The sequence below is a fragment of the Pantherophis guttatus genome, chromosome 2, assembly GCF_059756535.1.
Source record: "Pantherophis guttatus breed Tessera chromosome 2, ASM5975653v1, whole genome shotgun sequence".
NCBI lineage: Eukaryota > Metazoa > Chordata > Lepidosauria > Squamata > Colubridae > Pantherophis > Pantherophis guttatus.
This window is the reverse complement of record NC_142064.1, coordinates 137187065-137323073: the sequence shown is the minus strand read 5'-3', so window position 1 is coordinate 137323073 and position 136009 is coordinate 137187065. Positions and strand designations below refer to the sequence as shown.

The 136009-nt window shown below is 43.4% G+C and overlaps 1 protein-coding gene and 1 long non-coding RNA gene across 3 annotated transcripts; both read left to right on the top strand.

Annotated features, from left to right (window-relative positions):
* The first annotated feature begins 59690 nt into the window (after positions 1-59690).
* LOC117662738 (uncharacterized) lies at positions 59691-65818 on the top strand. Its single transcript, XR_004590497.3, has 2 exons — positions 59691-59748; positions 65751-65818. It is a non-coding gene; the product is annotated as an uncharacterized LOC117662738 (long non-coding RNA).
* A 3017-nt stretch (positions 65819-68835) lies between these two features.
* On the top strand, positions 68836-135466 carry ADCY6 (adenylate cyclase 6). 2 transcript variants are annotated; one of them, XM_034412308.3, is made up of 23 exons: positions 68836-68989; positions 75526-75633; positions 76199-77036; positions 86320-86469; positions 88172-88293; positions 88531-88642; positions 90189-90316; positions 97101-97259; positions 99060-99201; positions 99431-99559; positions 113151-113176; positions 113586-113733; positions 115941-116038; positions 118407-118494; positions 119224-119340; positions 120443-120604; positions 121271-121446; positions 124308-124334; positions 126050-126179; positions 128136-128399; positions 131760-131964; positions 132057-132181; positions 133896-135466. In XM_034412308.3, exons 3-23 carry the CDS (start codon positions 76200-76202, stop codon positions 134019-134021), a joined length of 3471 nt encoding a protein of 1156 aa, XP_034268199.2. In that variant the 5' UTR covers positions 68836-68989; positions 75526-75633; position 76199; the 3' UTR covers positions 134022-135466. The 2 variants fall into 2 exon arrangements, with proteins under 2 accessions (XP_034268199.2, XP_034268198.2); XM_034412307.3 differs by lacking the exon at positions 68836-68989 and adding an exon at positions 69079-69709.
* Positions 135467-136009: the final 543 nt, after the last annotated feature.

Here is a 136009-nt window from a genome sequence, read left to right as displayed (position 1 = left end):
TGCTATCTTCACACTGACCTGTGCTCAGCATCAGATTTTGTCCCTCAAACCTGACTTGTTGCCAAAAAGGAGAATTTGAGGGACCCAGGCTTGTTTTCTTCTTTTCAGTAATATTTCTCAGCTGTTTGCCTCCGCCTGCTTCAGATGCTTGCCTTCTTTATCCTGAGTCACTTTCACAAATTCTTTGGCTCAGAAAACCCTGTAGTTTCTTCTTTTTTTCACCCCGAGTGAATTTTTTCCCCCATAAGAAAACTAAACAGTTCTTCTGAGATAAAATAAAATACCTAGCCAATCTCAAAAGTTCAGCTGTGTTGACTAAGTAGTAAGCGTGGATTGTATTTAGATGAGAGATGATTAGGAAACTCCAGAGTAGAGTGGGGAGTCAATAAAGCAGCAAAAACATGCAGAGATTTTTTCAAACCTATTACCAACCTTAAAAAAAAACCTTTTCTTTTGCATATATGCCAGAAAAAAAAGTGTGCATGTGTGCTTCCGATCTCCTGTTGTGTTTTATTTGTGTGTCTCAAGACCAGGGTTGTGGTGGGAGGGCTTAGAACAGAGCAATCAACAACATTCTAAATCACTCCCCAACTGCTACTCCTATAGGATGGATTGGAGAACTTTTTTTTTCTGGAATTTTTTTCACTATAGCCCCCAGCCAGATCTGTCCCATTTTCAGAATCATCTGAACTATTCCATTTGATTTTCAGAATTATCCTGCTGATAGATGGGCAGGCAGGCAGACCAATAGACAGAACCATGATTCCTTTTGCATATGTTTCTTTCAACATTCTGGGAAGTTGAAAGGAATAAAAAGCTTTGTGGAAGAAGACAATGATAAACCATATCTGTATTGTTGCCAAGAGAGTGATATGGATGTAGTCATTAGAAGTTAACCTGAGTGAGTTTTTCTCTTTCATTTTTTATTCATGAGCCTGGGGTGGACTCAGTTTTTTCCCAGTCCATAGGACTCCTGCCAATTGCTGATTTGCTTCTGTCTGCAAATTTCCTTTCCTGGGTCCTGATACTTGGTCATTCAAACATTTGATAGAATTATTTAAAAAAACTATATTGCATTGTTGCAATTGAAGGAAAACCTACACACTGGCCTGAATGTCTATGGAGATTCTAAATCATAAAGGGCATGTTTGTCCCAAAGATACTTTTTTTTTTCAAAAGGCAATGGACTTTCTTGGTTTAACTTCTGAAAATGTTTTGCTTCTTATCCAAGAAGCTTCTTCAGTTTTGAAGAACCGTTTTGAGTTTCTTCAGTTTTGAAGAACTTGGGCTGCACACTGGCTCTATACTTACCACACATGGAACTATAAATTAGCCAACCACATTTTAGCTTAATGTGTCGAGCAAACTCAGCTGCCCATGTGACTATTTTATGATTCCATGTGTCACCCAGAAAATTGGCTTATTTCTGCAAACAGTGGTTTAGTTCAACATGAGTTAATGGGTTTTGTGAACACAAACACCGTTCTTCATTAGTCAATGAAAATCTTCGTTTAGGTGGTGTGCAGTGGGCAATGACTTACCTTGAGACAAAGTAAACGTCATGATCCCAGCTAATGAACTCAAGCAAATCAGAACTCAGAGGCTAAGGTCTTCCTCTAAGAACTTCTTTATTGAGTACATCATATCGGCACAGTCAAATGGAAAACCAACTCTAAATGTGTCCCACGGTTTCAATATAATAAAAATAAGAAAGAACTCCCTCCACAAAATATCATCTAGTCCAATCCCCTGCTCCAGCAGGAGACCTTATATCATCTGAGTTATTTTGGTGCCTCTAACAAGAGGAAAATTTCCAGAAAAGGGAAGGACAAGGCTGTCATGCAGAGGAAGGCAGAGATAATCTTCGACTTACGACCACAACTGAGCCAAAAATTTTGATTGGTAAATGAGAGAGTTGTTAAGTGTGTTTTGCCGCATTTTACTCAATCCATCCTCCAAGAAGTGGACGTCAATCACTGTGGACCATATTGAGAATTTGAGAGCAAAGGACTGCCGGATTACTGATGATTGACACACTCGTAAGGGAAGGGTACAGGTACCCCTCAACCTATGTCCACCATTGAGCTTTGAATCTCCGTTGCTAAACGAGACAGCTGTTCAGTGAGCTTTTACCCATTTTACGTCCTCTCTTGCCACTGTGTTAAGCGAATAGTTGCAGCTCTTAAGTAAGTCACATTGTCGTTAAGAGCCTTGATAGTACAGTGGTTTAGTGCACCCTGTTATTAACACAGCTGCCTGCAATTTCTGCTGGTTCGAATCTCTCCAAGGCTCAAGGTTGACTCAGCCTTCCATCCTTTCTAAGGTAGGTGAAATGAGGACCCAGTTTGTGGGGGCAATAAGCTGACTTTGTATAAAATATACAAAAGAATGAAGGCTATTGCTTAACGCATTGTAAGCCGCCCTGAGTCTCCGGAGAAGGGCGGCATATAAATCAAATTTTTTTTTTTAAAAAAAAAGTGAATCCAGGTTCCCCGTGGACTTCGTTGGTCAGGAGATCACAAAAGTCACAGGTCACATTGGCCAATTAGGTTAATTGGTGGGCTCTCCAGGCACTCCTCCCCGTCTCTATCCACCATCTGTAGAGATGACCTTGGCTACCACAAGAAAGTTCTGTCTTTTGTCTAGCAATGCATTTCATCCTCCTTCCCCTTTCTGCCAGATTCAATTCGAAGTTGACAGTAAATACCTGGTGAAGATAAAGTAGAAGTTGAGGAAGGTGGAGGGAAGGGAAGGGAAGGGATGGATTAATGGAGTGTAAGTAGGCAGAAAGTAGGGGCCTTTCCTTAAATCTTTTGATAATTTACAGTAACTCTTCAAATGTTCCTGCATGACTCTCACTTCTTTAATTGGAACAAAAACTTAATACAAAGAAATATCTATTACAGTTAATTTGTTATCCCTCCGCCTCAGTATTTCTCCTTTCTAAGAAAGGTACATTCATTGGTTGCCGTTGAGGGGTATTTATTCAACTGCTGTTCAGTTTTAGTGGCGCTGGAATCCCTGATCTCTTGAAATGCATAAATGGATTCAAGATTAATTTATGGGTCATGGGGTTCAGTAGTTCATTGACTTCATCCCCCAGTTCCCTGGACCATCCTTTTTGAGCCTGGCCCCTGATTAGCATCTTTCAGTATTCTGCTGAAAACAGATTTAATTCCAAAAGCCCGAGATCTCTTTGCAGAGGCTTGCCTCCTGCCGTAAAAACTGTAGTGCAAGAAAGAGATACCCACACCCACATCCACCCCCGCCTTGGCCATGCCTCCCACACAGAGCAGTTTTCATCTCTCCCCATTTACACCTCTTCTCCCTTGCCCCTCCTCCTGCACTGCAGAGGATTGCTGCCCTGAAGAAATAAAAGCTTGAGGAGCATTTCTCTGAAATGCTTTTGCAAGATCAGCTCCCGCCCCCACCCCCTTCCCCTTGTAAGCAGGCACTCAACTTGGAAGGTGGAGGGGGGTAGGAGTGGGAGTATCTGTATGCTGGGGAATCCTTCCATTTGGCTGCTTCAGAGTGGCTTCATAAATAAGGAAACACTCCCCTTGAAAGACCAGAGGAGTGGTGGGGGAGACCAGAATGCCTGTTAATGGATGTTCTCAGACGCCAAGAACACCCTGGGGATGTAAGCAGCCTCTTTGTTGTCTGAAAAAAGAAGTGGGGAAGAAGAAGGAAGGGGAGAGGGGAAGGATGTGGGGCTGCCAAAGCCTTCTCCCACTTTTAACATTTTGGGGAGAGTGCAGTCCACTCTTGTCACTTCTGGATCAAGAGGGGGAGGAGCAAGCACCAACTTTTCTCTCCTGTTTCCCACTTCGATTTAGAGATGGCTGGATGTTGGCACTCAGAATGGGTAGCTGGCAAAAGAATCCTTACCAAAAAAATAACCTCTGAGCCAAAGAACATTCTCCCATTGTTTCTGTCCATTAGCTCTTCCCATTCTTATGGGCAAAATATTGTGTTTGAGCAGCAAAGACCTTTAAGGAGAGTAGAAGACATTTTCTCGTTTCGTTCCTCCCATGTGATTTTTTTCTGCAGTGGCATCAGCATTTAAATTGTATATGTGTGCGTGTATCTGTGCGGTGGTGGGTTGCCCCCTGTTCAGACCGGTTCGCAAGAACCGGTAGTAAAACTGGTGAGAGGCTCCGCCCACTGACCAGGACATCATCAGGAAGCTTCTGCACATGCACAGAAGAGCACAAGCGTGCGCTCACTTTGCTCGCATGTGCGCTTAGCCCCATTGCGAACTGGTAGTAAAGGTGAGTAGAACCCATCCCTGGCATGCATGCTGATCTGTCCCCGTCCCCACACACACACCACACAGCCAGCCGAGGGTTAAGGAAACACTTTGGAACGCACTCAGTTCTTATCTTCCTCTTGGCAGCGATAGACACACCGTCTGCCAAGGGACTTTATTTTCACAAACAGACAGATAAGATACGAACGTTCAAGAAAGTCCAAACATAAAATAATATTCCTCCCAACAGTTCCGGACGAGGCTTCAGTGACTATTCAAGGTTTACTTTTGTTCGTCACAAAAGATTCTTGACCACAACCCTCTATTATATAGTCTCTGGGGTGTGGTCTCTGGGGTGTGGTCCAGTGACTCAGTTCTAATCCCTAGCACGCCTCCCCAGCTGCTGCAAACGTTTATCACGTCTTCGGAGGCGTGCGTCCAGGAATGAGGTGTCATTATCACTCTGATCTGAAGCAGCTGTTTCTTCTCCCTCGGCCGGCACTTGAAACAATGCCAGAGGGGAGGGGCCTGGAGAGGGAGGCCTGGCTGACTCCTCTTCCTCATGCTCGGAGCTTTCTTCCTCCGATGGGACAGGCTCAGAGGGCGGGGCCACAACACTATCCCCCACCGCAGGGCCCTTCCCCCGGGTCTGACGGTCGGGATGGGGTCGGGACGGGAACTGTTCGTGGAAAGCCCGCACCAGGTCAGGGGCCTGAACGGCAGACGCATCCACCCAGGTGAAATCCTCGGGCCCGTACCCCTTCCAGGCAATGAGGTATTGGAAGCGCCCCTTCAGCCAACGGGAGTCCCGGATACTGTCCACCTCGTACGTCGAGGCATCGTCCTCGTCGGCTGTGGCTGGGGGGGCAGGCGTCGGCGGGCGGCGGAGATGGCTCGCGGGGGCCTCAGGGACCAGGAGGGACCGATGAAAAACAGGGTGGAGCCGCATGGAGCGGGGTAGAGTCAACCGGTAGGCCACCGGATTGATGACCGCCTCGATAGGGAAGGGACCGATAAAGCGTTGGGCCAGTTTCCTCACCGGCCGGTCCGTGGGGAGGTGTTTCGTGGACAACCACACCCGATCTCCTACTTCCAGCGGTGGCGTCGCCCGGCGGGCGCGATCAGCGAATCGTTTATAATCCTCTTTCGCCCGGATCAGCTGCCGCCGCACCAGTTGCTGCACCGCCTGCAGCTCCGAGAGGAAGTCCCGGGTCTCGGGAACAGGGGAGTCCATGATGGTCAACGGGAAAAGCCGTGGATGGTATCCGACGTTGGCATGGAACGGGGTCATCTGGGTGGAGGTGTGTTGGGAGTTATTAAAAGCGAACTCCGCTAGGGGAAGGTACTCGGCCCAGTTGTCCTGCTGCTGGTTGACAAAACAGCGGAGGTACTGCTCCAGTATGCCGATGACCTTCTCCGTGCCCCCGTCAGTCTCCGGATGGTGCGCCGACGACAGGCACACCTGCACCTCCAGCGCGGCCATCAGGCTTTTCCAGAAGCGGGCCGTGAACTGGGCCCCGCGGTCCGAAACCACTCGGTCCGGCAGGCCGTGGAGGCGGAAGATATGTTGCAGGAACAGGCGAGCCGTGGTGCGGGCCGAGGGCAGGCCGCGGCACGGGATGAAATGTGCCATCTTCGTGAGCGCATCCACCACCACGAGGACGGTCGTGTACGTAGCGGACAGGGGCAGGTCTGTCAGGAAGTCCATGGAGATGGCTCCCCACGGTCTCTCCGGTGTCGGCAGCGGCTGGAGGAGTCCGGGAGGGGGGCCGGACGCGGCTTTGGCCTGTCGGCACGTCACACAGGACGTCACGTAGGCGTGCACGTCGTGCCGTACCCGAGGCCACCAAAAAGTCCGCGTCACCAAGTTCAACGTCTTAAAGAAGCCGAAGTGCCCCGCCGCGGGGTTGTCATGGCACTGGTTCATGACGAGGGCTCGGAGCGGACTCGTGGGCACGTACAGCCGACCCCGGTGTCTGAGCAAGCCCTCCTCCACGGTCCATGGGGACGCGGGGCCGACGTCCGCTCTCCGCTGCTGCGACCAGTCGTCCCGTCGCTGCGCTTCCAGCACCTGAGCCCGCAGGTCCACCGGTTCCTGGACCGCGGCCAAGGAGTCCACTGGCAGCACCGTCCGGGGGGGAAGGGAGTCCTTGGGGCAAAAGTATTCCGGCTTACGGGATAGCGCGTCCGCCCTCTGGTTGAGGTTGCTCGGAATGTATGTGACGTGGAAGTTGAACCGGGCGAAAAACAACTACCACCGGATCTGCCGCTGGTTCAACTTTCGTGCCGTGGTGAGGTGCTCCAGGTTCCGATGGTCCGTCCGCACCTCCACCTGGTGTCGGGCCCCCTCGAGGTGATGTCGCCAAGCCTCGAACGCGGCCTTGATGGCCAGCAACTCCTTTTCCCAGATGGTGTAGTTGCGCTCGGAAGGGTTGAGTTTCCGGGAGTAGTATGCGCAGGGAAAAAGAGTGCCGCCATCCACCGGAGCCTGTAGCAGCACCGCCCCAATTGCCACGTTGGACGTGTCCGTCTCCACCATGAACGGACGGTGTGGATTGGGGTGCCTCAGGACTGGCTCTGTGAGGAAGGCCTGCTTGAGGACCTCGAAGGCCTGCTGCTGCGGGGGCCCCCACTGGAACGGGACCTTCTTCCGAAGGAGCTGGGTCAACGGCAAGGTCAGGGTGGCGAAGCCCGGGATGAAGGTCCGATAGTAGTTGGCAAATCCCAACAGACGCTGGACGTCCTTCACCCGACGCGGGGGTTCCCAACTGCGCAAGGCCTCCACCTTGCGCGGGTCCATCGCGATGCCCTCGGGGGTGATGATGTGCCCGAGGAACTCTATGGAAGTCTGGAAGAAGTAGCATTTCTCCAACTTCGCATAGAGCTGGTGCTCCCGCAGACGCTGCAGGACCTGGCGGACATGCTGGAGGTGACTTTCCGGGGTCCGGGAATAGATCAAAATGTCATCCAAGTAGATCACCACGAACCGATCCAGCATGTCCCGGAACACATCGTTCATCAAATGCTGGAAGACCGCGGGGGCGTTGGTCAACCCGAACGGCATGACGGTATACTCGAAGTGTCCATACCGAGTGCCGAACGCCGTCTTCCACTCGTCCCCCTCTCTCACGCGCACCAGGTTGTAGGCCCCTCAGAGATCAAGCTTAGTGAAGATCGAGGCCTCCCGCAACCTCTCCATCAGCTCCGGGATCAGCGGCAGGGGGTAGCGATTTCGCACTGTGATGGCATTCAAGCGCCGGTAGTCGCAACACAGGCGCAAGTCCCCCGTCTTCTTTTTAACGAAGAGGACCGGGGCCGAGAGCGGGGAGGTCGAAGGCCGGATGAACCCACGGGCCAGGTTCTTTTCCAGAAAGTCCCGTAAGGCGGCCAGCTCGGGCTCCGACATGGAGTACAGGCGTCCCGAGGGCAGGGGCGCGTTGGGCATTAGGTCCACCGCACAGTCGTAGGGTCGGTGCGGGGGCAAGCGGTCCGCCTCCTTCTCGCTGAACACGTCGGCGAAGGGCGTCAGCTCCGGAGGCAAGGAGACGTTTGGGGCAGAGACGTCCTGGCCGGCGCAGGTGTGGCGAAGGTGGTCGACACACTGCAGGCTCGGGAACGAGATGGCGTTTCTCGACCACGCCACCTGAGGGTCGTGCGCCCGAAGCCAGGCCATCCCCAGGACCAAGGGAAAGTGCAGATCCGCCGTTACGTAAAACTGGATCGCCTCCTCGTGGTTCCCGATGGCGAGGCGCAAGGGCTGGGTAGCGGTTTTGATGGGCCCCGCCACGAGTTCCCGCCCATCTATAGTTTCGACCCTCAACGGAGGGTCCACTGGAACCAAGGGGACTTTGTAATGGGCCACAAAGGCCTGGTCCATAAAGTTCGTGGTGGCCCCCGAGTCCACCAGCGCGTGCGCCTGGAGCCCTTCCGACCGGTTAGCCAACAACACCCGGGTGTTCAAAATCAGGTGCCGAGGGGGCTCACAGTCCACAGCCGCCGACTCTGGCGGGGCATGGTCACGTGCCTGACCCAGAGTTTCCCCTAGGCCAGGCCTGGCCCATTTCCCGGCTGGTCACGCCGAGACTCCGGAACAGGCTTGAGCGGTCCACTCCGCTTCCGGGGACACGAGGCGGCAAAATGTCCCGCCTCGCCGCAATAGAGGCACAACCCCCCTTGACGTCTCCGCATCCGCTCCTGGGCCATCAGTTGAGGTCTGGCTGCTCCAAGCTCCATGGGCTCCTCAGCCGTCGCCACAAAACGCTGTGCGGTCCGGAGCGCTGTCGGTGCGAAACGTGGGGGTGCCGACGCTGTCGGTGGTTCCGGAAGAGCCCGACGGGGCCGTCGCCGTTGCAGGCGGGCGTCGATGCGCAGGCATTGGGTCACCAGCGCGTCGAGGGTCGGTGGCGCCTCCACACGAACCAGCTCGTCCTGCATCTCGTCGGAAAGGCCGTCCTGGAAGGCGTCCATCAGCGCCACCTCATTCCAAGCCGAATCCTGGCCTAGCAGTCGGAACTCTGCAATATAGTCCTGCAGGGGGCGCTTGCCTTGGCGGAGGTCCTTGATGCGCCTCGCTGCCGTCTGCACCCGGAGGGGGTCCTCAAACATGGTGCGCAGGTGTTGTAAAAAGCCCTGAAAGTCCAGGAGCAAGGGGCTATCTTGCAACAACAGGGGCGTGGCCCATCGGGCGGCAGTGCCAGAGAGGGAGCTGATAACAAATGCCACCCGAGCCCGGTCATCCGGAAAATCCTCCGGCCTCATCGCCATAAACAGTTGGCATTGTCCCAAGAAGGCCGGAAACATCTCCTGCTGCCCAGAAAACCTATCTGGCACGTTCACTGGGCATCTCGGACGGGGAGGGGGAGGAGGTGGAGCTGCAGGAGCATTTCCCAAAGCAAGTTGGGCAGTTAGCTGTGCTACTTGCTGTTGCAGAAGCTGATTGGCTTGCAGTATCTGCTGTAACTGCTGCTGCAGCTGTTGGTCCATCGTGGGTTAACGATGGAGTATGGGGGTGACGAACAAGATGATCTGTCCCCGTCCCCACACACACACCACACAGCCAGCCGAGGGTTAAGGAAACACTTTGGAACGCACTCAGTTCTTATCTTCCTCTTGGCAGCGATAGACACACCGTCTGCCAAGGGACTTTATTTTCACAAACAGACAGATAAGATACGAACGTTCAAGAAAGTCCAAACATAAAATAATATTCCTCCCAACAGTTCCGGACGAGGCTTCAGTGACTATTCAAGGTTTACTTTTGTTCGTCACAAAAGATTCTTGACCACAACCCTCTATTATATAGTCTCTGGGGTGTGGTCTCTGGGGTGTGGTCCAGTGACTCAGTTCTAATCCCTAGCACGCCTCCCCAGCTGCTGCAAACGTTTATCACGTCTTCGGAGGCGTGCGTCCAGGAATGAGGTGTCATTATCACTCTGATCTGAAGCAGCTGTTTCTTCTCCCTCGGCCGGCACTTGAAACAATGCCAGAGGGGAGGGGCCTGGAGAGGGAGGCCTGGCTGACTCCTCTTCCTCATGCTCGGAGCTTTCTTCCTCCGATGGGACAGGCTCAGAGGGCGGGGCCACAACACATGCGTGCACATGTGCAAGCATGTGAATACACACTTTTGGAGCAGTTTAATCTTGATCTTGTTCAAGAGTAAAGCTTTAGACTTTTTGTAAAATGGGCTACTAGCAAACCTTTTTAAAAAAATGTCCTGAATTCCTCTTATTGTATGGATATGCCTTCTATCAAACTATAATTTTAGTGATGGTCCTGTCCAGGGGTGGGCTTCAAAAATTTTAGCAAGGGGTTCTCTGCCTGGTTGCTGGATGGGTGTGGCCATGGTGGGCGTGGCCTAGACAGCCTCCTGCACCACAGGGGGACGGCGTTTTTGCTCTCCCCGGGCTCCGGAGGCTTTCCTTGAGCCTCCAGGAGGGCGAAAATGGCCTCCCCAGGCTCCAGAGCCCTCTGAAGCCTGGAAACAGGCCTGTTTCTGACCTTCCCAAACTTCCAGTAGGCCTGCTTTTTGCCCTCCCCAAGCCTCCGTGCACATCCTGCACTTACCTGCATCCAAAACAGGCCACGTGGGGACTCCTGGGAGGAGCAGGGTAGAGTTGGCGGGGCCAGCCAGGAGTGGGATTTGTGGGTTCTCTGAACTGCACAGAATTTTAGCTAGAGGTTCTCCCAAACCCCCGTGAACCCCCAGCAGTCCACCCCTGGTCCTGTCTTCTTAGAGAAAGAGGTAGTTGGTTGACAAAGATGTGATAATGGAATTTATTTTTTTTTTGAAGATGTTGTCTTCTTTTCAAGAGAAGGTCTGGCCAATGACACAGAAGTTCCAGTTCACATGCTCTTCCTCATGAAATCCTAGTGCTTGAATATTTTTCTGATACGTTTACAAAAAGTTTAAATTCTGTAAAAGCTGGCTCCGACGGTTTAAATGAAATAAACACGATGTAGCAAAACTTGTGTAAAGAAAGTCATATAATTTATGCATTGAAAAACATATATTTTAGCCCTAGATAAGGAGACGATTGCTTAACTAAATAAAGAAGCATCTGCTTTCCTTCTAAGATAAGGAAGCATTTGTCTGCAATAAGCTGATGCATTCCATTCCATTGATCATGATTGGCTAAATCTTTAAGATCTATGAAAGGGGAGATGGAGAGGTGTTCCTTTGCAGTCACCTGCTCAAAGCAATTTGACAACTTTGGGTGAATAAATATAACACCTTTGACCTCCACTGGTCAACTTGATAACTTTGACGTGAACATAATATCTTTGATCTCCACTGATCATCTGATGACCTTATTAAATTTCTCAGCTTGGAAACAAACCAGGGAAAAAGAAGGAATTTGATCCTTCTGACACTAGGTTTATTTTCCTAGCATCCTAAATCTTAGGGTCTAGATGAACTGTTATCAGTTAGAAAAGGTCTATGCATATACCGGTAGGTGTGAGCCTACTTAGAAATTGTTTTTTTTTTTTTGTGGTGACATGGAGTTATATGTGCAAAGCATGTGTACTTGATGACCTTGGCTGATCCCCAGAAATTTAAAGAATATTGAGTACTTAAAGAATTAGTACCTGGATGGAGAACTACCAGGAAACCCCAAAGTTGTGACAGTAGTATGTATCTTATTAATAAAATTAATGTATTGAAATTAATTTATTTTAAGCATCTGGGAGGATGGCAACGCTAAATCATTTTTGTATTGCGGATAAGAAAACTACTTGGTGGAGTTCATGAAGTCACCAGCTTAACTAAAGGAATTTTTTTCTATAAAAAGTCTACTTTTTAAAATCCTGAAACAAGCTCATTTTTGGAGTCGTGCTTTCGAGAATAGTTGTTCTCGAGTGTTGGTGAACACTGGTGTGTCCTCGAAAAAGGTTGTGGCGTGTCACTTTTGACACACTGTCATAAGATTCTCCATCATTGGCCTAGAAAGTCCTCCTAGGTCTTTTAGAAAATAAAATATCTCAAAAATAGAGAATAGGTGAATTGATTCAGAACATCAAAGGTAAGCCGAGTTACAACCGGAAATTTCAAAAAGGATCAAAAATTAGGTGACGTAAAAAGTCTTTTTGTTGTTCCCCTAAAAATAATTGGAGCTTATTTTGAGAAGGAGATATAACAATGTAGATATAGGCTGTGACTCAGTTTAAGACAATTCTCTAAGACTTGGGTAGGAGAGGAAGGGCTGTTTTCCTATTACTGAATGCAAGAATTCCCCCGGTGCTTTAGAAAACAGACTTTTTACCGTGACCCCAAATTGGAGGTCTGGCTTAGGCACAAAGCCCGTTTTTTTCCCCTGCTTCTAACTGGTCTGGGAGCCATTGACCATCTTGTCACATTGCCAGCTGGTATTTCAAAAGGCTCAGTATCTCCGGATGCTGTCCTCTGACAAAGCATTTGCTAGATATAAAAATAGCGCAACAGATCCAGGCAGCACTATCAAGCCTGCATGCTTCCTGCTGACTCTCAGAAGCTTTGACAGATGTCACAAAGTCCTGCTTAGCACCATCATGTACTTAGCAAAACCAACCCTTGTATCCTCCATGTTGCTATCCAAACAGTCTCCTCTGGCTTCCACTCTATCCCAAAACTTTTATGGAAGGACATGCTATTATATCGAACAGCTTCAGTGGTGTAATGCAACAGGATTGGAACTGGAAGTATAGTCAGTCCCACAAAAAAGGAATAGGCTCCTGTAATTTGCAGAGCAGTACACTGAGTTTGGATATCACACTAAACCTTACTGTGGGTTAGCTCTTAGCAGTTGCATGAACCCTGACACAGATTTACAAACAATGGCTTGGTGTGTTTCTAACTATGGTTTTGCAAGACCCTTAGTTAAGCAAACTATGATTTTCCGCAGTGTGCAAATCCAGTTTGAATTCTGGAAAGTGTATTTTGCCAAACACTTGCTGACATTTCTTCTTCTACGTCAGGGCTGTCAAACACAAGGCCCACGGACAGGATTAGGCCCACGGGGTGTTTAGATCTGGCCCGCAGGGCCGCCCTGAAAACAGCAAAGAACCGGCCCGTGGTGCCTCTGCCAGCGAAAACGGAGCTCAGGAGGACCATGTGCAGCCTCCCCGAGCTCTGTTTTTGCTGGAAGAGGGATGTAGGAGGCTGTCACAGCCAAAAACAGAGCATGGATGTGTGCCCCCCCCCCCCGGGCACACATCCATAGTGTTTTCACTAGCGGAGGGCTGCAGGAGGCCGTTGCAGCCGAAAACAGAGCCACAGCGAGTGACGTCGAGCTGGCCATGCCCACCCCAGCCCCCTGAGGTCCCACTGAGGTCAAACACAACCCTGATGCAGCCCTCAATTAAATCAAGTTTGACACCCCTTTTCTACATATATCTTAAATGTTCTTGTTATGTATAAGAGGTTTTGGCGGGAAGTTTGAATCAACTAGCCATCAGCTGATTGGCTGACCGCCACAGCTGCAAGGTATATAAGGGGAGCTGTTTCCCCAGGTTAGTTGCTGGATTCTCACGCTAATAAAAAGAGCTGTTGTCACACACCGCCTGGCTTGCTGCGTCCTCATTCACCCCACATAACAGTTCTGTACCCTTATGCTACATTACAGCCCTAGTATGAATCGTGATCCAACAAATAGAAATTACTACAAATTTAAGTTTCCTCCTCCTATCTCCTTGTGTTCTTCAGAATCCCCTGCATTCTTGCCACAGAGCAGATGGGGCTACGGAAAGAGACAAGCAGGGAGAGGCCGCTCCTCAAACCAAAGATCATCTCAAAAAATTAAGGACAGCTTGCAAACAGCTCCAAACAGCATATGAATTATTGAGTACTGCTGAGAAGAATCCAGGTGGATTCAGAAATGCTGGGGGTGGACACAAGCAAAGAGTCAGGCAGCAGAAGCAGAAGCAGAGCAGAAGAAAGCAAGAGAGGAGGAGGATATTTTTGCTTCTCCCATCAGGAGGGCTGCATGCAGCACCCTCTCTAACTTAGTTCTCCAGATCAACTGCAGAGTTCGTCATTTGGGTGACAAACTTCATGGGGTTCCAAGCTCGCTTGATAAGAAACATATTCAGATGTTTCCACTTTACTTTCAGTGATATAGAGGCTGTTGGAAGAAATGTCCATCTAGGTTCAGTTCCAAGTGGGGAGAAAGACACTGGAAACACGGTGGCTGATTGGAAACGTGGTTTTTAATGGTGGACAGGACCACATAGTTTTGAGATCCTGGGCAAAAAGGGGAAAGATGCTGAGAATGCCTGTGTTTTAAGCCCTCACTGGGATTTTGAATTTGAGCTTGTATTCTGATTGGTTGTCAGACTCCCATGGGGCCATGCAGGGGTAACTTTGTAGGTTGTGTTTTTGAGTCCAAGTTTGGTTTATTTATTTATTTATTTATTATTGCGATTTATATGCCGCCTTTCTCCCGAGGGACTCAAGGCGGCTTACAAAATGACAATTTCCGATACAAATCACAATAAAATTAAATTAAAATCAACACCCCAATTAAAACAGTTTAAAATTATAACAGTGTACATCTAAATGGATCAGTTGAGTTGATGGAAGAGCCACGTCTTCAGCTCGCGAAGGAAGGAAGGCCGACGGCACCCTGAGGAGGCCCACTCTGTGAGAGCGCACGGGACGATGGGAGAGCGGCAGAAGATGGTCCTGCAAGTACCCCGGGCCTAAGCCATGAAGGGCTTTATAGGTAAGCACCAGCACCTTGAAACAAATCCGGAACGCCACCGGTTGAGTCTTGCTGGGTGATGATGTAATGAAAGGGCTTTGAGCAATTCCTATTATGGCTCTGCTAGAAGGAGCTAGATCTTTGTTATGTAGTATAGACTGCCCCAGGCCTTAATGGCCCATTGACAAAGGTGGAGGGGGGCTGAGTTTCTGCCTCCCTTTTAGGGGAAATATTCTGCCCTTTTAATATTTCCTAAAATATTTCATTTTTCTAGGAGAGGGGTGGGTGCTAACTTCCTACAAGGCCATGCCTCTGCATTTTTCTCAGTGATTGTGTGCCATCAAGTTGGTATCAACTCTGTTTTTTTTCCAGAATAACCTGCCCCAAGCTGTTCCTTCAAATCTTCCAACGGAGTGCCTATCACAACTGTAGATGAGCCCATCTCAGGGGGGAAATCCAGAAGGTTCTGATAGGTTCTGAGAACCGATAGCGGAAATTTTGAGTAGTTCGGAGAACCGGCAAATACCACCTCTGTCTGGCCCCAGAGTGGGGTGGGAATAGAAATTTTGCAGTATCCTTCCCTTGCCACGCCCACCAAGCCACGCCCACAGAACCGGTAGTAAAAAAATTGGATTTCACCACTGGCCCATCTACCTTGTGTAGGTCTTCCTCTTCTTTCTTTCTTTCTATCTTTCCCAGTGTTACAACCTTCTCTATGATTTTCTAATCTGTTGGAGGAGGCAAAAGCCCGCTCCCTTTGGAAGAGGTGGAAAGCAGCTGTTGCCAAGAGATAACAAGGAAGATACATAATAATCCCTGTCCCCCATCGCATCCATATATAAGATGCAGGTGTAAATAAAGGGCTGGGGAAATGTTTCTTGATATTGGGGAGCAAAATAATTTGAGTTAGTCTGTTCTAAAGGAAGGAACATAATTTGTAGACTTGTAGTACAGGAAAAATCTACAAGGATCATCTAGTCCGATGCTCTGCAGTGTGCAAGAAAAGCAATTAAGATCAACGAGAGGCAACCCAAAACCAGCTAGGTTTTTCAAGAGGCAACTGGACTTTCAGAAGTTCCAGGAAGGCTCCACACCCATTTGCACCACTCAGATGACCCTGAGGAAACAGATAAACCTTCAGGTGACCTTAACGACTTGCTAAAAGAATGCAAATGACCAGCTGTCTGCAAGGAGTATAAATCCTTCCATTCCCCACCATCCACTCAGAGTTGAAGAAGCTTCTTGCATGAGAAGAGAAACGTCTTCAAAGAAAAAACAGAAAGTCCAGTTGCCTCTTGAAAAAAAAAAACTCCTTTGGGACAACCATGACCTGGATGACTGAGAATCTCCATAGACAATGAGAGGTAACATGTCCTTGAATAATATCTAGTGTCTGGGAATCCTGTACATCAGACTTCCCACCTGGCGCTCCTTGTTCTACTGGACTGTTAACTCCTATCATGCTGGTCAGCAAAGCTATGGCAGAAGTGACCACTGGGTTTTTAGAGAATAAAAAGGATGACCTTGATAGAAAGAGGGAAGATCTATTACCAAGGCAATGAGCAGATAAAAGTTGCTTGAGACCAAACAAGGAAGGGATATGAAGACATATCAGATAGACTTCCCTGAATTCACATACAGATAAAAGAGGACTGAGAAAAAGCATACTGTATGCAGATTTGTGAGACCTGTTACTATAGTTGATCATGACAAAGGTAGTTTAAGGCATATGTGATAGCTCTGGCCTACCCTGTGTAGGGCTGATAGACTGAAAGGGAAAATCTTTTCTAAGAACTCAGGTGCGAGGAGGGAATCCATTGCAGAAGAGGCCAGCTGCTCCAAGCATTTAATTAATATATTGCATTGTTCATTCCATGTTCTTTTTTTTTTTTTTTTTTTTTTTTTGCTTTTTATTATAACATATAGTCATACAATCGGTACATTTTCGGTTCATTGGTGCAATTATATACATTTATACATCTACATGCATTTTTGCTTGTCTTTTCGTTTAGTATTGTTTCTTAAAGCTAGATTTAATTTCAAAGCACTTCAAGATAGTAGTACTCAACTCTCCAAGGCTAAATATAATACAATTCACATAGATTCTGTTGATTAGTTGATATTTAACCTCTATTTCCTTCTTTATTTCTTTTCCCCATCCATTCGTACCACATGTCCCACATGCTATAAAATTCCGAATCTTCTCTGTCATTAATTTCTAAGGTCAATTTGTTCATTTCGGCGCACTCCAATATTTTTCCAATAACATGTTCTTGAGGTGGTATTTGTTTTTCTTTCCAATACTGGGCAAAGGAAATTCTAGCGGCTGTCAGAATATGTATAATTAAATACTTTTTCTTTTTTGCATATTCAGTTTTCAAAATTCCCAGGAGAAAGGCTTTTGGGTCGAAATCAAAAGTTTCTTTTATTATTTCTCTAATCCATATCCATATCATCCTCCAGAATTTTTGTGCCTGATTGCATGTCCACCAGCAATGGTAGAAAGTACCCTGCTGATGGTCACATTTCCAACATTTAGGGCTCGAATTGGGGTAGATCTTCGCTATCCTGTTCAAGGGTAACATTCCCATTACGGCAGTTGTCCTCAAGCTGGTGTGTCCCCGGATGAATCAGACAGCAACTCATGTAATGTCCAATCAGCTTTGTAGCTGTTCATTCAAACTATCTGGATGGGGCATCTGTTTAGGGAAGATAGCTCTAATTCACCCAGCTAGGTTTACCTGGATGCATTTAATATCATTAGGCAGGGCTCTAATCTAATGTCTATTTCAGATCCTTATCATGCAGCAGTGTAAATGATGCTTTGCAGTAGCTTTCCAAATCTAGTGCTTTCCAGGTGTGTCGGGATCACAACTCTCAGGATTCCCATTTAAAGTGGTCTAACATTTCTGGTATGCCTCAGCTGTTTTAAAGAGTTCTTTGGGATGGGAGTAGTTAATTAAATCTATAAGTTGTATTAGAACACTTCTGGTCGATGAGACAAAGCAGTTCTCAAAGAATCTTTGTCTGATTCTACACCATCTGTGGTGTCTAGAACCAAGCACTATTAGCAAAGCCTAACTTGCTTTCACAATAGTCTTCAACTCAGTCAGGTAGAGGCTGAAACAGGGGGCAGATATTCAGGACTAAAAAAAAAAACCCCTCTGAATCCAGGCATTTGCTTTGAGAGCCAAAATAGAGCTGAGCTCACAGTCCTTCATGAAATGAATCTTTCTTGATTTCAGCAGGATTTGCTTACGGTATGGTATATATAGTTCACCCTCTTTTACTGGTAGATCTACCTTTGACTTTTGTCTATTTTAGATGATCAGAATTTGTCCTCTGAGGGCCTTTTCCCACTTAAGCCTAAGTGTAGTACGAACAAATCTTTCTTCTGCCCTGCGCTCGTGATGTTGCCTTCGTCTCATCTTCATCTCGTGAGTGTGCCATCCTTCTCTGAACCAGTATTGGAGTAGTATTTTTTCCCCCTTTATTTCAATGTTGCCCAAGCATAGTCTCAAGATGCATAAAATCTATTGGTGTTTGTCACGGATTACCTCTGTAATCAGAGGGAAGTTAGGGGACTGCAGTGATTTGCAATAAGGGCCATAGAGGCAAGATCGGGATTGGCAAGGAGAACAGTCAGTTTCACGACAGGGAATGCAGGAATGCAGGACACCAGTGCAGGAATGGGCAGAACTCACCAGCAGAGAAAGACCATCTCTAAGAATGGCCATAAAGAGGTCATAAGGAAGATATCCTTTGGCTATGGACTGTTGTCGGAGTTTGTAGCAATCCAGCCAGCACACAAGCAAATAATTCAGCAGGATTCATTATATAGAAGAAACTTCTTTATATACAATAATATAAAACATGATGCATGTATACAATACCCATGCAGCTCTTGCAACATGGTAGAGAGAAGAAGCAGCAGCAAGTACTCTCAAGCAAAGACAAACAAACTCTCACAGCACAGAACAGTTAAGCTAAGCCACGTCCAGGCTCCAAGCCGGTTCACATGGCTCAGACAACAAATCCTGTGTCTCAGTCACCAAACAGTTCCCATTGGCTGACTCGTTGCTATGGCTATTCCAGTTCATAAATTCTTATACACTGACAAGTGTCAACTTCCGAGACAGAGCGCCGTTCAAAGTTGCTACAATGTACCGTTTTGGAGTTGCCACACACACGGGGAGGGAGTTGCATGGGTTGGTGTTGGGTGATGGGACTCACGCTGGGAGAGAAACCAGGAAGGCAAGCCAGCTGCGGTCACTTCAGAAGCCATCCAGGCCTGAAGAGTACTTGTTGGAGCTGACCAGAAAGCAACCGGGCTCGAAGAGTACTTGCTGGAGCCAGCCGGGAGCAACCGGGAACAGGAGGGTAGGGCGTGCCGAATCCGTATAGCCAGCTGGCTAGCAGAAGCCAGTAATGCTGTCTAGAAACCCTTTTACTTGTATTGTTCACCACATGCTGAGCCGAGACTCCAGTAAAGAGACCCGTTCTGCTCACAGTGTGGCCTCTTCTTTTGCTGGCTTGGCTTGGAACCGTAACATGGAGAAGGCAATGAGGGAATGTTCTGAGTGGCTTCCTCCTCTGAATCTCCCTCCAAGCACTGGGACTCCATGTCAAGGTCCATAGCAAGAAGAATACCTGTCAAATTCCGTAGAAGGCATTTTTATACGCCAAAGAATTGACAACCCTACTCAGAAAGGAATCACTGTTTCAGCCTGGCTTATTAATGCTGTGCTAGCACCCAAGTTGGTACCCAAATTTAAATGCTAGAAAATGAGGGGATATGGGTTGAACAAACTGGACTACATCCTGCAGCTTTGGAAAGACTCCTTTCTGCCCTTCCACAAATGATCTGCTGGGCCTGGGGTGGAAAAACAGAAGAGGAGAAACCTACAACTTGAGTAGCTCATCATGGTAGCTTAAAGGCCCTGTATCCTATCATCAGGCATGAATCCAGGGCTCAAGAGAAGGGAACAGTGTGCACAGTACAAAGGTACCTCCCCCCTTCCCAGTCTGGGAGGGGTTCTTGTCTCTTTTCTTTGTGATATTTTTAGCCTCCTTTTCAGCCAAAAATTGGCTCCCCAAGCTTCTCACAGCAATTAGAAGGCAACACAGTTTGCAGTCAAAGGGAGCATCTCAGATGGAGCTGAAGGCACAGTGGAAAGGCTGCCTTTCTCCTGACCCTCCCTCAGGGGCAATTGCTGGGGAGGGGGATTGAAGAAAGCCACCCCTCATTTTGCTTTTTATTGTGATTGTTGCGATATTTTCTGGATCAGACTCAATAAATTATTAAAGAATTAAGAGTTCAAATATAACTCCTTTTATTTACACAAAGGCATTCTATATTCGCTGAATATTCATAGATAGAAGCGGGGAGCTTGTGGAGAGGAGCTCCTTATATACATAGGGGGTGGAGTCATGAAGATGGGTTATGAGTCATGAATACATTAGGGACCATAGAATAAATTAACTCTTGATGTTCTTATATACACTATTTACACATTAGAGAATAAGGCATTTACATCTAACAAATCCCCCTCTAAATGCCGATTATTTATACAATATCAATTACATTCAGATTCAGGACAATACAATACATGCAATTTAGAAGTTAAATATTTATGTTGTTTGGATGGTAAAGGCTTTGTTAAAATATCAGCTATCTGTTCAGAAGTATCACAATGCACAGCTTTTATAAAACCGTCTTGGGATAATTGTCTTACATGTTTAAACTTAATATCTATATGTCTGGACCTTTGTCCAATAGCATCAGATCTGGAGATTTCAATAGCTGCTTTGTTATCCTCATTTATGATAAAAGGTAAAATAGGTTTCTTCCAAACTTCTGAAATTAAGTCATTAAACCACACAAGGTTATTAGCAGATTTGGATAAACAGACATATTCTGCTTCTGTAGTTGAAGTAGATACCAGTTCTTGTTTGCCGGTATACCAATAAATTGGACAATCATTTAAAAAGAAAATATAACCTGATGTACTTTTTCTGCAAGATGTGTCTCCTGCCCAATCCGCATCTGCATAACATATGAGTTTTGGTTCCTTGTTATCATTTGGTTCTAACATAAGACAAAAATCTAAGGTGCCTTTCAGGTATCTCAAAATCCTTTTGACAGCTTCCCAATGATACATTGTTGGTTTACTGACATATCTGGACAGTAAATTAAGTGGTAAAGCTATATCTGGCCTAGTCCAATTAGATATGTAAAGAAGTGAACCTATGATTGATCTATAAAATGTGTTGTCCTTAAATTCAGGAGATGATTCATCAGTATTTCTGAGGAAGTCAGTCTGCATGGGAGTATCACATGTCTTAGCATTATTTAAATTACATTTGTTTAGAAGTTCTACAATTTTATCTTTTTGAGTAAGTTGGAAACCCTTTTTTGTTTTGCTGATCTGTACACCAAGATATTTATTTACCTTACCCAAAGACTTTAGGGAAAAGTGTTCATTCAACTTGTTCACAAAGATTTCTCTACTTTCTTTGTGTTTTCCAATATATAAAATATCGTCTACATAAATTAATACAAATTCTATACAGTCATTATCCCTTTTGACAAAAAAACAATTATCAGCAGATGTGGCGCTAAAACCCATAGTCTTGAGCACCTTTACCAAACAATCATACCATCTTTTACCGGATTGTTTCAATCCGTATAAGCTTTTGTTTAACAACCAAGTTTCATTTTTATTTGTGTATTGGCTGTGAGGGGCCCTTACATAGATTTCTTTATCTAACTCTGCATGTAGGTATGCAGTTTGTATATCATATTGAAATACATCAAGGTTAAGTGCTGATGCTACCACCAAAGCTGTTTTGACACTCTCTGTCCTCACAGTAGGAGAATATGTGTCTGTATAATCCTCTGGGTATTTTTGTGCGTAGCCTTGGGCAACTAATCTAGCTTTGTACAGATTATTGCCTCCTTCCAAATTTTTAATTTTATATATCCACCTAGTACCAATAACAGTTTTGTCTTTAGGTGCGATTGTGGGAGTGAATACATTTAATCCTTTTAAACTTTCCATTTCCTTTTTCATGGCTAGTTCCCATTTCTCTTTTTCTTCACGAGGAAGTTTTAGTACTTCTTCGTATGTATTGGGTGTTATTGGTTCATCATTTACATTCATTACGTAATCTTTATATTTGTCTGGCATTTTGTTCCTGTTGTTCCTAATTGTTCTTTCTGGTTTACTATTGTTGTCGTGCATGTATCTTGCTTCCTTTTTTGTTAGTGTATCAGTTTTTATTTTGTATTGGCTATTTGTCCAGGTTTTGGTCTTATTTTCATGTTTATTTGTACTCTGTTTATCTACAGTTCCTTCCTTGTGATATTTTGTTTCTATGTGTTGATTAGGAAATATTTCATTTAAATGTAATTTAGACCAGTTGGCCTGTTCATGGAACACGGCTGTTCTGGAAATTATAAATTTATTATTGCCATCAATGAATCTATATCCTTTTGTACCAGTTTCGTATCCCATGAATCTAAGTCTCCTGGATACATTTTCTCCCTTTCTTCTCAATTGTTTGGGTATGTGTACGTCTGCAGTGACCCCAAAAATATGCATATGTGCTAATTTTGGTTTTCTATTATACATTACTTCGTATGGTGTTTTATTTATAATACTGGACCAGGTTCTATTTTGTGTATAATTTGAATAGTGTAATGCCTCTGACCAAAATTGTTTACTTAAGCCAGCATCCTCTAATGTACATCTAATCATAGTTTGTAGTGTGGAATTTTTCCTCTCTGCAATTCCGTTCTGGAATGCAGAAAATGGACTGGAAGTGTAATGTAGCATTCCTCTATCCTTTAGCCATTGAGAGAATTCTCTAGACATAAATTCACATCCTCTATCTGTCATAATTTGCTTTATTCTAATATTATGCTGTGTTTCTATGCGCTTATAAAATTCCTTAAATTTTTGAAAAGTCTCATCTTTATGTTTCAATGTGTAAACAAAACCATAACGACTATAATCATCCACTATTGTTAGAAAATAACGTTTCCTATATGTGATTGATGGAGTAAGTGGTCCTACTAGGTCCATGTGTACTAAATCAAAAATTTTGTTAGTTGATCTGGCAGATTTTTTTGGTCTAGGGCTAGTTTTTAGTTTTGTAGACTTGCATACTGAGCATTCCAAATAATTTTCACAATTTTTTATTTTGACACCTTCTGCGTGTTCAGTCATTTTTTGTACTACAGGAAAACTGGCATGGCCTAACTTCCTATGTAAGATGTGAGCACACTCATCATGGATTGGTTTACCTATCTTTGGTTTCTTTATGTTGTGTACGTCATTCTGATCATGTGGTATCATACAATCATCATTGTCACTATTGCTAACATTTTCATCATCTATTTCCATACATTCTTTAACATTTGAATCAATATTATGTAACCATTCTTCTTTTGTTATGAGGTAGGGCAAGCCCCCTTTAATTATCACAGTGCCTATTTTATTTTTATTTTTCTCTAGGAATGCTTCTCCCTTTGAGAAAGTTATATTGATATCAGAGTCTTTACTTAGTTTTATGGCACTCAATATGTTATGAGGTATTTCGGGTATTAACAATACCCCCTCTATTTTTCCTAAACCAGATAAAATCACATTTCCTCTGCCTAGTACTTGAACCTTTTCTTGATTGGCTACTTTTATTACAAATTTATCTTCTGTAAAAGAAGACAGTATATCTTTATTGTTAGTGGTATGATTTGTAGCCCCAGAATCGATGAGCCAATTATTATTTTCATTTTGTTGGGATTTTGTATTGTCATGTTTATTTAATCCATTTAGTGAACCAGATTTTTTATCTCTTAAGTTTTCTCTGCCCCCTCTATTTTCTCTATAATTTGGTGGGCTTCTATATCTATGCCTTTCTATAGAAGACTGTCTATGATTGTGTTTGTTCATGTATTCTGGTCTGTGCCTTTCTTTTGAGAATCTGGGACAATCTCTTCTGTTATGTTCTTTGGACCCACAATTATGGCATCTATATGTTTCATTATATTTTTCTTGGAAAGCTACTTTCCTAACAGGTCTAAGTTCTGAGTGATTGTTAGATCGATTTTTCCTCGAATTGTCTTCAGCTATCAATTTGTTGGATAAACTTTCTATTGACAAATATCCTAAGTTAATGGTATCAAGATGTGACATGAAATTATCCCATGATGGGTCAAGAGAGTTAATAATAACACTTTTCATTGTTTGGTCTGAAATAACTTCTCCCCTTAAATGCAGTTCAGCCCTTATTTTGTTTAAACATATTAAATGCTCACTTATAGAAACCCCTGGTTTTACTCTAGATGAAAAGAATTCCTTGGACATCCTTGTTGTAGTGGCTACACTGTCACTGTGGAATAAATTAAACATATATTGAACAATTTCTGAAACAGTCAGATTAGATTTGATGCTATAATACATTGCAGGAGATATGCTGGCTATTATTAGAAAAAAGGCTCTATGGTGTAACCTATCTATTTTTAAAGTCCAAGGTCTTCTTGGAGGATTAGTGATAAAAAATAATAAGTTCTCTTTCATGAAAATAACTTGAAGCTGCTGGTACCATTCTTGTAGATTAATACCATCAATTCTTAACTTTGGGAAGTCACTAGGCAAGTTTCCTGTGTTATTTTGACCATTACTTACAATCTGAGGCAGTTCGTGGTCTTGCAAGTGTAGAAATTCGCAGAATGGTGTAGGGATGTCAGCAACGAGTCTGTGTGGTTCCTTTACGAATTCAAATCTTCCCGGATTGTTTTCCTGACTTCGCGCATGCGCACTGCTCATTCTGCCCTTGACTCCGTCGTGGAAGGTTCTCTCCATTGCCGCTTGCTCGTTCGGCTCCTCTCCCGATGAGTCGGTCTCTGGCTCGGTTTTTGGTGTCCTGGTAACTGCGATCGTCCTTTTCTTTCTCTTTCTGGATATGTCGCTTGCTTCTGTTTTTGGAGTAGGAAGGAATCGGCAAGGTTCCCTGGGCTCTGGCGTCGTCGCTCTTGAAGTTGGGGTGGAGGCGTGCAGGTCTCGAGGCATCGATTTGTTCGCTTGCTTCTTCGGCGATTCCCTGGTGATTTTTAATTTTGGCCCAAATATAGTAAAAAGTGTTTTTATTGCTGATTCTATTTGTATCTCTGTTGGTGTTTCTTCAATTTCCGTGTCTGGTTTTTCTGAGTTATAAAGTCTTTCCTTTTCGTTTTCAGCATCGAGAGGATCTTTTCGCGCCAGAGATTTTGAATTTTGTCCTTTGATTGGTTCAGTTTCGCTCATCTTGGAAGTTTGTTGAGAACAAGATGGCTGCCATTCAAAATTTTGCGCGGGATCAGTGTTTCTCTCTTTCGTTGTAATTTTATTTGTAGGTAAATCGCTCACCGTTTTCGAGTCCTTATTTTCATTTGTGTGAATTTCTTTTCCTTTTGTCATTCCTTCGCTTTTTATGACGTTTTTGATTTTTGCTTTGAGTCTTAGCAGTTTTAATATCTCAGACCCGAGAGGACTGCTTTTCAATTCCTTTTCTTTTTGTTCATCTATTATTTCTTGATCTTCTTCCATTTCTTTGCTGTATGCCCTGGTGTTGGGCCTATCTTTTTTAGACATGTTTAAGTTCTTATTGAGTCAATCCAACCATCCTCTGCTACCAGATTGTTGCGATATTTTCTGGATCAGACTCAATAAATTATTAAAGAATTAAGAGTTCAAATATAACTCCTTTTATTTACACAAAGGCATTCTATATTCGCTGAATATTCATAGATAGAAGCGGGGAGCTTGTGGAGAGGAGCTCCTTATATACATAGGGGGTGGAGTCATGAAGATGGGTTATGAGTCATGAATACATTAGGGACCATAGAATAAATTAACTCTTGATGTTCTTATATACACTATTTACACATTAGAGAATAAGGCATTTACATCTAACAGTGATCACATCTCCTAAGTGCTATTTGGGAGCCTTTGAGCATAGGAGCTCTCTGCTAGGGAAGGATAAGCTTTTTCCTTCCCTTTAGAAAACAAGGCAATTTGATCTGAGGAACCCCTGAATTTGCAGGATCTTTCAATCATGTGCTTTTTTTTAAAAAAAAAAATGCCTTTCTAGGTGGCCTCAGACTGTTAAATTTGCTCTGAAAGGCAGGGAGCAACCTTGACTTGGGCTGTGAAGCTCACCCAAGAACACCTGGATAATAGAACAGAACAGAATACAATATCAGAGTTGGAAGGGACCCTGGAGGTCTTCCAATCTAACCTCCTGCTGAAGCAGGAAATCCTATATCATTTCAGACAGATGCCTGTCCAATCTCTTCTTGAAAACCTCCAATGTTGAAGCACCCACAACTTCTGAATGCAAGTTCATTCCACTGATTAATTGTTTTCACTCTTAGGAAATTTCTCCTTAGTTCTAGGTTGGTCCTCTCCTTGATTAGTTTCTATCCATTGCTCCTTGTTCTGCCTTCAAATGCTAGGTTGACCCCCTCTTCTTTCTGGCAGATATTGGAACAGATTATTCGGGAATTGTATTTGAATTACCTTTGAATGTTTTAATGTTTTAATTTACTAGGGGTATAAAAAGGGGTGTTATTATCTGCTTAGAGTATCTGAACTAAAGTGACATATTTATTTAATCCATTAACACATACTTGAATATATGTTACCTATGTCTAGTTTGGCAAGTGTGATCAGTGTTGAACTGTTTTCAAAATTCTCTTATTCTGTCTTGCAACAATAAGAAACATTCCTGGAATCCCTCCCTGCCTTGCCTCTTTCTTGACCTGGCCTACAATGAAGGGCTTTATGGATTTATAGCAGTTCAATCAGACATTGGACCGGTGTGAGCTCTTGATGGACATTCGGACACAATGTGGTGGATATTTTGTCAAGGAGCACTGCAGTCACACTGGGGGGGTGAGGGGATAGAGACAAGACCCCACTTAAACAATGAGTCCTGGCAGACACCATGTTGGTTACGGATCATGAGTTGACCAATGCTGGCAAGGAAGATCAAAACCTGGCAGACCCTTCTTCCACCCGGTATTGTATGCTGCAGTAAGGTCGATGAACACTGCTGTGGTTTTTAAGCCTTGCTGGAAACCAGCCTCAATATGACCAGTTAAGCTCAGCACCTGATCAACACAACTGCCAATGTTTATCTGTTGCCATCAGTGGTGAGTTTCTACCGGTTCGCCCCGGCTCAGGTGAACCACTAGCAGAGGCAGCGGGAGGCTCCGCCCACCCACCCGGACCTCATCACAGATGGTCTGCACATGTGCAGAAGTGCCCCCCCCCCCGGGCGCTCACAGTTCCAAACAGGTAGCGAAGGTAAGTGAAGCCCACTACTGGTTGCCATGTATTTAGAGAACCAGGAGTTCTACAAAGACATCTGGCTGCCAACTGTCATTAACTGCCAATTCTTCAATGTAGTCTGGCTGCCACTTCTTGCTAGTCGTTTGGTTCACACTACCGTGCTATCCAGGATGCACCACAAGGAGGTGAACTAGCATCACACCCCAGTGAAGGGCTGACAGCTCTCTATATAGGTAGTCCTTGCTTAGCAATAGTAACTGGACTGGAATTTCCATTGCTAAGTGACACAGTTGTAAAGTGTGATGTGATGTAAGCATGCCACTTAGCAATGGCAACTCTGGCAGACCCTGCTTACCATTATTAAGTGAATCACCATGATCATTAAACAAGGACGTCACATGACCACGATTCCTGACTTTCTGCCAGCTTCCCCATTGACTTTGCTTGTGGAAGGAATGCAGGGAAGGTTGCAAAATGAGACATTGAAATAGTCAGAAACTCGGGTTGGTTGCTGAGTATCTGGATCGCAATCACATGACTATGATTAATATAGATATGTATATATATATCTGTGTGTGTATGTATGTACGTATGTACGTATGTATGTATATATGTATGTATAGAGAGTATATGTTTGTGTGTGCATGTCCGTGTATGGGTATATATTTATTTTCTTTTGAGAGCGAGCATCAGAATTTCATTTTTAATGTGTGCCAGTGTGTCAATAGAAAAAAATGGCTATAAAAGTTATCCTATCCTATCCCGTCCCATGTCTTATTTCTTCTATCATCTATCTTATCATCTTATTTGTTCTCCACTCTCAGACTAGAGAAGAATGTTAAAAGGATGTGCCTGGGACATTGCCTCACAAAATGCCTAGGAGATTGACTTCAAGAAATAACCCTGAAAATAACAGGGTGGCTTGTGAAGCGCAAGCAAGCATCCTAAGATACATTCCCCAAGTCTATCCCAGTAAAAGTGCCAAAAATATTCAGAAATACGGAGATGTTTGTTTCTTATGTATAGAGGAACTCAATAAATGTTAAACCTGAAATGTTTTCAGTTAACCAGATCAACATAGGACCATCTGTGTGTACTTTCCTCAATTCATGTCATACTGAGTAACAGCCAATAAAAAGAATCCCAAAACAGAAACCTTCCTTCATTTTCAAAAAATGTTTATTGTTTTGCTATTATTAATTGAACACAAAAAAACCCAACTAAAACATAAAAACCCCCACCAATCCCAAAATGGGGAGAGGAAACTTTTCAGAAAGAAGCAAAAGCATACAGGGCACATATTCTTGGAGATTTATTCATTTCATATTTGCCAGTCTTTGTGTGCATTGAGGTATTTTTCTATTTTTGTTTCAGTTTCCCGAATTCACCCCTTTCATCATTCGTCACCACCAACATATACACACAAAGTGACTCATCTATTTTCTTCACATTTGGCTGATTTCCCTTACTTTATAGTTTTTATTTTCTTGCTTAAGTGATTCTGCCTGGCATCACTCTGTCCAGGATCAGAAATACCTAGTTGGTATCTGCCAGAAATCTTTTCCATATCTTCCATAAACATTAGATGACTTAAAAGAAAGGAAGACCTTCCTAATATAAATATGGTCATTTCCATCTTTGGGATCAAATTACCTTAGCGGATGAATTCCCCAAGCCATGATGCAGTGGGGTGAGGGTGGGAATTAAAAATGTTACAAAAATTTCAATTCTAGAGCACTTCAAGAAAAACAGAATGTTAATCCCAAGAAGAAAACTTTTCAGTGCCTGGAAACCCCTTATGGGCTTTTTACTGGAAAAAAAAAAAAAAGAACTTGCAATTTAGGGGTTTGACTATTAGAAAGGGTAGCTCTCAGAAGAAAGATTGTGATGTAACCTTGAGAGAGAGAGGGTAAAATATAAATGCATTTATAACCATTGTCAAAAAGATCAGAAGCTTCTTGATATATTTTTTCTTTTATTTTCTTGTTTCTTGTTTCTATATACTTACTATAATTTATTTTTGTTTTTCTAATATTTGCTTTTATCTTGCTAAAAATTTCTTCAATAAAAATTATATTAAAAATGTTGATATAATCTTTAAGAGCGAGGCAAGTCTGCTTTTATCTGCTCCAAAGAAGATTGGAAGTTGCTTCTTTCTATATCGTTTCTTTTTCTAGTAGTACGGTTTCTTGTGCTTTTTATCTTTTACCTTTTTCATAATTCTTTTTATATTTTCATGTTTATATTTGTGTGTGTGTGTGTGTGTCTGTGTGTGTGTGTGTCTGTACTTGCATTGCATTGCATTAGGCATCAAGCTAAAAAGTAGGACACTGTGACTTTTAGGCCTGCCATAGATATGAAAGCTGACTGGGTGATTTTGGGCCAGTCCCTCTCTTTCAGCCCAACTCACCTCGCAGAATTGCTGTTGTGGAAAAATAAGTGGAGGAAGGAGTAACAGGTACGCTTGCCACCTTGAGTTACCTACAAAGATGAGATAAAAATCAAATAAGTAAGTAAATAAATTAACAACAGCTCTCTGTGTCTGTGTAGGAGTGGGTGTATGTTTGTGTGAAATAAAGAATAAAAAACAATGTTGGATAGAATACAATGAAGCCTTTAGAGACTAAATCAAAATATCAGCTACTGCCACAGATAAACCAGGGATTATAATTGGGTTGATTCCATCACTTTCCTGAAGATTGTACTGTAGGCGTGTCAAATCAACTAGTTTTTAGCATCTGCTGTATCGAGCAGGGTAGTATGAGAGAAAATAGCTGAAACACGGCTTCCTTCCCTCTAGGGCAGCTGCTTCTTGGCAAGCTGTCATCAATCCGAACTTCTCTGTGGCAAGGATCCACAATCTGTTGTCTGCTGAGGATGCCCTCAGCTTTTGGTGGCACGCTAGGATGCACATTCCAAAAAAGAAGAGGTGCCACAAAAAAGAAGCAAAATAGGCAAAGCTCACTGAACTTTCAGTATCCAGAATTATTATTTTTTTTTGAGGGAGATGAGTCTTCACATATCGTGTCCAAAATACGATTATTTCAGCCTAGTTACAAGTAGTCCTATAGGAAGGGACCTTGGAGGTCTTCTAGTCCAACTTCCTGTTCCAGTGATGGAGCACCCACACCTTCTGAAGGCAAGCTGTTCCACTGGTTAATGATTCTCACTGACAGGAAATTTCTCCTTAATTCCACGTTGCTTCTCCCTGATTAGTTTAAATCCAATGTTTCTTGTCTTGCCTGCTGGTGCTTTGGAAAATAAGTTGAACTGGAATTGAGAAACTACCTAACAGTAAGGACAATTAACCAGTGGAACAGCTTGCGTTCAGACGTGGGTGCTTCATTACTGAAGGTTTTTAAGAAGGGACTGGGCAGCCACTTGTCTGAAATGATATAGGGCAGTACTGGCTAACCTTTTCCGGACCAAGTGCCCAAAGCGCCCGAACCCCCCAAATGCAATGTGCGCATGGCCCCTCAAATGGACAGTCACTTGTCTGAAATGGTATAGGGCAGTGATGGCTAACCTTTTTGCCATTGTGTGCCAAAAGCGGGGGAAGCGCAGGGGGTCATGCGTGCGCTCCCACACCCATAATTCAATGCGGCCCATCCCCCTGAACTCCCCCCACTTTTGGCATGCGATGGCCCGGTGGGCCCAGTAGGCCCGTTTTTCGCCCTCCCCAGGATCCAGAGGCTTTCTAGGAGCCTGGGGAGGGTGAAAATGGCCTTTCCAACCCTGCCGGAGGTCCTCCGGAGGCTGGAAACGGCCCATTTGCTGACTTCTGGTGGGACCGGAAGGCCCGTTTTTCATTCTCCCCAGGCTCCAGAGCCTTTCTAGGAGCCTGGGGAGGGCGAAAAAGGCCTGCTCCACCCACTTGGAGGCCCTCCGGAGGCCAGAAACTGCCTGTTTCCTGACTTCTGGTGGGCCCAGAAGGCCCAAAAATCAGTTGGTCAGTGCGCGCATGTGTGTCAGACCTGATGTAGGGCAACGCTCACGTGCCCACCGAAATGGCTCTGCGTGCCATAGGTTTGCCATCACGGGTATAGGATCTCCTGTTGAGCAGGGGGCTAGTCTAGAAGACTTCCAAGGTCCCTTCCGTTCTGATTCTTTGTAGCAGCTCCTCAAATACTGGAATATTGCTATCATGTCACCCCTAGTCCTTTTCTTTAGACTGGCCATACCCAGTTCCTGCAACTGTTCTTCATATGTTTTAGCCTCCAGTCCTTTAATCATCTTAGTTGCTCTTCTTTGCACTTTTTCCCCAAAGTCTCAACATCTTTTTTGTAATGGATGCAGTATTGTGATGCATGCTCTACCTCTGGCTTCCATCACAATGTTATATCCACCACCTCAGCTCAACTTTTGTGGACACTGCTGAATATATAAGAATTGGATAAAGGTCACTCCCTAGCTGATCCCTACAGTCAGTTCCTTCCATTGCCAATGAGATTTTTGAGGCTTAAAATGCTGGCAAAAACAATATCCAGAAGATGATTTTAGCACAGGATGCCCCCCATTTTCTATAATGCCTCCAAAATAGCCAAATTTAACATCAAGTAAACCCAGCCACTCGGCTTTGCTCAGAATGTACTCTTAAGATTCTTTTAAGGGCAGCTTAAAGCAAATTCCTGTAGGGCTGTGGCAGCTGCCTCTAGATATGCAGACCACAGCAACTGTCACACTGAACTAAATCTCTCATTGGTTGTGTTACCTGGATATAATGGGAGTTCTAGACCACAAATCTGAGCCTCTAGTTGGGGAAGCTGATGGCAAAATCTGGAATGTTCGAAAGACTCTCCAATTCTTTTTTAATTCAGAAACGAAAGAGAGTAGACGGGCGCCCCTGTGTGGTAAAACGGCAGACTTTGAACTTGGAAGCACTGCATTGGAAAGGGTATCAGAGTCCAACTCCTCCTGCTGGACAGATAGATGATGTAGTCCCTGCTGATACATACCCAGTGATAGGCAGGCCATCAGCTTTCTGAGCAGCTGATTCCATGATTAAAGTACTCTACTGTTCAGAAGGGTTTTTTTTCTAGCATTCATTTAGAATTTGTTAGTTATTATGTTTCATAACATAAATCTATTACTCCACGCCTTGCCTTCTGGAACACCACAAAACCTATCTTGATCTCTTGTGTGTAACTTCCCCAAAGGTATTTGCTGCCATAGCCCCTTTTCAGTCTTCTCAAGCCTAAAGCACCCACCAACATCTCTATTTAGGACTGATGATCCTTATTACCATTCTTGTTTTTAAAACTTGATGCCCAGAATTAGGATCGAAAAGTAAAGAGGATTAAAGTGGAAAAATTACTTGTGTGGTTTTGGAAATTAATACTGCCGTTGATGCAATTGATACTTGCATTGATACTTTTTTTTATCCCTATCACACTATTGATTCATATGCAATTTACAGTCAAATACTTTTCCAAACATTTTTTTACAAGTAGTGTTACTAAGCAAGCTATGCTCCACCTGTAGCCTACACTTGATTTTTATGGCCTCAAGGAAGAATTTTACATTTCTTTTGGTTATATTTTATTTAGCTTTCAGGTGGTTTTCTTAACCTATCAATATGTTTTTGAACTGTAACTCTTTCTGCTAAATATTAATAATGCCATCCATGTTATGACATTTGCAAATCTCATTTTCCTCTGCCTCTTCAGATAAGAGATTAATATTGCAGAGTAGAGGGCCCAGAAGTGAAGCATGTGATCTTGTGCGCAAGCTTGATCCACAATCATTAGCAGAGCATTTTTTGTATACATTTGGAACCAACTACCGGTATGTATACATTGAATTGTCCTAACATGTGGCACATCTTTTTAATTTATTTATTTATTTATTTATTAAATTTATATCCCGCCCTTCTCCCCGAAGGGACTCAGGGCGGTGAACAGCCGAGAATTAAAATAACATGCAATATAAAAGTTAAAATAATTAAGAATAAATTAAATTAAACGGCCACCCCAATTTAAAACCCCTAGCAATACAATTAAAAACCCCTAAAACCTATTCAGGCCAGGCCGGCTTGCTGAAATAAAAACATCTTCAGGGCCTTACGGAAAGTGCGGAGATCCGGAATCAGCCGTATTCCGGGAGGTAGCTCGTTCCAGAGGGCAGGTGCTCCCACAGAAAAGGCCCTCCCCCTGGGGGCCGCCAGCCGACATTGCTTGACCGACGGCACCCTGAGGAGGCCCTCTCTGTGAGAGCGTATTGGCCGGTGGGAGGTTATCGGTAGCAGCAGGCAGTCTCGTAAATACCCTGGCCCTAAGCCATGGAGCGCTTTAAAGGTGAGAACCAACACCTTGAAGCGCACCCGGAAGACCACCGGGAGCCAGTGCAGCTTGCGCAGGAGAGGTGTTATATGGGAGCGCCATGTCGCTCCCGTGATCACCCGTGCGGCCGCATTCTGGACCAGTTGGAGCCTCCGGGTGCTCCTCAAGGGGAGCCCCATGTAGAGAGCGTTAGCGTAGTCTAGGCGAGAAGTGACGAGAGCATGAGTGACTGTGCATAAGGAATCCCGACTCAGAAAGGGGCGCAACTGGCGTATCAGGCGAACCTGATAAAAAGCCCCCCTGGCCACGGCCGTCATATGCTCTTCTAAAGACAGCCGTGTGTCCAGGAGGACGCCCAAGTTGTGAGCCCCCTCTGTGGGGGTCAATGACTCGCCCCCAATAGCCAGTGATGGCGCCAGCTGGCTATATCGGGATGCCGGCATCCACAGCCACTCGGTCTTGGAAGGGTTGAGTCGAAGCCTATTCTTCCCCATCCAGACCCACACAGCCTCCAGACACTGGGACATCACTTCAAGGGCTTTAGCTTGCCTTGTAATCAGAAGGCCATATTTTGCTAAAACAAAGATATATTATATCTGTAACATTATCATAAGGTGTTAAGAGAAGTTACTGAATAAAAAAAATAGACAAAATTAGTTTACTGATGTTGATTCTTGACAACTTCATGCTGACTTCTGTAAATTCCTATTGTATTAGTTTCAAAGGATGCACAATTCATTGTCATTAGGGTGGCTTCTAGAAGCTTCTGAGTTACTGCTGTCAGAATAGTCTACATTGCTGGATCCTCTTTGTTGTATTTTTGAAGAGAAAGACAACACCTGCTTTCTTCTAGTTAGCTGATAGTTTATCAGTCCTCAAGGCTATCTGAATGGTAATACATAAAGCTTTGGCCAGACCATCAACTAATAGTTAGAATGCTGTTTATAGGTCCCTGGAGAATTAAACTATTTTTTAAAAATGTATTCCGTGATCTTGGGGGTCAAATCCACCTAGGGTTAAGGTTAGGTTTCCATAAATTCGGAGAACAAAATGGACATCGCCAACGGATTCGGAATCCTTGATTATGGTTAGGACGGTGCCGACTTTTTGAAAAGTCGCCATCCTCCTAAGTATAATCAAGCACTCTGAATCCACTGGTGATGTTCATTTTGCTCTCTGAATTCATGAAGAACTAACTCTAAGCCTAGATTAATTTGCACACCAATGTGATTTTCCCATGTATTTACCAGGAAACGTAGATAAGGCTGACTCGAAAAGTCGGCACCCTCCTAACCATAATCAAGCACTCCAAATCCATTGGCAATGTCCATTTTGCTCTCCAAATTCATGCAGACCTAACACTTACCATGGGTGGATTTGCCCCCAAGGGGATTTTCTCACGTAGTTTACCAGGAAACACCAATGGATTTGGAGCGCATGATTATGCATAGTATGGTGCTGACATTTCAAGCCTGGCTTATCTAGATTTCATGGTAAAATGCCTGGGAGAATACCATTGTGGGCAAATCCACTAGGGTTAGGGTTGAATTCGGAGAGGAAAATGGATATTGCCAGAGGTGGGATTTAGCTGGTTTGGACCAGTTCAGATGAATCGGTTGCTATGATTTTGCGCAGTTCAGAGAACCGGCTGATCGCATTACTGGCTGGTCCTGCCCGCCCTGCCTCTCCCAGTCACCCTTTATCTCGCCTTGCCCGCCTTGGCCACTGCCTAGAGTCATGCCCAGCTGCTCTCTGGCTCCTTCACTCACCTGCTTGCCCAGACCACACGGTCCCCTCGGCCCAGATGATCTCTGCATGTCACCCACTCTTGCTCACCGCGGCTGCCCATGAAGGTAAAGCGCTTGGCCAAAGAGCCACCTCGGGGTGGACACAGCAAGGCTTGGCCGCCTTTTGGGCCTGGCTTTCGCCATCCTTCTGCCCACATGCTGCCCACTCACCCTCCGCCTTGGGTTGGGGGGACATACCAGTTCCTGCCTCTCACCTTCCATGGGCCCTGAAATGAACTTTTCTTTGAATCCTGGATGGCCAAGCGCTGCACCATCTTTCCAGTTGTCCTTTGTATTCCCTGCCACCGCCGCCCGCTGCCTTTTGCTGGTCCAAGCTAAGAAACTTTAGTTTACTTCATGAACTTTGCTCTGCTGACTTTCTGTCCTTCTGTTCATTAAATTTCTCATCCTCCCTCAGGCTCTAGGCCCGATTTAGTGAGACGAAGCAGACGCGCCGGGTGGAGAGCTGTTTTTTTTGGCTCGGGATTGGCTGCCACATTGGAGGTTTCATTAAAAGTCCTTTTTAAAAAATACGGCCACCCCCTTCTTCACATGGGATCGCCCAGCAGCGAGGAGAGAGAGGAAGAACGGGGTGGCTACTTGCAGAGAGGGGAGTGCTTCTGGGACAAGGGGAGCAGGGAAGAGAAAAGGTAGCTTGCAAAAGTGGACACAGGAGAACAAAGCAAGCGAGTGAGTGAACCTTTGGCCTGCCAGGTGGCCTCTTTATTCCCCCTTGCTCCCAAGGCAGCCAGGTAGCACCCGTCTCCTCGTGTGACAAGCGACCGAAGGGCCTTCTCGGCAGAAGCGGTGCCCTCATTCAGATTCCCCGCCTCCCTCTGGTGGCCCTCAGCCGAGCGTGGCTGCCCCACCAACCAAGGAAAGAAGTGGACCTGCTTCGGCGACACTACCACCACCTGCGCCCAAAATCTTTCATCTTGAAATGTTTCTTAAAAGTCACCCCAAAGGGGTGAGCAAAGTAGGCTCTTTATCCTATATTCTCATTAGGGGTAGTCCTCAACTTATGGACACAACTGAGCCAACGTTTCCAAGCAAGATTTAAGTGAGTTTTGCTCCATTTTGTGATTTTCCTTGCCACCATTAAGTGATGTTCAGTAGTAGTAAATAAATAGAGACTGTATCTTTTTGAGGCCTTTGAGGCGAGCGGCCGAGAGGCGGGACCAGGCATGGTGAGTGACGGCGAGTTGGCCATGACCACCCAGTCACATTACCACCTAGACACGCTTACCCAGCCTGTCATTAGGGCAGAGTTGTTAAATTATTTGAATCCCACCACTGGATATTGCCAATGTATTCAGAGCCTGTGATTATGCTTAGGAGGACACTCCTTTTTGAGCATGGCTTATCTATGTTTCCTTGTAAAATACATGGAAAAATCCACTGCAGGGCAAATCTACCTAGGTTTACGGTTAGGTCGCCATGAATCCTGAGTGCAAAATGGACATTGCCAATGGATTCGGAGCACATGATTATGCTTAGGAGGGCGCTGACTTTTTGAGCCTGGCTTATCTACATTTCCTGGTAAAATACATGGGAATATCCCCTTATGGGGAAACGTCATCTAGAGTTTGGTCTCCATGAATTCAGAGAGCTAATTGGACATCACCATGGATTTGGAATGATTGATTATGCTTAGGAGTGTTGTGACTTTTCGAGCTTGGCTTATCTTTGTTTCCTGGTAAAATATATGGAAAAATGATTTTGTTTCTGCCAATTCTGTGTTTCAATCGCTGCAACTTCTTTCTGCTTTCTACAAGATGCTGGTGGAATACCTGTGTTCCTGTTGGTAAAGACTAAATGAAAATAGGAGCTGAGTAGCTCTATCTTTTTCTTCATCTAGAAGAACAATGTTGCATTGAAATAATTTCCTTCCTTTGGTCAGAATCATCTGACAAATCGTTCCATACTATTTCAACAAGAGTCTGCTAGATCTTGTGCCAGCCTGGCTCAATGCAGAGATATGCCACCAGGAGGAGCTGCCACGTTAAATGTGTATGAAAGGCAAATATTTCACTGCCAACTCATCCTCTGCCTAAACTGTAGGAGTGAACTGGGTTTGCTACCTGACACGCTGCAAAGTGAGGACTATTTTAAGACTGTAACCTATGTGTCAGCACATAAAACTATTTATTTTATTACATTATGCTGTATTGCATTGAATTTATGTCATATCATTGTAGATAGCTTTGTTTTTCTAAGCATGCTGTTTCTTGGATTCATGCAACACATCCAGACCAAACTTAATTGAAATGAATAGGAATTTAGTTATGGTGGCTGATTGCCCCAATTATTCCAGTGATACTTTGTACAAATTACTTAGTTGACAAGCCAAAATAGTGGCACTGAAATGGCATTTTTAAAAGAACAGCAAAACTGGATAACATCTCAAACCATACTAGTTAAAGTTGCTTCAATTAATTCAATGGTGCATTTCCAATAAGGAAGTTGGAGGGGAACGATACAAATTATATTACAGTATTGTAAAAAAGAAAGGCATTTTTTTTTTATCTGAAAGATGGAACAGTTCCTTGAAATCCAGGATTGGTGGTAACTCAAGCATCAATCTTACAAAAGGTAATGCTTCCATCTAGTCAGGTTCAGTTCCTAAATGGCTATGTTGAGATGTCGATGTAATTTCTTGGCAACAGAACAGAATTGGTTCTTCTCCCAAGATGGATTTTGATTTCCCAGTTTCTATAATAGCTCTAAGACAGGAGTGTGCAACTTTGGCAACTTTAAGATCTGTGGACTTCAACTTCCAGAATTCCTCCATCAGCCCTGCCAAGGTTGCCATGCTAGGACATTCCTGCTTTAGGATCTCTTAGTGAAGTCCCAGCCAAGCACTAAGATCTGGCCCTGCTTAGCCTTTTTAAAGACCAATCAGGTTTGGCCATGGGCTGCCACTTTAGCCCTTACCTAACCTGGGGAGTCAGCCACCCATTTTTAAAAGAGGTTAACAGTGGTACTTCATGCAAACATCCAGAAAATATGTTTTTAATCATGGAAAAACACTGTAGTGGTGATGGCTGTTTTTATCACAGTACTGATAAAGGCAGAGAATCTGTTTGGCTGCAGGTGGCAATTCTACTCCTCTTATAGTATTTGAACTATCCACAGAATGGCAATAGAGCAGCAGCTATCCTAATGTTGCTCTTCAGGTTCCAGAACTTCCTAGAAATGTTTCCATGACAGCCTCTCTAAGGCATAGGCTTTGGAACACAATGTTTACATGAAACACTTAAGCTGATGAACCATATTTTAGCCTCATGTTTCTCAACCTCACAGACTTTAAAGCAGTGTCGGTCGCCGGTCGCCACCTGTTCGCTGCCCATGCATGCATGGTGCGCGCCAGATGCATGCTGTGCACACGCATGCACAGTGCACGCCAAACATGCACTGCGTGTGCATGTGCAGTGTGCACCAAATATACACTGTGTGCATGCACATGCGCAGTGTGTGACAGACACATGCTGTGCATGCGCATGCACAGTGCACACCAAACATGCACTGCGTGTGCATGTGCAGTGCATGCATGTGCAGTGTGCACCAAACATTCACTGTGTGTGCATGTGCAGTGTGCACCAAACGCACACTTTGCATGGAAAAAGGAGCCATTTAAAGGTAAGTAGAACAGTGAGGGGGGCAACAGCTATGCCGCACGATTAAGATTCGCTAGAAAACATGTTTTCCTGCTTTCTAGCGAATATAAATTGTGCAGCCCAGCTGATCATTGGAAATACCGGTTTGGACCAATCGGTAACTTTTTTTTTACTACAGGTTCATCAAACTGGTAGATTTTATCACTACTGGTTCACTCGAACCGGTGCGAACCAGTAGGATTTCACCACTGCTTTAAAGACATGTGGACTCCAACTCCCAAACTTCCTCAGCCAGCTGGGTGATTTTTGGCCAGTCACCCTCTCTCAGCCCAACCTACCTCACAGGATTGTTGTTGTAGAGAAAATAGGAGGAGGAAGGAGGATTAGGTGAGTTAAAAACCTTGAGTTAACAGGTAGGGTAAAAAATAAAATTAAAGAAAATATTCTGGGAATTGGAGTTGACATGTCTTAAAGTAGTTGTGGTTGAGAAACATTGTTTTAGCCTGACAAGACCAGCCCGTATGATGAGTTCCATGGTTTAGCATATTCTGGAAATTCAGAAAATTGGGTTAAATTCAACTAATCATGGATTCCTTGTCCTCACCTTTTGGTAGAGCAGTCCCCAGAAGGAAGGAAAGTAGTCTGCTGCTGTGATTTTGAAATTGCAGTTTTATGCAGGTACAAGATGGGGAAAAATGTGTGGCACGGTCTGCAGACCTGTTAAGTCACTGTTTATTTGTGTGTTATTTAATTAATGACAATCAATAGGCTTTGTGCACTTAGCCAAAATACTAGTATACAAGCAGTTTAAGCACAAAGTAGGTTATGGGTAAAGATGCTGGTTAAATAGTTAAATAAAAGCAGCATAAAAAACCCACCACTTGCTAATAATTGTTAAAGCCACAAGATCACAAGGAGCATTTCGGAACAAGTCACCATCCTTCTTGCCATAAGATTACAGGGGAGAAAACGGCTGTTGTGAACAGGAGAATGGCCAGCATCATTTTATAAGGAAGGCCTCTAAAGGGTTGCTTTTAAGCTCCTGACTTCCGAGACTTTCTTCGCTGGCACAAAGGTGTGTCCTTGACCCACCAGTTGTGCAACCTGTAACCTTATCTGCCATGTGATGACTTCATGGAATTAACAACCATCAGAAGAAAGGAAAGGAGCCAGCAACAACAGTAGGCACTGGAGCAACAGAGGTGGTGTTTATTTACTAATGCTTGGAATTAGGCTATGTCACCTAATCATGCTGGAATTGTAACCTAGCAAAATTGGGGAATGTTAGATGGGAAATTTGACATGAACATTAACAATGCAAGCATTGGCCAATATCTAAATTTTATAGGCACAAAAGGGTTTTTTCTAAACTTTGAATCTCCAGATTTTGGAAGTTTACAAAGCATATAGCCCTAGGCCAGGGATGTCAAACTCGCATCATCACAGCATTGTCATGTAACGTATTGCAATTCCCCCCTTCATTAAACAAGGTGTGGGCATGGCCAGTGTGTGACGCATCTGGCCCGCGGGGCCGCAAGTTTGACACCCCTGCCCTAGGCTATGGTCCATGAAGGCTGAGTTTTGTAACTAGTAGAAACTTAACAGCTTTGCTGAGTCAACCAAAATAATGAAATGTCATTATATACCGTAAGTCCCTCCCTTTTGAAAACAATTGGATTTGCATTATGACACCCTGTTCATTATCCTGCTGATTTTGACCAAGGCCAAGGGATCTGCAAAAGTATTTTCTTTTATACAATGGGCAAATGCATTTAGGAAACTAACAAATATGGACAAGTAAGTAATTCCCCTCTTCCAATCCTGCATTACTATGGTGAAACAAAACAACCTTGGTACAAACCCAACAACCACTTCACCAATGCATGGCACAACATAGGAAATCAAACCCATCAGGACAAAATTCAGCAGTCCATCTGCATTTGAAAGACAAAAGGTCACTCTTTTGAAGACAGCAAAGTACACATGTTGGATAGAGAAGATAATTGGTTTGAAAGAGAGGTAAGAGACACCACTTATGTTAACATTGAGCAACCCCCTCTCAATAGAAGGGGAGGAATAAGACATCACCTATTTTCGGTCTACAATGCAGCTCTTGCAGCAGTTCCAAGAAGATTCCAGAAACAATTGTACCCTGATTCAGGTGACCCTGAAATGAAAGATAAACCCTCAAGTGGCCTCACCTTAAGAGCTCTCAGGGAGAATGCTAACAACCAGATGACTGCAAAGAAAGACAATCCTTCCATTCTGCCCCTCCCCCATCACCATACGTTCAAAACCGATCCTCCCATCCCCCTACCATCCTGTCTCAACTGTCAGTACCTATCTTTACACACACACACACACACACACACACACACACACACACACACACACCATCACAACTGATGAAGCTTCTTGGATGAGAAGTGAAACATTTTCTTCTCCTTCTTCAAGGAAAAAACAGTTGCCTTTTGAAAAAGAAAAAAATAGCACTTTTGAGACAACTAGAGCTGGATGACTCAGAGTCTCCACAGACATTATGGACGTACTACCAGCCTTAAGTAATAGTGTGTGATGAGACCATAACTTACTGTACGACAGTGTTTAAGGTACTGGGCTGGGACTAGAGAGATCCAAATTTGTCTCAATCATGGAGTTGGTTATTCTCTCTCAGTCCAACCTATCTCACAAACTTCCTATCCTGGAAGCTATCCTGGGATCTCCCCATGTGCCAGCTTGAATTCCCAGAGGAAACATTAATAAGATGCTATCCACCAGAATTGCTACTGACTAGAACCATTGCCAAGCTATTTTCAGTAACTGGATTCTGCTATTGTAGGAAGTCATAGCAGTTTGTTTGCTTTTGACTCCGTATGTTTCGTGAGGCAAATCAAGTGGGATGGCACCGGACATATCTCTACCCTCACAAGGTATCTTTATACTTCCCTGTATTTGTTCACAGCTTCATTTTTAACTATCAGCCTATACATACTGGAGTTGCTTGCTTGCCTCACGTACCTGCTTAAGGCACTATCAGGAGGTAAGTGTTCTATCAAGAATAATAGCTGGGTAGCTTGGCAACAGCTCCTCTACTTTCATTCCACAGAAATATCTGCTCATAAATTCCACAGAAATATCTGCTCATTTCTGCTTCCTAAAATGAAATGCTGAAAACAGTATGAGGTTTAACAATCACATATGGAAATATGTAGTTCTTCAGTGATCTCTAAAGGTATCACTTCTGGAAGATTAGCAAATGCTAGGTAAACATAAAAATGTGACGCAGGTCCTCCCAATCACTTGAGATATTGCAGGGGGGCCCTTAAGTAGCACTAGCCATATTTACATTAGCACTGTACCATGGGACCCCCCAACTTTTTACAGAGATCCTCCGTTTTTTAAACAATAAGTTTACATTGTAGAAAGGGTCATATGATCAACTTCTCCCATGCAATCTGTTCACAATGGGAGAATAGCTACCGGCAATAACATTTTTTTTTTTTTGTGGGTAGTCAGCAACCATGCTTTCAAGAATGGGTGTTAGATCCAGCTTGCCTATGCTGATAATGGAAGGAATTCCTCTCTTGGAAGATCCATTGCAAACTGTCTAGTTCAGTGTTTTCTCAATCTTGGCAACTTGGCAACAATCTGTGGACTTCAACTCCCAGAATTCCCCCGTCAGCATGGCTGACAGTGGTTCTGTGATCTCCGCCTTCAGAGAAGACATGTGTTCTATGCCTAGACATTTCCTTTCCTTTCTTTTTTAGGATCCAGATATCTCATTCTCTGCAGAGGAGACTTTCAAGAAGTTTGATCAGTACCAGAACTGAATAAAGGAGATGAGCCAAGTAAACAACACACAAGTGTACACTTGAATCAGGAAGATGGTTGGCTGCTTAGGTAAACTATAATTCCACATGAAAAACTTATTTTTCTCACTTCCTCACTTTCAGAAAGACTTAACGGCTGGCCTAACTAAATGTATCAGGTGAGTTGATACTACTGATTCTAGGTGGCAGCTACACAGGCAGAAACAGGCAGGTGTGTGCAGATCATTTCAAACCTAATCTGGATGGATTACAGCCAGTGGTGGAATTTAAATAATTTAACAACTGGTTCTCTGCCCTAATGACTGGCTGGGTGGGCGTGGTCATGGTGGGTGTGGCCAGGAGGTGTGACAGGCAGCACTCGGCCTCCTGCACACCCCTGGGAGCAAAAACAGGCCACGGAGGGGGATGCGCCGCCCCCCTGCCCCCATTTTGGGCCTAGGAGGCTTCCCTGCAGCCTCATGGGAGTGACAAATGGGCTGCAGAGTGGCTCCCCCTCCCCGCACCCCATATTGGGCCTAGGAGGCCTCCCTACACTTACCTGGGAGCCAAAATGGGGCACATGGGGACTCCTGGAAGGGGAGGGGTGAGGAGGGGAGGGACCAGACAGCAATTTAACTATTGGTTTGCCCGAACTGGCCCGAACCGGATGAATCCCACCACTGATTACAGCACAGGTGTCAAACTCGCTGCATCACATTGCTGTCATGTGACCTATTGCAATGTTTCTTCCTTTCACAGAACTGCGGTGGGTGTGGCCTGCACGTGACGCACCCAGCCTGTGGGCTGCCAGTTTGACACCCCTGGATTACAGGGACCCTCTTTAGGCAATGTTGTATGTTTTGTGGAAATGAATCTTATTGCTCAGGAGACAGATGGCAAAAATAGAACAATAAAATTATCTGTAATTAGTGCAGAAACTTATCATAATGTGGACCTTCTATACTCCTGCTGTGGATATTTTGTATTTCCTTTAATCAACTTCTGAGGCATATTATTGTGGCAACATAGAAATATAATAAATTAATAAAGAAAAGTACGTAAGTACCCAGTCACCTCTTCCCAAACTAAAAAAGTTATTTCCTGTATCATCAGGTTTACAGTAACTCCAATCAGTGGCAGCTGAGTTTGGATGACATCAGGAGGCAAAAATTTTCAGCCAAATATAACAAGGAGTGAATTGGCAGGATGGCTCATTAGACTGATTTCTTTCTTTCTTTTTTCTTTTGTTATTGTCTGTTGTGCAAACACTAGTCTTATAATCAGCTAGCCCTTCAAAACAGCTATATATTTTTTCTCCAACAATCATTTTCCTCCATATGAAGCTGAACTTTGATAAAATATAGTGGTTTTTTTTTTTTGGTCAGTATGAAATTCTCCTTATATTTTGTCTCATCCTCTACAGGTAGTCCTCAACTTACAACAGTTCATTTAGTGATCATTTGAAGTTACAACAGCACTGAAAAAAGTGACTTATGACCATTTTTCACACTTATGATCATTGCAGCATTCCCCATGGTCATGTGATCAAAATTCAGACCCTTGGCAGCCAACTCCTATTTATGACGGTTGCAATGTCCCGGGGTCATGTGATCCCCTTTTGCCACCTTCTGACAAGCCAAGTCAGTGGGGAAGCCAGATTCACTTAACCATGTTACTAATGTAACAACTGCAGTGATTCACTTAACAACTGTGGCAAGAAAGGTCGTAAAATGGAGCAAAACTCACTTAACACCTGTCTCGCTCAGCAACAAAAAATTTGGGCTCAGTTGTGGTCATCAGTGGAGTACTATCTGTACTTCAATCAGTTGCTACTGTACTGCATTGTTGCCCCCTGCTGAAAGTGCAGATTGTCAAGAGCCACAGAGATGTTTAAACCTGCAACGCATGTTTGTCTCTGGTTGTTGCGCAGCATTTTCTCTGAGCCTCCTGAGTTGATGATTCAGGGTGTTCATCAGCCAAACCAGAGAAACGTTTCAGATCTGACAGCTCTGCTGCAGTGGTGAAATGTAAAATTTGTTACTACTGGTTCTGTGGGCGTGGCTTGGTGGGGGGGATGTAATATGACAGAGTGGACATGGCCAACTTTTTTTTTTTTTACTTTTAAAACCATTTATTCTACAACCTCTTTGGCTGAAGAGGTTGTAAAAAAAATGCTTTTAAAGCCTCTGACAATCCCAGCTGACTTGCCTGATTGGCAGAAGCTTTCTTTTTTTTTAAAAGCCTCTGATGATCCCAGCTGAGCCGCGCGATCATCAGAGGCTTTTTTTTTTACTTTTAAAATAATTTTTTCAGCCAAAGAGTTTGTAGAAAAAATGCTTTAAAAAAAAAAAAGCCTCTGATGATTGTGCGGCTCAGCTGGACAATGGGAGGGGGGCAGGGATTTTTGCTACCGGTTCTCCGAACCACACGCCTCCATTGCTACCGGATTGGGCGATCCAGTCCGAACCGGTAGCATGTCACCCCTGCTCTGCTGGCTTAGAAGAAATGGAAGGAGTGTATTTCAAATCTAATGTAAACATCTAAGTCCTTGTCTACTGGCAGCATATAATGGTTATAATGATGCAGAGGTTTCATGTGGCTTTAAGAGTGATGAGGAATGGAGAGCCACTTTAGTCATGTTTGCATTTGCCAAAACAAATTTCCAGTTCCAGAGAAAATGTAGAAATCCTTAGCTGTTTTATGGCATCCCGTAATACGATATTGTAAGTTATGCAACTTACGTTATGCAAAGATATAGTTCTCATGAAAAGGCTCCGTTGCTGGGAAGGGTGGAAGGAAACAGAAGAATAGGATGGCCAGTAAAAGAGTGGATGAACTGCAGGTAGTACTTGATTTAAGACCACAGTTGAGCCCAAAATTTCTGGTGCTAAGCAAGGCAGTTGTTAAATGACTTCTGACCCATTTTACAACTTTTTTTTGCAACTGTTAAACCAGGGGTCTGCAACCTTAAACACTCAAGAGCCATTTGGACCCGTTTCCCACAGAAAAGAAAACACCGGGAGCCACAAAACCTGGGTGGGCGTGGCCAACTCAACATCACTTACTTCCACCAATCACGTGACACCACCCCCCTAGCCACAGCTACCCAGCCGGTCATTAGGGCAGAGAACTGGTTGTTAAAAAACACCAGGAACCACAAAACTTGCTGAGCACATTGTAAGCCGCCCTGAGTCTTCGGAGAAGGGCGGCATATAAATCAAATTAAAAAAAAAAAAAAACAAAAAAAACCCTTTTGACATGTCTCTCTCCTTCCCTCCCTCCCTCCCTCCCTCTCTCTCCCTCTTTCCCTCCTCCTCTCTCTGTATCTCTCTGTCTCTGTCCCGGCTGCTTCTCCATCCCCCTCCCCCTCCGTCTCCCTTACCTTCTCAGGCCAGGAGAGGAGTGACTGGAAGGGGAAGGTGAGGGGTGGGATCATCCGACAGGAAGCCACAGCAGAGGGCCCAAAGAGCCGCAAGTGGCTCCGGAGCTGCAGGTTGCTGATACCCGCGTTAAACGAATCACTGCAGTTGTTAAAGTGAACGATGCGGTCGTGAAGCATACCTGGCTTCTCACCATTGATTTTGCTTGTTGGAAGCCAGCCAGCTGCAAAGGCCACAAATGGTGATCACACGACCCTAGGACAGTTGAACGGTCATTAAGTACATGCCAGTTGCCAAGTGCCCAAATTTTAATCATGTGACCATGGGGATGCTTCAATGAAAGTGTGAAAAACAGTCGTAAGTCACTTTTTTTTCAGTGCCATTGTAACTCCGAACAGTCACTAAATGAATGGTTGTAAGTCGAGGATTAACTGTACGGTGGCAATATGTGCACCGTTGCGGGACCTCAAAGACCCGGTTAGAGGTAGATCATCGCGGAGAAAATCTATCTATGTCGTTGCTAGGAATAAACGAAGGACTGTGTGGCACATAATCAGCCACATGTCTTTTTGGGGCATCAAGATCAGTTAGGCCTGATTGTTTCCACAGCGCAATGAGACACACCATGGAAAGAATTTCACTTGGCAACAAACAGCGTCATGCAACTAAGCAGGGGGTGGTCTCAGGAATGAAGCTACTGTTTCAATTCAAGTGAACAGTGAAGTTTTCTGTCAACTGGGTGACCAATACACCAGTCAGACCCACTAAGGGGCCTCCAAATCCACCTCAAACATGTGGAAAACTACAAATGAAACATCAGCAAAGACCTACAGTGAGCAACTTTAAAGGCACAGCTGAGATGCCCAATGGAAAATATTAGAATCTTTACTTGACAAGTAAGAGTGAAAGGGATCATGTATTCCACCTTTTGTTTAAAAAGCTCAGGGTTTTATACAGGTAGTCCTGGACTTACAACAGTTCATTTAACGATCGTTCAAAGTTACAACATCGCTGAAAAAAAAAGTGAGTTATGACCATTTTTCACACCGTTGCAGCATCCCCATGATCACAGGATCAAAATCCAGACAATTGGCAACAGATTCACATTTATGACTACTGCAGTGTCCCGGGATCATGCGATCCCCTTTTGTGACCTTCTGACAGGCAAAGTCAACGGGTAAACCAGATTCACTAAACAAACACGTAACTAACTTAACAACTGTCGTGATTCACTTAACAACTGTGGCAAGGAAGGTCGTAAAATGGGGCAAAAGCAGAGGTGGTATTCAGCAGGTTCTGACCAGTTCTGGCAAACTGGTAGCGGAAATTTTGAGTAGTTTGGAGAACCGGTAAATACCACCTCTAACTGGCATCTATTCTCTGCCTCCTGAGATCCAGCTGATCAGGAGGAATGGGGATTTTGCAGTATCCTTCCCCTGGAGAGGGGTGGGAATGGAGATTTTACAGTATTCTTCTCCTGCCATGCCCACCAAACCATGCCATGCCACGCCCACCAAGCCACACCCACAGAACTGGTAGTAAAATTTTTTGGAAAAGTCACTTAGCAAATGTCTCGCTTAGCAACGTAAATTTTGGTCTCGATTGTGGTCGTAAGTTGAGGGCTACCTATATATGCTTCACATTCACCTATCTTAGAGGGGAGGTAGCTGGCTCGGGCCACTCAGTTTTGGTTAAAGGGGATCAAAATGGGCTCTGCCACAGATTGCTACATTACCCCACAACACAAGTTGTAGACCTCTGTGCTGAGAATGTTGCAGGAAAAGAGATGTGTACGGCCTATGCAACATTGTCATAAAAATGCCATCCAACATTTGCAAACCAATATCTGGACGGGGCAGTGTCAAAAAAGAGGTCTGTAAGCTATCCCTTGCATGTGATCCATTCTGGTATATGTTGTGTAAATGCACAAATCCGCTTGCAAACAGACGGCCTCACCCACACATCCAAACACTCAGAAATGCACACAGTTTTTAAAACAAAGAATTCATAATCTAACCAGCGTATTCAGCATCTCCCTTATGTGTAATTTTGGATAGGGCATATAATGAGTATGTAGATCATAGTAAAGCAAACCATATTCAGCAGTTGAACTCTGCCGAGGAATGGAGGGGGAAGAGGGGAGGCTTACCACCCAGTAGCTGCTGGGCAGGGACAAACTCTGAGCAGCAAAGACTAGAATTTCCAGAGCACCGGTTTTCAATTCCACAACTGTTTTGTCTGGTGCCAGAATAATTCATCCTGGTTCTGGCCTGCTCTAGATTTCAAGATCTATCTAGGAATAAAACTCGGGGGTGGGGCGAGAGGTATGCAGTTCTACCCTTCACTAACTGTGACCAGGATTTGGTTGCCCATTCAGTCAATGTGTAGATTGCAGACAGTTAGGGTTCTTGACCAGAAGAGCGTTACACTGCTAGCCTTCTCCTCTGACCAATTCCCATGTAATCTGCCAAGCCTGACTGTAAATTTGAGCAAAGCCTTGGTCAGGACTGGCCTCAGGGATCAGCACTGCTGTGTACTTGCTGAAGTTGCTACCCCCTTCTGCCAGCCCATTGCTGCTCCGCCAGTCTTGTCTTGCTGCCTGACCTAGCACTGTTTGAACTTATACTTGTTCTCAACTTATTCTTAGTACAGAGAAGCAAAGGATAATTAGAACTGCAGAAAAAACAATTACTACCAACCTGTCTTCCAGTGGTGGATTGCCCCTGGTTCGGACCGGTTCACAAGAACCGGTAGTAAAACCGGGGGGAGGCCCCGCCCACTGCCCTGGTGATCTGTGCATGCGCAGAAGGCGCGTGTGCGATCCCATTGCGAACCGGTAGGAAAGGTAAGTAGAACCCACCCCTGCTGTCTTCCATTGAGGACCTGTATACTGCACGAGTCAAAAAGAGGGCTGTGAAAATATTTACAGACCCCTCGCATCCTGGACATAAACTGTTTCAACTCCTACCCTCAAAACGATGCTATAGAGCACTGCACACCAGAACAACTAGACACAAGAACAGTTTTTTTCCGAACGCCATCACTCTGCTAAACAAATAATTCCCTCAACACTGTCAACTATTTACTAAGTCTGCACTACTATTAATCTCTCATCGTTCCTATCACCCATCTCCTCCCACTTATGACTGTATGACTGTAACTTTGTTACAGTCTTCTTAAGTCTTCTGGTATTCTTAAGATTTATATTGACTGTTTCCCTATGACTATCATTAAGTGTTGTACCTTATGATTCTTGACGAATGTATCTTTTCTTTTATGTACTCCGAGAGCATATGCAGCAAGACAAATTCCTTGTGTGTCCAATCACACTTGGCCAATAAAGAATTCTATTCTATTCTATTCTGTTCTGTTCTCTTCTCTTCTCTTCTGTTCTGTTCTGTTCTGTTCTGTTCTGTTCTTATTCTATTCTATTCTATTAAATGTGTGAAGGGAAGCAATGAAAATGGTGAGCTGGGACTCCTTCATATTTCCCTCAAACTCTTGCTCTGCTCTTGGTGTTCCCATTTGCTCCCTGCCACAGGGGTTCCCAGGAGATTGGCTACTGTTTTGCTGCAGCCGCGGGGATATTTTTCAAGCTTGCTTTTGCTACCAACACAGTGTGTCTGCTAAAGACTTAGACTCCTATTTCTATCATTCTCCTTCATCCATGTGGATGTTGAGCATATGTTTGTGTATGTGTGTATATGTGAGGCGTATACTGTACTCACACACGCTTACTATATACCCCCTTAATGCAATCATTTACTTTCTTCTTTTCACACCTTCATTCTACAGGACTGCTGTCTGTAAGGTCACTCTGACTCAGGCCTCCATAACCTTCAGATTTCCCTTTTTGATAAAGAGGATATATGAGAAGTAGAAGTCCTGCCTGCTATCTCCGTGTTTAATTGCTTCAGAAGCATCTATGAATTCAGTGGAGTCAGCAGATGGCGAACCTTTTAGACACCGAGTGCCCAAACTGTGCATGCGCGCATGCCCAAAGGTGAATGCATGCATGCATGTGTGGGCATGCGCAAATGTGTGCATGCGGACATGCGCAGCAGAGACCCGAAGACCTACTGGCCGGCAGGAGGTGGGGCATTCCAACACCGACAGCACAGCAAGAAGTAAGATCTTTTTCTTTTGTGAGCGAAACAGAAGCTCACGAAAGAAACGCCTGACCTGGGGCGAAGGCGTGCGTGCCAGCAGAGAGGGCTCTGCGTGCCACCTCTGGCACGCGTGCCATAGGTTCGCCATCATGGCTATAGGAGAATCCACTCGCAGGACCGCTTTTGACTTTCAGCAGTTTGGAAACAATATGCAATGAAGCTCCTCAATGACACAGACACAGATTGCTGCAAGTGTGCACTTGTGTCTGGGATGTGTGGGTGCGCGTTAGTGTGAGGAGGAGGTTTGTTCTCCAGTAATGACTCCAGGTATATCCAAAATGTAAATGAGGAAACAGAAGCATGAGGGGATTTTAAATGACTGCATAGAAGTGATATCACAGGAGACTGGAACATGTGCTAGGATACATTTATATTCACAACAGCCAATAGCGAAGCTCAACATAAGGTCAGATGGAAATTCTTGCAAATGAATTTGCAAGATGTAAATGTATCCCCTGGGTTTTCCTAGTAGGCATTCAGTAATGTCTTAGCCATAAAGGCTACCTGGGAAAGGGTATTTGAGGATAGGTTTGTAAAGAATTATCCTTAAAAAAAAATTCAGCATTTGGGGAATACCTATATAAGGTTTTAACTGATGTTTGGGTTACTATCCTGCTTACTCTGTCCCAGCAGTCCTTTACCAACATGGCACAACCCAGATCTGCTGGGACAGAGTAAGCAGAGTAGTAATCCAAACATTAGTTAAAACCTTATATAGGTATTCTTTGACTGACAATTGGTTGCTTAATGGCCATTTGAAGTTATGACAGATTCCCCCGAAAAAGTACTTACGACCTGGTCCCAAAGTGCCTCCACACTTATTTGTCCTTATGACCAATTATAGGGATGCTGCAGCACCCCATCTCACCCCTGATCCCTAGTCCCTGCAAGCATTTCTCGCCCCCAACAGCTCCCCACTGGCGTTTGGCCTGATTCTCACCTTTACCAGTGAAATACCCTTCTCCTCACATTTTGAAGCACTCCAAAGCCTTCCATAATACTGGAATGGGTCACTTTGCCGCTTGGCCAGATGACACATTGTAGTCATATCTCAAGGTCTACCTGTATCTGATAATTGCCTATGCTGACCTGGGGCAGTTTCAAAACATGTCGCTACCGTTCACTCGTGGGTGCGCGTGACACTTCTGCGCATGCGCAGAAGCGTTTGGGTGGGTGGGCGGAGCCTCCTGCCACCGCCGCTACAGGTTTGCCCGATCTGTGGTGAACCGGTAGCAACCCATCACTGATGCTGGCTGACATCAATGGGAATTTTGTTCCAAAATATACTACTGTTATCACCATCACCTTGAAAACAAAGGGCCACAGGAAATGCCTTGGCGATAGAAGTCTCCCACTTCGATCTCTTCTTCCTTACAATCCCTCCAGAATTAGGGATTAGAACTGGATCTGATTATGACTGTGAGAAGTCAAGTTCATCTCACAGACCAGGTATAATAATCCATAGGATGGCATTGTTTCAACTGAACCTACCTCCACAGGATTGCTGTGAAGATAAACCAGAGGTCATGTTTGAATAATTTTGCATGCTGTCTTTTGCTCCTTGGAAAAAAAAGATGGGATATCAGAATAAAATAAAATATAACAATTTTATTGTCACTTTGAATGTACACTAATTGGCATACATTAAGATGAAATTTCGTTGCATACAGCTCTTAAAAGGTCACCTCCTCCAATATACACTACTTAAACATGACAAAATAAACAAGTACATATGTATATACCCACATATATGACACAGAGAAACAACACAGTCTAGTCCGGATGTATATATGTACATATTACTAAATATTACTAAATATGTAAAAAAACCTGGACACTTCCTATTGACATTTTTGTTCTGGGCTCCCAGGAATATTTATTTCAAAAAGAGATGAATATAAATCAAATAAGTGTAGTGAGAGGAATTTGCAGCCTTAGCAGAGCTGAAGTACCTCCATGGATCCCTCCAAATTTCACAAAAACTGCACCACCATCTTTCTCCCTCTCCCCACCTGGGACACCTCTTGTCCTCTCCTCCACATCCATTGTCTTGTCCACTAATTCGTATCCATAGGTTGCCACGGCAACTTCGTTTACCGATGTCATTTGGATCAATGGAACCTTAGGCCGAGCAAGGAAGCGGCTGGTTGCTAGGCAATGAGAAGCCTGGAACCTTGCAACTCCCAGCGTTCCTTTCCCGACCCCCGCTCTCGTTAAAGGAGCCGCGGTGGGACTAAATAGAGTGACTCCCTCGAGCGGGCTGGAGGTTGCAGCCGGAGTCCGCATAGGAGCCACATCTTCCCTGGGGAGAAGTTCCGCGGCTATTTCGGTCTCTCCTTTCCCAGAAAGAGAAGTAGCGTGGGAAACGCCGCTTTAGCAGGGAACTGCACGTGACTCCGGTTTATTTCTTGCCCATAGGAGGCGCTGTGGCAGAGACGAGCCTGGCCGAAACGAAAGCGGGCCTCGCTCTCTAAAGTGAACCTGGACGGTAATGGTTCCTTTTAAAATTGAACATGTTCTGAGGAGGGAGGGGGGGACATATGGCTTCCAATCTAGCAGAGCAGGAAAGGGAACAATCTGGGAACCATGCATTTATAATTGCCAACTTTTCCGAACAAACGAGGGAACTGCAACAAAAATGCTGCAGCGCATCTCCCTCCCTTCTGAATAAGGCATGCTTCTGTTCAGGCAGCACAAGCAACCATTCATAAGCATGGGAGACATTTGGCTGAATGCTCCTTCCTCCGCTAAGCCTACTTTTCTCTTCTTTTTTCCCCCTACCATTATAACATGGGAGATGTATTAAAGGCGGCTCAAAATCCTCATCCAGACCTGTTGGGGCAGCGGCAGGGGTGAAATGCAGCAGGTAATGGAGAACCGGTAGCAGAAATTTTGAGTAGTCTGGAGAACCGGCAAATACCACCTCTGGCTGGCCCCAGGAGTGGGGAGGGAATGGGAATTGTGCAGTATCCTTTCCCTGGAGTGGGGTGGGAATGGAGATTTTGCAGTATCCAGGATCCTTCCCCTGCCATGCCCACCAAGCCACACCACGCCCACCAAGCCACTCCCATCGAACCGGTAGTAAAAAAATTTGGATTTCACCACTGGGCAGTGGGTTCCAAATTATTCTTTGTTCCGCCGCCGTCCCCCCTACATTCAAACCAGCTGGTATCTTCCTCTTGTTTCTTAGTGGCTCTTTCTGTTCTTGCTCAGAGCTTGGATTTCCACAGACTGACCTAAGCTACAACAAGGGAGGGAGGCAAAGAGTGTCAGTCTTTTCCACCAGAGCTGCAGGGCACCCACATTGAAAAGAAGTTCTAAAGGCAAAAAAAAGGGGCCGTCTAACTGAAACTCCTGATAGCCTGAGATTTTCTTTCTCTTGGTCTCTTCCCCCTCCCATGCCCCCTGGATTCACCCAGGGGGGCTAAGCCCGGAATGTTTGGGGTGGCACTCTCCGGCTGAAACTTTTGGGGACAGGGATTTGTAAATGGGCCTTTGTTCCAGGGAGCCATTTCCTGCTGCCACTGCTGCTGCCAGAAGCTTGGAAGACAGCAGAGTGGATGGACTGGGAAAGTAGTCACTCTATTTGCTCTTTTTCATGGAAAGAGGGAGAAGACCTCTGGTTGGGGGGTGGGGGGAATGTCATTTCCTGAGTCAGAGCTGACTTTTACTACTGGCCTTGAAACAATCCTTTTAACTGCTCTAGTCTGGAGAGATGATCCAAAGATTTGCTTTTCAGGCTCAGGAGAACTGAGCAGAGAGATAAGCAGGGGCTGACACTTTTATTAATTATTATTATTATTATTATTATTATTATTATTATTATTATTATTATTATTATTATTTTATTTCTATACCGCCCTTCTCCCGAAGGACTCAGGGCGGTGTACAGCCTATTTAAAAACAGAATAGACATCAATTTAAAATAATTTAAAAATATTAAATAAATTTGGCTTAATTTAAAACCCCCAAAATTTAAAACATCCAATTTAAAATTATGTTGCTAACCCAGCCTGGCGGAACAACAGGGTCTTGAGTGCGCAGCGAAATACCCGGAGGTCAGAAATCTTACGTATTTCCGGGGGCAGTTCATTCCACAGGGCTAGGGCTCCCACAGAGAAGGCCCTCCCCCTGGGTGTCGCCAGCCCACATGACTTGGCTGATGGCACCCTGAGGAGACCCTCTCTGTGGGAGCGGACTGGCCGGTGGGAGGCTATTGGTGGCAGAAGACGGTCTCGAAGGTACCCGGGTCCTGTGCCATGGGTACAGTACAACGTTTTACTCGTTTTAAAAGTTATTTTGTTTCATTAAACCTTTTGATTTTCTTGGTGCTCCTTCCCAGGGCTTTGGAAATAAGTCTTGAAGAAAGCAGCTGCAGCAAGTACCTCGATATACATTGGAGCCAGCCAGTGGTGAAATGTAAAATTTGTTACTACCAGTTCTGTGGGCATGGCTTGGTGGTGGTGGGTAATGTGACTGGGTGGGTGTGGCCAACTTTTTTTTTTTTTTTAACTTTTAAAAGCATTATTTCTACAACCTCTTTGGTTGCAGAAAAAAATGTTTTTAAAAGCCTCTGACGATCAGGCAACTCAGCTGGGATCGTCAGAGGCTTTTAAAAGCATTTTTTTTTCTACAACCTCCTCAGCCGAAGAGGTTGTAGAAAAAATGCTTTTAAAAGTCTCTGACGATCCCAGCTGAGCCGCAAGATCATCAGAGGCTTTTTTTTTTTACTTTTAAAAGCATTTTTTCCGCCGAAGAGGTTGTAGAAAAAATGCTTTTAAAAATAAAAAAAACCAGCCTCTGATGATCGCGCGGCTCAGTTGGGCATGGGGGGGGGCGGCGCAGGGATTTTTGCTACCAGTTCTCTGAACCATCTGCCGCCATCGCTACTGGATTGGGCGATTCGGTCCAAACCAGGAGCATTTCACCCCTGGAGCCAGCCCCAGTGTAGATAACAAGACAGCAGGAATTCTGGGATAATTAAAGATGGGAGAGTTTCCCAGAACAGCCATTTTGCCTCTCACTTCTCCATTCTTTCTTTTCCTTCTGTTCAAGTGGTGGGTTTCAAAAATTTTTACTACTGGTTCTGTGGGTGTGGCTTGGTGGGCATGGCTTGGTGGGTGTGGCAGGGAAAGGATACTGTAAAATCTCCATTCCCTCCCCAATCCAGGGGAAGGTTACTGCAAAATCCCCATTTCCTCCTGATCAGCTGTGTCTTGGGAGGCAGAGAACAGACGGGGGTAGATCCAGTCAGAATTTTTACTACCGGTTCTCCGAACTACTCAAAATTTCCACTACCGGTTCTCTAGAACTGGTCAGAACCTCCTGAAACCTCCCTCTGGTTCAATCGTGTCAGAATTTCAGAGATTGCCTGGACAAGTTCCTGCAGTTTTCCTGGCAAGATTTTTCAGAAGTGGTTTGCCCTTGCATCATTGTTCCTTAGCCAGAGAGTAATTGGCCCAAGATCACCTAACTGAGTTCGTGTCCAGGACGGGACTACAACTCAGAGTTTTCCAGTTTCTAGTGCCTTCACCACTACACCATATTGACTCTCATTTCTCCACTCAGTTAGAGGCCAAATCCATCCTGAAAGAGCGATAGGTAAGACAAGTACTCCCTGGGAGGCAGCAGCTCATGTAAGGAATGTTAAAACTTATATTTGTTATTAATCTTAGAGGTAACTGCTAGGATAAAATCTGCATTATTATAAAAAAATATATCTGGATTAGTGATATGGAAGTTGGGGAAGATATTTTATAAACCATTGAAACTTCTTCCATTCTTTCCAAAGTCTTCAAACAGCAGGCTTGACAATTTAAGGACATAAAAAGTTCCTTGCTGGATCAGACTAAAGGGTCATCTGGTTGAATTTTTGTGTTTTCTTCCTACAGCTGTTAGCCAATTTGCCCTTGGGACTTTTACAAGGCCAGCAGTCTTTCCTCATGTTTTGCCTGCACATTCACTCTTTGTTCCTTTTGTGAGGGGCACAGCCTATCTTCTCTGGTACCAGCCCTTCCTGAACCACTTTCCTTTGGGAGGAAGCCTTTATTTTCCAAAAAGTCACCAAGGTTTAATTCCATAAAGTCACTAAGGTTTAATTCACCAAAAATAGTTAAAAAGCACCAGGTGCTTTTCAACTATTTTCCCCCCTGGCTATTCTGGGAGTTGCAGTACTGACACTTCTAGGGGGCACTAGATGGGGAGAAATTTCTTTCCCTTTGCCTTCTAGAGAACATACTCTAATCCTAATCCCAGCAGTTGTTTTGTCCTTGAGTTGAACTTTCTTTGAATCCCTGGACAGCACCAGAATCTTACCGATGTTGCATCCCCCCCCCCACACCTCCTGGGGCTGAGCTGCCATTTTAATATTCCAGAGTTCTCTGAAGCAATGTTAAGCAGGACCCCTTGAAAAGCTTCACATCAAAGCAACCAGTGGAACAGTGTAGGGCATATTTGAGCATTTGATACGGCCTCAATTTGAGATAGCCCTGAGCTCTATCGCAAGCTCCTCTGTGGAGGAATTGTGGATCTCTAAATATTGCAGAATGACTTTACTGGCCGTGCTGGTGTTTGGGGTAGGGAGCGTCACAAGTTAACTTTTCTCCTGTAATGTAATTTCTGAGGTAAAGCCGCCAGTTTGCATGCATATACCATATGCATATACCATGTTTTCCCGAAAATAAGACCCTGTCTTATATTTTTTTGAACCCCGAAATAAGTGCTTGGCCTTATTTCTGGGGAACTCTTTTATTATTTTGGGGCACGTGGAGGAAACTAGTGGAAATGGCGGGGACCAACTGCACATGCGTTTAAATATTTTTGGGGAGGGCTTATTTTCAGGGTGGGGCTTATTTTAGCGCATGCGCTCAAAAGCCCGATTGGGCTTATTATCAGGGGATGTCTTATTTTCGGGGAAACGGTATCACATTTCATTGATCACAGATTATGGATTGTTTTTTGAAGATTTGCACTTTCCTAAAATGTTAAAAAGCTTTGTATATTGTGAGGACTTTAATACTCTTTGTTTCATTTGGAAGGAAAAGGTAGGTTTAGGACTGCCTTCTCTTGGTATTGGTCTAACCCTTCTTATGCATACATACAATCTCACTGCACACTCTGATAATATTTGTCAAGTGCATCAGAATGGCTAACTTCTCTTTTCTATGGATACCATTTTTCCCCCCTTGTCAGATCTTTATCTATATTTGAAATGAACTCTATTGTTCCCCATCTCAGAACTACAGTTTCTAAGTTTCCACAGAAAAGATGAAGGGCTGTTAAGCTCCTAGTTTACGTTGCTGTGGCGCAGATATGAGCCTCAAAGACTGCATCAACTCATGCTTGTTTTCTTATTCTGTAGCTCCGCTGCGTTGGTTAGAGCTGCAAGCAGAAGGGAGGAATGACTCCACAGCTATGCTGCCCAGCTTATGTCACACAGTCATTTAACTCCAGATAATAGGGCTCCTTCTCAGCATGGAGAATTCCATGTCGGAAGAATCTAAACTACTAAGAAGTACTAATAGTTGGAAGCCAAAAATTATGGGGTTACTATGAGGCTGGGTGAGAGGGAGAGACCAATTAAAACATACTTATGATGTCAGCTCAGGCATTGTGACATTCAGAAATGTTCTACTAAATGTGATGTTCTACTGGTAAAAAGGTACAATCTTTGAAAATATGCTACTTCTGGCACTCCATTCCATTCCTGTCTTGCCTGATAAATCACTCTGTCCTTGGACAAGTCTCCCACCCTATTTTCCCACCCTTGGTCTCCCTACAACACAGTAGAGTTGGTTCAGCTTGTTTCATGGCCAATGGTGGCACTCAGTTAATAAACATCAAGTCCCCAAAGATCTTTTGGCAGCGTCTCCTTATCGCTGTTCTGGAATCTTGCAGCCAAAAAAAAAAAAAAAAAGTCATTGTAATAATTAACCCTGCAGAAGTCTGAATTCTGAACCAGCAAGCTATGCAGAGCTGTGATTTCCTTGCTTAATAGCGAGAAGCAGTTCTCTGTGGGGAGGATTTGCTGCTATAGCAGTTCCATAATGGGGTACAATGGGGCTGGACAACTCTTCAGAATTGAAGCTGTGGAACAGGTCCCAAGTAAGGGGAGGAAACTGTATAGGAAGTAGATCCCGATTGCTTGAAGAGTGAAGTTTCCATGAAAAAGGCAAAAAAGGCCTTTTGAGTTTTGCTGAACTGGTAAATTCATGGGCACGTTCATGTAGTTTTCTTAGCAACATGGAAGTTGCTTGCTAGAACTCTCTTCCAGTATGTTTGTTTTGGATTTCCCATTTTTAGCTTATATTCCTGAGGTTTTTATCCCATTTTTTTTCTACAAATGATGACGGAGGATGGAATCTCCATAATAAATATGCTCAGAATCAGCAGAAATCAGGACCCAACTCTTATCAGTTTTCTGTTGCAAATCTTCCATTCCCCCACCTCAATATTTGCTACTACACAATTAAGGGCAGGGTATTTATTATTCACCCAGGCATATATATGCTGTTTCTAATCTACTGAGACTTAGCAGTGAAAACTCCAGTTAACAGATTAAATCAATACAATAACAAAATGTAACGACAGTAAAATTCAAATCATACTTCACTGGAAAATAACAATAACAAGTAATTATGCAACCCACCAAGTACAGTACATCATGTTCATATCAGTCCCTCATAGTTTCCTAGAATGGCTATGTCTTGATGGCTTTTACCACCACCAAGCTTGGTTGGTCATCAAATCCTGGGGGACAGCCACTAAAAGGGCCTGTTTAATGGCTATTAGTTCCTTTAAAACTCTCCCTTTCAGATCTTATTGGATGGGCAGAGACACTGCTGGCAATGGGCAATCCTGAAGTCACCCAGGACATGAGCCATAGAGGCTTTTCAAAATGACAACCAGCACCTTGAATTGCACCCAGAAGCCAGTGGAGCTCCAGTAGCAATTTGATTCTCCAGGCAAAATGAGATGCATCCCTCCCTAACCACTCTGGCTGCTGCATTCTGGACCAACTATACCTTACATGTAATCTCCAAGATCTGACCCATATAGGATATTTTACAATAGCCCTAAGGAGAGATGATGAATGCAGGAATGATTGTGAGCAGGGCCTCTAGATCTTAATTGGCACACCTGGTGGGGCTGTACAAAGGCTTTCTGGGTCAGAGCTGCTGGACTTGAGCAAGAGCTGTGAATCCAGACAATTTGTATATGCAGATACAGTGCAAGCATTCAAATTAAAACTTTGATATCTTTATTTTATAACAGCAAACTAATTATCAGAATACTAAGTATAGTATTGACCACCATGGTAAGTTTTAAAAGAGGAGTGAGAACTTATAAACAGAATTTCCCCATCAAAATTGAGCATATTGTTTGAAAATCCTTCTTTCTTAAGGAAGGAAGGAAGGAGAGAGAGAGAGAGAGAGAGAAAGAAAGAAAAGAAAAGAAAAGAAAGAAAGAAAGAAAAAGAAAGAAAGAAAGAAAGAAAGAAAGAAAGAAAGAAAGAAAGAAAGAAAGAAAGAGAAAGAATCTGGTCTAAATGACCTAAATTAACAAATGCTAGAGCTGAAGAGCCTTGGTGGCGCAGCAGACTAAAGTGCTGTTAAGTAACACCAGCTGCCTGCAATTACTGCGAGTTCAATTTTCACCAGGCTCAAGATTGACTCAGCCTTCCATCCTTTCGAGGTAGGTAAAATGAGGACCCGGTTTGTGGGGGCAATAAGCTGACTTTGTATAAAAAAGAACACCGCTTGGGGGGGCCCGAAAGGCCTATTAAGCAGGTATATACAAAAGTATGAAGGCTATTGCTTAACGCATTGTAAGCCACCCTGAGTCTCCGGAGAAGGGCGGCATATAAATCGAACCAATAAATAAATAAATAAGAAACTAATAATCTTGTGAGAAGGTTAATTGACTTCAAAACACATCTACTATTTTCAAAGTGAGTTATCCCACAATGTAAATTGATTATGAGAAAAAGAGTCTAAGTTGTATCTGGGGCTCAGTATTTTCTGTTTTCTACTATTAAGTGCAGGTGTTCTTTTTTAAAATGAGATTACCCCCACAATGTAAATTGTTTATGGGAAAAAGTGCAAAACTTGTATCTGGTCTCAGCATTTTCTATTTCCAGTATTTGGTGCAGGTGTTCAAACTATTCCAAGCACAAATATGGGCCTAAAGGCTTATCATGAATTCAGTGGGGCACAATAATATTCAAGGCCAAAAAGAAGCTGAATTCTGAATCCCAAATTCATTATTTTCCTCTATGAATTTAAATGTAGCCAGTTGTTGCTGCTTTTTATAGGAGAATAAATCTTTTAATGGTGTCTTATAACAGTGACAGATTAACCTATTCCCGATTATTATTTTTTTTAAACCTCAACTACTTTTTATTTCATCTTCTTACTACTGGGTAGGTAGCAGAAAAGATATACTGTATTCAAGAACCAATTTTAAGTATTTAAATTGTTAATCAGATATAGCCAAAAAAGGAATACTCCAGGGAGCTCCTAAAGCAGCAGGAGCATGTAGTATGAAATTGAAATTGTGACTATGTTGTGGGTTTTAACTTTAGATGTTCAGTTACTACAAAATGATATACAGTATATAGATATTAAAGAATGAAATAAAATAATCTAGCTAAATCAGTGTTTGCATATGGGAATGCTAATATAATAACTAATCATATTCAAAGGTGAAAAATAACATGACAAAAATACTATAATAGAATTATAAATCAGTTCTGTAAACCCTAACAAAAGTGTTTACAGTAAGTGTTTACTTTATGCAATGTATCCTTGCTACATCCTACAAAAATATATGAAACAAAGTGTGATTATTATTCTTTAAAGTGATGTGAACCAATGTTGTGATCATTTATTAAAATACATAAATCTTAAATGTAGATCAATTTTATGATTTTAAGTTTATTTATTTAGATTTTAAATATGTAGGCCTACAAAGAAAAAAAAGGAAAGGAAAAGGGAGGGGAGGGGAGAGAATACAGAACAGAAAACTGCTGTTTGTAATCTTGTTTGTCTAATGAAGGACATAGAGATACACTGTAACAGCCAGTTGAGAGCCAGAGATAATGAATTTTAGCAGCCTGGATCCGAGTTAAGTATCATATCAAAACACCAGGAATGTTTTTATCCTCCTCCTTCACCAGGAATTTATCAAGAGAAGCTGTTTTCAATCATCCACATCATGATGATGATTTCTGAGGGGAAGAATTGCAGATGGGGACTACCTCCATGCTTCTGCATGGTTTGAAACACCTTTCTGGAAGTGTATTACAAGGACGGCACAGCCATAATACTGAACATTTTTCTGTGCTGTTGAACGTACTTGCAGTAATTGGAGGAAAGTATAATATGAGACTTTTAACCTTCTCATTAAATTCCTCTAGCAGCTCAGGCCTTCTATAAAATTGCATTCCTAATGGCAAATCTAAGGAACTTCAGAATGAATAACCAATATTTATCAGCTTTACCAAAACAAACAAACAAACAAATAAACAAAACTAGGACAAGATGAGCCTTGTGTAAATTTAGCTTTGGCAAAGCTAATTGTTTCCCATAATCTAGAAAAACAACTGCTGAATCTTTCTTTAGTATTACAACATTAACAGAATCTTTAATAGTTTTTATGTATCACCTTCCTGAGCAGAACAGCTGTCACATCTGTATAGTAGCGGCTGACACTGCAGTATGAGTGGGGAAAGGTGATGGTAGAACTTTCTTGGGTGCCAGTCAAGTGAGCCACTCCAGTACAGTAATCAATTTTTTTTAAAAAAGGAACCTCTGGTTTTCTGGCTCTTACAGTAATGAAATACTCTTAAATAGTTAGCAGGATGAAAATATTGGTAGGGAGTGCAAGAGAATATCGATATCTGACTATATTACCATATCTTGACCAGACATCACCCCAATTTACCATTTACCTTCTGAGGTAGGTAAAATGAGGACCTGGATTGTGGGGGCAATAAGCTGACTTTGTATAAAAAGAACACCGCTTAGGGGGGGCCGAAAGCCCTACTAAGCAGGTATATACAAAAGTGTGAAGGCTATTGCTTAACGCATTGTAAGCCGCCCTGAGTCTCTGGAGAAGGGCGACATATAAATCGAACCAATAAATAAATAAATAAATAAATAAATAAATAATTTAGGCTTCGTGGAAAGCTCTAAGCACAACTTCTGCACATGGCTCAAATAATATTATCCACCTTGATTCTAAAATGCACAAAATAGTAACAGAAATGCCTTTAAAGATATCTAATTCAGCTAGGATTAAGCAGAAAAGTATTCAAGTCAGAGAGCATGATATCACCTATTTGAGTAGGAATTGACTGCTGACTTAGTAACATGTCCAAGAACCCTCTTGTGCCCAACAGTGAGAAAATGGCCCAGATAAGGCAAACTATGTTGTTTCTCACACTATTAGTAGCTGGTCTGCATTTTTATAAATCATCTGCCACCCTGCTTGTTCCAGTGTGGTGTGAAACAGCACAATTAGCACTGTACAGCAAAGTGAATTAGTATTAGCACCACAGTTGCTACCATGCAGACACTGGGACAGCAAACACATTGGCCTCCAGGGCAGATGTTGTGTCTCAGTAATGGTGCATCAATGCATAGCATGATGGTATACATGGTACATATTCCATAAATTAGTTTCACCCAAGAACTACATTAGCTGGGTATAAATCTGCTATGTTGTATCTTCAAACCTGTGTACTTATATCTTAAAAGACTTCTCATGCTAAGAACTATTACTCGCCATTACTCTCTGTAGTATTGGAAAAAGTTTTTTTTTCAAATTCAGATTAAGGTAAAGAACTAAGCTTCCCAGTTCACTGATAGGAAGGTTGTCTTGATTGTTTTTCCATGAGTCAACAGTACCAGTGAGCGAAATCTAACCTCTAAGGAAACAAACTTGGAGCTCTGCCTAGTAATAAGCCTCTCTTGATATTTAAGGGTTTCATTCCCATGATTTCTCTTTCTCTTTTCAGATGGGTTGCAGTTCCTCAGATAATTACAGCATGCTCCCCTTAAACCTGTAATGTACTTTCGCATCATGGTATTCAGTTCCCCAATTCCTCAGAAGCCCATCTGAAGCTTGCTCCAAGTTCTCATAATTGTTGCAAGCTCAAATTACTGAGCAGACCATAAGTCAATTAATGCTTCCTAGCTGACTAATCAGTGAATTAAAAAATGGTTCTCATTTAGTGCCCTCCTTCTGTCCATACTTGAAGTACATGCTGTTGGCATTTCTTTGGCAATTTCTCCATTTCTCAACTGAATGTTGCTACAGAGCAGGGTACCATTGCTTAAAATCACTAATTGGTATCACAGTAGCATTTCAAATATGGGAGCTATCTTTTGAGGAAGGAGGATGTAGTTCAGTTTGCTACATTGGATTTGGAGGCGGGGGGGGGGGGTGACAAAAGGAGTCCCATCAATGTGATACTGGCATAACCACAAGGTCCCCAGAACACTGGTATCTTGATGGGAGAATCACTTCAAGTGCACTTCAACATACACCATAGCTGAGCCAAACATAGATCAGGGATGGAATCTTAACCTCTTCAACATCACTTCATAAACGGGGCAAAGACTATTAGTGACTGTACCACTGCAAGACAATGTAATGTTTTGTCTCTTTTGTATGTTCTATCCATACATGGCCCCAACTCTGTTAAAGATTTCCTTGAGTCAAGCTTGATTACAGATGTTTGAGTGGACAAGTCCATGCAATCTTATGACAGTCTTAGTGAAGTGTCTCTATTTTTGAGGATGTTTTTTCAATTTACTACAGTAGTCGAGCTTATAGCCCTGAGATGTCTCGACCTATTATCAAAGTATTCACTAATCTAACTTCAGTTTCTCTGAGATGATATAAAAAAAACATAGGGTGGAGAGGAGGGGTCAGCAATATCAAACAGCAGATGTGACTGGCATGCAACGTAAAATAAAAAGACTTGGTGCTTGGATTACCCAGCTGCATTCACCATTTGATATCACAACATCCCTGCCATAGACACCACTACATCCACAGCTGGCTAGATGCTGCTGGCTGTTTTTCTTTTTTTAAAAAGTACTTCTTATCAAAAAGAATAAGAACACTTGCCCACACAGAAATGACTGAGTTAAGCTTGGGCTGAAAGAGAACATCCTGGGGTAGAAGAGTAGGCAGAGGCAAATCACTTTACCAATTTGCCTCTTATATAAACATCTTTTAAAAGAAAAAGTCAAAGTCAATGGAATAATTCTGGGTAGCATCTCTATTGCTGCAGTTCATTCCATACACGTTGTATCCTTATAGCAGTTACAACGCTTCTGAACTAAGTTTTTTTTTTTTTTTAAAAAAAGCTACTTTGGTGCCCTTTGGAAAAGACAAATTAGTTTAAATATGAAATAAAATGTGTATATTGCTACCATGTTATCTCTACCTTTATCTCAACTCCTCCTCCAGATATTTTCTCCTTTGTTTAAATTGTTTGTTAAACTCAGAGACAGGGACTGATGTTCTCTTCGCCGATGATGTAAAACTATTTAACACCACTGACAATGCTGCTACCCTTCAAAAAGACCTTGACTTTGTTTCGAAATGGTCAAACAATTGGCAACTCCAAATCTCAACTAACAAATGCTCTGTCTTACACATTGACAAAAAGAATCAGAACACAAAATACAAGCTGAGTGGACATGACCTTGTAGATGACCCTCACTCTGTCAAGGACCTTGGAGTACTCGTATCTAATGATCTAAGTGCCACTGTAACAACATCGCCAAAAAGGCATTAAGAGTTGTAAACCTAATCTTGCATAGCTTCTTCTCTGGTAATATCACACTACTAACCAGAGCATACAAAACATTTGCTAGACCAATTCTCGAATACAGCTCATCTGTCTGGAACCCGCACTGCATATCGGACATTAATACAATTGAATGTGTCCAGAAATATGTCACAAGTAGAGTCCTCCACTCCTCTGCTCGCAATAAAATACCTTATGCCACCAGACTTGAAATTCTAGGCTTAGAAAACTTAGATTACGCTGCCTTCGGTATGACCTAAGCATGGCTCATAAAATTATCTCTACAATGTCCTACCTGTCAATGACTACTTCAGCTTCAACCACAACAATACACGAGCACACCATAGATACAAACTTAAAAGTGAACCGCTCCAAACTTGATTGCAGAAAATATGACTTCAGCCTGGAATGCACTACCTGACTCTGTGGTTTCTTCCCCAAATCCCCATAACTTTAACTTTAGACTGTCTACTGTTGACCTCACCCCATTCCTAAGAGGTCTGTAAGGGGTGTGCATAAATGCACCAGCGTGCCTACCGTCCCTGTCCAAATGTTCCCTTTATTTGTATTCATTTTATGTATTCAATTCATGCTAATATATATTATCTAATACGTACTTGACAAAAATAAATAAATTTTTTAAAAATAATAAAATGTCATTTTATAAAGCACCATGTGTAGTTCTAGTATTATATTTCCAATGGCTGTGCCTAGGTGCTGAGCTCTACTGAGGAAGTCTTTTCCTCAAGCCTTTCCTGATCATTAGAAAACTTGCTACTGAAGATGGCTTTTGGCCTGGTCTTTCCTTATTTTGATACCCAAGGATAGCTAGCCCTAACAGGCACCCTTCTTTGGACTATAATATCCATAATTCCCAGCCAGCCTTGTCCATAGTTTGGAGGAATTCTGTTAATACCAAAACATCTAGATTGCACAAGGCTGAGCGTTCCAGGCTATTTTTAATTTCCTTTTGGTTTGCTTATTTGCTTATTTGCTGTACTATCTCCTTATATCCCTGTATGAATATGATTAATATTTAAATTGCAATTCTTTTGGGGGTTTGTTCTGGTCTATTGCTTCTTTTCTAATGATTTTACCTAATGACTTTCATTATATTTTATTCTAAGGTGTCTTGAATTCCTAGAAAAGAAAGGATATGCATCTTGAAAATGAATAAAGTATTTGACACATTCTTTTTCTGTGTAGTATTTTGTTTAGTTTAAGAGCCCTTATACGTAGTGATGAGATCTGGGCAGTTTTGGGCAGTGGTTAAGGTTCCAGGCTAGAAACCCAGCTGTGAGTTCTAATTCTACCTTAGGCAATAAAGCCAGATGGGCAAGTTTGGACACTCCCGCCTTTCAGTCCTGGGAAGGGGGCAATGACAAACCACTTCTGCAAAATCTTGCCAAGAGAACTGCAGGGAATTGTCCAGGTAGTTCCCAGGAGTCAGCAATGATTTAAAGGCCACTACCAAAAAACAAACAAACAAAAAACCCAGGCAAAGTAAATAACAATAAGACCTGGGAATCATTAAGAAAGAGACAGACGGACTAACTCTGGGTGCACAAGACCAAACTTTAAGAACATACAAAGCCAGAATTGGGAAGATAGCAACTGAAAGCAAATGCCACCTTTGCAAAGAAGCTGAAGAAACAATGGGCCACCTAGTTAGCTGCCGGAAGAAGATTGCACAGACTAACAACGGCATATGACAAAGTATCAACAAAGGTGATGGAGGGTTTCAAAAATTTTTACTACCAGTTCTGTGGGTGTGGCTTGGTGGGCGTGACAGGGGAAGGATACTGCAAAATCCCCATTTCCTCCTGATCAACTGGAACTCAGGAGGCAGAGAATAGATGGGGGCGGGGCCAGCCAGAGGTGGTATTTACCGGTTCTCCAAACTACTCAAAATTTCCGTTACCGGTTCTCCAGAACTGGTCAGACCCTGCAGAAACCCACCTCTGGTGCACTGGAATATTTGTAAGGAATACCACTTGCCTGCAAGCAAGAACTGGAGGGACCACAAAATAGACAATATAATAGAAAATAAAGAAGCTAGTGGGACTTTAGAATTCAAACAGACGATCACTTGCCACTTAACACCCCAGATTATTGATAAGAAAGACAAATAGTCTGGATAGGGTTAGGGTAGTAGTAAAATGGCAAAAGAAATCTACCAATAGTAATAGGCTCTTTAGGTGCAGTTCCAAAACCTCTGGAGCCCCACTTGAATGCCATCAGCACTGACAAAATTACTATGATCAATTTCAAAAGGCTGCTTTCCTTGGGAAAACCGTGTATCTTGTGAGAATACCTTTAAAACCATCAGACAATATCTGCCTATCCAAGTCCTTGAGAAGGACTCGATAGGTAGATGCCAAATGCCAAATCCAGTCTAAACATATGGTTGACTATGCCACCAATCATAGTAATAATATAGAAACCACACTATCTCCACATATAAAAACAAATTAACTCGCAGCAGAATCATATTCTTATTTCAGAGAGACTTCTCTTTTATTCCAGTAGAGTTTTTTCCCCCCAAAAGTAAGTTAGGATAACATTTGGTACTTAGTTGTTAGTTATTACAATATTTAAATAAAAATGGATTGTGACCATTCAACACCAAAGGATTCAAAATTTCAAAATATGTACGTTTCAACCTGTGGATCTGTTACCTGCAGCCATGAGATTAGGAAAGCAAGAGGAAAGAAGTGAGCAAAAGTACAATTTGGTACAACCTTATGAAGTCCCAAGGTTCTAGAAAGACTAAAATATTCTACCCTTTACTCCTCAAATCCAGAACAAGTAGGAATTTGCCTTTTGCAAGCACTGCACCGAGCCAAGTTGATAATTTATGGCACTGTTTTGAGAAACGATTAGAAAGGAATATGGCAGGGAAAAGAAGAGTTTGGCATTCTTACTGGTAGGAGCCTTCACAAAGAAAGAAAGAAGAAAGAAAGAATCCTCTTTGAGGATTTGGTAATGTTATGGCTTCCAGTTCAGGAAGGGTTAAAAAACTATCACCTCAAATCCCCGTGACACCAAATATGATGCAATGGAATACAAGGACAAAGACACTGGAATCAATTAATTCATTAGCACCCCCTTCCCCATGTTTCTTGCCTGGGGAGAAGCAAATCAAGAAGGCCCAGGGGAAGCACAGATCTTTTGTGTCTGGGATAATCACTCCCAAAGAGCGTTTTAGTAAGTTGCTCTGTTAAGGAGATTTGTTGGCATGATTCCATAGCCAGCCAGTCTGGAAACCAAAAGGGTGATGAGTCTGTGGACTATGCCTACCCACCATGCAGCAAGGCCTGGATAGCTCAGCAGACTAATGCATTGTAATTTAACTCCAGCTGTCTGCAATTAGTAAGTTCGAATCTTGCCAGGCTCAAGGTTGACTCAGCCTTCCATCCTTTCTAAGGTAGGTAAATTGAGGACCCAGTTTGTGGGGGCAACAAGCTGACTTTGTATAAAATATACAGAAGTATGAAGGCTATTGCTTAACGCATTGTAAGCCGCCCTGAGTCTCCGGAGAAAGGCGGCATATAAATAAATAAATTTAAAAAAGGCATGTTTGCAAGAAGGCTCTCTCAGACATGCCTTTAAAAGACTACACCAGTCTCTGTGGTCTCTTCCCAAATCCCCACTGGGGCTTCCTTCAAGTTAATAATCTTAGCTCCCCTCTTGGGAAGCCTGGAGGATTTGCCTTCCCCTTTTTCCTTACAAGCACAAATTAAGAGAAGGGTTAAATAGTAAGAGTTAGGGTTCATCCCCACTGCTTTCCTTGGGACAACTGAGGGCAAGCAGCTCCTTTTCCTCCAGGAGGAGCACAAACTGTCAATAAACCTAACTTGGGTCTCCTGAAGCCAACACCAATGCTTGCCAGCAGGGCATTTCTTAACCCATTGGCCTCTTTCCCACTGTCCCTCAATACCTGGATCTTGTCAGAGAGTTAGAACTAGAGCTAACCTGATATTTTGGCGTAGCCTAGCAGCTTCTACGAACCCCAATCAGAACAGCCTCCTGGCCAATTACGCACATAGGAGGAAAAAAAAGAAAAAGAGCAAGCTTCTTCAGAGTTTAGGAGAAAAATAAAAAACAACAATCAACAGGTGGCCCACAGAGGGGAAAAAAAAAACAAACAGGCGGCCCACAGAGGGGGAAAAAAAAAGAGACAAAGCTGAGCTCCTCCCCATGTGACTCAATGACACTGTTTTGGGGATCGCTTAGTTGGGGGGGTGCATACCTCCTTTATACTGGAAAAATGCAACCGCGGGAAAGAAGCCCCATTGTGGAAGCTCTTGATCTGCAATTGAAATACACGGCTCAGGACAAGAAGAACGATTCTAACAGACACGAGGTTATTATTATTATTTTTTTTTCCATCCAGACGGTAGATGTTTGATATCCCCGGAAAACCAGTTTGAGGGCAGGCTTCTTAAGGCAATCACTCACCGCGGGGAGCGAGCTAAAAGCCACCGGGCCAACACGGGTGCCCGCTTCCCCTCCGTCCTTCAGCCTGTTTGCAGCAGGTGCCCCTTGCCTGCCTTTGCCTTGCCTGCCTGCCTGCCTTGGACAGCCTCTCCTGACCCCCCCCGTTGCCAAGCGCATTCGCTGCCAAGAATCACGGCTCTTCTCTGCACCTTGGCGTCTCCCCGCTCCCTCCCTCCCTCCACAACTGCCCCCGCATCCCAACGCGACGGGGGTGGGGTGAGGTGGGGGCTGGAAAGGGAAGCAGACAAAAGGGATCTTGTGCCTTTAAGGCCTCCCGCTTGGCGATCCCCGGTCGGGAGCGCACACGGAGTGGGGCGAGCCTTGTGGATCCGGGCTAGAGGGCGTTTACCCTGGACAACGCGGGAGGGGAGGGGAGGAGGGGAGGGGACGGGCCCAGAGCGAGCAGGCAGGAATGGAGAAGAGACGGCGGCGGCGAGCTGGGGACACGCCGTAAAAACACCGAGCGGAAAGGCTGGGAGACGAGAGGTGCTGAGCACAGGGGCGGACGGTGCCCGGCTTTCTCCCCAGCTGGCCCGAGAGGAAAAGCGGCCCAGCCTTTCCACCGAAACCGCTCGGGCGTTGCGAGGTGAATGGGTGGAACGGGGCGCAACTGCGGCTGCCGAGCGCGCAAAGGAGGAGCCCAAGGATCTGCGCCTCTGGAGCCTTGGAGCCGAGTCGTGGGGCGGGGGGGGGGGGAGGAGGTGACGGGGGACGGGGAGGACAGGCGGCTCTGGAGAGGCCGGGCCTTTGGGAAATGCCCCTAATCTTGAGAAGGATGAGAGAGAGAAAGGACGGGAAGAGGAGCGGGGCAGTTCCTTAGGCCGCCTCTACCTCGGCTCGGGGAGACGGCGGGCGGCGACGGCGGGCTTACGAATGGCTGGGGGGAGAGTCTTGGCTAGATAGAAGCGTCTCCTTTGGGGCGCACCAGCTGCGGAGACTGCAAGGAAAAAGGGGCGTGAGGTGAGGACGCACCTGTCCGGTCCACACACGGGCTCCAGGGCCCCCATTGTAGGCGCCGTAGTTGCTCAGCGCCGGGAAAGTTCCCTTTGCTGCAAGCCCACCCCCCTCCCTCGGCCGCACGACTGAATGGGCTTGTCGGGGTTGTATCAAGCACACCGACGTGTAATACGGTCTCCCGTTCTCTTCGGATGTTTACCAGGAGAAAAGGCCTAAGAATTCGAATTCGAACTCATTGCATTAGAAGGGGGGCGCGGAGGAGGGGGGGGGAGACCTGCACGTGTCTGAAATGTATGGCCTGGACTGTCAGACCTGCGATCGTCGCTTTCTCTCTCTCTCTCTCTCTCTCTCTCTCCCCCTCCCCCTCCCCTATTGGTTTTTCTGGGATGCCTCGGTAAAAGGGATGGTCGGGGCCAAAAAAATTGAGGCTAAGCTCTGCAACTCTTCAGCTTCTCTGGTGTGGAGGGGTGAGGAGGAACAGGTGGGCTTTCCATAATCATTCCCCCCCCCCACTCCTGTGTTGTTCTCGGTTCTGCACATGCCTTTTACAAATGGGGGGGGGTGAGTGAAGGAAAGGATCCTGGGATGTGGAGCTTTTCTCCCCTATGCAATATTGCAAGCGGCCAGGCAGGAGGACCGGAGGGGTGGGAGAGAAAGAAAGAATGTTGACCTGTAACCTGCACTCCTTGGCTTTGGGGAACTTGCTCACAGGCCTGGCGGGTACTCTGCCACAAAAAAAAAAAAAAAAGTTTAGGGTGGTTTATATCTATCCTGACTTTTCTCTCAAAGAGCTCGAAAGGGTGGAGCTATATATGTGTGTCTCCCCCCACAAGGACAGCCCTGTGAAGTAGATGGGCCCCAAATTACGGTAGTTTCACAGTCCAGTGGAGAATGGGTTGACCCCCCCTCCCCCCAGCCCATCTAATACTGTACAGATAGTCGTCAACTTGTATGTTGACTGAGTGAGTAGATAAATGAGTTTTGCCCCATTTTACGACTTTTCTTGCCGCATTTGTTAACTGAATCACTGCAGTTGTTAAATTAGTAGCAAAGGGGATCACAGATCCTGGGACACTGCAACTGTCACAATTGTGAGTCAGTTGTCAAGCATCCGAATGTAAATCACGTGACCATGGGGATCAGGGGTGGAATGCTACTGGTTCGCTCCTGTTCGGGCAAACTGGTAAAAACTACCGCTTGGAGCGAACTGATAGTAAAAAAAAATAACCTACCGGTTCAGTTGAACCAGTAGTTAGCTACCAGTTCGGTCGAATTGGTAGTTGAAAAAAGCTACGATCCGTCGATCACCTGTGCTTTCTAGTGAAGCTAAACTGCGCACCACAGCTGATCCACCCCCCCCTCGCTGTTCTACTTACCTTCCCAAGCCTCCTTTTGGCACGTACTGTGCGCGCGCATGCACAGGCGATCGTCGAATCGTAGCTTTTTAAAACTCCCGGTTCAACTGAACCGGAAGCTTTTTAAACGTGCAGCTTGCATTTGGTGCGCACTGCGCATGCACACACACCGTGCGTTTGGTGCGCATGTGCACACACAGTACGTGCTTGGCGCTCAGTGCACATGCACGGCCAGCGAACCGGTAGTGAACCGGTTCAGATTTCACCCCTGATGGGGATGGTGCAATGATCATAAGTGTGAAAAATGGTCATAAGTCACTTTTTTCAGGGCCGTTTTATCTTTGAATGGTCACTAAGTGAACTGTTGTAAGTTGAGAACAACCTGTAATTGCTAAATCTCTCTCTCCCTCCCTCCCTCCCTCCCTCCCTCCCTCTCTCTCTCACACACACACACACACACACACACACACACACCTAGGCCCATCCAGCTGCTGTTGCAGTTCAATCACTGTTGGTATTCTTATTGTATCATTTGATATATTTTTTTCTGCATTTGGGGGCGTGACATGCTCTTGCTGGGAAAACTGAATTCTGTGCTATTTTAGTGTTATTTAGTTGTGGCCTTTTTTCCCCTCCCAAAGCTTGCATCTGTTACTTTATTCTCCACAGCACCCCCTGGCCTATATCTGTAGCCTGCCACGAAGCTGTACTTGTGTGTGTCTCATTCGGCTGCTGCGTCCCAGAGTGGAGATGACTTGACCAGAGTCCTGATGGATTTCTATCTCGGGGGTTCAGAGGGGACAGGAAGAGGGGCTGTATTTTGATGTGTTTCCCAAGTGCCTGAGATAGAAGGGTGCTATCATAACACTGTCCCCATCTCCCAGAATAGATGGAGACAACAGTTCCGTTGAATGGTATTGGAATCATTCTCTGAAGAAGTTGAAGCTAAAACCAGCTCTGGTTTTGGCTGACAGTCAAGACAAATAGAGTTTGAAAGGAGAAAACTATTCCAGTTTGGTTTCATGCTGAATTGCAAGTTAGGCTGCCGAAAGGGACAGTGTTGGGAGATGCTTTTCCCTTCGCACAAATGCAGAACTTCAAAATTCATTGGGTCACACGCTGGGTCGTAAACTCTAGAGAAGAACATAGACACAGCATAGGGAGACTTGAGTTATTGGCTTAAGGAGCTAATTCAGGCCTTCTCAAATCCTGCCTTATAACCCTGCGAAGGACAAATCAAGGTGTGTGAGTGTTCCATGTGAATAAAACTAACAAAGCAGCTGTGATTTGGGACAGTTTGGATGTGTAGCCAACTCTCAAAATATGATCAGGTTTTATTCTTGCTTTTTGAGACAATGCAGGAGTGACCTTTGACAAGTGTTCCAGTCTGCCTTGCAAAAGTTGCTTGTGTCTCCCTGGGCATCCCGATCCGTAGCTTGAGAACCTTGGGGACGATTTGAATATTGGTAGAGCTGAAATTTTAAGGATTCTTTCACCCTCTGGTTGCTTCTGTTTGTTGCAGAGATCAGACGAGGTAGCAAGTGAAGGAGGTGGGATAGGGAAGAGTCTTGGTATCTTCTGGATTCTACAGACTGTTTTTATATCACAAACAACCTTCCCAACCAGGAAATATTTCGGTTTTACGGATCCCAACTCCCAGAATTCCCAGATAACAGCCCTTGTTGAAAACTTGGGGAGGTGACACCTACATATCTGAAGGATAATCAGGTTGAAGAAAGCTGTAATAGGTTTAGTGATCTCTTCTAACACAATATGTTAGGGGGAAAGGGCTTGACTTTTTTGAGCAGGAAATTTATTCCAGATATTAGTAAATTTATTTCTCTATGATTACATTCATTGAAGGCCAGCCCATCTGTTGTCTGGGCAGAGCTGACAATTGGCTGCACACTCATCCTCCTCTTTTTCAATGGGAATAAATGATAATTAGTTTTTGTGAGAGAAAGTGAAAGTGTGTAGGTTGGACAGTCCTTTTTTTTAAGAGCTTCTTGCCTGTTGTGGCTTTAGAAGAAAGGGGATTTTAAATTTAAGATGGCATCACCCTAGATATTAAAAAAAACTATTGTCTGCACTAAAGGTAGTCCTCGACTTACAGCCACAATGGAGCCCAAAGTTTCCACTGATAAGCAAGACAGTTGTTAAGTGAGTTATGCCCCATTTTACCATGTTTTTTGCCGCAGTTGTTAAGCAGACCACTGCAGTTTTAAGTGAATGTTGTGTGGTTGTTAAGGGAAACTGTCTTCCCTTTGTCGTTCACTTTGCTTGTCAGAAGCCACTTGAGAATGGTGATCAGATGACCCCAGGACAACTGTAAATACATGCCAGTTGCCAAGTATCTGAATTTTGATTGCATGGCCACGGGGATGCTGCAATGGTCATAAGGGTGAAAAATGGTCACGAGTCACTTTTTTTCAGTGCTGCTGTAACTTCGAACGGTCATTAAACAAATGGTTATTAGTCAAGGACTATCTATATATTCTCAGTGAAACTAAGATAACCCTTCTGTTTCAAAGGTATATAGGTAGGGTGATGCACGATAAGTCTTCCTTTCAGGTTAAAATAATAGTTGCCTTGAATCGTTCTCTGTGTATCTTCATGCTCCTTTCTTGGTCTCTACAGTCTAATAGAACCTTTGTCTCATAAGTCTTTGGACCTGAGGAACTAAGAACTTGGTCCTCCTGTCAATCAATCCTACTTGACTTTGCCATTCTCTAAACCTCCTCTCAGTTATGGGTTATGGTTATAATTTTAACGTTGGATGACCAAAGAATTCTTCGAAGCTGTTGATGAAATGGAACTAAATATATCTCTTTCTACGTGGAATAGGGCCTTCCCCCAAGGCATTTAACGATGGCCTTTTCTCCTTAGGATGAAGGATGTTCCAAGCCCCTCTTATTTCATCCTTAAGACTGAAGCCAGTTCTGTTGTGATTGGGTTCAGTCAGAACAGTTAACCAGATCAGCTAAATAATTGCTAAATTTTTAGATACAACATGCTAAGGTTGGTTAATTTTAAGTTTGGTTATATATATATTTTTAAAAAAACAGGTTGGTTTAGCTTGTTGTGCAGACCCAGCTCAATTAGTTAACTGATAGTTCAATGTGTTAGGCAAACCCTTCTCAAATGGATTTAATAACTGGATTGTATGAATCTAACTTCTAGTTAGCCCCATAATTCCATTTTTCATTTGTATCTGGCTTGTCCTAAAGCCCAGGGCTTTTCAAGGACTACAAGGCCATGCATGCTGTCCCTACTTTAAGTCTTTTAAGTTTCCACCTAAAGAATTCCATGTGTTGAAAGACCAGGTAGGGCCTGGAAAAGGAGATTAGGTAGGACCTCTGCCCTACATCCTACTTCTGTCCTTTCCAGACTTTGCAAAAGGAGATTTAGGGGTCAAGGCACTAACTACATAGTTGTTTGATTACTCTGTTAAAGTTGAATGCAGGGACATGGCTTAAATTGGGTTGGACTGTTGAGATCTGTCTTTTGGGATGAAGATAACATTAGCATACTGATAACTGTTTTGTTGCTAGAGCAACCTCTGGATATACAGCTGATATTTGGCTGCCTGCATTAGATTCTCCCCAGGATAGTGGAGAGTTTCAAACTGAAGGTAGTTAGTGCTGATGGTCTTGTTTGAAGTAAATCTGAAAGAAAGAAAAAAATTAGGACCTCCAGTAAAATTGACTGAATTTATCTGAGAATAATTTTCTTAATGGTGTACTTGTTGCAACGAGTGTAATCTGCATTAGTTTACTATGTGTACTGTATATCTCCCGCAGTGTGAGCGTGGGTATGTGGGAAGGGTAGGGAAGGACAGGAATGCGTAAGTAGACAATTCTTTGTAGAAATGTCTGTTTGGATATGAAAGGAAGCAAGCTATCAGTTCAAAATGGCCTGAAATGGGAAGGAAATGTGCAAAGAGAGTTGTGGATTAGTAAGGAGTTGGGAATGGGGGGGACGGATGGGATGGACCCTAGCTTTGAGTTCCAGAAAATGAGCAGAGCTGGTGCTTCAGCCACGGAATGAAAACTAATGTGGGACCAGCTGACAGTATGTTTTCTTCCTGCAGGTTGCAGCCTCAGCTTGATGAAGAGGAAATAAGAAACCTGACACTGAGGGTGCTCCCTTACGGAGACCCATGTCGCCTCATTGTGCCCTATTCCTAGGGGCCTTCCAGGTACTGGGGCTTCCCCACGGCCGAACGAATGATCTGTCATGCTGTCAGGGATACCTGTTGTTGTTTGAGAGTTCTTTGCAGAGTCCTATTCCAGGACAGAAGCATTCTCCCCCCTCCAGGTGTTAAAACTCTCCTCTGTAGAATCTCCTGATGTTTTTTGCCCAGAATCAGGCATTTGGCAGGGTCTTGTCTCTCCCTGCCATCCTGTGTTAGGTTCCCCCTGGCTGTGTCTCCTGCCCCTCAAGCCTAGTCTTTTCTCCCTGAGCTACGTTCTTGTGCTATGTGTCAAATGACTTCAGCTGAAAACATTCCTCAGAGAAAGAAAGCAGCAGATCTGTTGGTTTCCGGGGCTTCGTGCATGCAAAATGCCTGGGCTCTGCAGGGGAATAGGAATACAAAGGGACCTCCTTCCCACCCAGTTACACTTCACCAGGGGTGATTCCTGCAGTGGAAGCTGTTCATACCTCTTGAACTGTTGGGGGGAATAGCGTGCACCTTGTTCTCTTGGAGAAAAGAGATCTCCTTTCCAAAACTGCTTCTAACTCTTTTCTCTCTTTTCCCACAGTATGTCCTGGTTTAGTGGCATCCTGGTGCCCAAAGTGGACGAACGGAAGACTGCTTGGGGGGAGCGCAATGGGCCCAAGCGCCATCGCCCAGCACTTTGTGGCCCACGCTACATGAGCTGCCTACAGGACCAAGAGCTGGAGCGCAGAGGCAGCGGGGCGCTGGGGTTGAACTGTTCTTGGCAGGAAGACCACTATGGCAGGAAGCAACCGCCATCGCTTCCGCCTGGTTCTGGAACTGGAGATTTGGGGCTCAAAGCTGTGGACCTGGGATTTGAGGATGGTGGCAGCATGGGGGTTGAGGCCAAGAGGCTGTCTGTCAGCGACTGCGGCTGGCGCCTCCTGCAAGTGTTCCGCTCTAAGCGCTTCCGCTCGGCCAAGTTGGAGCGTCTCTACCAGCGCTACTTCTTCCAGATGAACCAGAGTTCGCTGACGGTGCTGATGGGCGTCTTGGTGCTAGCGTGTGGCATCATGCTGCTCTTCCACTGTGTGCCTGGCACTCCCCATGTGTCCTACACCACTGCCCTTGCCGTGGCTGCTACCCTCTTCCTTTCCCTCATGGTCCTCTGCAACCGGACTGGCTTCCACCAGAACTGCATGTGGGTGGTGAGCTATCTGGTTATTGTGGCGCTGTGTGGAGTGCAGGCTTTGGGCACTCTCCAGGTCTCACCGCGGAGTGCCTCCGAGGGGGTCTGGTGGAGCATCTTCTTCATCTACATTATCTACACACTTCTGCCCGTCCGCATGCGGGTGGCAGTGCTGGCTGGAGCCTTACTGGCTGTCCTTCATCTGGTGATTTCTTGGTACCAGAACAGTGCAGACTCCTTTGTTTGGAAGCAGGTATGGGGGAAAGTTGGGCTGAGAGAAGGGATGGTGGAGCTCCTTGGCAATAAAGATCAATGTATAACCTGGTGGGTGGGACAGAATAGATACCCTGTGCAGTACTAATTGAAGATGTTTTGTTGAAGGATAGCTAAAGCCTTTGGTGTTGAAGGAAGACTATAAAAGACTGGACTGTCTAAAGGTGGTAAGGACTTGTTAAGCGGAGCAGGCAAGCAGCCAGGTCAGGAAATTGAAGTCCTCCCATCAAGCAAAATGAATGAATGAAGAATGAATGAATGAATGAATGAGGCCCCTTGAATAATATGGGAGGGAGCAAGTTCTGTGACCTTTTCCCCATCCCCACAATCACTCCAATTGTGGATGGAGCTAAGTGGAATATGCATATCCTCAATTCCATTAAACATAGCTTGATCTCTGTCTTTTGGTGATGAATACGTTTGAGCTTGCTTTTCTTTACTGCTGTATATTGTCTAGGTTCCTGATTTGATGCTAGCAGAAGTTTGCCTTGAAATCCATACGGCTGGAATTGGCGCTACCGAGGTAGCTGCAGCATTCACAGCATCTCTTATCTATTGTTCTGAAAGTAGTGTTTTGAGTTAATGGCTGGATGATCGAAGAGTCCATTTGTGTAAACCCGTCATTTTGCTTCATCTCCTTTGCTATTACAATGAATTCTACACATGTACCCATTTCTCCAGTTCCTGTCCATCCGTTTTCTCTCTTCAGCTTCCCCATTGTTTTTACAGTGCCATCCTCCTGATCTTATCTATATTCTGGATGAATGAAGAAATGTTCTAATAATGTGGATGAGAAGATATTGTTGGGGGGGGGGGGGCAAACCCATGTCGTTGAATGTTGCTGCAGGGCTAGACAGAAAATGCTTCCTGACCTGTTTTGTTTATTGGTGGGTGGTCTGGCAGCCCCCTCCCTAAAGGGGCTTTGTACTTGGGGTATCATTGTATTACTGTGTTTCCCCAAAAATAAGACCCTGTCTTATATTTTTTTGAACCCTGAAATAAGCGCTTGGCCTTATTTTCGGGGAGGTCTTATTATTTTGGGGCACGTGGAGCAAGATGGAGCTCCTCTTGCCATCCTACCTGATTTCCAGCTCTGCGTTTAAATATTTTCAGGGAGGGCTTATTTTCGGGGGAGGCTTATTTTCGTGCATGCGCTCAAAAGCCCGATTGGGCTTATAATCAGGGGATGTCTTATTTTAGGGGAAACGGGGTATCACTGGACAGCCAATGCTGTGTAACCTGATTTAGGATAGGCCCACTGGCTCTGGAGAGCATCAGATTATGGAAATATGTTTTTGGATTGATTCCGTATTAAAGGTCCACTTATGACCCACAATTGAGCCCAACGTTGCTGTTGTTAAGCAAGATAGTTATTAAGTGAGTTTTGCTCCATTTTACAGCTTTTCTTGCCATAGTTGTTGATCATTGCAGTAGGTTGTTGGTAATACGATCGTTAAAGTGAATCTGGCTTCCCTATTGACTTTGCTTCTCAGAGGTCGCAAAAGGGATACTACAACTGTCATAAATACGAGCCAGTTACCAAGCATCTGAATGTGGATCACATGACCTGGGGGATGCTGCAATGGTTGTAGTTGTGAAAAACGGGCCATAAGTCATTTTTTTTCAGTGCTGTTCTCCTTCAACACGAATCATTAAACTTGTGGTGGCAAAGGCTAGGGTAGCAATAATGCAATACTCAAACACATAATGTATGCGTAGAGAGGGAGAAGATGGCAGGAAGGGAACAAGTGCGCGTGTGGGAGGCTGCATAGAACAATGATCCGATGCTCTTGTGATGACAATACCTGTGTTGCGGTACTGAGATGAGTTCTCAAAGACTTTAAAAAAAAAAACTGCAGATTTTCAGCTTGTTCTCTCTGCTCCCCGCAAACATAGGAACTCTGCGGGTTTTTTCGCTAGTTGTGAACGTAGCGTGATTTAAAAAAAAAAATATTCTGAGGGTAGGTAGTAAAATGCTTATTTATTAATCAAATATTGTAACAGGGAACCAGTGGGGGGGGGGGGGGAGTTCAGGCCTGCAAAATTTTCATCTTCTTAACACTCCCCCCCCCCACCTTTATTCCTCTGCCTCCTTGTAAATGAACTAGTAAGATGTAAGATTTCAGTATTATTCCTTTTCTTCTGATTCTAGGGCAGGAATGCTTCCTTACTGGAAGCAAAGGCCAATCCAACCGACTCCCAATGACCCTCCCTTAGGCACAGCTGATAAATAGAGTAAATGTTTCTGAAGAGGCTAGGTATCTGGGAAGGGTCAACCCGAGATCATCAAAGCATTCCTACATCTTCCAGGGCCTTAAGTATAAGAAAGTATTTACTGAAATATGCTGTGGAACGAACCTAACTCTTTCCAAGGCAAACCAACAGGAGGACTGATCCTTCCCCTCTGGGGTTACTGACATGATTACTCCAGTGTTGCACATTGTTAGCTGGTTAGATGCAATAAATGTTTTGGGTTATGATTGTGAGCTAAGTGACGTGAGTTATGGGTAAAAAACAGAAGAGCAAGGCATAAATTAGAATCATAACATGTATGGATAGTGTATGGTGGACGGGTGGAGAAGAGAGAAGCTGGCTTGCCTCTTTTCTTCAAAGTAGGGAAAGCTCAATTTCTCACTCTTTAGAAGTTAGGAACTAAAATATCAAAAGCTCACATTCTTTTTTTTTGTCCAGCAGAAATAAACTTGAGAAATATATTAATTATAACCCAGGGGATCTTGTCTAGTGCTTATTAACTGTCCACAGTGCTGTTTCTGAAGACATGTATTAATCATTCAGAGATATGGCTGACTATTGCCATGACTAAGGAAGTCTGAACTGAAGATGGAGGAATCTATCCAGTGTCACAATTATGGCAGTAATGAAGTTATCAGCTCGCTGAAAATTTGAAGTATGGTGGCATGTCTGTATATAGGGCCCGGTGCTACACTGCTACCATCTCTGTATTTCTTGTTTCCTTCCGAAGGAAATTTAAGGATGTAGCTAATTAGCTAGGATGTATTTAGTTAATTATATCGTTAATAATAATCATTATTTTTGTTCACAGAATAGTTATTTATACAGTAGCTTGGATCTTGCACGACACACTTAACAAGATTACTTAAAAATATAGCAAGTGTAGTTGTACAATTTTTAATCTCAGTTGTGGATTTGAGGGTGGTTGGTTTTGCTGTTATGTTTTTTTGGGGAGGTGGGGAAGGCTTAGCAATTCCATCTTATGTTGTGTTGCCTGTTTGTTTAGTTTATTGTTTAGTATGCTGTTAAACTGGAAACAGGCTTAGTCTGTCAGCCCACTTAAGCTTGGGTTCCATGCTTCTAACCACCATGTCTTGAGTTTGCTGCACAAGATACATCTAAACAGAGTTTCTTCTTTGGTGCTTTGAATTATTTCAGATAGCTCTAGTCTAAGATAGAGAAACTAAATATACCCAGATATTCCTGAACCAGAAATCCCAGCAGTTGAATTCTCCATGGCCAGCAGTGAGATACTGGTTCATCAACACCTGAGCCCAGATTGCTTTCCTCTGTTCCAATTCTTAATGGTAATCTAAATATCATTTAACAGTCTTGAGATTAGCAGATTTTGGAATCTGAACTAACATTCAAGATTCAGTTTCCACCTATCAGAAATTCACAATGAAAAGGAGCATTTACCCACCCTGTTATTTATTTATTTTATTTATTGGAATTTGTGAAATAAAATGAGAAATCATATTTTTTACAGTCAAGTTTAGAACGATTTACATTGAGTTTAAAGCGGTTTTTTGCACATGTATTACTGCGCTTAAAACAGAAAAAGTCATTTATAGGTAAAACGTTACTATGTATAATTTTGTATGCAATACCTAGGTCTGACCGCAAGCGACACAGTTCTAAGTTATCCAAACCGAGAATTTCGAGCCTAGTAACATAAGGAACTCTACAGTAATGGCCAAAATTGTGGAAGCCTTTTGGGAAAAGTATATTTTCTAAAACTAGCTAATAGCACTACTTTTTTTTTGGGAGTAGTACCATAAAATTATATATCAATAGAAAGATATTTAATCAAGAATGTAATGCAATAACTTTTATGAAGGATTTGCTATTAGAATAGCAGTTACAGTATAAAGAAGAAAAGTGAAACACATAGAAAAATAATTATCACCATAGAAAAAACAAGATATACAAAAATTACCACGTCAGTTAATGCTTAGTTGGGTAACCTTTAGCATTATGGCCTTACAACGTCTTCCCATGGAGTAAGTCTTTTAGTTCTGCAGCTGTTATAATGTGAAACCAAAATTGAATGATTGCTTCTATTAACTGGGTTTTATTGCTGGATCACTTCTGACTAACACATTTCTTTAGTCGGCTCCATAGATTTTCATTTGGGTTATTTCAGTTGGGCTATTCCCAGGTCATTCCAGCAGTGGAATATGATTATCTTGAAACTCCAAAAAAAAGTGGCGTTATTAGGCATGAAACTTGAAAAATACACTTTCCTCAAAAGGTTTCCACAATTTTGGCCATTACTGTATTGTGTACAGAAGAGTGCAAGACTTTTCACGTGAAGTACTTCTGAACCCGCTCGATTGTACTGATGTCAAATATATGGTGGGGATTCCAAACAGTTCAACAATACTCTAAGATTGGTCTAGCATAAGTTTTATAAACTCTAATTAGCAATACAATGTTTCCAGAAAAAAAGCTTCACAAAATTAAGCTTACAACTCTTAATGCTTTTTTTAGCAACGCTGTTACCGTGAGCTTTGGAGCATAAATCGTCAGAGATGAGTACACCTAGGTCTTTAAGAAAGTGAGGGTCATTTGCAAGAGAGGTGTTCATTTTAGCCTCCATTGAGAACTGCAGACAAGATTAGTTTGCCTCAGTAAAACTAGAGGCACTGTAGGATTTAATCTGTATTTTATATCAGGTTTCCTCAAAGTGATCCCCAAACAGTTGTTATTGTTATTATTATTCATAGTACTATTAACATGGTATTTGTTAAATTACTTTCATATAATGTTTTGTGGGGAGAGGGGTTGATGAGCAGTTGAAACTTCATGAAGGGGTTGATGAATTGAAGTGTTTAGGGGCCCCTAGTTTAGAGATATGTACTTAGAATCCATGGTACTAAAAGCAGTTCTGGAAGATCCTTTCAGTCCCTGGTTCCCTTTAAAGTAAGATTGCTGGGTTGGAGAGCCCATCACCTTCTAGATCAGGGGTCTCCAACCTTGGCAACTTTATGACATGTGGACTTCAACTCCCAGAATTCCTCAGTCAGCACAGTCCACAAGTCGTAAAGTTGCCAAGGTTGGAGACCATTGTTCTAGACGATGCTAGATTCCAGTTCCCACCAGCTTTAGTCAGCATGAGTATAGGAAAGGATGGATGGCAAGTATAATCCAGCAATATTTAGCGAAACACACATTTCACAACCTTGATTTATGGTGTAAAATGTCATCTCTCTCATGGGTGCCCGAGTACTGTAGCAAGATACAGATAAATTCTAGTTTTGTGTCAAGGCACCAAGAAGCAATAGCAAATAAAGCCTTTTTGGTTGTGTATTTATTTTTTTATGTAGAACCTTTTCTGGCTTGGGGAATATTACAGGTTTTTTCCCCCACTGTGTGAATTAATATCAGACTCAGAATTTGTCCATACTGTTGGGTGACATTTCACAAATGTTGAGTATCCATCACTGTTGCAAGCTGTTTCATGGAAGGAATTGGAAGTAAGCTACACCAGAGGTATCAAGTAATAAGAACCACTAAATAGTTCCCAGATAAATAAACAGCCCTGTGATGTTTGGTTACCTTAATTGGCTGAAAAATATTTATTCAGCTAGAAATGTAATCTAGCAGCAGAGTTTATACGCATGGACACACATGCCTATATATCATGCAAGTTTGTTCAGAAGCAGCATATGGCAAGCATTATCTGAAAAGAAAGTGGAAGTTTCAAAGTTCAGTGGTATAGCTGTGCATATATTTCCATGCACGCCATCCAAGGTTCAATCCATGACTTCTCCATTTTGTTTAAAAAAAGAAGAAGCAAGTAATAGGTGATGAGAAAGCTTCCTGAGATTCTGGAAAACTGCTCACCAGACAGTAGACAATGATGAATTTCATCAGCAGTAGGCAGTCTGACTGTTACTTTAGACTACAACTCCCATAATCCCCATGTTATTGACCACGCTGGTAGAAACTGGCTGAACTGAAATTAAGAATACCTGAAAACTCCCTCATACTATTAAGCTCATATGGATAAACAGTCTGAAGTGGTACAGAACAAGGCACGGTTGTACGCAGGGCATGTCCCCTTCTCTTGCAGGATGAATATGCCTAATCAACAAAGGGGGGAAAAATGCTTCTGAAATACATTGAACCTCATGCAGATTTAAGTGACATATCAGTTAAAATGCTTATCGTAATTGGGGCCTTTGGATCGCATCTCTAATAATACAGCTCTGCTGTTGTCCTCTCCTTCTGATCACTAATACTTCTAAGCCAAGGGTCAGCAATCTTAAACACTCAAAGAGCCATTTGGACCCGTTTCCCACAGAAAAGAAAACAGTGGGAGCCACAAAACCCTACCTATGGCTGACTATTTCCTGAGTGGCCACAAATCTAGCATAGATAGTTGAATTAAACATTCTGTTTTCTTCTGAAACTTTTCTTGGATTTATCCATAGTTGGCCTACCGGGGTCGAAAAGATCAATAAATTGCGTGCTGGCGGGTATAGTACATTGGCGGTTGTGACACATATTTTGAGCGAAGGGAGCTGCATCAGAGAGATGAAAGAGCCACATGCAGCTCCAGAGCCACGGGTTGCTGACCCCTGTTCTAGGCAAACCACTGTCAATGCAAGTCTGATTCAGGTTTTCAAGGGCCTCAAAGCGAAGCTTTTCTTAGCCTGTTCTTATGCCCCCCCAGTTCATGTCTTCTGAGATGGGTTGACTCAGGTGTGAGAGTTAATAGCCTGAAAAACAAAGTACTCGCCTACTTGGATGGCTAGAGGAGGGGCAAAAATCTCTCAGGTTTGCCAGTGTGGGCACAGAGAAAAGTCAGGGTGCTTTATTGTGGTTTGCAAACTTTACAGACTGAGTTCATTCAATATGCTAAGCCAAAACCAGACAAACTATATCATTATAGAATCATAGAATGGAAAAGTTGAATGTATCACCTAGTAGTCCAACCCAATGCCCAGAGCAGGAATCTATTAACTACAGTATCTCCAACCCAGGGTGGGTAAAACAGATTATGCCCTATTTTGTTGTGTAAGCTCAGTTAATGACTTCAAACAGTAATGGTGTATGTAGGTCTTCTTACACTGTTCTGTCATCCTTTGGTGAAGCAAATCCAGATGCCGGATTGTAGCTGCTGAAATTACAATTAGCTAAATCTTGTGTTTCTGAATACTGTAGCAGTGATTTGAGCAAGCACTTAGCTGGTAATTCTGGACCAATTATTACACTCTGTAGCTGAATATGTCTGTGTTAATTACTGCAGAGAGATGTTTTCATTTTGGAATATAAATGGAGCTGTTCTGTTAAGAGAACTGATTTTTTTTTTTTAGGCCCGTGGAGTCTGTTTTCTTTCATTTAACCAAGTGCAAGTGCCCTTTTAACTAGATTTCTTAACTTGCTTTGGAAATGTTTTATAGAACTTCGTGAATGTTTTGTGCTGGAAGCAGTGTGACTTCTGGATGGCAGCCCCTCTGCCTACATGGTGGCTCTGTGTGAAAGGATTGTAAACAGGCACGGAATAGGCTGTTGTGCTCTCGCTCATGATATTTTTACTCTATCTTGGTGACTGCAGAACATCAAGGCAAGAAACAGTGGCGCCATTCTGGTGCCCAGTAGGAATTAATGCCAGAGGAAACTGTTAAAACTCGCAAAGCATTTCACTTTCAAGACAGCATTGAGTGCCAGTAATCTTGGCCTCCATTCAGCCCCAACAGTTTCCCTCCCAGGCATGCACCCTCAGCAGCTCCAGCTGTGTGCGGCTGGTTATTGTATGGGGAAACCTTAAGCTGACCTCTGTTGAAAAATGGACTTTTGGCTTCTTTGGTTACTCTGCCTTCCTAGTAACTTACTGCTTGTCAAATATTCAAAGCTCGTTGTTGTTTTTGCTTTCCAGAGCTTACAATAAACTGGCAGGGCAGGGCACAATTATTATAATATTTCAGTAAGGTGAGGCAGACACACCACAGAATTGTAATGGTATGACTTGTGCCTGGTTGATTTGAACAGACCCCTGCTATTACTTGGTTGGTTTTCTGCCTCACTTATCCTCCTTATCAATAGCTGCCTTACCTGCTCACAAAATCCCTTAGTAATCTGCCTTTCTTCCATCATGGGGCCTGCGTGCAGCATTCATATGTAGACTCCTGTTTGGTCACTGCCAAGTTTAGCCTGGGGATCTGTGTCCTGGCCTGAGAGGATATGTTGCTTTGGGACAATAAGCTTATTGCCTAAATTGGTTTATTCCCTTCAAGTCTCTTTTTCTTGTCACGTAGCGTGTGATGTGTGCAAGGACAATTTTTCCTTGCGGTATTTAGAAAATGGTAGACTGTTGAATTAATTGAACTATCATTTAAGGGATGAGCAAGTGACCCCTTGGATGTTACACAAATGCATTGTTCCTACATCACTCTGGTCTGGCAGATGAGCCTTGAAGGCAGGGAGCTGATGCCTTTTCAGTATGTGTGAATGTGTAAACACATAGGTAGCTATTCTAAACAATTAGTGCATCTAGCCCAGCATTGTTTATTCTAATTGGCAATCATCTTCTTGGGTTTTGATGAGGAACGAGTCTTCCACATCATTAGCTGGGCATGAAGGTAGGGACTTCTGCAAATGAAGGGCATGCCTTAAATATAATTGGGGATCTTTCCCCACAGAAACATACTCACCTCCCTAAGAAGGCTATTGTACATGTCATTTCCCATCCTCTCTCCCTAAAAGTGTTGGGATCTTCCTGACACCCACACTTCCCAGCAGAATCTTTGGTATCTTGGGCATCAACAGAGGGGCAGGGAGAGAAGTACAAAACCCCGATTGTGTTCTGGGAAGCCTTCCTCACACAAAGCTTTTAATTCATTTTTTAGGCTGGGTTGTGAGGGAGGATGGTTCTCTCTGAAGACAGTGGAAACGTGAAAGCCAAGCTAGAAACTTGGGAGGTTTTTTTTGGGGGGGGGTGTATAAAATACTTGGTTTTTCCTCTTGTGCCCAGTTTGTATGGGTCTTTCCCTTGCTTGCAGCTTGTTGCAAATGCTTTGATCTTCCTCTGTACCAACATCATTGGTATCTGCACCCACTATCCAGCTGAAGTGTCACAGCGCCAGGCCTTCCGGGAAACACGTGGCTACATCCAGGCTCGACTGCACTTACAACGTGAAAACCGTCAGCAGGTGAGGAGCTAATTGGAGTTGGGGGTGGGCAGGATGGAACTGCTGTGGGGAATGGGGAGTTAAGAGTTGGGAAAGCACAGCATGCACTGTATCTTAAGTTCCTGCATTTTTTTGGTTAATATTGAGATGATTTTGTTGCTCGGGGATGGGATGCCCCAACTCTGAGACCCTTTAATGGGGCCTAAATTTCCTTTATAGCAGGGATCCCCAACCCTCCGGGGCACGGCCCAATACTGCTTGAAACCGGGCTGCGCGAGTGATGGGCAATCGTGCATGCACGTAAAGCTCCACTTGTACGAGTGGTAGGCCCCTTGCGCTCAAGTGCAAAGCTCCACCTATGTAAGTGTGGAAGGCACTCATGCGCAAAGCTCCATTGGAGCTTCATACGCGAGCATCCTCCACTCGCGCAAGTGAAGCTTTGCGCGCGAGCACAAGCACCCTCCACTCAAGCACCCTCTGCTCACATGTGAATTTCCATTTGCACGCTGTCATCAATGAAGCTGTGAGTGTGTGCGTGCACCTGCTACTCACATGCCCCCTGCTGCCAAGTTGGAAAGGTTGGGGACCGCTGCTTTATAGAATTCAGTAGAAATTACAATTAGTTTCTCACAGTTATACTGCATCCATTCTATGAATTCAAGGTCATGAAAAGTTTCTGGGTTCTTTTTTTGTTTTTGTTTTTTGTAAAATATACAAAGTACCCTCTCCTCAGATGGAACGTTTCTTCCATCCCCTCCATTATTTTTGTTCAAATTAAGTGAGGAAGGGTCCTACTAAGCTTTTGATCATATAACTTTTGCTTGCTTTTTATAAAGGCGTCAGTGTATCATTCAGTGTTGCGCTTTTTATAAATCAAGAGAATCCTGTTCCTAGAAACATGTGTAGGTAGATCAGTTCACTTTAATGTTTTTCTTGACCCTTAGAGATTGCAAACTATTTATTATATCCTCAGAGTCTTTCTCCTGCAACTTCACATTGGTAGATGGAAAATTAGGTGACATTTACATCTTGTACTATAGTTTAAACTCCTTGCATTTGTCTGCTTTCTATTTAAAGTCAGACATGTGCTTGTGTGCTGAACATCTTCCTATATTGTAGGCTTGTAAATTAATTGCATTGGCTTCCTGAGACCAATGACACTAATTATTTTTGAGTTTATTTCATCATTCACCTATGCATTAAATTTCAGGATCTTTAATTCTTGAAAGAATGCATAAAAACCAAATTTATTCTTCTCTCTATGATCCACAGATCCAGTTTAACTGTGCCAGTACATTTTCTTCTAGACAGGTTCTGTGGAAGTGAATACCTCATTGCTGTTATTTAGTGCTAACACTGGTCCCTTCCAGTGAACCTCGTGACTTTATTAGCTAGGCAGAAGGATATAATGCTTTATACACATACTCGAGCATTATCTTTAACACAGATTCCCTTTTCCCCTGTATGGTAATAAATTGCCATGTTGGGCCTTCTTTCTTTCTGCTATGTTTCAGCCTGTCTGCCAGTCAAATGTTTATGAGGTGGGAACAGGTAGCCCAGCAACTCAAATCTGTAATGCCTTGCAGGCCAAAAACAGTGTGAAAAAAACAACATTGGTACTGGGGTGGGTTTGTTTGTTCTGATCTTGATCTTTGGTTTATTCCAGCAAAATTATTGCTGTAATGAAGACCATAATGGACCTTTCTTTCTGGACCCCTGACAGGAACGACTTCTGCTCTCAGTGTTGCCCCAACATGTTGCCATGGAAATGAAGGAGGACATCAACACCAAGAAGGAAGACATGATGTTCCACAAGATCTATATCCAGAAACATGACAACGTCAGGTAATATATGCTTTGGATATATGTGTCTGTGACTTTGAGTGACAGTGAAAACAGTTAACTAACATCATTCTGTTAGAAATTTGGAGATCATAGCATAATTTCTTGGCAGATGAAGGTCAGTGGGTTTGGAGATGTTGGCTGAATTGCCTCATGAATATATGCAAAAAGGAGCCAAATGGCTTTTGGCTGTTTGTGGGTTTCTGTCTAATATCTGTTTCTGCTTTTCTCCCCCTACAGCATTCTCTTTGCTGACATTGAGGGCTTCACCAGCTTGGCGTCCCAGTGCACGGCACAAGAACTGGTCATGACACTGAATGAACTGTTTGCCCGTTTTGATAAGCTGGCTGCGGTAAGGGAGGAACAGGCTAGGCCAGTGATGGCTAACCTTTTCCGGATCGAGTGCCCAAAGTGCATGTCCGTGCCCGAACCCGCAACATGCAATGCAAGCACGGCCCCTGCGCACATGGCCTCCTGAATGCACCCCCTGCACATGCGTGGGTGGCCTCTGGATGTGCTCAGTGCATGCGCGCCCCCCGCACACGCCCTGCCCCACCACACATGCACACCGGCCCCCAAGCATGTGCCCCACCGCCCCATGAATACGCGGCAGACACCTGAAGACCAGCTGGCCAGAGGGAGGTGCGCACACATGCGCAGCAGAGCTGAACTGGGGTGACAGCTCGTGTGCCATCAGAGAGGACGCTGCATGCCACCTTTGGCATGTGTGCCATATGTTTGCCATCATGGGGCTATGTGATGATTTCTGAACTTAGTGCTTTTAGATATGTTGGGCAGTAATCCTTATAAAACTCAGTGATCAAGTGCTATGTTCAGTGAGCAAGGACACCAGGAAGCCTGCCTGTGAGGAAAGGGGCACTGTGTTGATGGCTGTACCTCAATACGAATTGTATATTTTCTTCTATGACCATCTCTGTCACAAAGTCCCCTTGGATTTTCTTGCCTTGCCAAGAACAGGTAGTCCTCAACTTACGACCACCATTGATCCAAAATTTTCAATGCTAAGCAAGGCAGTTGTTAAGTGAGTTATGCCCCATTTTACAACTCTTTTTGATACAGTTGTTAAGTGTATCAAATCCGGCTTGCCTCATTAACTTTGCTTGTCAGAAGCTGGCTGGGAAGGTTGCAAAAGGTGATCATGTGACCCCGGGGCAATTCAACTGTCATAAATACTTGCCAGTTTCCAAGTGCTCAAATTTTGATCATATGATCATAAGGATGCCTCAGTGGTCATAAGTTTGAAAAACGGTCATAAGTTACTTTTTTCAGTGCCATTGTAATTTTGAACAGCCACTAAATGAATGGTTGTAAGTTGAGGAATACCTGTAACTTCTAATTCTTCCTAGGGTTGTTGGTCTGTGTGTCTTTTTTATGCTACATTCTGCTGCCTTTGCTGTAGTACAGGGATGGGCAACTGTGGCCCTTTTACAACCTGTGGACTTCAACTCCCAGAATTCCTGAGACAGCCAAGCTGTCTCAGGAATTCTGGGAGTTGAAGTCCACAGGTTGTAAAAGGGCCACAGTTGCCCACCCCTGCTGTAGTATGTATCTCTTCCAAACTTCCTTTGTACCTATCTTGAAAGCAATACCAGTTCTGGGCCATAATGTTGATGTATAAACTTCATTAGAGTTTGAAGTTTCTTTGAAGTAACAGGAATCCTTCCCCTCCCCTTCCCTATTGGGAACAAGTGCTGGATAAAAACTTCCGTATTTGCAATAAACTACAAATTCTCAGATTACTTTTGAAATAACAGTTGTTAGCTAGCTAATGTGATTGATCTGTGTATGGCAGGGAGCACTGAACTTAGGTGAGATGACTGGAGTGTTACATTTAGCATTGATGGCTTTTCTGAATCTCCCTCCTTTTCTTTTTTTAGGAAAATCACTGCCTTCGCATCAAGATCCTTGGGGATTGCTACTATTGTGTCTCAGGGTTGCCAGAGGCACGGGCTGATCATGCCCATTGCTGCGTGGAGATGGGTGTTGACATGATCGAGGCAATTTCGTGAGTGTGCGACGGATACTTGCTAGTGTTGGAAAGGGTGGACGTAGTCATTGGTGAACTTAATGATTCACAGAGTTACCATTTTCCAGAATGGTAGCTGCATTAGCCTGCGGAAGCAAAATAGCAGAGAGCTTTGTGGTACCTTAGAGACTGTTTAGTTTTTGTAAGGTAAGACTGTTTAGTTTTTGTAAGGTAAAGGTATAAAGCAGTAATGGCTAACCTTTTTGCCGTCGTGTGCCAAAAGTGGGGGGAGCACGGGGGGATTGTGCGCGTGTGTGCCCACACCCATAATTCAATGCCTACCACGCCCTGCCCTCCTGCGCATGTGTGCGTGCTCCCTCCATACTCCCCCCGCTTTTGGCACGCGATGGCACGGTAGGCCCGTTTTTCACTCTCCCCAGGCTCCGAAGGCTTTCTAGGAGCCTGGGGAGGGTGAAAACAGCCTTCTTCACACCCCCCGGAGGCCCTCCGGAGGCCGGAAACAACCCATTTCCTGACTTCTGGTGGGCCCGGAAGGCCCAAAAATCAGCTGGCCGGCACTCACATGCGTGCTGGAGCTGAGCTAGGGCAACACTCGCGTGCCCTCAGATATGGCTCCGCGTGCCACAGGTTCGCCATCAGGGGTATAAAGGCTCTGGTACCTCAAAACAAAGACTAGTTGGCTCCACAGCAGTGGTGAAATCCAGTTTTTTTTTACTACCGGTTCTGTGGGCATGGCTTGGTGGCTATGGCAGGGGAAAGATACTGCAAAATCTCCATTCCTACCCCACTCCAGGGGAAGGATACTGCAAAATTTCCATTCCCTCCCCACTCCTGGGGGAAGGATATTGCAAAATCTCCATTTCCTTCCCACTCCTGGGGGAAGGATACTGCAAAATCTCCATTCCCACCCCACTCCAGGGGAAGGATATTGCAAAATCTCCATTCCCACCCCACTCCTGGGGCCAGCCAGAGGTGGTATTTGCCAGTTCTCCGAACTACTCAAAATTTCCGCTACCAGTTCTCCAGAACCTGTCAGAACCTGCTGGATTTCACTCCACAGCCATTCATGGCTAACCGCATGTTTCTGGGAAAGACAGCAGTGTGCTATAGGACACATCCACCATACCGTTCCCACGCAATGGGTATTCAGAGGAGTATCTGGAGTTACTCAAGTGGCCATTGACAGTTTCATTCCCCACTTCATCAGATGCCATGAAATATTTTCTTCAGTTGGCAGGTGGTTCTATACTCACCTGCAGTGCAAAAGGAATTAGAAGTGGGATCATATGACATATGTTTTATGAGATAATTAGATTAAGTTTCTATCTACCAGAGTAACAAAAAAAAATCACACTATTGCGGTATTGTAATTGTCACAGATCACAGTATTTTAAATCCACTGCAGTCAGCTCGTCTACATTGATACACAGGTAGTCCTCATTTAACAACCACTCTTTCAGCGACTGTTGCAAGCTACAACGGTGCTGAACAAAGGATGCAGTCCTTAATAAAGAACAAAACATGCAGTCCTTCCAGTCATCCTTTTTTTAAAAATTTGATTTATATGCCGCCCTTCTCCGGAAACTCAGGGCGACTTACAGTGCGTTAAGCAATAGCCTTCATACTTTTGTATATTTATTGCTTATTGCCTCCACAAACTGGGTCCTCAATTTACCTACCTTAGAAAGGATGGAAGGCTGAGTCAACCTTGAGCCTGGTGAGATTCGAACTTACAGTAATTGCAGACAGCTGGTGTTAAATTACAGTGCTTCTGTCTGTTGAGCTAAACCAGGCTCTAAACCATCCTTGAACCTCTGATCTAGACATTTGGCAACCAGTTAACACTTACAATAGCTGCAGCTCCCTATGGTCACATGATGGCCTATTTGCAACTTTTCCTCCGGCTTCCCACAAGCAAAGTCAATGGGGAAGCTAGCAGGAAAGGTTACGAGTCTCTCTGGTATTCTGCTTGCACCCTCCTCGCAGCAGCTACACTGGGCCCCATTGTGCCACACCTTGCAGGCCGCCAATGCACCCTCTCCACCTGGTAGCAGCCAGCACCGCCATGCTTGTGTCATGCCTCATGAACCACTCACACATCCTTCCCCGCCCAACAGCAACCATCCTGGTCTCATCACACTCTCACTTTGCCTTGTGCCGTGCCTTACCTACCTGCTGACCTGTTTGCAAGCTGCCTGGGGACTCGCTTGACAATCCACTTAACGACGGCAACAGGGACTGCCGTCACTAAGCGATGCAGTCATGAGATATCGCACTTCGCAGTCACATTGCTTAGCGATGGAAATTCCAGTCCCAATTATCCTTGTTTAACTGAGGACTACCTGTACATCTTATTTGACTTATTCAAGGTACTCCTGCTTCTGATTCATTGATTCTTGTCTTTGGAAGCTTAATAATATGATGTGTTCCTTTGTGAGTTGCTGCGACCTCTTTATTGTGGCTGCTGCTTGAGATGATGATGCAGTCGGCCCATTTGAGACATGATAGTAAAAACTGGAGGCAGGCCATTTTTTTTGTGCAAAAGGCAGGAAGACAGGGGGGTGGGGCCAGGCCTCCTCCTCTCCTTGCTTGGACACATACATACAAATGCAAATTTGTTTTCTTCAGAGACCTCTGGGGACAAGAGGACCTTTGACCTCCTTCTAGTGATTTTAATCAAGATTGTTGCTTTCTAGCTACTACTAGCAGTTGAGAATAGTATTCTTGAATCTCCTCCTGCTAACTCCTCAGTGAGGAAAATGGGCTGAAAACTATCTGTGCACAGGAGCATGAGTGGGATGAGATCAGAAAAAAAATCACTTCCTCTTTTTAGTGAATTGCCCCTTGTTGTTTTTTCCAGACTTAACTCTGCTTAATCTTCACCAGTTTTGTTTGAAAGAAACCTGATTAACTCATGACAGGGGGTAATTAATCTAACATTAAAATGAAAGCCTTTGGTTTCCTCTTTGTAGCAAAAAAAAAAAAGAAAAAGAAAAGAGATGGGACGTGGAAGCCTGAGGTTCTCTTCGTGGATTATTTCTGTCATCATAAAACCCAACTTAGCCTACTTTTTAAATCAGCTTATCCTGCATACAATATGCTAATCATAATTATCTTTCTTGTATCTAAATACTGCAATGTACAGTATGTGACTCAAAGAACCTAAAACCACCCAGGCATCTCTTTCTCACAGGACCAGAAAATATCTTTCGTAATGCAGAAAATCACATCCTTTCGTTTTCCATCATTTCTACAGATTTTCCAAAACTTACTCCCAAAACTCCTTTACCTAAGGATTCATTTTTAGTAACCTGCAAAGAGCCCCTGGACTCTTACCTTATATATATATATATATATATATATATATATATATATATATATATATATATATATATATATATTTTTTTTTTTAAAATTTGATTTATATGCCGCCCTTCTCCGGAGACTCAGGGCGGCTTACAATGCGTTAAGCAATAGCCTTCATACTTTTGTATATTTTATACAAAGTCAGCTTATTGCCCCCACAAACTGGGTCCTCATTTCACCTACCTTAGAAAGGATGGAAGGCTGAGTCAACCTTGAGCCTTGGAGAGATTCGAACCAGCAGAAATTGCAGGCAGCTGTGTTAATAACAGGGTGCATTAAACCAGCCAGATTTTGATCTGGCTTTGGTAGTTTTGAGAATTCAAAACTGTGGGAAGATCTAAAAATTTGTCCAAAGAAAGCCAAAATATTAAGTGACATCTCATTAAATAAAATGAGTTGCTTAACCATGATTAACTGGACAAATAACAATAGGTTGCATTGATACAACATAAGCAGCCGAAACCAAACACCACAACATGCTATGGCTTAGGAAAGTAACTGATCCAGCTGCTAAGTCCTATACCTTACACAAATTTCTGCTTTCTTCCCATAGTTTTTATTATTGCTTTAGCTGGCGGTAGGATAGGAAAAGATGCTGTCTCCATGTGGGTCACAAAAAGTCCTACTGAGAACGTCTCTGTTCCCTGTCCATTATCCCTCCTCCAGCTGCTGAAATTTTACTGGGCAATGTCTATGCTGTTTCAAAATTATCTTTATAAGCCACATAGCCTAGAAGCTTCCTCTCTATAAAAATATGAAAACCAAGGTCTTTTCAGGATATGGGGGGGGGGGGGGGTTGTTGTTTGTTTCCCCAGCAAATTCCTTATCAAGACTTGCATTTGCATGGTAAAACTTGGAGAAGCGCAACACTCCTGCTGTTGTCGGGTTAGCTGCTGTATTCTCCTGAAGGACGGGCATAATAATAGGGAGGGGGACGAAACCCAAGGGGATGTTAGTAGACAGCAGTAAGGCTGGAGTTCCCTTAAGCAACCGAGATCGGGTCCATAGACTTCTGGAGGTAAACAGATGCATGCTATTCAATGCTTCTAGCATTGACTGGCAGTACTTTGCCCTAACATCTCAATTCACAATTGACTGTGTTCCTACATAAACATTTCACTTGAACCATGAATGTTTCGCTTGAACTCGGACCTTAAAATTTATAAACCGAAATTTACAACTTAGCATGACATGTGAACTTTGCCAGTTGTTGTGTATATTCAGCAAACAGTGATAAAACCCAACACAGTTCTTAGTGAGTGAGTGAGGCTAGCCAGTGTGTTTGTGTGCCGTACAGGTAGTCTTCGACTTACAGCAGCTCGTTTAGTGACCATTTAAAGATACAGCGGCACTGAAAAAACTGACTTATGGCCATTTTTCACACTTAACGACCGTTGCGGCAGTCCTATAGTCACATGATCAAAATTGAGAGGCCGTTGCACTATCCCAAGCTCATGTGATCATCTTTTGCGACCTTCTGACAATGGGGAAGCCAGATTCACTTAACAATCGTGTTACTGATTTTACAACTGCAGTGATTCGCTTAACCAATGTGTCAAGATAGCTCGTAAAATGTGGTCGTAAGTTGAGGACTACCTGTATTGCGCATTTCAGATTTATAATAGGAAAATTTAAAATCGCATTCAGATTTACTATGATTTCGAGGAAAATAAATAATAAAAACACATATAAAATATTTACTTAAGACTCGGACATTAATAAAGTTAATAAAAACCTTGCATGTAGGTTCCCTGTGTACTGTAGTTATTAATCTTTTTTTTCCTATTCCTGTAGTTCTTTTCTCCCAACTTGTGAATCCTGTTTTCTTTCTTACTATCTACTAATCCTGTCTTTCCTGAAATAATTCTATGGTTTTGAAACCAGGACATCATGTTATACGCTACATGATTTCCTCCATTTCGGAACAAACTTGGAAGTAGTTTGAAGCAGGGTCTATTTACCTAAGCTTGTATTAAGCAGGAATTCTTTATAGTGTATCTGCTGAAAAGAGAGACTGTTTCAAGCTCTGTGAATTGCATTCTCCCATTAGATACAGGCAGCCCAAGCATTCATCTCACTACAGGGTGAGTTCCAATTTCTTAATATCTTGTATGGATTCCCAGATTCTCTGCTGTATCTGAATCATGTCTCTAAGGCCGCAACGTTTTCCTAGCCAAGCAGCTAATTTCATTTCCAGTCCCTTCACATTTTATTTCTTTTTCCAAGATATTTAGTCACTGAACATAGTCAACTGCCTTGTGGATAATCGTCAAGGTAATAGAAGCAATAGCTGTTTGTGTTTTTTTAATGGACTGGCAAATTCATGTCCAGAGGTCTTGCAGATTTCCAAATATTTTCCTCTGAAATATTACCTTTAGCTTTTGTATAGCCAATTGCATGATAGAGCATAAAAATGAGCAAAATCTTCTCCTCAGAGCAACCCCATTTTGTCCAAACATTCATCTGTAAGACTGTGTGCTCACTTGGAAAAATAGTAGCTCCACTTTTGTGGCAAGCTATTATGCATATGATAACAGCAGTACATAGTACATTCATCTGCCTCTCTCCCTCTCTCTCTCTTTCTCTCCCCTCCTTCCCTCCCTCCCTCCTCCTTCCCTCCTTCTCTCTCTCTCTCTCTCTCTCTCACACACACACACACACACACACACACAGGGAAAGGGAGAGGGAGGGACAAAACACAAATAAAACACATCGGACCAGACAGTTGGTCCTGTGGTGAGTTTCAATTTTTTTTACTACCAGTTCTGTGGGTGTGGCTTGGTGGGCGTGGCGTGGCAGGGGAAGGATACTGTAAAATCTCCATTCCTTCCCCACTCCAGGGGAAGGTTACTGCAAAATCCCCATTTCCTCCCGATCAACTGGGACTCGGGAGGCAGAGAATAGATGGGGGCAGGGCCAGTCAGAGGTATTTACCGGTTCACCGAACTACTCAAAATTTCCGCTACCAGTTCTCCAGAACTGGTCAGAACCTGCTGAAACCCACCTCTGAGTCAGTCATACCTCATAGGATATCGGAATATTGTTTTGTGTCATATTCATCTGTATATTCTATTCTAGATTCTATTCTAGATTGATATGATTATCTTGTCCAGTCTTAGAAATTTTTTTCACAGCAACCTTTTTCTTAATCCTATTGAATTATGTTTCTGGTTCTAGTTTGCAGGTTTTAAGTGTTTGTGTTCCAGCAACCCTTTCAAACTGCTTGCTCAGTTCCTGCACCCGTTTTAGGGTGGAGATCTGTTGTTTTGTCCTTGCTAAAGTAGTACAGACATATTAGCTCACCTCTCCCTACCGAGAAAAGAGATTCTTTCTCCTTAGTTTGAGTGATTCGATTGAGTGAAAATGTCTTTGTGCCAGAATTTGTGTGCAAATAGAGAGACCTGCTCTGACATTCATTCCATCCTCTTTCTCCTAGACTGGTGCGGGAAGTGACAGGTGTCAATGTCAACATGCGTGTTGGGATCCATAGTGGTCGTGTGCACTGTGGAGTGCTGGGGCTGCGCAAGTGGCAATTTGATGTCTGGTCTAATGATGTTACCTTGGCCAATCACATGGAAGCTGGTGGCAAAGCGGGGTGAGTTGAGTCCTTCAGCGTTTGAGTGAAACAATTGTGAATGCTAATTGTTCTGACCTAGGCTTCCTGATATAGTAAAAAGCACACAATTAGTCCCAAAACCCCTTTTTTTTATTTTAACGGCTGTGAATTCCTTTCATTCACAGCACGTGCTGAATCACCAAGAGTTTATAAATAGTCCAACAGAAGTCTGCCACAGTCCTTCGTATAAGGCTGGAAAACACCCACCTTTATCTTCTTTGACATGCTGCCAAAGATCTAATTGGCAATTATCTTGGCAAGGCCACATGGAAACACAGAATCAAAAACGGAGCTTCAAAGTACAAACCATCCACAACGTTGCTTCCTGCAAAAGCCCACGTGCCTTTGCTCTTCCTTTATGTTTTCTGGGAGGGGCCAATAATCTCCAAGCCTTACTCCCGAGTCCTCCCTTTTGTTTTAACTAGCTCTGCACATGCGCGCACTAGGAACAGGGTCCCTCTGTTCCTCTGCCTCTCTGATGACCGACTATGGAGGATCCGGAGTCCGCACATTAACTCCCCAGATGGCCCTGGCCCCATCTCTGCCTCTGACACAGAGCCCTTGCCTGAGCCTTCCCCAGACTCCAGGACTGGCCCATGTTCCTCCCCAGCCTCCTTACTGTCTGACTCCGCTGCCAGCTCCTCAGGCTGCTGGCGGACTACAACACTAATAGAAAGTACCATAGTTCCATTGAAACAGGAGATGGAGAATCTTTTCCTCTAATGGCCCATGCTTCTTTGAAGAAAATTGGTTTGGAAATGGGAAAGTCATGCTAGTATTGGATGTGACCCCATTTTTTTCTATTGTTCCCTTTTTGTCTTACCTCTTATTTTTTATCTCTTACATGCATAGATTTAAAATCGCTCTGTTCCATTCCTTGTCCATTACCTAAACATGTGGAGTTAATCTATCTGTTGGAGAAGAGTAAGGAAAAAAAAACTTTAGAGCTTCATTGGGCTCCAGCCTCAAACTGCCCCGAGGCTTCTGGGACAAGGCCAGGTCTTCACAGCTTTTCAGAAAGCCAGGAGGGTAGGGGCTTCCTGGATCTCAGGGGGAAGGGGCTTCCCTAGGGCAGGGACCACTACCAAGACAGTTAGCTGTTTCAGTCCTATAAGGAAGGAAGGGACATGGAGTGTGCTCACGCCATCAGACCTTGTGGAATGAGCATATTGGAAGATACATTCTTATCAGTGGAAAACTGGCCCACCACACACTCTGATTGCAAAAGAGGTGGCACTTGGATATTTGGGACAGTTAAGCTAGACAGATAGACAACTGGCTTGGCTGCTCCACAGGGATGCTAACATGGGAATATAAAAGCACAATGCTGTTATGTGAGTGGGATCAAAATTCCCATGTGGAAATGCCTTACATTTCTCCATGTGACTTACTGATCTAAATGAAGTAATATATTACCTCCACATTGGCTCTACTCACAGTTCCTTATGAGCATTATTATACCATATATTTATACAAGTTCATTGGACTTTCCTCCAAATCTTCTTCAGCAAGATTTCTGACTTTCTACCGTCTTCCCCACAGTATTTTACCTGCATTCCTGCAGCTAACTGCCTTTTATATTACTTACCCTTATTTTTATTGGTCAATCCTGCTCTTTTACTCAGAGCTGCTGAGGAAGGGCCATATTGCTTCCTTGTGGAGAAAGTAGCCTCTTCCACTCTTAAGCGAGATGATAGAAAGTCTAATGAGGGGTATCTCAGAGTGGGAGCAGTGGGTTCCAGCACTTGCCTTGATTGAACGACAACATTTCTGCGATAGGCGGATCCACATTACCCAGGCAACTCTGCAGTACCTGAATGAGGACTATGAAGTAGAGCCAGGGCATGGGGGCGAGCGCAATGCTTACCTGAAGGAGCATAACATTGAGACCTTCTTCATTGTGGGCTGCAGCCAGAAACGGGTAAGTCCTAGGAGTGGGGCAGAGGGACATGACTGAAATTTGCTTGGGGGCAGGAAGTGAGAACAGATCACCATAATCCGGGAGACAAATGTTCTGGTCCCTGAAGCTGAAATAACAGAGGCTATGGAACAAGACATTTCTACTCTAGGGAGTAATGTCTTAAAACACCTGCTTCCATTTGTTGTTCTTTCTGTTTTGTATCTCCATATTCCTCACTTTCTGCCAATAGAAAGAAGAGAAAGCAATATTAGCCAAGCTGCAGCGAGCACAGGCAAATTCCACCGAAGGGCTGGTGCCCCGTTGGGTCCCTGAGCGCTCGTTTCCACGGAACAAGGACTCTAAGGCGTTACGACAGATGGTAAGTCTCTGGTTTGATTGAGACTGTACCTGGGAAAGGAGATAGGATGGCATAACGTATTATTGGATCCTGCTTTGTTCTTTCATTCCTGCTAAAAAGGATGTAGAGCAGGGGTGTCAAACTGGATTTCTTTGAGGGCTGGATCAGCATTGTAGTTCTCTGCGGGCCGGCAGCAGGGTGGAGGGAGCAGGGGAAGACGGGACAGATGCCTCCTGCAGCACTTTACTGGTCAAAATGGTAAACTGGATGCCTCCTGCAGCACTTTACTGGCCAAAATTTACCTCTGCAGCCTGTTTTTGGCCAGCAGAGTACTGCTGGAGGCCAGGGAGGCAGAAAATGAAGGGTGCGGGGGGCGCACTGGCCTGTTTTGACTGGCAGAGGCACTGCTGGATGGTCCTTTGATATTTGCAGGCCGGCCCTGTGGATTGGATTTAAGCACCCCATGGGCTGGATTCGGCCCGCAGACCTTGAGTTTGAGACCCCTGCTGTAGAGCATATCTTTCCTGGCATTGAGCTGAAAGGAGGATAACCCCAAATTTGAGATAAGCAGAAGGAATAGATGAAAAAAGGCAGGAAAAAGAATACAAGGCAGTGCCATATGCCTGACTTGTCAGCATTGGGTTGTCCACTCAAACTGAAAGCAGCTGCTGAAGATGTCTCCCCCACAACTATCCCCAGTCTATTAAACTTCTTTTGGTTATATGCATATATGTTAGTATGCGCATGTGATTGTACTAATACCCTGTTTCCCTGAAAATAAGACATCCCCTGATAATAAGCCCAATCGGGCTTTTGAACGCATGAGTTAAAATAAGCCTCCCCCCCGAAAATAAGCCCTCCCTGAAAATATTTAATATTTCTGCAGAGCTGGAAATCAGGTAAGATGGCAAGAGGAGTCCCATCTTGCTCCATACGCCCCAAAATAATAAAACCTCTCTGAAAATAAGGCCAAGCGCTTATTTCGGGGTTCAAAAAAAATATAAGACAAGGTCTTATTTTTGGGGAAACACGGTATGTGTTAGAAGTCATGTTCCAAAAAATAGAAGGGTCAAGATAAAAATACATTTATATTTCTATTAACTGCCTTAAATACTATTAACTAAAATTAATTGCCTGTGAAATAAATTAACTTTTGGAGATACCTCTCTGGGTAGCTCATCCAGGTAAATAATACAACTGTCTATGGAGATTCTCAGTCATCCAGGTCATGGTTGTCCCAAAGGTGTTTTTTTCAAGGGGCAACTGGACTTTCTGGTTTTTCTTTGAAGCCGTTTTGCTTCTCATCTCTTCAGAGCTGAAGAAGCTTCTTGGATGAGAAGCGAAACGGCTTCAAAGAAAAACCAGGAAGTCCAGTTGCTTCTTGAAAAAAAGCACCTTTGGGACAATACAACTGTCATTTCTCTCACGCAGAGATAAGGTGAAATGAAAGTGTAAATGGATGGAGAAGAAAGAACTTAGAGATACGTCCTCTTTAGGCATAAAAAGGGGTTTAATGCACCAGGCAAACAGCCCTTCCCCAAAACAAGCTAATAATTACCAAATTAGTATTAAAAGGGACCAATGCATCTACTCTGCTTAGAAATAGAAGAGCCTTCCTACCAGTAGATTCACAGGTAATTATTTGAAGAAATACTTGGTTGTCCTATTGATACCCTGTTTCCCTGAAAATAAGACATCCCCTGATAATAAGCCCAATCAGGCTTTTGAGCGCATGCACGAAAATAAGCCTCCCTCTGAAAATAAGCCCTCCCCGAAAATATTTAAACGCAGAGCTGGAAATCAGTTAAAATAGCAAGACAGCAAGCCCCATCTTGTTCCACGTGCCCTAAAATAATAAGACCTCCCCGAAAGTAAGGCCAAGTGCTTATTTCAGGGTTCAAAAAATATAAGACAGGGTCTTATTTTCAGGGAAACATGGTAAATACAGCAGAGATGTGCAATTTTGAGATGCAAAGGACAGAGATATTTTGGATCTGGCACAGGTTCTCTTGCTGTACCTTTGGGCGGAGGTCCCCATACTAGATTTGAACCACCCTTGTTCACTGCAGATCTGAAAACTGCACACACCTAAATACGGTATCCTTCCAACCCAGGATAGAAGTTCTGCAAATCCTTTTCCTCATAAATTCTGAATCCCAAAGCCTAGTTCACATATGATATTAAGCAAACTTGTAAGTAGATGCATTGGTCCCTTTTAATACTAATTTGGTAATTATTAGCTTGTTTTGGGGAAGGGCTGTTTGCCTGGTGCATTTAACCCCTTTTTATGCCTAAAGAGGTTTGTTCAAATCTCCAGCAAAAGCTGGCTTTCTTTTTCCTGCAACCTGGCAAAGGAGAATGGAATATCAGGAAAGGAAATGTCATGGAGGGAATGGTTCTCTCCATGCATGGGCTGTTTTAGTCTTTTCTCATTGATAGATTAACCGGTTAGGAAATAAAGTCATCCACATAAAGAAAGATTGCTTACCTCTTCGTTAAAGTAAAGGATATCTGTCAAGAGTAAAGCTATACTCTTGGAAAAACAATGCTCCAGGAGTTTCTTATGCTGCATGTGCCAGTGGGACAGTTGAAATTATCTACAGTAGAGTAGAGTAGAGTTTGTAGTCCTCGACTTATGACCACAATTAAAATTTTTGTTGTTAAGGGAGACGTTAAGTGAGTTTTGCCCCATTTTGCCCTTCTTGCCACTTTGTTAATGTGAATCACTGCAGTTGATAAGTTAGTAACTCGGTTGTTAAGTGAACCTGGCTTCCCCATTGACTTTGCTTGTCAGAAGGCCACAAAAGGGGAGTCACGTGACCTTGGGACACAGCAGTGGCCATAATTATGAACCAGTTGCCAAGCATCTGAATTTTGATCACAGGATCATGGGGATGCTGCCATGGTCGTAAGTGTGAAAAACGGTCATAAGTCACTTTTTTCAGTAGCGTTGTACCTTATGATTCTTGACCAATGTATCTTTTCTTTTATGTACACCGAGAGCGTATGCACCAAGACAAATTCCTTGTGTGTCCAATCACACTTGGCCAATAAAAAATTCTATTCTATTCTATTCTATTCTATTCTATTCTATTCTATTCTATTCTATTCTATTCTATTCTATTCTATTCTATTCTATTCTATTCTATTCTACTCTACTCTACTCTACTCTACTCTACTCTATTCTTTGAAAGGTCACTAAATGAACTGTTGTAAATTGGGGACTACCTGTACTACCCTTTGAATAGGTAGTTTAGTTAAGTGTTCTTTCTTCATCTTGACACTTATTATGCAGTAAAGGAGAATACTAGGAGAAAAGATACTGGCTTCAGAATCTATAGACTCAAAACCTGGAAGTTGTTTGCAGCCTAGATTGGTGCTTAAAGTACACGAATTCTCTCTTGGGTTGAAAAAATTGGCCTTGAATGCAGGGCTGAGGGAATGGGATGCAGGAAATTGTTCAAGGCCATAGCAATAAAACTACGGTAGTATAATATACTGTAGTAGGATAATTGTCAGTAAAACTATACCTATAACCTGTCAGAGCTAGAGTTTATATCGTCTCTGTGAAAGATAGACTGTTGTTGACCTGAGGAAAAAAAGTAACATTATCACCCTTATTGTATCATTTATTTGCTTGATACTCAGCCATAGAATCTTCACTTTCCTGCCCACACCCATAGCTATCTGCCCCAGTTGGAAGCTTTGAGGAAAATCTGTTTAACACTTCCCATAAACTGATGGCCTGAAGAGTGGACAATATGGAGATGTTCTTCTGTCCCGTTCTCCATGAACCTACATGCATTTCTAGGGAGTCTCTGAGCTACCTCTGTCTCCTGAAATATTTTGGAGGCTATTCATTTACTCACCATGTTTCAAGAGAAGCTTTGTCCCTAGCTTTTTTTTTCGTACTGATTGTGCTGATTTTCAAAGTTATTTATTTTAATAAGGGTTTGAATATATTTAAGCTTTTTAAAGATTGATTGGAACTTACAAAGCTTATGATCAGAATATTTATTATAAATATTCAAAGACTAGGTTTCTTCATTTCACTCAACATAATCTGGGTATTGTATGGGCTTAATGTGATGCTTGAACTGCTTTTTATAAATGATCCTGAACTCCGTTTTCACTGGCAGAGGGCCCACGGGCCAGTCCTTTGCTGTTTCTAGGGCGGCTCCGTGGGCCAGATCTAAGCACCCCGCGGGTCACATCCGGCTTCCGGGTCTTGAGCTTGACACTCCTGGCTTAGAGGAATAAAACAGGGGTGAAATCCAGCAGGTTCTGACAGGTTCTGGAGAACCGGTAGCGGAAATTTTCAGCAGTTCGGAGAACCGGCAAATGCCACCTTGGGCTGGCCCCAGAGTGGGGTGGGAATGGAGATTTTGCAACATCCTTCCTCTGGAGTGGGGTGGGAATGGAGTTTTTGCAGTATCCTTCCCCCAGGAGTGGGAAGGGAATGTGGATTTTGCAGTATCCTTCCTCTGGAGTGGGGTGGGAATGGAGTTTTTGCAGTATCCTTCCCCCAGGAGTGGGAAGGGAATGTGGATTTTGCAGTATCCTTCCCCTGAAATGGGGTGGGAGTGGAGATTTTGCAGTATCCTTCCCCTAGGAATGGGGTGGGGATGGAGATTTTGCAGTATCCTTCCCCTGCCATGCCCACCAGTCCATGCCCACCAAGCCACACCACTCTCACCAAGCCACGCCCACAGAACCGGTTTTAAAAAAAATTGGATTTCACCACTGGAATAAAACCATTGCAGCTTATTTAATGAACATGGTTAAAATTGAGACAAGATTCTAACTAGTGTTTAAAATAGCTTGAAGATTTAAAGAAATGTCCTGTTTTAATATTAGAGGATACAGCTTGCCATTTATTCACAAACCGTGCTTGACAATCATGTCTTAATATAATGCATAATCTCAGTTAATATCAAAATACATATGAATGTTATCTGAATACTGGAGAGGGCAGTCAGTTGAAATAAAATGCTGGTTTGTGTGTTTGAACATCTTTTCTTTTTTTAAAGTAATTTTAGGGAAAGATGAGGCATAATAAATATTTGTTAATGTATAGCTAAAATATGGCATTTACTAAAATACAGTGATACTCACTGGGTTAAATAGATTGAAAGGGGGTGAGATGCATTTATGAAGATAAGGCTATCAGTGGCTAGTATGCTGACTCAGTGGTAGGCTGCAACTGGTTTAACAACCGGTTTGGTGAGCACGCGCCTAACACACTTGCCGCGCAGCGTTCAAAATACAACAATTTGAAGCTCAGCTGCTTACATTCTAAGGCAGCCCTGATAAGTAGAACAGCGGAGGCACAGAAATCAGCTACGCCGCGCGAATCAGCTGAGCCAGAAAGAAGGAAGTATAGGACAGGATAGGGCGGGGATGCGTGGGTGGGGCCGGCTGATGGTCAGAACTACTGGTTTGGCCGAACCGGCAGCAGCCCACCACTGCTTTGACTGCATTTTACTTCCAATATCGAGAGACAGCATTGTTCTGAAATACTGTTATTGCTGTGGGAAGTGAATAGGAGGGTGCATTTCCCAACTGTTTTGTTCTACATATGTGTTGGCTTCTAAGAGGCTGTTGGCCGGTGACTGTAAGAACACAATATTGCAGCAGCAACGGTCTGTTTGGACTCAGAAAAGGCTCTTTAAATGAATGTTCCATCTTTGTAAGAAATCAGTCAATCAGCGCTTAGCGCTGCCATTTGGTATAGTACTATTGTTCCTCGTATGAGAAGCTCTTGAGATATTTGGCAGCTGGGAATGTTCCAAGTCTGATTCCCCTCCGAATGGGTTCGCTTTGGCCATGTGGGTAGCAGCCATTTAAAAGCGAAAGATTCTCTGAGACGCAATTTCAGATGAAATTTTGGTTGTAAGTAGATGTCTCTCTAATAATGAGGCAAGCTTATCAGCAAGGGAAAATACTGTGCATTTCATGCTTGAATTATTTGGAGCAATTTCGCCTAGGTGAAAGAATGAGGATTGTGGGTTTTACACACACGCGCGCACATTACCCCACACCACACACCCATGAGCCTTCCTAGTGGTGTGGAGGACTCCTGATCCAGGTTTTTTCCTGGTTTCTTCCTCACCCTCCACTCCCACCCGCCTCGATCCACTTGCAGGCCTTGAACGCTCCTTCCTGGGCTGTTTTCATTCTCCGCTGGGAAATAACTTTTTTTGTGCGGGTTTTGGGGGGGAGGGGTTTACTCCCACAAGAGTTGCAATTCTCTTGTGGCCTTCTTTTAACTAAATAACTATATAAGGATTAACATGCAGTGCGCTGAGCTTGTTATTTAAAGTACAAAAATATGCCAAGGAAATGGAATGGTCTGTTCAACTCCAAGCCAAGAATTAAAGCTCTGTCACATGCAGTGTTGTATACCTCTTTTATTTGCAGGAAGTTGTCTAGCATGGGGAAAGAATTGAGCTCTCACTCTGCCTCCATGTATGCTGCAGCTTTCCACTGCATATAGGAAGCAGAACTGCAGAGGAATTTGAAACAAGGAACCTTCTGTTTCTATTACCCATAACAACCTACTGCTTCACTTTCCCTTCCTTCACATCCCAGCTATTGTTGGCCTTTCTTAGGGGGTGTAGAATCTAGTTCCTCTGAGCATTTCCTTCTTTCTTCCTGCCATCACTTCCTTAGCTCCTCTGCTTTTCTCTGTTCTTTGCTTCTTTTTGCTGAAGAAAAATACAGATTAAGGGAAAATAAACACACACACACCCAGAGAGAGAGAGAGAGAGAGGGAGAGAGAGAGAGAGAGAAGCATGTGAAAGTATAAGACCCTATTGGAACTGAGGTGGCAAGAATATTTTGAAATGGTCAGGATTGTAACAACGTTTTGAAAAATAGAAATTCGCCACTCATGTTAGGTCCTTGGCTTACGACCACAATTGAGCCCAATGTTTTTGTTGCTAAGCGAGACATTTGTTAAGTGAATTTTGCCCCATTTTATGACCTTTCTTGCCCCAGTTGTTAAGTGAATCACTGCATGTTGTTAAGGTAGTGGCACAGTTGTTAAGCGTGCCTTCCCCATTGACTTTGCTTGAAAGAAGGTTGCAAAAAAACGTGGTCCCAGGATTCTGCAACTTTCATAAACATGAATCAATTGCGAAGCGTCCAAATTTTGATCACATGACCTCAAGGATATAAAGTGTGAAAGGCAGTCGTAAGTCACTTTTTTCAATGCCGTTGTAAGTGAACGATCACCAAAGGAACTTTTTAAAGTTGAGGACTATCTGTATGGTGCCTTCTGCAGAATCTAAAGAATTCTAGTTTTATTTCATCAGCTGAAATGAGGGGGAGAGGGATTTGATAACAGAGATATGAAATCCATAAGTTTAAGTATCAGTTTATCTCTGGTGTTTAATTGCCAGACTCCTGTTGAATCTTGCTGTTCCTGCATTCAAAAAAATATTTAAAAAATTAGTTCTTTTTAATGAATCACAATAGGTGCCGCTTCTTTCTCAGAGCCCTATTTTTTTCCTTTCTCCTGCATTAATTTCAAATCATCAGGGATTTAAACAGATTGCCTGGCTTCAAACGTTTTGCTGAGCCAGGATATGGTTGTTTGGTTTTGACTTAGCATGTTGTATGAGCCTAGCCATCCTGGTATATAAACATGCTTTAGGTCTTAACTGAAATCACCCAATTGTGCAGAGCAAACTATGTTTTAGCATGATACGTAAATTCAGTCAATATCACCTCTGTATGGAATTTGGCTCCTTGAAATATTTGGGGTTTTTTTTTGTTGTTTGTTTTTTGGTCGTGTGATTTGCTTCTTCTATCATGCATTTGTTGAAGCCTTTCATTTGGCAGCTTCCTCACTTCATTGCCGAGGTGCAAATTAAATCTGCTATCCAAACAAAACAAGCTAGTTTTTATCATTATAATCACCCTCACCTACCACATTTGGGGGTAATTTGCTGTCCATTAGTGGCACTCTTGATGGTTGCTAAGTGAGAACTCCTAGTGCCCCGTCATTCGTTGTTACAAGGCTGCTTTTTGATTTGTTGTGGGCAGTTTGTTGCTATGGTACAGATTGTTTATGAAATTTGGTAATCTGACATCTGTTGCCATGAGACTGCTTGCATCTGAGAGGGAGTTCCACTGGTATCTTCTTTGTAGCGGTGCTGCCAGTTGTTGACGGGCATTGTCTGACAAGTTTTTGTTGCCCTGGTAGTAGTGGCTATAGCACAGAGCATCTGTTTCATCTTATTTAAGCCATTGCAATGGAATAGTTTACTAGTTGTTAAAATGCAGAAGGATCCTATCTTGTTATGTGTTACTGTTTAATGAAATACTTGGAGGTCATTGTATTCCTTTCTCGGTAGGAATTTGACTTTGTTTAAAAACAATCGCCTTTTGTGTCAGTTTCTGTATCCCAGTCAAATAGCTTCATATCTCTTTAGGATGCTGCCTTAAAGCACTAATTCTGCTCCACTGAATGGCAGGATATGAAAGAGGGGTTCCAAGTCCATTCATTTAAACAGGGTCCGGATTTCTCAGACCAATCCTACCATTGTTGCTTAATCCTAGGAGGCTTGAGATGACGATGACATCCACGTATGCATTGATTGATTATGTGCCATCAAGTCATTTTTTATTCCTAGCGGCCACATGATTTTTTTTCCATGACAGTCTATCCCTAACCTGTTCGTGAGTCATGTCCATAAATCTCGGTAATCTGTCTTGTGCATTTGAGCAGAACCAGAAAAAACTGCAGGATTTTCTTGGAGCTGTAGGATGGTTTCCATTGACGAGAGTTCTAGCTTTTTCTCCCCTTCCCCATCCTAAAGTCAAGGCACTACTACGGCCTCTTGCAGTAATTTCTCAGACCTCTTTGGTGGATCTGAGTTTGCCACGTCCCATAGAATTACCTTTCTTTTTCTTTCCAACCCAGTAGAACATTGAGACAAAATTATGTGAAGGGGTCAAGATCTTTCTGTCCATCATCGGTGTAATAAGTTTGAAAATGGAAAAGTACTGGAGCAAATTTGGTGTTAGGGAAGAATTTGGTGAAAGTAAGATTGGGATTGAAAATGGGCAGAAGGTGGCTGCATTACTCTAGTCTAGTCCAGTGGTGGGTTGCTCCCGGTTTGGCCCGGTTTGGACGAGCCGGTAGTGGTGATGATGTGACGTCAGCGAACCGGTTCTCTATGACTGTGAGCTGGGCCCTCCCGCCCGTCCCCGCATTATACCTTTATTTGTCGTTTTTTAGCCCAGCTGATAAGCGTGGCAGAGTGGATTGCTGCGCCTCAGCTGGGCAGAAATCTAATGCGCTTGCGCGGAGTGCGTGAAGAGAACCAGTGGTAACACCGGTTGGAACCCACCACTGGTCTAGTCACTGTCAGATGAAACAGATTTTCAGGTTTCATTTCAGTATGTTTTCTGGCCTACTTTTGGCACAAAGAATATGTTGCTTTAGGTTGAAAGAAGGAAGAATGCTGATTCTCCTGGATCTTTCAGTCAAAATGTCCTCTTCGAGCAACTAACTGGCAGAACAGCGTGGAAGTGCTTCTCTTAAATGATTTCATCTTTACCACAACAGCTATTTTCAGAAGGTGATTCTGAAATTCTGTTGCTAGCAGTTATGCTGTGCCTTCCCCAGTCTTCCCTGCGTGCATGAAATGCCTGAGGTCATATGGGCCTTTGGAATACAGTGTTGCTAGTACACAGAAACCATCCAAATTACTACCATATTCATTTTCACCTAATTCAGGAGACGTAATTAAAATGCTGAACTTGCAAGATAAATCAAGGCCTAAGGAATTGAAGTCTATACAAAATGGAAAGATTGTGTGACCAGAGAAGGACAGGTGTGTTTGGGCCTACCTTGGAACAATTTGTATTCTCCATAAGAAATGGATTTGCCATTCTGGGATGCTATTACCACAGAGTTGCCTTGGAAGTTCAAAGCAGATGCCATGATATACATTTTCCTCTCCCCATCTTCAGATATATGCTAGCGGTATCTGTTCTTCACAAAGGTGGTGAATATTGCAGCAATATTGGCTGCTGCAATATTGTATGCCCAGATAATATCCTATTTAAATTACTGTAATGATTGATTGTAGGTAGCACTGCCTTTTTAAGTCAGGTTGGATGTTTTAGCTGGTGCAAAATACATAGATTGTTGATCGGGACTGGATGGTTTGATTGCATCTCAATCATTTTGAAACAATGGCAGTGACTTCCCAACCATTTTTAAGTATGACTGTGCTCTGGACCTTTTTAATTTCTGAAATGGTTTGGATCCAGTCCATATAAGTTCTTCACTTTTCTCTTCCATGCGAAATAAAGGTAGCTAGTGAATTGAGGTTGGATTTTCTCAGTGTGGTCCTTCATATCTAACTTGGAGATGTTTGCCTGGTGCCAACTTTGATCTTCTTAGATGGCAGATAAAGAATGTTTTTAATTAATCCAGGTTTTTTGCCATTATTACTTTTGCCTTACTGATCTAATATGGTTACAGTATAACATCTATCTCTGTTATATTCTTCAGCTAAAAATAATTAGTTAATGATGAATACCAAGTAAAAAATAATTGTAATTGATGATTACTCTAGAAGTAATCATTTTGGGCTCAAGCAACAGACTATATACTTATATAGTACAGGTAGTCCTCTGTTTACAATTCATTTAATGACCATTCAAAGTTACAACCGCACTGGAAAAAAGTGACATACGTTTTTCACACTTATGACCATTGAAATTCCCTGGTCATGTGATCAAAATTCAGGTGCTTGGCAACTGACTCATATTTATGACCATTGCAGAGTCCTGGGGGCGCATGATCACCTTTTGTGACCTTCTGCCAAGCAAAGTCAATGGGGAAGCCATGTTACTAACTTAACAACTGCAGTGATTCACTTAACAACTGTGGCAAGAAAGGTCTTAAAATGGAGCAAAACTGTCTTAGCAACTTAGCAACAGACATTTTGGGTTCAATTGTGTTCGTAAGTCAGGGATGACCTGGAGTAAGAACATGAGGTGTCAGGGCCATTTATGCCCCTCTAATATTGCTTCCCTCCTCCTTTTTGGCATTATTTGGTCAAATAACTCAAAGACTTCTCAAGATAAGAAATACTTGAATTATGCCTGAAATCAGAGGCTGAATCCAAAAATGGAGACTTTTTTTTTTTTTAAGGCAGAAGAGATTGGTAATTATTGTTCTCTCCAAACTCACTCTCGCCTCCCAAACTGTCTGTGAACCTCTTTCCCACACCTATTAAGTTGAGCATTAACCAGCAGGGAGGTCGCCCTGCTTCTTAGCTGTAAATCTCAGCTATTCTGAGACAAGCTGTAAGGTGATGTTGTTCTGTTGGCCAAAGGCCAGCCCAAGCCAGTCAGATTTATTGCACCTACCTGTGTGTTTGAAATGGGAGAGTCCAGGGAAGGGCTCTGCTTCTGTTCCCTGTGTTGGTATAATGAAGTTCACAGCCAACCAGCCTATTAGGTTTCTTTTTTTCAGCTTTTCAGAGATTTGGAGCAGAGAGAAAAAGGGAGGCCTAGAGGGTTCTGTCTTTAAATGTTTTTTATTTGTTTGTTTGTTTGCCCTTGGGCCATATCAAAGTGCAGCGTTCCAGAAACAAATTATTACTGAAATTTGATAAAAGCAATTTAAAATGGAATTGGATCAGTGGTGAAATCCAAATTTTTTTACTACTGGTTCTGTGTGTGTGTGTGGCTTAGTGGGCGTGGCTTGGTGGGCATGGCAGGGGAAGGATCCTGCAAAATCTCATTCCCACCCCACTCCAGGGGAAGGATACTGCAAAATCTCCATTCCCACCCCACTCTGGGGTCAGCCAGAGGTGGTATTTGCCGGTTTTCCGAACTACTCAAAATTTCCACTACCAGTTCTCCAGAACCTGTCAGAACCTGCTGGATTTCCCTCCTGAATTGGATACAATACAATTTAAAATGAAATTGGAATAAAATACAATCTAAGATGAAAATAGAATTAAATACAATAATATAAGATATAGATAAAATAGGATAAAATTATATTTCAGTGTCGCCCCTAAAATCTACCCCAATCAATCCCACACACGCAGATCTCAACCGAACCATTTTGCTTAAGTATTGTGCTGTGTTAAAATGTTATTTTCAGATTCTGGCTGCTTCTTTTTTTTTTAAAACAAACTTGCAAATGCCACCACCACCACCCTTCCTTATCCATTTTGGGTGAATACTGCCAGGAATATCTAATTTGGTACAGGCAGTTCTCGACTTACGGCCACAATTGAGCCCAAAATTTCTGCTGCTAAGCAGAAGACAGTTGTTAAGTGAGCTTTGCCCCATTTTACAACATTTCTTGCCATGGTTGTTAAGTGAATCGCTGCAGTTGTTAAGTTAATAACACAGTTTGTTAAGCGAATCTGGATTCCCCATTGACTTTGCTTGTCAGAAGGACACAAAAGGGGATCATGTGACCCTAGGTCACGGCCACCGTCATAAATACATGCAAGTTGCCAGGCATCGGAATGTTGACATTGGGTCATGAATGTGAAAAAGAGTCATAAGTCACTTTTTTCAGTGCCGTTGTAACTTCAAACGGTCCCTAAAGAAATGGTTGTAAGTCAAGGACCACCTGTATACATGTGTGGGAATACTAATAATCCCAAGTATGTCCAGGGAATGTCTGTCAAAAAAAATGAGAATATTTCTAATTGAAAACTATGTTGCTGGCAACATTTACTAGTTGTACTCTTCCTAAAATGGCTGCTTTCCAAAGATATCAAGAATTACAATGTCTGGGCTTCCTGGTATCATAGCCACCAGCATGCTGGGAATTGTAGTCTGAGTTTGAAGAATACTGTAACCACATTATTACAAAACTTCACCACATATAGAATTACTTGTATAGGTACTCCTTGTTTACCGACCACTTAGGTGCAACGGTGCTGAACGAGTAGCACTTACGACTGGTCCTTGAAGTTCTGGCTATTGTACCAGGCCAACAGTCATGTGATCTCAATCTTGGTGATACTTGGTGCCTGGCTTGTATTCACAATTGCAGCACCCGCAATCATATGTTCACCGTTTGCGACCTTCCCTGATGTTTTCCCGCTGAAAGCCAGCAAGGAAGGTCGCAAGTCGCTCTGATAAGTCTGCCCCACCTGGCAGCAGTCATCCCTGAGCCTGAAAACACTTAAGCATACTGCTACACCCACCCTCATAACTTTCCCCCACTTGGCTTGCGAGCTGCCTGGGATTTGCAACTTCTTACCGCCTTTCCCACCGACGTCGATTGTGGGAAGGCGGTAGGAAATTGCGAGGAGGTTCTTGCTTAATGAGCCACGATTCTCACTTAACAGCAACGGGAACTGCCAGGATTGCCATTGCTAAGCGATGAGATCATGTAACGTCACATTTTATGACCACATCACTTAGCAGGGGAAATGCTGGTTCAGATTACCATCGTTAAATGAGGACTACCTGTATTCATTGCAATTACCATGTTTTTCTGCATTTTTTGAAATTTACTGTAAAGAGAATGGGTGGTATCAAAAACTATTATATATACTGTGTGCTCTTGAACATGATCTCTTTTTCTTTCTTTCTCTCTCTCTCTCTTTTTTAGGGTATTGATGATTCCAGCAAAGACAAGTAAGTGCCTTCATTCATAACCTCCTTGACAGTGGGGATGAGAAAATCATTCAAGCCAGAGTCCCTAAACTGTCTTGTGGCAATATATGAAAGATGGCACTGATTTCAGAGAGGTTCACATTATTTGGTCTAGTCTAGTGGTTAAGGCAGCAGGCTAGAAACCAGGAGACTGTGAGTTCTAGTCTCACCTTAGGCATGAAAGTCTGCTGGTGACTTTGGACCAGTCGCTCTCTCTCAGTTCAGCTTAATTCACAGGATGATTGTTGTAGGGAAAACTAGGAGGAGGGAAGAGTATTAGGTACGGTTGCTGCCTTGAGTTATTTGTAAAAATAGTAATAGTGGGGTACAAATAAAATAAATTGTCTTGTGTCTCTCTTTATTCTCCAACGTGAATTTTACTTTCCCGTAGCCGAAGTACACAGGAAGCCTTAAATCCTGAAGATGAGGTTGATGAGTTCTTGGGCAGGGCCATTGATGCCCGAAGCATTGACCAGCTGCGCAAGGATCATGTCAAACGTTTTCTGCTTACTTTCCAGAAACCTGAGTTGGAAAGAAAGGTATTTCCCTTCTCTACACTGTGTGTACAATTATTAGGCAAGCTGTATTTTGGAGGATTAATTTTATTATTGAACAACTGCAGTGCTCTTGGTCAATCTAAAATGTTAATAAACCTCAAACCTGAATATTTAAGAAAGTAAAAGTGAGGTTATGGCTTTCTTAGGAGAATATGTGTGCACAATTATTGGGCAGCTATTAGTGTGCAGAATTATTGTGCAACTAAATGAAAAATGAAAATTATTCCATCTCACTCATTTATTTTCATCTGTTAAAATAATAATAATAAACAAACAACTCAAAATTTACAAATAAAGATTTCTGACAGTTCAAGAGAAAAATCAGTGACCAATAGAGCCACCCTTTCAATAACAGCCATAAACCTTCCATTCATGGAGTCTGTCAGTTTCTCGATCAGTTGACGATCAACTTTCTGTGCAGCAGCAGCCACAGCCTCCCAGACAGTGTTCAGAGAAGTGTACTGTTTCCTTCACAGTAAATCTCCTGTTTAAGAAGGGCCCACAAGTTCTCAATAGGGTCACATGAAGAAGGGGGCCATGTCATTATTCTTTCATCTTTAAGGCCTTTACTGGCTAGCCACACAGTGGAGTACTTCGATGCATGTGATGGAGCATTGTCCTGCAAAATAATCATGATCTTCTTGAAAGATGCAGACTTTTTCCTGTACCGCCTCTTGAAGGAAGTGTCTTCTAAAAACTGGCAGTAGGTTTGGGAGTTGGTTTTGAGTCCATCTTCAACTCAAAAAGGTCCAACTAGCTCACCTTTCATAATACCAGCCCATATCAGTACCCCACTTCCACCTTGCTGGCATCTGAGTTGAAGTGGAGCTCTGTGCCTGTTACTGACCAGCCATGGACCCATCCATCTGGTCCATCAAAAGTCACTCTCATCTCATCAGTCCATAAAACCTTTGAAAAATCTGTCTTCAGATATTGCTTGGCCCAGTCTTGCCGTTTCAACTTATGTGTCTTGTTCAGTGGTGGTCGGATTTCAGCCTTCCTTACCTTGGCCATGTCTCTGAGCACTGAACACCTTGTACTTCACTGGGCACTCCAGGTAGATTGCAGTTCTGAAATATGACAGCACTGGAGGATAATGGATTCCTGGTAACTTCATGTTTGATTCTTCTCAAATCTTTGGCAGTTAAGGCGTGTCTTTTTTTCTCAACACGTTTCTTGCAACCCTGTTGACTATTTGCAACAAAACGTATGAAGGTTCAGTGATCACGCCCCAATATTTTAGCAATTTCAAAAGTGCTGCATCCCTCTGAAAGACTTTTTTAACAATTTTTGACTTTTTAGAGTCAGTTAAATCTCTTTTTTAGCCCATTTTGCCTGAGGAAAAGACGCTGCCTAATAATTGATATAGGGCGTTGATCTCCTTAGGCCACACCCTCCCTTATTATACAAATACACATCACCCGATCTGCTTATATCCACTAAGCATTTAAGTTTATACAGCTTGGAGGTAGAAAATATGCATACAAAGGATGATATGGTCAAAATACTCTATTATTATTATTATTATTATTATTAGTCATATTTCTATGCCACCCACTCTCCGACGACTCTGGGCGGCTTACACCAAAGACAGTATACTAAATAGCATATTGCCCCCAACAATGAGCCTTGGTAGTACAGGGGTTTAAGGCACCCTGTTATTAAGCTGCTTAAGACCAGCTGCCTGCAATTACTGCAGGGTTCGAATCTCGCCAAGGCTCAAGGTTGACTCAGCCTTCCATCCTTTCTAAGGTAGGTGAAATGAGGACCCAGTTTGTGGGGGCAATAAGCTGACTTTGTATAAATATACAAAAGGATGAAGGCTATTGCTGAGCACATTGTAAGCCGCCCTGAGTCTTCGGAGAAGGGCGGCATATAAATCAAATTAAAAAATAAATAAATAAATAAATAAATTAAAAAAAAACAATCTGGGTCCTCATTTTACCCACCTCAGAAGGATGGAAGGCTGAGTCAACCTTTAGCCAGTGAGATTTGATCCGCTGATCTGCTGAACTAGCGGTCAGCTGAAGTAGCTGCAGTACTGCACTCTAACTACTGCGCCACCTCGGCTCATTACCCAATAATTGAGCACAGGATGTATCTAGAATTGAAATTTCAAATTGGGCACAAAGTCTTCTGTTCCTCAATTCCTTGGTAATTTTTTTTTCCCTTCTCTTTTAATCCTATAGTATTCCAAAAAGGTGGATACCCGCTTTGGTAGTTACGTGGCTTGTACCATGCTAGTCTTCTGCTTCATTTGTTGCATCCAGATAGTCATCTTCCCGCAGTGAGTGACACATGTACAAGAGTATGTTCATCATGTACTCTTTTTGGAAACACATTATGTACATAAGTGTGTGTGTGTGTGCATAAATATATATCAAAGTATGGCCACAATTGAGCCCAAAATTTCTGCTGCTAAGCGAGACAGTTATTACACAATACAGTGCGGTTTGCCCTATGTTACCACCTTCCTTGCCACAGTTGTTAAATGAATCACTGCAGTTGCTATGTTAGTAACCCGGTTGTTAAGTGAATCTGGCTTCCCAGTTGACTTCGCTTGTCAGAAGGTCTCAACAGAGGATCACCTGACCCCGGGACAAGGCAGCCGTCATAAATATGAGTCAGTTGCCAAGCATCTGAATTTTGATCACATGGCTATGGAGGTGTTGCAACGGTCGTAAGTGTGAAAAACAGTCATAACTCACCTTTTTCAGTGCCGTTGTAATTTTGAACGGTTACTACATGAGCTGCAGTAAATCAAGGACTACCTGTACTGAAAAAAAGTGACTTGTAACCAGCATCACATATACGACCATTGAAATCTCTCCATAGTCATGTGATCAAAATTTGGGGACTTGGCAACCAGTATGAATTTATGAGAGGTGCAGCGTCCCAGGGTCATGTGATCATCATTTGTTACCTTCCCAACAACTTCCGACAAGCAAAGTCCATGGGAAGCTGGCTTCGCTTATTGACGATGTGACTCAAGAACTCCAGTGATTATTTAACTGTGGCAAAAAAAAAAAAAAGAAACCCCATTGAAAAATTAGGCACAACTCATTTAACAACTGCCTGGCATAACAACACAAATTCTAATTGCAATTGTGGTTGTAAGTCAAGGACTACCTATATTTGGGACATATATAGTCAAAGGAGCCATGTGCTATAGCAGGGGTCACCAACCTTTCAGATCTCAGGGACCACTAAACTCATAATTTTAAATCCCATGGACCACTAATATGATCTGCCTAATGAGTGGGCGTGGCTAGGTGGTCATGTGACTGGGTGGGCATGGCCAACTTGATATCACTCACATCGAGGGATGCCTCACCAGCCTGCTCTGGCTCCTTAGGGCCCCAACAGGAAGAAGTTGTTGGAGTGAAGCAGCCACCCCGAGAAAGAGTTGCCAAAACAGCTGGCTCAGTTCAAATTGGATCTGGCCAAGGAGGCTCAGTAGAAGCACTTCAGTGAGGACTAGGAGCATAGGCTTTCCAAGCAGAGGGAAGACCTGCAGGAGTGCAAGGCCATGAACCGGTGCCTGGAGGCTTAGCGGACTGAGATGGTCAGCCAGTTCCAGGCCATGATACGGTCCCATTGGAATGAGGCCTTCTGGCTCTTCACCACCAGCGGCGCTTCCCTCCAGCCTTCGTCCAAAACCCCATACCAGGAGGCTGAAGCAGACCCCGAGTCAGAATTTCTGCCCCCCTCCAACCTACACAAAAAGACCCTGAAGGGGGAGACTCTCTGCAGCAACACAAATGTTCATTGCACGTATCCGACCCAGGGGCCGTAGTTTGAGGATCCCTGATTTAGTGCAATATAATAAAATCCAAATAATTTTTCTGCAGACCACCAACATTTTCTCACAGACCACCAGTGATCCATGGACCACCAGTTGGTGACCGCTGTGCTATAGTACACACAGATGCAGAAACCCAAATTCCAGATCACATACCATATTGTGCTGCAAACAAATGTGCTGTCCCTGGAAGCAATATTGAGTAACTTCTAACACTCCAGGGAAGCTGAAAGTTCAAAAATAAGTCTGCAATACCAAGAAGACTGCTTCAGCCAAATGACTGCAAAATAATCCAAATAAAAATGGCAAGTTGTATACATACACATCATGCACACGCACACTTAACTACACAGATTTCCAGCTTTGCCTTAATATTATTAGCATATGAAGGGATCGTCTACTAGAAAGAAGTAGTTTAGAAACAGCAGCATGAGAAGGGAGAGTAATGTATTCTCTTGGAGCTGTTGTGAAGCTGATGTTTGAGCAAAACAAAGTGAAAGTCGTTCTGAAGCAATGGGAGTCCCAGATGGTTCGTGACATAGCTGCAAAGCATACTTCAGTGCTGTAACATCATAGCACAAAGTTGGTGCAATGTTTTTTAATAACATGTAAATGTTATTATGTAACATTTAATAAATGTTATGTAAACCCTCCTAATCTGATGTTTCCAAATGTGTTGGGTTATGACCACTCAGCCAACATTGGATGTGTTGGGGATAATGGGAATAGTCTTCCAACATAGCTAAAGGGCTCAAGTTGGGGAGTCAGGCCAGTATACTAGCAAATACTTGAAAAGTTAATTTAATGACAGTGTCTGGATTTCTCAGACTAACTGCGCTCCTTATTTCCACAGTTCCTCTCTGATGTTTGGTGCCTACATCAGCGTCTTCGTCATCCTGGCCTCCATTCTATTTGTGTGTGCCATTTATTCCTGCCTTGGTGTAAGTTGCACTCTCACAAATCCCACCAATGAGCAAATCTTGATTCGTTCTGACTTTGTTTCCACCAGCTGTGGACTCTGCTTGGGCACATCTTCTTATCAAGAATAGAGATGTGTGCAATTTTTCCAGATGGAGCATTCTTCCCCAGCTGGGTACCTTTGAGGGTACTGTATGTTTGGGATTACCCTGCATAGAATTTCTAGCCAGCCTGATTTTAACACATTTGAAAAGCACCTGCTTCTGGAAAGCCGTTTCAGAACTTATGGACTTTTATTACGTTGTTTTCACTTTTGTACTGGCTCCTGCCAAGTTGCAGATGGAGGAAAATACTAATTGGGGTTGGACCAGTAATCAAGATTTGGAGTTTCTTCTTTTTTTGCCAGATTGGGTAAATAGAAAAATGAAAGTTGCTTAATATCAGGCCAGGTTATTCATCCATCTTCTGCAGTGTTGCCTTCAGTATTATTATCCAGTGTTATTGGAAAATAATATTGTTTACAGTATCATTAATATTATATTATTGTTGTCTGCTGAGCACAATTCAGCTTCTCGGCAGAAAGCCTGAATCCCTACTGTAGAGTTTTCTAGATTGAAGACTGCCATGAGCTTGGTTCCTGGTATCTGGCTCTGGTGTCACCAGGCTAACGGGGATAGTTGCAACTAGTTGGAAGTGATGAATGATAATATCAGTACCCCTTTAATCATTCAACCTTTTCCAATCCCTTTTAGCCCTTTCCTGCCGCTTTGCAGCGTGTTTCTCGCAAGATAATCCAATCCCGAATCAACAGCACTATTACTGGTGTGGCCTCCATCCTGCTTGTCTTCATCTCTGCCTTTGTCAACATGGTATGAGAAGCAGGGAGGGGGAAAGATGCTGGAGGAGGGCTGAAGGGCAAAGGTCTTGAATTCCAAGATCGGTCAGATGATAGTCAGTAAATTGTGCAACAAAGTTTGCTTATAGGCAGAGGTCATCAATGATAGGGTCTAAATACAGGTAGTCCTCGACTTACGATCACAATGGAGCCCAAAATTTCTGTTGTTAAGTGAGGTGATCTTTCTTGCCACAGTTGTTAAGTGAATCACTGCAGTTGATAAGTTAGTTGTTAAGCGAATCTGGCTTCCCCTTGACTTTGCAGACGGTCACAAAAGGTGATCACATGATTTTGAGACACAGCAGTGGTCATAAATATGAACCCATTGCCAAGCATGTGAATTTTGATCCTGTGATTATGGGGATGCTGCAAAGGTCGTAATTGTGAAAAACGATCATAAGTCACTTTTTCCAGTGCCATTGCAACGTCGAATGGCCACTAAACGAACTGTTGTAAGTCGAGGATTATGTGTATTACAGCAGGGTATAAGATATATTTATCAGATGCTATCGTTTACAAGTGAACTACAGAGACCTGTTCACATATAATGCAAGTTACAAACCATGCTTTACAAACCACAATTGGCTGTTTTTGTGTATCAACTCGATACACAATCCTAGTTTTACTAAAAAACGCTATACTAGGACTTAGCACTGTCAGGACTTAGCATATTATATTCCTCTCTGTTATGTTTTGAACAGGGGATGTAGAAGTCCTATTTTTCTTGCTCTGCAACCGTTTTCCGATCAAAGAACGATTGCATTGAAAATGTCTAAAATGATGCAAAATGTTATTTGCCAAGGAACCCGTATGCATTAATACTTCCCTAAATTGGTATCATCCCCACATGTTGGAATTAACAACTATCAGAATTCCCAAATGGCAAGGGAAAGCTGAGGAAAGGCCTCTGGATCCTGTGAGCAACTTTTTGACTTTCAAATCCCTATCAAATCTCAGGAACTCTTATTACCTGGCTGCATCCCTAGAGCCTCAGGGATTTGTCACCGTCCCAGTTACACTAGGGATCAGGGGGTTCTAGAACCACCGAGCAGCAGCTGAATTACCTCACTCTTTAGTTTGCTTGCAGTCGGATCCGGCTCCAAGACTGTGTGGTTAGATTCTTCAACGTTACTCCGGCTACAGTAGACCCCTGTTACCTCCAGGCTCTCAATTATACCTTGGCATCAGACACTCCACCCTGCCAAGGGAAGGATGACTTGACCTGCAGTTTCCCTGAGGTATGTTCATCGGAAGAGGCTTTGGTGTGGAAAATGAGGTTTGGGTAGGGCACGAGGGAGGATGCCAAGCTTTGTGTGCGGCGACGTGGAGCATTTCTTTCTGAGGGTTGTCTCCTTCCTCCTTCACTCCATGTTGCCCTCCCAGAAGTACCTTGATAGGTGGACTGGCCTCTCTTGGCCATGGAGGTTGCTTGAGTTTGGAATGTGTTGGTAGAACCAGGAGGGGAGAGTAAGAGATAAGAGGCCTGCTGGATGGGAGAACTTGAACTGTTGCTAAACGGTAAAAGTCTGCCTCCATCATTTGGCTGACTGTGCCGGAATCAGAGAGCCAATCCCCACCCCACCCAAGCAACGCGGATGCTTATTAGCCTCCTGCCTCTGATACTGAAGGAGGGGACTTGTAACACCCATTGTAATTAGCTGTTAGCACATCTGTCAAATCTTGCTATCACAATCTTCCAATGAAAGTTTCCTTTTGAAATGGCTTTCGTTTCAAGAGTTCGGCTTTCTTGAGAAGACTGGCGAGGCAGGGCCTCACAACACCTCATTTCAGGGGAGAAAACAGGGTTGGCGATGCTTTGAGGGAGCGATTCTGGGACTTCTGGGAACACATCCAGATTTGTAAGGGGGAGTCCTTAACAAATGTCTATCCTTTCTTCCTTTTAGTACTTCACTTACTCGGTGTTGCTGAGTCTGCTGGCCTCTTCCGTCTTCCTGCACATCACCAGCCTTAGGAAGCTGGCGCTGCTGGTGACAATGGAGGTGGTGTACTTGATACTGGCTGAGGGCCCACAGGGTGTGCTGTTTGACAACTATGACTTGCTGTTGGCCACTAATGCTCTGTAAGAACCTCCCTCTCTCTCTCCAGGGGTGGGAAGAATCTCAGTCTTCAGTCAGCTCTCAAACGCCTCTCAAGATTTTGGGGTGGGTGAGGTGGTTCCCTATAATTCTTCTATGCAGATAGTCCTTGAGTTATGACAGTGATTGGGGTTGGAATTTCTGTTGCTAAGTAATGCAGTTGCAAAGTACAATGCTGTGGGCTCACATCACTTAACAACAGCAAATTGCAATCATGTGCTTGCAGGATAATACCACTGTCATGTGGGCTAATTGCAAAAGATCATGATCACATGACTTCAGGGGTTCTGGAATGGCCAGAACTTTGAAGACTGGTCATAACCATCACTCATTCAGTGCCATTCTAACTTTGCATGGTCTCTGAACAAGTGGTTGTTAACCAAGGACCACCTGTTCTATCATTAGATTTGCCACCTTGAATGTAGCATTGGGAATTATTACTAACGTGTTAGCACTAGTTGTAATGATAATATAACACCATCTTTTCAATCGATCAATCAATCTATCAATCAATCAATCAGAATAGAGCAGGAAAGGACCTTGGAGATCTTCTAGTCCAATGCCTTCTCAAGCAGGAGACCCTATGCCATTTCAGACAAATGGCTGTCCAGTCTTTTCTTAAAAACCTTCAGTGATGAAGCATCTACAACTTCTGAAGGGAAGCTGTTCTGCTGGCTAATTGTCCTCACTGTTAGGAAGTTTTTCCTTAGTTCCAGGTTGCTTCTCTCCTTGATTAGTTACCATCCACTGTTTCTTGTCCTGCCCTCTGGAGCTTTGGAAAATAAATTGACACCCTCCTCTTTGTGGTAGCTTCTCAAATACTGGAATATTGCTATCATGTCCCCCCTAGTCCTTCTTTTATCAGTATGTTCTCAAATGAAGGGAAATGCTCTCATTAAAAAAAAAAATGCACCTGATGTTCCTTAAGAAGAGCACTGTATTGGCAATGAACAGCACTTCTTGATTGGCCAGGCAGGCAGCAGTAGGCGGTCTGTGGGTGGAGCAATCCATCAGTCATTCAATGTTCAAGGCTGTGTTTTGTGGCTTTCAAAATTCTGTCAGTGAGTTCTGTTTTACTTCTTCAGGTGCTCCCTATACCTAATCTTTGTCTTAGAAGATTGATTTGCCTTTCTAGCTGTCCTACTTTTCTTGGATTATAGTGTTCACACAACATGTTTACTCTGTCTTTGACCCAGTTAGCATGTTGAGTAAACCCAACCAGGTTTTCTGAAAGTCCTAGACCCCAGGGACAAGGAGAGAGAAATAGATAGCATCCTGAAAGACAGCCTCTGGGTAGCTGAAGGCCCAAAAGGCACATTTGTATAAACTTTCTCCAGCGCATTACAAAAATGCAACTCCACGTATGGGTCCTTATTCCTTTGGACTAAATACACATACACACACACACACACACACACAAATAGAGTGAGGGATTTACCATTCCTGCCCACATGCGTATCCTTGACTTTTTGGTCCACCAGAAGGAAAAGAAAAAAATTATGCATCTCTTTTCTCCTCAAGTGATGGTTTTCTCTGGATAGGAGATTGCAACTGTGGCTTTTGCAGCGGTAGAGGGCACCTGCTGACCTCCAAAATTTTTTGACTTTTATTTAGTTATTTAAATTAAATCACTGGAATCTTTTGAAATATTTAAGTTTTCATATGAGGATCAGCATGGTGTGGTTAAAATGGGTCGTGGTTAGGTGTAAATGTGATGTTATGAATCAGTGGGGTATACTGTCACTAGGGAGGCTCAGGTTCCAGATCCACTGTCAGCCACAGGAACTTTCTGAATTACTTTGGGCATTCCACTTTCTCTCAGCTCAGCCTACATCACAGGGTGGTTGTTTTGAGGAAACATTGGAAGAGGGACTAGTACAAATGCTGCCTTGAATTCCTCAAGGAATGGGGGAATATAAATCTGACAGTAATTATCTTTAAAATGTTTTTCAGCCATGGTATTATGTAAAAAAAAACCCCACGATACTCATTGCTTTAAAAAGGGCCTGGTGGCTCAGCAGACTAAAAGCATTGTGATTAACACCAGCTGTCTGCAATTACTGTAAGTTCGAATCTCACCAGGTTGACTCAACCTTCCATTCTTTCTAAGGTAGGTAAAATGAGGACCCAGTTTGTGGGGGCAATAAGCTGACTTTGTATAAATATACAAAAGTATGAAGGCTATTGTTTAACGCATTGTAAGCCTCCCTGAGTCTCTGGAGAAGGGCGGCATATAAATCAAATTTAAAAAATAAATAAATAAATAAATAAAAAGTTACTGATTCTGTTCTTAGACTGTACACTTAGGGATCTCCATTTTTTTAGGGTTTTTTTGAAAAATGAAATGTGGGAATAGACAGAATTAACTTCACATATTATAAAGCGAAAGCATTCAATAGATGAGGTTGTGAAGGGACGGAAAACTAACATGTCAAATCCAGGAAATGCTTCTGGCTGCCGAAGAAAAAGAATAGTAGACTTGTGGAAGACTATAAAGTGTGAAAAAGCAAAGCCTGTCTTGGAATTAAGTCAGAAGTTGACTTAAGCCGGTTCTTCTGAGCCTTGTTCTCAGTGAACCTTCAAAATCTTGTAATTAAAATATAATCTCTTATCTGAAAGTACTTATTAAATCGGGGGGTCTCCAAACTCGGCAACTTTAAGGCTTACAGACTTCAACTTCAAGCATGGCCGGCTGGAGAATTCTGGGAGTTGAAGTCCACAGATCTTAAATTTGCCAAGTTTGGAGACGCCTGTATCAAACAAAGAAAAGAAAAGAGACCAGAATAATTCAGACTTCATTAAGGACTATGTCTAAAAATGTCTTCTTTTCTCTTTTCCAAAACAGGCCAGTCTTCAATGAGACTCAGCCCTGGTGAGTAGGAATTGGGTGTGGACTAAATGTGTGTGTGTGTGTGTGTGTGTGAGGAGGGAGGATTGATGGCAAGGAGACACTAGTTTCAGAAACTAGTGAAAGTATCACCAAAGTTTTGTGAAGCGTGTTTGGAAAGTAATGCTCTTAGGACAAAAAAAAGCATTAGTCCCCTGAGCATTAGAACTGAACAGACAGCTAGGGACATTTTGTCTATTCCTCTTGTTTTTGTTCATCCTGGTTTTGGGTTTCCATGAGTCTTGTTTGTTCTACCACAAGACCAAACTGATGATATTATTTAAGTAGCAGAAGGACAAGATAAGTACAAATCCAGAGGATCTTGCAAAACTAAATTTAAAATCGCTCCCACAGAGAGGGCCTCCTCAGGGTGCCGTCGGCCAGACAATGTCGGCTGGCGACCCCCAGGGGGAGAGCCTTCTCTGTGGTGGCACCTACCATCTGGAACAATCTACCCCCAGAGATACGAGTGATCCCAGACCTCCAGACTTTTCGTCGGGCCCTTAAAACCTACCTCTTTCAGTTAGCCGGGCTGTCCTGATTTTATGATGGGTTTTAAAATTTGAAATTGGTTTTAAATTGTAATGTTCTAAATTATGGGCCAAATTATTTAATTATTTTAAATCTATTTTAACTTTTGTATATAACGTGTTTTACTTGGCTGTTCACCGCCCTGAGTCCGAAAGGAGAAGGGCGGTATAGAAATTTGAATAAATAAATAAATAAATAAAATGAACGGAGTGCCCGGAGGGACTTAATATAACAGAAGGGAAGACAAGCAAATTGTATCAAGGGACCACAGTAAACAACTGCAGTTGTGCACTAACTTTGGAATTATTTTAAGTAAGGAATGATGATTAAAGAGATATGGCAGAGGTTTTGTGGTCAAGACAAGGATTAGAAAATAAAACATGATGATGATGATGATGATGTAGTTGATCAGTATCCTACCTTTCTGCTTCAGTGAGCTCTCAAGGTGGCTGACTAAAAAAGATACAAAAAGTTGAGAATGACAGTGTTACATTTTTGGTAATTAAACCCTGGAAAAATGTTTCTTTAGACACTGAGAAAGATGGGGACCCAACACAGTTCCCAAGGAAGAACCATCCATGGCTTGGGAGCAATTCAGGAGAAAGACAACTCAAATTTATGGAAAGAGAAGCTTCTGACAAGTAGATGTCTCCAAGATGGCCACTCCTGATGACTAAATAACCACACAAATTGGCTATAGGAGAGGCAATCTCTTAGATAGCTGGGCTGTAAGCCATTTAAGGTTTTAAAGGTTGCTACTAACACCTTAAATGGTACCTGATGAGCAACTAAGAACCAGTGCAGATCTTTCACATTGCTTTATGTTTATTTTTATTAATTCTTTCAGGGCACCTCCTGTCTTTCTGCATACAACTCCTTTCCCCATCTGTTTACCTCCTAGATTGATTTGGACTGAAACTTGATCTGGTTGGGAATTCTGTGTCTTCCAGTTCCTAACCAGTCTGGACTACATCAGATTGGAAAGGGATAGAATATAGCATCTAAGGCCAATTGGCAACAGCGTAATTAGGGGAGCTGATTGAATTGGAATGGCAAAGATTATGGAGTTAAAGCTCCGAGGTGTTAGGATCATGAGAACTGAAAAGTTAGTACTTTGTGCTCTTTCTTTACTCTCTTTTTTTTCTGCCTCCCCCAATTTAATTTAATAGTTCCTCAACGAAGAAAGTGCCTCTGCAGTACATGACACCTGTTATCCTGTTACTTTTTGCTTTGGCCCTCTATCTTCATGCCCAGCAAGTCGAATCAACAGCGCGCCTTGATTTTCTCTGGAAACAACAGGTATTGGAGGAAAAATAGAGATTCTGAAAACAAGTTGCAAGAGAGAGTTTGTAGTATTGGTGAATACCCAGATTTGCGGTTGGCTCTTATCTTTTGTCCAACTGTTTAACATTCCTTCTTCTCATTGTCAGGGTCTGGACAGGAAAGAGCCTTAGAGTTTTTATCAGCAATAGGCAGGGAGCAAGGTCAGCTGCCATCCCATCTTCTCAGATCCTTTTGCCTATACTTTGCCATACAAGCTCTTTAATGATGTAGTTGTGCAACAAGGGTACCCAAACCCCAGGCCATGGCCCGGTACTGGGCCACGGCCCGTTGGGAACCAGCTGCACAAGTGGCGGGCAAACAGTAAAGCATGTGAAACTCCATTTGTGTAAGTGGGGGGTGCCCTTACAAATGGAACCCTCCCCTCTCCCCACCCGACCACAATAATCACCTCTGCCATTGCCCCCCCCGCCCCCCCCGCCCCCCAATCTACAGAACTGGAAAGGTTGGAGACCACTGTTGTACAACATCCAACTCTGTAGATACCAGCTATCAAGTCTCTGGAAAATTCTGGTTTGCTCTTAAACATTTGACTGAAGCATGGTGAGACACAAACTTTACATCCTCAAGTAGCACCCAGTCTTGCAAATGTATTATTCCTTTCTCATTGTATAACTAAAATAACATACGTTGAGTTTGGTTGATATCTGCTTAATGGAAGGTTTAAAATATATAATAAATGCAGTCTACATTTTTTCAAGACTCCTGGCAGGAAAATTCTTGTTGACTTATGGATACAGAGATAACCTCTTCAGATCGTAGTACAGGTAGTTGTTGAAATACAACCCTTCATTTAGTGATTGTCCAAAGTTCCAACGGCACTGAAAAAAAGTGACTTACAACAGATCCTCACACTTATGCCCATCACAGCATCCACACAATCACGTGATCCAAATTCAGGATGCTTGGCAACTGACATGTATTTATGACACTTGCAGTATCCCGGGGTCATGTGATTGCCATTTGTGTTCTTGCGAGCTAACTTCCAACAAAATCAATGGGAAATGTCAGATTCACTTAACGACGACATTCAGTTAACCTCAGCGACTTGCTTAACAACTGTGGCACAACAGGTTGTAAAATTCGGCACAATTTTACACTTGTTTAGCAATGGAAATTCTGGTCAAAATTGTGGTTGTAAGTCGAGGATTACCTGTATAATTGAAAGAAAAATGTCCTAATTTTTTTTTGTCAATTTTTTGTGATTCCAAGAGTACACAAAGTACATAATAATATGTTCCCATATTAATTTCTAAATCACTGGTGATTCAAAAGATCATGAACATCTATTAAAAATTGAACGGATATTCCAGAACAAAATGAATATATGAAATACTATATTACAACTCTCATTGACCTCAACTAATATGGACAATAACTATGGTATGTGGAGGTGACAGAGACTGTCAGATTGAGAAAAACCAATTTATCATATTAACTTAAGTTATTTCCAAGGAAACAGACGCAATACAGATATATGTAAACATACATACATATTTAAAAGCTAAACATACAGAATTTTTAGATGGTGCAGAATTCAACTTCTTCTTGAGTTAACTTTTGAGGCTTCTGCAAAAGGGGACTGAGCTTCCTATTAATCTGGAATGTATCGAACATGAATAAATTACAAAGCTGGTATAACTCAGGATGGACAGAGTACATATAGTATCTTTAGACTTTTTAAAAATGAACACTAAAATTAAAATGAACCAAACTCTCCTTCTGTGCAAAAATCCAGTTTAGCCTATCCAGCCACGCATTTTATTTCTGCAAAAGGATAGTTAGCCTTTTGTGACTACTAGAATCAAGGACTCTTGTTGATCCATTGTAAGTCACCCCGAGATGATCTATTCTTACGTTAAGATTTGTCTTCTGTTTAACGCCTGCATAAGTGATGACCTGATTTCTCTCCAGGCTACAGGTGAGAAGGAAGAGATGGAAGAGCTGCAGGCTTATAATCGTCGGCTGTTACACAACATCTTGCCCAAAGATGTGGCAGCTCACTTTCTGGCACGGGAACGCCTCAATGATGAGCTGTACCACCAATCGTGCGAGTGTGTAGCTGTCATGTTTGCCTCGATCAGCAACTTCTCCGAGTTCTACGTGGAGCTGGAAGCCAACAATGAGGGTGTTGAATGCCTTCGGCTGCTCAACGAGATCATTGCTGACTTTGACGAGGTGAGTGTGTGTTTTTTAGAACAGTGGTCTCCAACCTTGGCAACTTTAAGACTTGTGGACTTCAACTCCCAGAGCAAAGCTGGCTGAGGAACTCTGGGAGTTGAAGTCCACAAGTCTTAAAGTTGCCAAGGTTGGAGACCCCTGTTTTAGAAGAGTGGAAAAAGGAAGGCACTAAAACTCAGTGGGGTCAGAAATCTTGAGTTTTTCAGGAAGTGGCATGACATGGCATTCCAGGCATTGCTGGACTACAACTCCCATTAGCTCTAAGCGGTATGGCAATAGTTGAAGCAGTGGTGGGTTGCAGGAGGCCCTGCCCACTGCCCCGGATGTCGTCATCGGCGATCTGCACATGCGCAGAAGCAAGGCGCGCGCACATGCGATCCCGATGCAAACCGGTAGTAAAGGTAAGAAGTAGAACTCACCCCTGGATTGTAGAATTGCAGTCCAATAACATCTGAGCCATGGTGGCGCAGTGGTTAGAGTGCAGTCGTGCAGGCTATTTCTGCTGACTGCCGGCTGCCTGCAATTTGGCAGATCGAATCTCACCAGGCTCAAGGTTGACTCAGCCTTCCTTCCTTCCGAGGTGGGTAAAATGAGGACCCAGATTGTTGGGGGCAATATGCTGATTCTGTAAATCGCTTAGAGAGGGCTGTAAAAGCACTATGAAGTGGTATATAATTCTAAGTGCTATTGCTATTGCTATCTGGAGAGCCTTGAAAGGAAAATAGAAATATCATGCTATAACATGTTATGGGTCATTTCCCTCTATTTACAGCAGCAGAAACCTGCAAAGTGAATGCTGGTGGATCCAACAGTGACTGGCTTTACACATCACATTAAGCCAAGATGCTTTGGCTTGGGTATTGTGTGGACTCAGATGTTGCGGTTTGTCAAGCATTGTTTATAGACTCAGCCAATTGGACTGAAGGGTTTTTTTCCCCAAAGCCATGGGGAAAACCCCCCCAAAAAACTCCCCTGGTTTCCCCCCCAATTTTCCCATTTTTTTTTTCCAGGCATTCTCACCTCTAGACTGAGCCATGGTTAAACAAACCGTGACTTAGCAGACTCTACAAATCCTGCAATTATATTCCTTAGTATACTTTTTCTTCACTCACTTTTAACTACAGAATGAATCGTAAATTGCTTGAAGTGGTCTGGTAGCCAACATTCAGTGGCCACTACATGTCGGAAAAAATGTAAACCTAGTTGGCCCAGCGAACAGCCTTCAGTTGTCAGGTGAATCTAGGCAACCTTGATTGATAGAAAAAACATTAGTTAAGGGCAGAGAAGCTAGCTGTCTGAATATGGATATGAATCTTCAAAGTTGCAAACAGAGAAAAAAAAAAGTGATGCTTTTCTGCCTGAAAATTATAAAGGATCAAGAAGTTTTGTTTCTAAGAAAGAGTGATCTCTTACTTGCATGGGTGTGCTGGAGACCTCTCTGTGGCAGAATGTGCTCTGCATTGCCACAGGTTTTATTAAAAGTGACAACAATTCATCTTGATGAAGGATAGTGCGTGTGTGTGTGTTTCTCTCTGCGATGGTCCTAAGTGTGAGGATCCGTAATATGTCACGTTTTTCACTGCCATCATACCTTTGAATGGACACCAAACAAATAGTCGTAAGTCGAGGCCTACCTGTGTTCCTTGCTGACCTTTGGATTTTTGCAACCCAGGTAGTTCCATCAGAATTCTCAGTCTGACTGTTCAGTGGCTGCACTTGCCTTTTTTCAACATGTTCTCTTCAGTTGTTCTAGGCAAGGGGTCCCCAACCTGTGGGCCAAGACCCACTACAGGTCTGTAGCTTACTCGCAACTGGGCCATGTGAGTGGCCGACTGGTGTGCATGCACAGCCCCACTCATGCGAGCATCGTGGGCTCTTGGGGCCCCACTCATGTGAGCAATGGGTACTGGTGTGTGTGCACCTGCCCCCTCCCACAAAACCATCCCCTCCAGGGGTGGGTTCTAAAATTTTTTACTACTGGTTCTATGGCCGTGGCTTATTTTGTGGGCGTGGCTTGATGTCATGTAACAATTCTTTAGGATTTAGCAGAGGAACTGGTCTACCAGGCTTTTAACTGTTTGCAGAGCTGTACCGGTCTACTCATTTGTTTTTGGAGGCACTGGTCTACCCATTTATTTTTGCAGGCACCAGTCTACTCATTTGTTTTTGGAGGCACCGGTCTACCACCACACTGCCTTTTAACATTGATCAGCTGTAGGGCAACCCTTTGAAGCCCCGCGGCAAGAGTGTAAACAGCTTTTCCCTTCTAGCCGATCAGCTGGGACTCAGGAGGCAGCAATAGATTGGGGGTGGGGCCAAATAAAAGGTAAGAATAACGGGGGTGGTGGGGCTAGAACCGGTTCGGTGACATCATATCGTCACCGCTACCGGCTCAGCAGACCCGGGCAGAACTCACCACTGATCCCCTCTTTCCCCCCTCTGCTCCATCCAGGCCACCAGCCCAGGAAGGTTGGGGAACTCTGTTCTTAGCTATTGGGACAGCACTAGCACTAGCACTTAGACTTATATACTGCTTCATAATCAGAGGGGGGTTTACTTACCTTCTCTACTGGTTCGCAAATGTGAGTGCACACGTCACCTTCCACGCATGCTTGGTCTTCCGTGCATGCTCTTTGCTCATGTGTGCACCTTCCACGCATGTGCATGGCCTCCAAAATGTGGCTAAATAGGACGTCATTACATCTGGGCAGGTGGGCGGGTCCTACCGCAGTTGGCGCTACTGTTTCGCCCGAACCGGACAGAACCGGCTGAATCCCACCACTGTATAGTGCTTTACAGCATTCTCTAAGCAGTTTACAGAGTAAGCATATTGCCCCCGACAATCTGGGTCCTCATTTTACCAACTTTGGAAGGATGGAAGGTTGAGTCAACCTTGAGCCAGTCAGGATCGAACTGCTGGCAGTGAGCTGAATTAGCCTGCAATACTGCAGTCAAACCACTGCTCCACCACGGCTTCGAGACAAGATCATTCAGGTCTTGTTTTTAGCCCCGAACAACTTGGGACCAGATTATTGGCAGATAATCTTCAGCATTATGTACTAGTTAAAGGAGGTCTAACAGTCCAGGAGTTTCAAAAGGGAAGGCTGCTTGCAGGCACCAGCCATAGATTGTAGCAGTGCCTCCCCATAGCAACACAATGAAGGTGTCCAAGGCTGAGAAGGAAGCGCATTTATAGCATTTATGAAGTTTGCCCTGTCTTGTTGACCCTGTACCAAGAGCATGGGAAACCATTTTGGGAGCAGGGCCAAGTTTCTGCCTATCTGGGAATATTTTAAACGGTGATATAATAATGCTCTTTATAATATTAAATGGCATGATCCTTCCTCCTGTTGGTAGATCATCAGTGACGAACCATTCAGGCAGCTGGAGAAGATCAAGACAATTGGAAGTACTTACATGGCAGCATCGGGGCTAAATGATAGCACCTATGACCGAGAGGGGCGCTCTCACATCACTGCACTGGCCGACTATGCCATGAGACTCATGGAGCAGATGAAATATATCAACGAACACTCTTTCAACAATTTCCAAATGAAAATTGGTCAGTTAAAGTCTTGGAAGTAGCAAGGGGGAAAAGAGGGGTTGGAAGTTGGTGTTTCATTCTGACCTCTGAGATTCTTTCCTCCCTTCTAGGACTAAACATTGGGCCAGTAGTGGCTGGTGTGATTGGAGCCCGAAAGCCACAATATGACATCTGGGGCAACACTGTAAATGTTTCCAGCCGTATGGACAGCACTGGCGTCCCTGACCGCATTCAGGTGAGGCCAGTTACGGTCTGTCCATTTTTCCATCGTGAATAAAATGATCAGTACTTAACATTAAAATACACTTTTCCACTAAATTGAATATTGCATTATTCAAACTCACGCTAATTGCAAAGTACCTTTAATTTTTTTTGTAAATTGGGATTTTGCAAAATCATAGTGATTTTTATTATTTTAGAGAATGGTCTTTTAGCCGGGCCCAGCAATTTCTTTGAAGGTAAAAATAAGTGTGGCCCTTACTATATGAATCAGCAGCTGCTTAAGGAAACCACACTTCTTCCTGGACTCACATGACAGCTGTGCGGTCCCAGGAAAATACTCTTTTGAATTTAGAAAGGCAGTGACAGGATGCAGCTACCCAGGGGTGAAATGTAAAATTTGTTACTAACGGTTCTGTGGGCATGGCTTAGGGAGGGGGGGGGGTTAATGTGACTGGGTGGGTGTGGCCAACTTTTTTTTTTTTTTTTTTAACTTTTCAAAGCATTTTTTCTAATGCTTTGAAAAGCATCTGCCGATCAGGCAACTCAGCTGGGATCGTCAGAGACTTTTCAAAGCATTTTTTTTACCACCTCTTCGGCCAAGAGGTTGCAGAAAAAAATGCTTTGAAAAGCCTCTGATGATCCCAGCTGAGCCACGTGATCATCAGAGGCTTTTTTTTTTTTACATTTAAAAGCATTTTTTCGTCAGAAGAGGTTGTAGAAAAAATGCTTTTAAAAGTAAAAAAAAAAAGCCTCTGATAATCGTGCGGCTCAGCTGGGCATGGTGGGGGGACGCAGGGATTTTTGCTACCGGTTCTCCGAACCACCCACCCCTATCGCTACCGGATCGGGCGATCCGGTCCGAACCAGGAGCATTTCACCCCTACAGCTACCTATATACAGGTACTCCTCCTGTATATAGGTATAGGTATCCTCCTCCTCTACTTACCACCACAATTGAGCACAACATTTCTGTTGTTAAGTGAGAAATGTAAGTTTTGCCCCATTTTACGACCTTTCTTGCCAAAGTTGTTAAGTGAATTACTGCAGTTGATAAGCTAGTAGCCCAGTTGTTCAGTGAATCTGACTTCTCCATTGAGTTTGCTTGTCAGAAGGTTGCAAAAGGGGATCACATGATCTTGGGACACAGCAATGGTCATAAATATGACCCAGTTGCCAACTATCTGAATTTTGATCATGTGACCAGGATGCTGCTGCAGAGGTCGTAACTGTGAAAGTCGTAAGTCACATTTTTGAATGCCGTTGTAACTTTGAATGATCACTAAACGAACTGTTGTACGGCAAGGATTACCTGTAGTTTTATAGTTTTAAGAGCTGTGGTGGCACAGTGGTTAGAATACAGTATGGCAGGCTAATTCTGCTGACTGCCAGGGGTTCAATACTGACTGGCTCAAGGTTGACTCAGCCTTCCATCCTTCCGAGGTGGGTAAAATGAGGAGCCAGATTGTTGGGGGCAATAGCCTGACTCCGTAAACCGTTTAGAGAGGGCTGTTAGAAGCACTGTGAAGCAGTATATAAGTGCTATTGCTATAGTTTTAGATTTGATTCAGATGAAAGTGCTTCGAATTTTGCGGCTTTGTTTATATATTGTGATAATGAATTTCTAAGTTCACGTCTATGTAATGGAGAAGTACTTGGTAGAAATGTGGAGACCTTTGGACTCAGCTGATTAATAAGTATTTTTGTCCCTGCTTTTTTTCCCCCCCCAGGTGACAACTGACCTCTATCAGGTATTAGCTGCCAAAGGTTATCAGTTGGAGTGCCGTGGAGTCATCAAAGTCAAGGGCAAAGGCGAGATGACTACCTATTTTTTGAATGGAGGCCCTACCAGTTAGCAAGAACCTTTGGAACCAAGGAAACTTTTAAGCTGGGCTTAAGCAGCACGGGGTTGATTGGTTCTCTCTATTTGATCTGAATTTTAGAACCAAACTTCTAGAAAGGAGAGTCCTTATATTTCTATCATGGCATCCTGGTCGGTGTTGACAAAGAGAAGATGGGTGTGATCACTCTGCCCCTTAAGAGACGTATTTTTTATTTATTGGGAGCAAAGCCTAATTTGGAGCGCCCCTCCACTTGCTGGGCCCATTTCTTTGGGATCAGGAAAACAAGCTCATTCTTGTACAACTTACTCCTCTCCTAGCATTGACCAAACAATCTGGTGAGGGGAAGCTATAGCAGTGGTTAAAAGTCACACCGATTTATAAATCTCTGGATCCAGAAAGCTGATATTTTCACTTTAATTCTGAAGAGGGCTGTTCCTCCCACTCACCTCTCCCCAGGGTTACTTGGATGTTCTTGAGAAGAGGCCGTATTCCTCTTGCGGTGGCACTTTACCACAACTTTGGGAAGTTCATCAAAGCTGCTTGCCCTCAAAATGCCTATTGAACATCGCATTAGAACGTTGCATCTCTCACAGCAACACCTGCTTAGTCTGTTTTTTGCACACGTGCACACACATTTGTCACTGTGAAGTTCAGGAATGCGTATTTCTTGGGAAAGGGTGATAGTTTGGGGAAGGGAGGGTACAGTTCTTATTTGCCAAACTGCTGTGAGGAAAGAATGGTGAGGTTTGAGGTGCTTCAGAAAAGAGACCTCGGGACTCTGGCTTTGATACCAAAGAAAAGGTGTGGGGTGATGCAGCTTGTTCTCTCCATCTGCCCTGCCTTTCCAAAATAGGCAGAGAAAAGACATAATCCCACTTTCTGGAAGAGCAAAAGGAGGAGATTGACCTACGACTGGAGGAAATGGTTTGATAGGCTTACCTCTTTCACTTTCTGCAGGAAGTTCCCAAAAGAAAAGAAATGGCAATTGTTAGGTCCTAAATGAGGAGGACAAAACCTGTTCCTTCCACGTGGGGCTTTCATTACAGCTGTTTCCCATCCACCTACAATTTTCTTCAAAGTCCCCTATCCAAAGGTCTTCCTGACATTCTTTTTATAGGCTGTTTAGGTTGGGGGAGGGAATTGCAATGTTTGCATTGAGCAGTCCAGGATTGAGGTGTCATGAACCTCGAACTGGGTCCCCCCGACCTTGGAAGAGAGGAGGAGGGAAGAGGAAAGGGGTTACAAATCAGCAACAAAAGCCAGTGTTACATGCTAGTGTAACTTGGGGAGAATTTGGTGCTGCAGATGTGGGTGGACCTGAGGTTTTCTCTCTCCAAAGATTGCTTGAAGATTGGAGAAACTAAGCTTGAGTATTGCAGTAAAAATAAATTTAAAAAAAAAATGTTTGTACTGTTTGGGGAAGGGCAAGCGCACACAATAAAAAGGGTTCCATCCAGCGATGGAAATTCTGCACTTAGTGGGACTTGGTACTGCATGAATCTCAATTCTGAAACTATTTCTTCTACTGATTACTGAATTAACTCCAATAGTGGGAAGGAGACTTGCCGGATGATGAAGACACGAAGCCTGCTTCAGTTCTGTGGCTTTATTTTTTTTTTGCCTTTGTTTTCTCCTTTATGGAGAGGGTATGATTGTAATCTCCATGGTGCCTGCAACTTTCTTTTTTCCCCCTGAAGAGATACGGTATCTTTTCTTTTGATCCTGCCCGAAGGAACTCTTTCTCACAACAGCTCTGGATTTTACTGGCTGTAGCATTTTTTTACAGATGGGCTCTGCTGATGTAGCTTTGATTTTGTCTCTGCTGAGTCTACAATTGGCACATTGCAGCCTCTCCCCCTATCTGCCCCTCCCCCCTGCATCAATGCCTACACTTTTGAACCAAGGGTGAGTTGATGGGGTGTCAATTCGTTTATCATAAGTGGCAGGTAATAGAAGGAAATCCAAGCAATGGAGTGGTATAAGATAATGTAATATTTCTG

What these genes read in the sequence shown, in the direction of transcription:
- ADCY6 (XM_034412308.3), top strand. Translation starts at nt 76,200, where the DNA reads ATGTCCTGGTTTAGTGGCATCCTGGTGCCCAAAGTGGACGAACGGAAG. An exon ending in ACTCCTTTGTTTGGAAGCAG is followed by an intron (nt 77,037 to 86,319) that starts GTATGGGGGAAA and finishes CCTTGCTTGCAG; the next exon opens with CTTGTTGCAAATGCTTTGAT. An exon ending in GCGTCCCTGACCGCATTCAG is followed by an intron (nt 132,182 to 133,895) that starts GTGAGGCCAGTT and finishes TTCCCCCCCCAG; the next exon opens with GTGACAACTGACCTCTATCA.